The sequence below is a fragment of the Haliotis cracherodii genome, unplaced genomic scaffold (genome assembly GCF_022045235.1).
Source record: "Haliotis cracherodii isolate W230 unplaced genomic scaffold, xgHalCrac1.p SCAF_7, whole genome shotgun sequence".
Lineage (NCBI taxonomy): Eukaryota > Metazoa > Mollusca > Gastropoda > Lepetellida > Haliotidae > Haliotis > Haliotis cracherodii.
The window spans coordinates 24,316,332-24,460,510 of record NW_027266330.1 but is presented as its reverse complement, the minus strand read 5'-3'; the positions used below and the strand labels follow the sequence as shown (position 1 = coordinate 24,460,510).

Sequence of the window (144,179 nt, the reverse complement as noted above, 5' to 3'; positions counted from 1 at the left end):
CTGGAATATTGCTGAGTGCGGCGTAAAACAACAAACCAACCAACCAACACACTTAAGAAAACATTAAAATGCCAAAAAGAAACAGCTCAATCATATAACATATCACAGCTGCTTGATTCGAATAGTGAACATATACCATTTTAGTCGCAATCATTCTTTAACAAAAGTTTGTTTTGCGAGTAATCTCCCGTTTTAAGAACCCAAGCAACGCGAGATACCGTTGTTACCCACCCAAATTTCCTGATATTATAGAGAGCTCCGCGAACACGTTACCGCTGTAAGGAGCTAGGAACACTAGGAGTCGCAGTAATTTCCGGCTTCGAAATGTCGTCTGCTAAGTGAACGTTTTCGAGGAAAATTTTCAAAATATTTACTAGTTAATCACTTTTTTGCTTGTCTAAATTTGAAAATGTCCTCGAATTTCAAAGTTGACTCGCTTCTTATAAGCCTGAAGGATTTGCAGAGTGGTTCGTAATCAGTGTCTAAGATAATTGTAAATTTATGTAATGAAAAATTAATGATTTGAGTAATAATAAAGTTATGGTTTTATAAGGTGGAATAAAAAGCCTATATCTAACAGGTTCGAATACGTCTATTTTATGAATATATATTTTGTTTCAGAAAAGAATTGCCTAGAGCAGAAACTTAACAAACGTCGTGAGAAAAGAAGACAATGTGAATGCGAACTTGAAAGAGGCAAGTGAATAACATTGCCATTGGAAGACATGTTCTTTCGATGTCTCTCACCCTGACTGGGTCTTACTGCCTATGGTTTCAAACATTACATTGAGAATGGGTTAAACCCCTTACACTTCCGACACCCTGTACAAATGAAGGCCGTAGTTAACTTGTATTTTCATGATTCAAATAAAACTGTTTTCTATACTTCTAACTGCTAGTAGCCTTTTACAACAAGCATTGAAGACCTATTCTAACATGGATCTTCACGGGTCTACAGCTACATGGTTACCTTCAAATAGCTAATGCTAGCATATCTTTCTGACTGTACACCGAGACGGGTGTTTTCTGAATTTTATATGTTTGAGTAAAGATAAAGCTTCAGTCAACTTCAGTGTATTCATGACCAGATCATCTTATACGTGTATCTAAATACTTTTTGCCAGGGGTCCGGTAAAACTATTCCCAGTCAGACATTTTGTACCCAACTCTTGAGACCTACAGCGGGTATCTGGGTAGGGTCGGGTAATAGGGAGTCAGGTACCCAGGTAGACTTATCCAAGCCCTAGCTACCTTGCCTATTTATTTCAACCACTGCTGCTGGTGTGATGACATCAAACAGTATCTAGTATCAAAGAACATGCTTACTGTAAAGTTGAATGACTTCTAAATTCATATGAAAATATGGATTTGTAAAAGTAATGTTCTTTACTGGGGCTGGAAGAGTGTGAGACTTATGCTATATTTTCTGTTTTATTCCATTTAAGTTGAAGGCAAGATGATGCAAGTCAGTGATGTGCATCGCAAAATGGTTGGTAAGTACATATATATTTTGCTCTCAAGTCTCAAATCTCTATATAAGTCAACCTAAGGGCTAGTATAGTAGAATTTCAATCCTAACCTAATATTATAGTCAGTAGTTATAACAACTAAAATCTAATAAAAAACATGCTGATTGAAGGACAATTAGAGCTACAATCAACAAACCACTCTTTGATTATTTGTGAATTAAGATATTAAATTGCAGTATCTTAACATTACAGAGACATTGAAAGTTGCCCAACTGAAAGTTACACAGACACAAGGACAAACAGATAGGTAGAATATTTCTTCTGAAAATGATTGTGTTATGAAAAATCAAAATGTGTGAGATTAATATCAAAAGAATTAATATTGAAATTGTTTATGGGACTGAATGTTTCCTCATCCCCTTTTCCTGCTCTTTGTACAAATTTGCAAAAGGACCAAAAAAATATATAAATAAAATCAAATAAATACAAATATAACCATAATCATGATTTTTTAATCTGTGTTATTATGCCTTTGCATTTCTTCTTCAACTCAAGTTTGGAGGAAGCCAACCAGAGAAGAAGGGATAGAATAGCTGGCATTAATAACAACATTGCAAATGAGAAGATTAAACAACAAGAAAATGTGTAAGTTTTTTTGTCAGATAATGATATTTCAAAAATAAAACTCGGTTACTTTGATGTAGGTAGGCGCATATAGCAGGGTTAAAATGATAGATGCCAAAGTCTGCAGTTAAACTGTAAAATTGCACACTGACTGTTTTAGCTACTCGTGTCTTTGTTTGTGGTGTCCTTTTCATTGTCTAACTTACCTACAGGTACTAAAATATGAAAGCCACTATGATAAAACATTTTCCATTATTTATTGCTTTTAAGAAACTGAAGTGAACTAAATTATTATATATCTTTTTGGTTTTTTTCCAGCAACAGCTTTGAAGACAAATTGTCTGAACTTACAGAAGATTTGATGAAGGCAAGGGCACATTATGTAGGTATCAAAACTTATTAGTGGTCATCTTAACTATTTTTCAACTATGAGGATGTAAATAGTTATCATGTGCATTCACACTTGCAGGTTTTTTTGAGTATTTGACATGATGTACGAATTTCATTTGAAACTTTCAGCATTAACCATGAGATAAGTGATCATCACAATTCCATGAAATTAACTAATCTTATAAGATATGCAACTCTAACAACACCAGTGTTTCGAAATAAGCGCCAGCCCTTAGGCCCATGGCAGGTAGATCTCGTGTCGGGCTTGCAGTTTCAGATTTGTATGGGTCCTTATGGCCTGCAGTTAATTTACACGTTGATTACTTTGTCACAATAAGCTGCAGATTTCTAAATGAAGGCCTTACATTTACTGAAGCAGGTACCTGGTATGAAGACTTACATCATTTTGTAAATGCATGACATAAGCATGCTGTCATATGCTTTCTACGGGACAACCAACATGAGTAGATGTGTAGCTTAAAGACAACAGAGAAAAATAAATACAGGTTTTCAATCAAATGTCAATCAGTTACATTCTTATTAGACTTTGATTCCAGTATTGTGTGTGTGTGTCTGTGTAAGGGTAATGACAAGGCGCTCATGACTTTCCTGCTTCACCTTTTGAACACTGACATGCCCCAGAAAATGTAGTTTTACACTTGTGTAAAATTTATTTTAAGAATTGTTTGTACTTTTCTCATAGAAAGACGAAAATCTTCATAATCTACTTGTTTCTAGCAAAGAGAAATTGGATGAACTGACACAGAACTGTAAGTTTCTCAGACATATAATCCTGATTTACCGGTACTCATAATGAATGAAATGTGGTTCATTGGTTGGTTGGTTGTTTTATGCCTCTCTCAGCAATATTCCAGCTGTATGACGGCGATCTGTAAATAATCGAGTCTGGCCCCATTGGTTAGTGACTGCTCATATGATTATGCAATAATTAGAAGGCAAAAAAAAAGATCATCATGAAATAACCTTCCCACTATTATGAGTGAGTGAGTTTGGTTTTACACCGCTTTTTGCAATATTCCGGCAATATCGTGGCAGATGAGACCATAAATGGGCTTCACACATTGTTCCCATGTGGGGAATCGAACCTGGGTCTTTGGCATGACGAGCTAACGATTTAACCACAAGGCTACCCAGGGTATGAAACTCCCAAAAATTTCAGCCAGACCACAGGACTGGCTAGCTGAAATACTTGCCAGCCCTGACCAAAACCTGCCGTCCCACTGTAATCATATGTTTCTCAGGATAAGCTAACGTTTCTTTTTGGTTACATTTTATCATTCATCTTTACATGTGAATTAATGCTTATCATCAGGAAATATTTAGAATATTTTCACATATGAAATATAACCCGACCGTCGGGCAGGGGGATTTGAAAATCTGGAAACCCGAGTTGAAATCAACCTGTCTCGGACGGTCGGGCAGGCAGGTATTTCGAACACTGGGCTATCCCACTGCCCCCACACACTATAACGAGAATTATGCAACTTCAAAAGTTCATCTTCTTTTTTTGAAGGTAATATCTGACCATGACATTGACATTGACTGTATGTACAGTGAAAGACACCCTTTTTCAGATAATTGATGTTACATGTACAGATTTAAAAGGACTGCATTCATGTAATTTAAGAAATTTGTCAATCCAGAGTTTTCACTTGGAGCAGTACTATTTGTATTAATACAGTATCACTGAACAGCGGCAGAAACTAACATTTTTAGTCCACTAGTCCTTATAATGATAACATATAGCAAAACCCTTAAAAATGGCAAATTTCTACTATTCCTTATGATACCTTAACTATTGGGCAGTTTGGCAAGGACTACAGGACTAAATGCTGCTCAAGGGAGTTAGTGCCAATTTCTGATGATGCTGTATATCAAACAAAATGCAGTCTGCAACTAACATTTCTTGTATCTCCAGTCCAAACCTAAAGTACAATCAATAATGTGTCCAGAAACCCTTGACAATATTAACAATCTGAAATTATCTTTAAAAACGAAACTGTACTGAAAATTATGCTATATGTAACATTTGAGATAATGAGAAAAGGTTAGAACACATTTTGAAACTATAGCATCCACTTCTCAATATTATGTTACAGTGAACAACCGGAACCAGGAAGTGAAGAGACTCACTGATGCCCTAGAACAACTCAAGTCACAGACAGATGACAAGGAACAGGAAATACCAGAGGAAACATGCAAACATATTTGGTATGCCATAACAGGGATTTATCTAGAGGACAATATTCATCCCACAAGTCTACGGCCAAGGTCAGGACTTTGTGGAAGTGACACACTGTTAAAAGCACCAATAAAGAGGATTGAAAAGGCTTTAATGTTGTTTTAAACTATTACACTGACTGAAAATTGAAAAACCTCCAAATTTGAGATAACAAGAACTTTAACAAAATCCCAGTTTATTTTTAAAAATGACTATTTCCCAGTTTTCCTGCCAAGGGCACTTTAAAAAAGTTTGGTCACATAGTTAAGCCCCTACAGCAGTGATACTTTTGTGTTATATTGTACATATACCATCTGATGAGTTTTTATATTGATAAAGTATGTTCAGTAAAAACACAAATCCATGTTTAAAGATGTAATTTTATTATTTTCTTGAGGCACTGTTAAATGAATAATATCACACAAAAAAAGAATACAAGACTTTGTATATTTCCATTTACTAAACCTCATGTCTTAACCTTAATATTGCTTCATAGCTTCACAATTCTTAAAGCTGTTAACCTTAGAATACAGCTATTTGATTGACAAGAAAAAGATACTTATCAAGAAAAGTATTCTTGTGCAGTGGTGAGGTGAAATGGGGTTTAACGTCACGTTCAAGGTTATAGCACTTATTCAGTGATATGCATGCATGTGCGTGCGTGGCTGCTTTTACTAGTCCGGACTGATGCTGATTTATAGTGCTAGCACGCTGAGATATTATGCCACAGTTATACATGAATACCCCACTCAAACAAGGTAAACTGTCTCTGAGCCGACCAGTCCTTGTTTTAGCCCTTTAATCCCGAGTGCCAGACAGGGTAACAACAAGTACGATCTAATGATCTTTAAATGTCTTTTGTTGTGACACGGCTGGGGATCAAGGGACCCGGGAGGCGGTCTCATGTGCAGCGAAGTCCCATTCAGTTTACAATACTTGTTGCCATCACAATAATTGTTCTGTGTATGTTGCAGGCAAATGATGAAGGATGAGAACCAGACAATTCACAGTTACCTGAACCAGCTGCAGACAGACTTAAAGGTTATTCACGACACAACCCTGTCCCAGGAGACTAAGAAAATGGCAATAGATTAACATGACAACAAAGAGCATCTAGACTAATTATTCTTACTCCAGGATCGTGTTAACATAGTCAGTAGAACTTCCCAGTCAATAAGTATGAGGGATCTAGGATGTATTGAGCTGCCAGCTATGAAGGCATCATAAGGAACCACATTTGTAAAAGATTTGGTGTAATAACTTCATAAGTTCATTCTTCTTTTGTATTCATGATACCAATAAATTCTTTCTTCCAACATATTTAAGTTTTAAATGTCAGTCATTTAATATTATAAAATGTCAGTCACCTTATATTGTTTACCCTGAGCAGAATGAAAGGACAAAAATTGACCCCCAAAAATTGGGTTTAACGATGCTTTGAACAGTATTCCAGTTATATCATAGCATGTCAGCTTAATGTGGGAGGAAAGCCCTAAGTGATGCAGGTCTCAGACATTTACTACTTTGGTGAAACCCACAAGCACAGGCATGGTGCTGACAAACCTAGAAAAAATGGGATTCAAAGCAACAATGACAGGTTTCTGGCGCCCAAGGAACGCAACTCTTAGCATAGAGATTGTGGCTCTTTAGACGACTGCTGGGCAACCGTGCCCCTTGCAATTTGAAGTTGTGGGAAGAAAAGAAACTGTCGGCTGACCCTGCTGATGCACGTCATCATGAATCTATGGTTGCTCAGCATTAATTGACCTCTGATTTATCTGGACCTGCGCACAATTCCACAAAGCAACCTCAGCTCTTTGACTGTCGTAAGTATATGTTGAAGCACAGGACATTTTCGTGAAATTCATGCATGTTCATGGTCACTGGTAAGAACATGAATATGCATGAATTTTGCTAAAAGGTTCTGTGGTTGAAGTTTGGGAGTTACGGTTGCATTTGGGGTAAGATCGCTTCATGGAAAGAGGCCCAGATTTTTTTTTGCATGTGTCAAACACCTTCATGTCTATTAGTATATTGTTTGGACGGACTCACAGAATCAGTATATATATATCATGTACATCATGTTTGTAGAATATCGGTGTATATTTATGCAACTATATCAATATAATGGGTCCCATTTCTGGTTTCCCCCCTAATGATATTGCTGGAATATTGCTAAATACGATGTAATACCATACTCACTCACTCACTCAATATAACGGGTAAAAGTATTTGTAATAACTAGTTTCACAATCTAGATATTAGGTACTAGATGTCAGCACCAATGAAAGTTACAGATATCAAGGATTAAATGTAGTAATAATATTGCTGACTAAAGCATAAACATTTACTCACTCAAATTTATCCTCTAGATATGTGTAAAATCACTGAATTAAATAAACACTAACCTGCTATTTAGAAAATAATCAGTTATGGTTCCCAAACAATGGTTCCCAAACAATTGTTTGGGTCCTTTCAGAGAAAACACATATGTCTTGCAGCGCTGTCAAGGTTAGGTGAAAAAAAGGCAAAACAGACATTTTCACTATTATGCACAACTTTATTTGGATAGCATTAGTCAGTATTTACAAAACACTTTTCACAAATGTAGGCATATAAGAATAGATGACTACATTTGCAATGGACATGTGACTACATCAGCAGTGAGTGAATACATGTTAAAGCTGTGTCTCAATGTCCAGATCTTTATAGATCACAAGTCCAGTTCTCAGACATATCACGTGTACCAGTAATAAAACTGAAAAGCTGTCCATTTTAAAATGTATCTCCTGAGATCTTGAAAGGACTTCGACAAGACAGTGATTTAATTGAAACTACAGTTTGCTTGGTGTGTAAATAAGTATAGTGACAGTGGCAAAGTTGAATTCATTTCACTAGCACTGACCAAACTATAGTACTGACTGATCTTGCATCTTTTGGTAAAACATGTATATAATTGAACTTAATATCACAGACCTCAAAAATCATGAAAACATTATTTCATAAATAGCCATAAAAACGTCTGAAGGATACAGTAACAAACAAAGTGTTCATGAAAAACAAGGATGTAAACAAAGGCAAATTATGATGTAAACCTCCTTTCACAACTTGGTATGAATTTCAACTTGTTCCATACCATATAACATTTGATTTAAGTGGTCAAATAACGACAGCACAAAAATGCTGCTATAATCATGTCTATGCTTGATATTTGATCCGTACAACTGGCGTTGAAAAATGTTTCAGGAATGAATAATGAATGTTTTTCAAATGAAAATCATGTGATTGAATTTCTTTACTGGTAACCAATTGGGAGACACACCACTTACATGAACTTCAGACAAATTCCTGTACAACTCTCCATATCTATATATACAAATGTCAGTTAATTTCCACATAGTTTAGATATCTTGAGATATTTCCCTTTTATAATGTAATAGCATCGCTGCTTGAGTCTGTGTATGCATGTGCACAATTAACTAGAACCAAACATGTCTGAAAGCATGGCCCGGTAGTTGACGGCATTGACAGCATTCCTGGCAGCAGTGCCTGCCCATTCTGCGTCTTCAGACACAGGCTGATACTGCATGGGCGGTACTGGGAAATCACGCCAGTTGATCTGCTTCACAAACTCCTCATACTGGATTAAGCCATTCTCATTGGCTGGTGCACTGCAAAGAATAAGTCATTGGTGATACAGTTTTGTTGCATTAAATGTAGTCCTAAAAAAATCATTCCAAGCACTGATTGTTTGCTGCTTGAATATGATTTTCAATATCTTATAATAATCATTAGTGGAACCCTTATCCTACGTATGCAGAAAACTGGATTCATGCTAAGTGAGGGACTGTCACAAAACATATCGCAATCAGGCACGTATATTGAGACCATATTTTCACATTGTTTAAGGTCACTAAATAATATGTCAATAATAGTATTTTATATACATGTATATATTTTTTTTGGGGGGTAGGGGGTGTATGTCCACTGAATAATATACCAGCTATATATATAACAATATAAACACAGGGTCCAGATAATACAGGGATAAATATTATGAACAACAATCCACGCCATAGGGGTACAATGAATTTAAGTAAAGCAAGTCACCAAGTCTGGCCACTAAGTCACCTATTACAACTAGCTCCTATTTTAAACCCCGAGGCTGTCGGTATACTTACGCTGCAATTGCTGCACGAAGGAGATCATCAGGCAGGGGAACATGGTGTGCATGGAATACTGTGCGGATGGTCTCTCCATCTAGGAAGCCACATCTACAAAAACAAACATTCTTGTTAAGGCTGTCTTTCAGAATATCATGCAGAAATAAGTATAATGATTGGCCAGATGGACTCATCGTCCCCTTCAAAACAATCAGTTTGAAATCAATAAACATGGTTTACTGTTTGATGGAGTGTTTTAGTATAGTTCAATGATGATGACCAGAGTCCTTACTAGAGAGGTGATGCGCAGATCACATGACATTTTAGCCAGATCAATGGATCAGTGGTACTTATTCTCAGTTCTATGGGGAAGTTACAAACAAAGTTACTGATACAGCACAAGAAGATTTGGATACATATTAGCATCTCGTTCTACTGAGTACTATTTGATGCTCAGTGAAATGAGGAGTATTTTAAATAAAGTCACATGCCTCACTTATTTATGTTTTGTCTGTTGTTTGACATTGCACTCAGCTGGATTGCTTTATGATGGTGGCATGTAAATAATTTAGTCAGGACCAGACAATCCAGTGACTGATATTGTGAGTAATGATCCATGCCTTCGGGGTATGATGACACGCAATCGATCAATTCACCAAGTCAACACGATCCAATATCTCGCCTCTTATAATTATATTTGCTGGGGATCAAGTCTACCTAAGAATCTCCACAGGGCACAAAGCATAGAAGGTACCCATTCTCATTGACACCTAATCTACAGAGAACCATTTTCTGCTCAGTATAAGGAAGAACATTTGGTATAGTCACATCCCTTATGTGCAATTTGACAGAAGTTCTTTATGCTTTCACTCACTTTTCCTTGTCTGTGTGCAGGAAGCTCTGTACCAGTGTCCCAAACCCTTCAAAGTTCCTCTTCCTGAGCTGTTCCTGTGTGATGGCCACAAGTCTCATCTGGTCCATGGCATCCTCCGCCCTCTGCTCACTGTAGTACCGTGCCACAGTCATAATCTCGTGCTCGGTCAGCGAGCTGTCCATCTGTTGCAGGAGACCACTGAACTGTTCATATGACACTAGTCCATTGCCACTGGAGTCGTTCCTGGCAAAGAAGGCTTGGATATCCTCCTTGTTCTCGCCGATCCTGCTGGACAGCTTCTGGCTAATAGCTCTCACATCAGCCTTGGGGAACTGAAAACAGATACATCTTTGTTATATATAGGCAACAAGCATATCGTGCATGTACTACATAATCGTCAGATTAAATGTTATGCTAATGTCCATGTCACTTAGACAGACCTCTTCTCAAGTTTCATAGTGTAGTGTGGGTTGATAGTTTTCATAACATGAATTCCATGACCAACAGTGGATGGTAGGCACCATAAATGCATTCATATTAAATATTAATCTATTGAGATTCTACCTTGGAAAAAGAGAATAAAAACATTTCTAAATGCAATAAGAAGAAGTTATCCATATTTTTTTCTTATTTACTCACCAACTTCAAGAATACCAATCAAATATTCAAACAAGTTGGGACATGAAGATTATTACATGAGTTTTGCTGACTATGAAAGCCAATGTCAGACATTTTGGATTCCTACAGAGAGAGCAAAATAAATGCTGTTTTCGTCAGATGTAGAGATGATATTTAGAGGTTATTATATAGCAGTTTTCATATCATACCCAATTAAAACCCGAGACCTCCATATCAGCCACATATCTATTTTCAAGTGAATCATATACATTTTCACCTTGTTTGGAAGACATTGTCATGGGAAAGCTAGCCGAGCAGACGACACACTAAGGGACGTAACTCTAATTTCTTACCACCCAGACTGAAATCGATCGCCCATTCAAAACGCATGGTGGTGTAATACAAGTCTGGTTATTACACCCCCGGTGATATGACTGTCTACATGTTGGTTCTATCGCAAATAAAACACCTCACATAATTGAAAGGCATATATTAAACCACATCATCGTGAAATGATTACAGAGATTACCATTAACAATAGCGGCTGCATAATGCCATAGGGCTTATGATGTATGTTTTGTTTCTTATTTTAATAACTTACTAGAACAAATTATATTTTTCTAAAAACTCCTATAAGGTCCTCTTGTCTCTTAGAATATCACATCTTCCCGAGGCAAGAGAGTTAACTGACTTTAAAAGTCCAGTTTCCACCCTTGCCGAACTAGGCTGGAATTCCTGGGCTCTATTGTAGCGCCACCAGTGGCTCTTACGAGTTACGTGCCTTCTAAGCCTCTCATATGGACCAATCAGATTCCACCTCTCGTATCATTTAATTGCATTTGCTTCAAACAAAATGGTGGCGCCCAGTCAAGACGTTCTGATCCATAATCAAGATCTTTATTGTGATAAAACAGGTCTTATATCGCCAAATGCATCAAATCATGTGAGCACCTTGATTTAAAACATGAAAAGATTTGGAAAATATCTGTTGACATCGAGTTAGTGATGCACATGCTTTGCAAATCCTGCAATCGACCGAAATCTGTGGACAGTTTACGAACCAGATTTCGATTTCATGGCGCGATTTTGATTGGACTATGCATAGACTCGTTAGTCCAGCCAAAATGTAACTCCATAATACCAGCTTAGTTCAGCAAGGGTGGAAACTGGACTTTTACAGTCTGTTAAATCTCTTGCCTCGGGAAGATAAGAATATCAGGGCAGGTGGGGTAGCCTAGTGGTTAAAGCGTTCGCTTGTCACACCAAAAGCCTGGGTTCAATTCCCCACATGGGTACAATGTGTGAAGCCCATTTCTGGTGTCCCCATCGTGATATTGCTGGAATATTGCTGAGAGCAGCGTAAAACCATCCTCACCTCGTTCAAAGAACATCAAATGGTTGATCCCCTATTTTAAAACCTAGTACTCACTTCTCTAGGTTTCTCCTCCATGTATCTGAATGCATATTCATCAGCATCAATGAGGATGAACTTGAATTTATTGAACTCCACAGCAGCTCCAACATACAGATCTTGGGCAGTGAAGTAGCTGGATATCTCTGTACTGTAGGGCTCCTGACAGGGTTTCTTCACTCTGCCTCTCTCAAGGAACTTGCCACCAATGATTCCTACGTGATGGCACAATTAACATGAATATTAGAATTTATGGACAGCATGAAGTATTCAGAATTCAGAGGACTCTCAGTTCCTTGAGGTTTGATGCTATAGTAATTGAATCTAGGGATTACCACAATCTCTAACATTCAACATCAGGGTTATGGCCATGACCTCTTGACTTTCATGCTAATTTCAAACACTGGCATGCACACATATAAAATCCAGTACTGTCTTCCACAGGAGATACACAATAGGATATGTTTGGATATCACTAGTTGGAGATATATTTCTATAATCTTGAATTGTCTGATCGCTTTCCTTATATCTGATTGACCGATTGAAATAAATGTTAACATGAGGTTAAAATGATCAAACCTACTAAAGTGTTTGTATTTTAGAATCTGTTTACTTAAAAACTTATTTGCATAAAGTTTACTCCAGCAAATAATAGACTCTAAATACCAAACTATTTGGTTACCAGCACACCATCACTTTCCAAGTTAACTTCACAAAGAAATTTACGTACCACATCAAACATTTTTAAGGAAATCATTTTTAGAATTAAATTATAGGGATCCTTCAGTTCTTGGGGCATTGTAATCTAGGGACAGCTGACTCTTTATTTTGTAACATTAGGTTCATGACAAGAACCCAACAGACTTCATCCCTATCTCTTAACACTACAGCACAAGAAAAGAACAGAGATGTATCGCTACATCATGTACATGTCATTGTAAGCTTGTTATCAATTCTAGGCTATGGCAAATAAGGTTAAGATTGCATCTTTAAACTGTAGAGGTGAAGCTTAAAAGCAAAAAATATTGAATATAATTGAAAAGTAATTGTCCATAGCTGCATTGAGGGTTTACAAATCTCTATGGCACTGGAATCTACAATGAGGAATGAGTGGGGTCTACACAGTAGTATAGCTCGACATTAATAAAATTCAAGAAAAGAAGCAATTCTGTTCAAGAACAACACTGAAATAGAGAGTGATCAATATATATAGATGGTAAAGGAAACTATATAACAGCTGACACTTCTGCACTTACCAACTTGTACAAACAGAACAATGTAAATCCCACATTAGAAAAACTCCCATTTGATTTTATTGAAAATATTGAGAATAATTCTTGAGTACTTTGTGTTGATGTGTATGTTTTGAATCCATCTAAAGCGGTATGTATTGACCGGCAGAAATTGTAGTGTGCAGGTATCTGTATTGCAACGTATTGGGACCTAAAGTGACTGACAGCGATTGACACTGATTGTACATGCAGATCCTAGTTTCTATATACTGATGTTAATGTTACTAAGCATGGTCAGTGGCTGCCATTTTGTAGTCATGGATACAGGGGAGATAACGATATGAGAGAGTAATCACTTCCATGTTTCCACAATTTGGTCAGTTAATTTTGAAGGGAAAAATCATTTGTGAATGAATTTCTGTGTAGATTTAACAATATAAATAATAACGAAACTTGTTATATTTTCTTACCCAAAATACCGGAAAAAATATGCAATACATATTGTAAAGTGCAATGCAGTATACCAGTATACCAGAAATACAGTGTAGACCTAGAACCTATAGGAATGTAAACAACTTGTGATTTGTCAGACATTTGGAGAGGCTTAACTCAAACGTGTAGATAAAACACATTGTGAAAGAGAGATCTGGACAGAGGACTTGGCTTCCTTATTGTCTCCAGAGATGTGGCCAATCCGACTTTGTCAACAGATATACTGCCAGGCTGTGAATCACATCTTCCCAAGGTAAGGGAGTTAACTAACTGTAAACGTCCAGTTATCCCCATTCCATAGACCAATCAAAACTGTGAAATCAATATTTGGTTCATTAACAACATGGTGACTCCTTTGCAGATTTCAGTCAATTGCAGTATTTACTGAGCATATGTACCGTCAAAAGGGCGTCGACAAATGTTTTCCAAATCTTTTCGTGTTTTTAATCAAGGTGTTCCGTAAGGGTTGAAACTGGACTTTTAGAGTCAGTATTCTCAAATTCTCACAGTCAAGAAAGGGGAAAAGGCTACTGGGCAACAAATAGGTACATTAGGAAAAATTTATAACTAATATGCTAAAGATGGAATTAATCCTGAGGAGAATAATAGCATGGAGGATGTTATTTAAACTCCAATATTGACGAAAAACATGTTTAGTAAAACATTTCTTATAGAGAAAGACTATATTCTATGCTATCTACTCAAATGGGGAAAGTACAATCAAACGGCTGAATAAAAACAAGATATTAAACTAGGGAAATGGCTAAAGCTTTTATATCAATGAAAAATAATAGTCCAGGATTAGATGGACTATTTAGAGTTTAGACTATTTTATGTTTTTCTGGAATGAGTTATGGCTTTGGATTCATTGATATATGGAAGATGTGTACCAGAATAGTGAACGAACTCTGACAATAAGTAGAGGGGATATAACTTATAAACCTAAATTCAGTCTGCAACTTGAGCCACAAGACAGAACAAATACATGTATCAGGGTTAGAAACTAACAGTTTTAGTCCACTAGTCCTTATAATGATAACATATAGCAAAACCCTTAAAATGGGCCAATTTCTACTAGTCCTTAGGATGCCTTTACTATTGGGCAGTTTGGTAAGGACTACAGGACTAGTGCCAATTTCTAATGCTGATGTATTCTGTTTGGTCTTGTAAACTTTGCTAACTATAGTCTACATAATAACACTAAAATCTACTGAAAACGTTAAACGTTTGAGCGAATAGACTGACAAACATTTGGCACAGACTGTAAGTATACTAAAATTAGAAAATACCTTAAGAAGTGTTACATCTATCAATCTTGATCTCAATATACAAAATACAAGTACATGTGACACCAGGGTTGGAAATAAACAAGTCCACTTGTCAAAGGCAAGTAAACCTCTGATGACTTTACCATGTGGACTACCACTACGGTATATTTGTAAGACTAGTGAATATAAAAAATGATTTGTAAGCCTGATTACAATAAGGATAAAAAAGACTCTTATTCATGAAAACCAAACTGGTTTTATCCCATACAGATGTATAGGAGACAACATTTGACTATTTAATATTATAATGTATGAAATGAAGAAAGAGAATAATCTAAAATACTACTCCTAAAGGACTTTGAAAAAGCATTTGTCACTGTCTCTAAAAAAATATTAACTAGTATAGCAAAAATTTGGCTTTGATCTTCCTTTAGCAAATAAATATATAACAAATAATGCAAGCTCCTATTTCACTGAAAATGGCCATCTATCATCAATATTGCAAATGAAAGAGGCGGTAGGCAAGGAGAACCATTGTCACCCTACCTCCTTCTGTTTGTGGTGGAGATTCTAGGAAACATGATCAGAATAACAATGACATTAAAGGCTTAAGGCAATAATAAATTGAATAATATTATTTCTGGCACTTCAGCACTTCAGCACTTCAGCACCATCAAGGAACAACTAACATTATTGCAGAGCTTTGGGTGATCAATAGAAAGACAAGACTAGAAACAGTTAACAGACATCAGGCACACTGGAAAAACAGAAACTAAAGGGTATATGTTTATTAAAGGTATAGTATAGATATAAATGGTATTAAAGGTATAGTATAGGTGATGAAAACAGTGTGCCCAGTATCAAATTTTAATCAACTGATGAAAAAATACGGAATTAATAGGTTATTGTTGGATTATTATCAGATGTTACACCCTTTTCTGGTGAGTTGGAAAGATTAAAGATAACAGGAATCTCAATATAAACAAACTCTAAAACTTGTTATGAATTATTCTTGTCACTTAAACCCGGCCCCTGGATTATATCATTGCTAATAACATCCTTCCATCAGCATGTGAAACGTGACAACAGTCTAAATGTCTCTTGACCACCATCAGAAATACTTTTGCAATATAAATATAACATGCTAAACTATTAGAATTTTAATAAAAATCAATAACATTAAAAAAAACTACTGAACGTTTTCAGTAGTGAACAAGGGTTAAGCACATTCTTAAACCTGTCAGTGAAGACATATTTAGTGATTGTGTTGACTCAGTTTAGAAACCTTTTCTAAATACTAAGGACTTACTGTTCATCTCAAGGGTGAAAACATTGTTACCATATGCAGTATGCTATATGTTACTTAATCACCAATGTAAGAGATTCATTTATACAGTCAGCATTAACACGAACCCTTAGATATTTATTATACTGAAAAGTTTACAGCCCACAAGAAATAAAATCACTACTGTTAAAAGTCCCACAAAATCTTCACAGGTGACTCTTTATTTGAATGCATCACGAGCCAAAGCCACCTGTTCTGTGTACATCTAATGAAAATACTGTTCCCTTTTCCAGAAATAAAAATAATTTGAATTATTTTGTTAAAATTAAATACTGGAAATTATGTTCAATTATCTACTGTACAATATCTGCTAATGTAAGAAGAGTTACCTGAGTTCCTGATGGGGGGTTCAAACACAAGCACACTCTCATCACTGAGGAAGTAGGAGATGATGAAGCGTCTGTCCATGTCGATGGGCTTGGAGGTGTCCATGCGGGCAAGGTAGCGAAGGACGTTGCTGTCCAGGCCGTGACGGTCCTTCTCCATGAACTTGATGAAGTCTCTCTTGGGGGGTTTAGGCATCAGGCCCATGCACGAGCACAGGGAATCCTCCTCACTGCCGAACCCATTGAAGGGGGGGAAGGTTTTCTTTACCGCTCGGCTGGCGCTCTGCTTGTAGCTGATGGGTGAGAACTCATCTGTAACACAAATGAAACTTGGTGTGGAGAACTACTACCTTCATCGTGAGTGAGTGAGTGAGTGGGTGGTGAGGTGAGGTTAAATGGGGTTTAACGTCGCATCCAAGATTATTGCACTTCTATAGCGACGTGCATGTACGTGTGTGTGTTTGTCTGGCTGCATATACTAGTTCGGACTGATGCCGATTTATACTGCTAGCTCACTGAGATACCATGCCGCAGTTTAACATGAATACCCCACTCAGACACAGTATACTGACTCCGAGCCGAGCCGACCAGTCCTTGTTTTAGCCCCTCAATGCCGAGCGCCAGACAGGGTAACAACAAGTACAATCTTTTAACATCTTTTGGTAGTGAGTGAGTGAGCTAGCTTTATGAGTGAGTGAGTGAGTGAGTGTGTGAGCTAGCTAGCTAGCTTTATGAGTGAGTGAGCTAGCTAGTTTATGTCCATTCTAGAAATATTCCAACCATAAAAAATGGTGATGGACAGCAAGGATGGGCTTTGTTACATTGTAATCATATGGGAATATTCCACGGACAGTTCAAAATTTTGAGTATAGATGTAGATGGTCCGAAAAAAAAAAGGATGAATTAAATACCCACAACATATATAGTGTGGGCTTTACTATTTTACATTCAGAACAACCCCTTTATGTTCGTTTTAGAAACACGGAAATCAGATAAGCTGTTTTGAATACTTCACCCGCTGGTACAGAGAATTAGAAGTCTTGTCTTATTGGCTGATGTGAATGTTCACCTGATGATCTCCTATGGAGAGGTTTTCACATCTTCATGCAGAGAGGTATCATTTCAGAGTAAAAGATGTGATTTTAACGAGACTGGATCAAGTGTATGACTCACCGATGCCGTACTTGGTCTTGTAGTACTCCTTTGTGAACTGGTCACAGTCCGTCAACAGGAACTTCCGTCCCCACACATTTAACACAGCCCCTATTGACAGGTCAGTGTCCGCGTAGAAATCAGTGTGAACAGCTCCAGTCTGAAATGGCAAAGTTAATGCACATGTTTAGCAAACAATAATAACACTGCAACTTCAGCCACGAGTCCAATGGTCTTCAGCAACTCATTCGTGCAGTAAGAGGAGACCATGCTTGTCATAAGAGGTGACTAACGGGATAGGGTGGTCAGGCTCGCCGAGTTGGTTGATGCATGTCATCGTATCCCAATTGCCTAGATGGATGCTCATGATGTCAATCACTGGATTGTCTGGTCAAGACTCAATTATTTACAGACCGCTGTCATATAGCTGGTATATTGCTGAGTGCGGCATTAAACAACAAACAAACACTAACCATAGCACACCACCAATATCTAAACTGACCCAAATAACACACCAACCTTCAAGCTGTCCAGAATGTATCGGCCTCCGTGTCCAGTTGGTCCGAACACATTGAGAACTGTCCGGTCAGTGACAGTGCCAGGCTGTTTGAGGGAATCGACATCTTTGGGCAGTTTGCCTCGGCGGACAAACACAGGGAAAGCATCACGGCCGGAGTTTGGTGGGATGGATTCGCGAATCTCGATTGTGTCGTCAGCCAGGAAGTAGTGCAGGATCATCTCCCTTGGATCACCGAACATGTTGTCACTGTCGTCCCAGTAGCAGTAGAAACGCAAGACATGACGGTCATGATCCAGGAACTGTTTGAGAGTGTCATGCTTCTCGTAGGGGCGCAGTGGCTGCATGCTCTCGTCCATCTGAAACAACAGGTGAGTATGGTTTTAAGCCGCTTTTAGCAATCTTCCAGCAATATCACAGTGGAGGACACCAGAAATGGGCTTCACATATTGTACCCATGTCGGGAATCCAACCCGGGTCTCGGCGTGACAAGCGAACGCTTTAACCACTAGGCTACCCGACCGCCCCCTTAAACAACAGAGAAAATTTCATCAATTAGTCACTTTTCATTGTACAGAATATAATCTTACAAACCCACATCATCATTAGTCATTTAGTGACTAACAAATGACATCATTAAACACACAGGCTGTGATGCTGATTTTAGGGCTGGGACGAATCCAAATTTACTACCTCGGTACCTGTCCCCTATTTCCTGACCCTACCTGGGTAGCCGCTGTAGGTCTCAAGAGATAGGTTCAAATGTCGACTAAACTTTTTTCAAATTTTCTCAAGAAGGATTTTCTCTGCTATTAGCAATATTCAGCCATTATACACGAGGGGACATAATGACACTCATTGTAACCATGTCGGCCATTTAAACACGGTCTTTAAGTGGGTGAGTTTAACACTGCATTGAACAATATTCCATTTTTACAACACAGTGTGTACATGGTGTAAGCTCTGGGCCCACTTGCACAGAGCAATCTTAGCGCTAAGATGATCGTAACTCCCATACTTTAACATAGGCTTACAATAGTCTTAGCGCTAAGATCGCTTTGTGCAAGTGGGCCCTGGTCTCTGAAATGAACATATTTTACAGAAAAAACAGTGGTTACATCATAGTTATAAATATAATAACAAGGATCCCAGGGACTTTCTTCATTTTCAGATACTGCAGTAATCTTGACTTGCCAAACAATATAGACTTGCATGGGCTGTATTGGATATATTTGTTTCAGGGTCTGTATGACAGACTAGGATAAAGCCGAAGTAGTGAAAGTCTTTAAGTGGTTTAGCACCATGTTGAAACCAACACGTATGGACATGGTGGTGACAAACCCAGAAACAATCAGAGTCATTTGGGATTTGAACACTTTGTTATAGTTTTCTTTCATGCCTAGGGGACACAACTCTGTGCACACAAATTGCAGCGCTTATGATGATTGGGCTGCAGGTGCGACCTTTGGTACAAATAGTGAGAGCTTGATACGAGGTGAAATGGAGTTTAATGTCACATCCAAGAATAATGCACTTATACAGCGACATGCATGCATATGTGTGTGGCTGCTTGTAGTACTCCGGACTGATGCCGATTTATAGTGCTAGCACACTGAGATACCATGTCGCAGTTTAAGATGAATACCCCACTCAGACACAGCATACTGACTCCGAGCCGACCAGTCCTTGTTTTAGCCCCTTAATGCCGAGAGCCAGATCGGGTATAACCTTTTAAAGTCTTTCGACATGACGCGGCAGGGGATCGAACCCCGGACCTTCCGCTCTCCGGGCGGACGCTCTACCACTACACCACGGAGGCAGTCAATGAGAACCAGGCTATACCACTACCCACACCTCATAACCCATGGCATCACACAAGAAAATTAATTCTTATAACAGACCCATACTATATCTTCAATTTTTCTTTAATTTTAAACATCACGTCAAGTGATCTATCAAAGATGATATCATCAATGAAAAACACAAAGATATGTTAGCATCTCTCTGTATTTTACATGACTCTAAAGCAAATTTGACACAAATATCAGAGTTCTAGATAAGCTTTTGGTGTTGTGGGTATTTTACCCATGCATTTTAAAATCATTGGTATCAGTAATTCTATCTAGGTATTCAAATTTCTGTTACCCACTAGTTTTTACACTATTCATCTAGTCCCTGCAAACTGGTGTTGTGTGGGTTTGAAAGCTTATAAAGCTCAAAAATACCACGATACTTCCACAAGAAAGTGTGATGGCAAATAATCATGATGTAACTGTCATCGTGGAGTTGGGCAAGGTTGACGGAATGCCTGTTTATAATTTCAAAATAAGTTGCTGATTTGCTAATCGAATATGCAGGGTTACTTCACAATATTTCGATGATACGCACAAGTTTTATTTTTGTAGCGTATCTGTAATGTTCTTTGCGTATTTGATACGCTTGGATTTTATTTTACTACATATTTCTGCATTTCTGATGCGTATTTTACGCAGATACACAGCTTATCTGGAGCTCTGCAAATATTCAGATTATACTATTTAAAATAAACAGTAACATGACAAATGTCCTCCATTCTGTCTATTCTCACGGGTTACTTACAGCTTTCCGGTGCTGTACATAGGGATCAGTGGGAATGTCCTCTGTGCCGTTGATCCGCACGCCCAGTTTCCTGAGGAAGTTCTGAGTGAACTGGTCACAGCCTGTGACCTTGAACACCTTGGAGTACAGATTGAGTTCCACTCCGATGTTGAAGTCCTCCACCGTGTAGAACACATCGTCATGTGGCGGTGGCTTTGGCACCCGGTGTCTTCGGATCAGGGTTCCTGGAAAATACAGATACATAATGACATATATATACAGTCAAGTCCTGTTAATACAGCATGGTTGGTTGCATGTGGTCATATCGGTTTAATGAGTCTGACGGATAAACGAAATTAAGCGACAGTTTGTATCTGATTTTAATGAGATTGAGTTAATCTAAGCATGTGATTAATTCTGCTTTGTTTATTACAAAGCATTAATTGTTTATTGTTCAGCAAGTTTATCTCTGCAACTGTTGTAATATGCAGCCATCAGTCGACTCATCTCGCATCAAAACACGGGCTGTCTACTTGCGGGCAGATGACCATGGAGTATGTTGATCACTGTGTTGGCTTAACGAACTGATTAATGAATGATTTCAATAATTTGTTGCAAATTAGGTGTGAAAGAGTCAGATTGCGAAACTATGGGAGTAACGGGTCTAAATAGCACTGATTTAATCGGTTCCCATCATTAGTGTCGGATAAAGCTGATTGTCAGACAAAAGGACATAAAGGACAAATTCAAAATTATTAACAATGGTTCTCAAACGTTTAGAAAAGGGTGGTGTCGGTGAGCTGACTTCGAGTGTTAAAAACATGAGTTGGTAGATGAATAGAGTCTTGTCTGAATGAGTTCAGTGACGGACCTCAAATTACCTAGGACTGCCATTTCCTCACAGAATAATCCAACTTGGAAACTGTCTGGTTCTATCAGTCTGTTCCAAAAAAAATTGAGTCTGCTACCCCAAACTTGTCTAACATCATTTTCAATAGACTGTACTGTTATTATACAGACTATTATTACTTGAGCTCACTAAACCAAATGAAATGTTACTAGATGCAGGTTTCAGACTAGTGGTTAAAGTCACAAGTGAGTGTGTGAGTGAGTTGGGTTATCGCCACGTTAAACAGTATTCCAGTTATATCGTGGCGTGTCAGCTTAATGTGGGAGGAAAGCCCGAAGTGATGCAGGTCCCAGACGTTTACCACTTCGGTGAAACCCACGAGCACGGGTATGGTGCTGACAAACCTAGAAACATAATCGGGGCCAACCGGGATTCGAACCCACAATCATAGGTTTCTGGCGTGGCCAAGGGACGCAACTCTGCACAGCGAATCGCTGCGCCATAGACTACTGGGCCACCTGTGCCCCCTGAAATCACAAGCTTATATCATCTTTTTCTATCCTCATTAACACCATTTTTTTCAAACAGATTCCACACTTTTCAGTTACAAGTTCTCATGACAAAACATCTGCACTAGTTACAAGAAATCGGAATAGTAGCTTCACAAACCTTGAGGAACGCCACTGTTCTTTGCTCTCGGCTCTATGACCTGGATGGAGTCATCCTCCAAGTAGAAATAGATTTTACAATTCCTGATTCTAAACTGTTCTTCTCTCTTCTCGTGAACAGCTTCCTGGAAGAAAGCATCAAAACAGAGGACCTGCCTGTCAAAGGCCACCCACGCTGGAACATTGCTACCCTCTCCGCTGGGGAACACCGAGTTCTTAGGCCTCAGGTTCTGTCCCAGGAGAGGCTCACCACCAATACCTGGCTTCTCATGTCCTACCAGCATCGAGACATCGTTGCAGTTGTCAAAGTGATGAGATTTATGGTACTTTGTTTTTCCCATCTGAAACAAATAAAATGTAAGGTAAAATGGCATGTATAATTTCATCAGAAATCTTCACTGTTTATTGGTCACCAAATTTTTAATTTATTCAAAGTTAATCATCATTTCAGAGTATAGGACAGGGTTTCATGTAACGCACAAACGTGTGTCCAGTACACACAAATGTAGAGAACGCACACAAAAAATAAAATGTGCTGCGTCCCAAGGAATGCACAATAATATTAACTGTATCAGCAGCATATCGAGCAATTAAGGGCATCTATTATTTTATCCATCAATCATGACCTCTGTCCACATGATCATTGATTCATTCCAGGCTCTAAAGTAAAAGATCTGAACGTACAGTACACAGCATCATTTCATTACTTTACGGGACCCTTAAGGCCTGCAAGGACCCTTAAAATTTATTATTGGGGGTCACCTGGACCCCCAATTTTGTAAGTCAAGGTAAAACCCTGATAGAATCATCAGTTTCAGACATCTATGGAAAATGTACTTGTTTCATTTCTCTAAAAAGTCAAGCAAATCACTTAGTTAACACAGATTGATAAGGTGTTCACAGATTGTATGAAGGAGTATATATAAAGTTTATTATACAAGCATTTGTTTCATACTGATTTTTTTAAACAAGTGCCAGAATTAATTCTTGTATTTCCAGAGTGAGAGTGAAGTTGATACATGAAGTCTTACATGAGTTTCATAAATCAGTATGACAGACATGCATGTGAAATTTCTTTATTACGCATTATTTCTTAATCCTATTGAGCTCCCCTTTAGAAATATGCACTGATCACGACCGCAGATTTATAAACGGAAATTGTTGAATGACGTTAACAATCTTCATGTAGTGGTTTTTAGTGTGACGTCTTTCCGACATTACATCTATAACATTTCAATGACGTCAACAATGACATCCGGATGAAGTAAACAATACATTGGTGCACATGAATGATATGGTACTAGTGCACATACAGTTTTTATGAACTCAGTTACTTCTAACCCTATATGGGTACTAAATATGGTATATTGACCATATATAATGAAAAACCCCAGTAGAAACCTTCAATATTTGTGCCAAATGATACACACCATCCACAATAGTTAAAACAATCCTGTTTGAAACTGCTTAGCACCTGAGTAATTGGCTGAAAATGCTTTGCCCTTAGTATGCTTAACACAGGTGGTTGGTTTTTTTGTATAACGGGAGAAAAAGAAGAAATTTTGAGGTATTTGCATGTAAACAATATTATTGGAAATTAGGACGGAAAAATTTGTGCCAAGTGCCGGACAGGATCCTTTTATTCGTGCAAAGACAAATCATACAGTACTGACAAGCTCTGCTGGAAATGCAACAGGAAATCTTGTGGAAAAAAACTGTCAATAAGACACAATTCCTGGTTTGAGGGCAGTAAACTCAGCCTTGCGAGTATAACCTTACATATTTTTTGGGTGTACAAGGTACCCCAGGATTTTGCCAGGAGAGAACTAAATATAAATTCAACCCATACTCTGGTTGATTGGTATAACTTTTGTCGTGAGATATGTGCATGCGTGGCAGACGAGGACAGTGAAGTGATCGGTGGAGAAGGGAAGATTGTAGAGATAGACGAAAACAAATTGGGAAAAGGAAGTTTAATAGGGGAAAGAGAGTTGAGGGAAAGTGGGTATTTGGGGGAAGGATACTTGTAGCGGCAGTAAAACGGCTGCGATAATTGAGACGCCTTGGTTGCTAATGAAGTAGTTCGCGCACATTTTGTGAGCACAATAAAAGATTCGGAAGGTATCCAGTGTAATGCATTCTTTCCTTTTTTTTAATTAAAACTTCTGAGCTTGTGTGTGTTGTATTTATCTACAATGTCTTAAAATTACAGATAAAAGTAGCCTACATATATCCATATTGATAAGGTGTACTAAAAGATGGGGGCACTAAGGTAGGCCTAGATGCCCATCAGATAACATACAAAAATCAGATCATATCATATAGTTAATATACACTAAGCATTTTCATAAACAGTCCAGAATTGACACATACTGTATTTTACAATCATTTCAGGGCCCCCTTTAGTCTTATGCATTGTAAGCTGTCATTAGCAAAACGTCTCAGCTACGATTCAGTCAGTGTTGGTAGAAGTCGTTATTTCTCCCTCGTCAGTTTATTTCTATAATTTGCATATCATACTGTAGTTATCATATAGTTAACATATTTTAAAAATAACACACACCTGTGAAATTCTGAACTGTGTGAAAGACACCATAGTTGCCGTGTCTAACGTCAGTAAGGCACAATAACAAACAAGTTTTCAAGACTAGATCTCTCTGTCAGTTAACACTATTACATTTTAGAACTTAATATTTTAGGACACATTGTAAATAAAGACGACAACAGTATCACAGACTACAGCGTGAGACACTAGGAATACCACGCATCATCATTTGTCTGGTGTTCCGATAGTTCAACAAGTAAACAACGATAAATACTTACGCTTCCATTGAAGGAATTTCCTGGTAAAAATGGCAACGCCATGTTCAAGTCGATGCAATGTGGGCAATGTGTACACTCTCCTGGATCTGTGAGATGACTTCAGTTTACATCCAGTCCGAGCTGTTATTTCTTGATGCCTGACTCGCTGTTGATGGGTTGCCAAGGAAGACCAGTTGTGAAGCCGGTTTGCTCATGCGTCAACGGTTACTAGGCGGAAGTTTTGCGAGACTCGGTCTTCTAGCTGAAAATGTCTGTATAAACAGGCGAAAGGATTAGCGTGTCGTGTGCAGAGATTAGGCCCCGCGCACAATCTCCTCAATCGCACGAACGGCGAATCTCTTTCGTTATGTTGAGTTGAAAAAAAATGTCTGACAGGTAGTTAGATGTATATTGTCTCTAGTTATACTTTACAAATTTTAGCTGTTTGTCATTGCACAAGAAACCTGAATATATATATTTATTTGTGATTTATATCATAGGAATGCATAGGTAAGGATAAAATGTGTCCAAAAGGTTGATTTTTTAGGTGTTCGTGTTGTGTTTTCCTCATATTTAAACATGAGAAAGTCTTTGACCGAAGCTGATTACCATAGGTGATGCAGATTATAACAATACGTCATATTTTTAAAAACATTGGGTCGCGGGTTTGCTCAGACGTAGATTTTCATTTGAAGGTGGAAAGATCGACCTTTTTGCACTCATTTAACCATACCTTTATTTATTTGATATATGCCAAAGTTTTCAGCAACTTTCTTATGGGACATTTCCAGTGAGCCAAAATGGTCTTTTTCCTACCTCCGTTTACCAACAATCGGTGGAGTAACGTATAATATTTATGAAAAAAAAAGCTCTCCATGAACTTGATATTTGGGTTTATGCCTTTTTAAACCGACATGGATGTACGAAGATAAGCCTTAGTTTTATTTTTTGCGTGAACCTTGAGTTGTAGGTTGAAATTCAATACTTGCTTGAAATTGTTTAACATACCAACAATCATTATTCTGTTTTCATCACTGCATATTTAGCTTGTCATATATTTATAGAACCATTTATTTTTTAAATGGATTGTCTATGAAGATAGTAAATGAATTTTCAGGGATGTTTTCGCAAATCAGTATACAAGTAACGTCATTGCACAAATCATGACCTTGCTATGGCACTAATGACATCATTAAAGGTTTTGTTTTTATTATAAACCCAGCGACTCTAATTAGTGTTCAACTGTCCCCAATTTAAAGAAATTGATGTCTCAAATCTTCAAACAATAATCTGCATATTTAATTGGGCTTATCGCTTGATTAACTCCTGGGGATTATACAGGACTTATCTATCGGGGTACAGAAAATCCCTAATCTCTGTATAATTGAATTGCATTGTTTCATAACGAGCTCTTGTCTGTCACTTAAGGTGATATTCAGAACAGCAATTGTACTCGTGAAAACACAAAGGGGACATCCAACTAGCGACACATTGTTAACTCGAGAAAAGTAGTTACAATATGACGTCAAGCACAGGTGTTGTAGCTGTACAAAAAATAACATATTCATAAGAAAAAAATCTTTCTTTTGTATAACCCATAAGTGATAATCCCCTTGAGTGATTTGGTACTTGTTCTTAGAATCAAAATACACAATATTATGACCTCAGTGACCGGGCGTGTCCAGAGTCTTGTGTGTGCGGCGTCGAGATCTTTGCTTCCAGCTGATTGGCTTATTAGTTTACTCTCCTACACACTTTTCTACCCAGAGTTCCTTGCGGTCAACCTAGTGCTGTAAAGTTAAGCAAAGGACCAGAGACTAAAATTACGATTATAACAAACTTACATACGTGGCTGGGGCGGTGGGGTAGCCTAGTGGTTAAAGCGTTCGCTCGTCACGCCGAACACCCGGGTTCGACTTTTTACCACATGGATACAACATGTGAAGCCGATTTCTGGCGCCCAACGACGTGATATTGCGGGAATATTGCTAAAAGCGTCGTAAAATCACACTCACTAACATGCGTGGCCTCGTATGCGAGTTTGTTACAATAGACTATAGCTAAAATGGACAAACTTATCATATATTTATCTTGTTGTGGCGCCATCCAATGTTATGTTCTATGACGTTGTTATTAAAATGCTCGCACGTTTTCAGGAATCTGTGGACGACTGTAACTAGATAACAGCCCACATTTCCCTAAAGACGGGCTGCTCAGCTGTTTTCCGACTCCCAAACAAATAGATTCAAATAATGTCATCATTGGATATGAAAGGTTTGTTAACTATCTCAGTAAGTCAGTCACAGTTTCAATTGTAGGACGTCAAAATGGCCGACACGATAATCGTGACGGGAGCGATTTCCAAAGTTGTCAATGACCCTTGGCGAATCAGTCATCACTGATCAATTTGCTGATCAATGAAAAGGGATGATAAAGATGTGTCCAACAGATGCTGATGTAAATTCATAGATTGCTGTAGACTGTCACTGTCAGTTTAGACTCGGATCGAGTCACCAATTTGGTTGAGCAAATCTTCGTTTTGTTCACTAGGATGGGTCGTAGCGAGGATATTTGTGAACGGGCATGCAGTCTAACACTCTTCCCAGTGAATATATGAGATAACTACGCGATAAATCGCAAAGAACATTGAAGAGCAAAGCGTGGTTTATTTCACGAAAAAACATTGTTATATCATGACGTCACTTCTAGAGATTCGAACATGTGCATGTTATCAGAAATCAGCGGGTCACTGTAACTTGAGATTCCGGGGTAGAATAGGTCATCAGCAACCCATGCTTGCCGTAAAAGGTGACTATGTTTGTCGTAAAAGGCGACTAACGGGATCGGGTGGTCAGGCTCGCTGACTTGGTTGATGCATGTCATTAATCCCAATTGCGTGGATCGATGCTCATGATATCAATCACTGGATTGTCTGGTCCAGATTCGATTATTTACATGTTTAGATACATGTTTTCCATAAAAAAGTCCCACTTCCGGTTATCTAATTTGCATATCTAATTTGCATACTTATGCCATTGGGGTATGACATACATGTTTTTATGTCATAAGCTTATGTCATGGATAAATGCTTTAGTTAAATGATTAATGCTTATAACGAATTACGGTTATAACGAACTAAAATTAGTAGTCCCATTGAGTACGTTATCACCGTAGTTTACTGAAAAGGTTCCCAAATTATATTTTGTTTGTTCGCACCTGCCTATTATTATGTGTACATTGACCCAACGATGCAAACCTCAGGCAACACATTTGAATAGTTAAAATAATTTCATAATTTGAAAAAGATAGATTGGCGTGTGTACATTTAAAGAAAATGTAGTAACATTAAAAAACATAGTCCCTAGTGTGATGATAACTTGCTGTAAAGAGGGCACAGATGCCTCTTAATTGTGTTCGGCTATATGTGCCAGGATCCGCTAACTATTGGTTCGAATCCAAGATTCACCCTTATTCACCATAGGGCGGTCGGGTAGCCTAGTGGTTAAAGCATTCGCTCTTCACGCCGAAGACCCGGGTTCGATTCCCGACATGGGTACAATGTGTGAAGCCCATTTCTGGTGTCCCCCGCCGTGATATTGCTGGAATATTGCTAAAAGCGGCGCAAAACATACTCACTCACTCACTTATTCATCATAAGCATCAAAATTCGTTGTCACCAGTTTGGAATAAACTGTAAATCGAAGTGTTCATAAAATATCCAATAAGTCCCTATGAATTGGTGATTTGAAAATTAAAAGTTTTGGCTGCAAAATGCAGCGAATCAAACATAGAAAATGTGGATTTGTTATTGTCTAAGTTGTACTTTGAATCATCATATGAAAAATATTTTGCCAGTGCAGTGCGTGTTTGCGCTGTTCCTCCTACCGTTGCGCCCCCACCCGTTCAATATGTCATCTTGTACACATAACAGCATGAACGTTTCTTAAACAACTTTTTCTAGTGATGGGAAAAAAATATAACAATCAGCATATATTCTTGGGTACAGGGTATTTATTGTCGTGTACCGTATTGACATTTAATAGACTATTCCTGATTTTGAGTTATTTTGCAATTCATCGTTCTCATTTGGAGCCAGACGGACTGCTCTTAGTGCACGGGCAAAGAAGCCATGGTTTAATTTGATGTTATAACGACACCAAATGTACACTGATATGTCAACAAGAATAATTTTTCAGGAACCGATTTTTACCTTACATGAACATGCACAAGTCTTTGACCAAAGCAGATTTTCTTGGAAGATCGAAATAAAGAAAGTACACACATGGTGAAAAAATGTTAGTTGACGGCAATTTTCATACCAATATTTCATAGTTTTCCATACATTTCACATTTGACATTTCCAGTGGGCTGACTCATCACTCTCCATTTTCCTAAACTCTTTATGGCCGAAATCACATCAGGGAGAGCGGGGACGGGTGCTTCAGTGTATGAGTTATGATAAGTATAAATGATATATTTACCCTACAAAAATCATATTTTACCTTACCATGACTCATACTAATTGCTTGTATCTTGTGGGTGGATGCATGCATGTATGTATGTTCACCGCTGTCGAACCTGGTACGACTGGAGTCGGTCGCATGTATCTCTGACATTCTGGCTTCAGTGGCTAGTGCCAGAAGAAATATGGTCTTTTGTGCCAGATGTTCAAAATCAGCCTGTTCTAGTGATTCATAAATATCACCAATACGATGTTTCAGCACTCCGTTCAGATCATAACCTAGGGCTCAACACCTCATCTGTTGATCATTAAGTTTGTAGGATCTCAGCAGGGCTATAAGTACTGAAACTGTTGTAAGTATTCATGGTTGGGACGGAGCTGATATCTGCTAAATACATTCCTTGTGTTGAACCTTTGAGGCTTCTTGTGCTTCGCAAATGACACAAGAAATCTGCAACTTGTGGGGACGTAGCTTTTGCTACTGTGAACCATTTAGATCTTGTGAATTGGTCAAATCTCTTCCATTTGTCATCATATAAATTCCTTGTGGATCTACGAAGTGCTGAGGAAGCTGCCTTAGCTGATCTGTTTGAGTATCGCCGTTTTGTGAGGCTACTCATAATATGCCCCATACGTGAAGCTCGTAGTGATGCGGTCTGGGGGCAATTTGTTTTTAGCGTGGATGACGAAGTAGACTTGGCCAGTTCGGGAGCTTTAAAGTTGGTTTTCCTGCTATTGCGACGAAGCCTGGAAAACATGTTCTCGCCAGCCAGTAAGGCGCAACCAAAAGCAGGTTCTTCGTATGAAGGATCTTCTGCAAAACCAGAGGTATCAGTGCTGGTGGCGGGAACGCACACTCGTGAAGTCTGCTAAGACAATGGACGATACAGGGATGTGTCTTATGTCTGTTAATTGCTACAGCTGAAACGTTAACCTCAGAAGGGTTGCGACCATGTCGTGTCTTGGAGGTTTATGTAGCAGGCCACAGTTGATTTGTGTGTTCTTATCATCAGACGCTTGCCTCTCAACTGTGGCGCCCAATGATATATTGCCCAGATGCTACTTCTGAGTCGAGGTGGGCACCCCATTCTTGCAGTGAGGCGTGTACAAATAGGTGTGAATTGTATTCCGGCTCGTTTAAGTTTATTCCTCCGCAGACCTTCCACTTGATTGTCCACTACTGGAGATGTTTCTTGATCCAACGATCTCCTGGAACATGACGAAGATTCTGCCCTGTTAGGAACCTGATCCCTGTCAGAACTTGAGATCTTGTTGGAGGTCGGACTTCTGATAATTGATTAACCACCCTAGCTGGTTAACAATTTCAGGGTGAAATTCACTTGAAGTCGAAGTAGCTCTATCTGTTGATGAGCTTGAATTCCATCGTTCAGGCAGAGGCTGCAACAGATCCCCTTGTTGAGTAGAAAGGCCACGATTGGTTTGGTCACCCGTGTAAATAACAACAGGGCCATTGGAACTCCAAAGGGCAGGACTGTCCATTGGTAAACATGGCCCTTGTATTGGAAACATAGACATTTCCCGGAGGCTGAATGATCGATGATAATCGTCCTGTTTTATCACTTGTTTACGCTGTGGTAGGAGAAACATTCTGGATTTGTATGGCTTTTGAAGATGTATTTTGTTTATCACCCCTTGTATTTGCAACTTTAGAAAAAGTAGTTTTGTTTGCAAAATCTTAAAATATATAAATAAAAGTATCAATAAATATTTAGGGTCACGAAAATTCATCATTATACATTTAGATATGATTATATACAAAATCAGTTTTAACACAAACTATTCTTGAAAACTATGAGCCCGCTGTTGGAAGCGAAAGAATACACACTGATTAAGTCACAAATATGTCGCTTTGCGAAACAAACAGTCTCGATTGATGAGTTCAATGAGAAACTTACATTTTATAACGAAACATTTTCGAGAGAAGACAAGAAGGAATATTAACCCCATAAATGGATTGTGCCTTGACAACGTGGAACTAACGTAAAAAGGATGTCAACAGTTTGTGTACAGGTTAGACACTTACGATAAAGGGAGACAATGTGAGAGGGGGGAGGTAACTCTTGTATGACACTAGTTCTGTCAAAGTGTTATGTTCACTGCAATGAACATATCAATTTTGTCAACTTCAGAAAACTCAGTCTGTCACACTGAAGTATACAATACATTTTCCGAATTCTTCATCTTCAAGGGAAGAGCAAAAATATATTTCATATCAATAGAAAGGAGAATATAAAGAACAGATAGGTGGGGATCACGATCTGAGATACTTTGGCGACATTTTGCACACGTTTTTATCATGAAAACGGCAGAATATTTAAAGAGCCAATATGGTGAAAACGTACAGAAAATAACTGATGAATTTGATGAAGAGATGTTTTTAAAAGGAAATCCGAACCAAAGGATTTAATGAAAATGGGTAATTTTGATAGGATGGTTCGGATTACGAGCACAGAAAAGAAAAATCTAACTAGCCCGTTGGCGCGAAAATGATAGAGTGGTTAATGAGCCGGATTGGTCACCAGCGCGTGGCAGGGGTGCGTTTGGTTAAGATGTTTTTTTCTGTTCAGGGGACAGGAAGTTTCCTCTACCTCCGTGAATGGGAAGAGATAAGCTGTTAGTATTAATCAGGATAAGGCAAAGTAAAACAATTTGTTTCTGTTGTAATTTGTTTGGTTTTCCCCCACTTTTGGATCTCCTGGCCTTCATTGTGTAAAGACGAACGGCGATGGAAGGGAGGGGAAATCTTTCACATATCATGCAGCACATCAGATTACAAACTGACATACCCTGGTATGCAGATATGGTTGATAGTGACACATGACTGTCGTGTACTCCAAATTACTGAACTCCATAGTATTTGAATATTTTATTCATACTTCCAAACACACATGCCCATATGTCATTCACAATATCACAAGACACGAGACAAGATATACTGAATGTTTTCAAATATTATCAGTTTTGAATTAAACATAATGTCAAAATAATTATCCCATAGGTAAATGAAGTAAAATCATCACAAATATTCATAAAAATAATCAAGAATAAAAGGCAAAGTCAAAACATTAAAGACTTGTAGATGATAAACAAAATATGACCATGTTTTGTTTGCTTGTTTGTTGTTTAAAACCGCAATATTCCAGCCATAAGGCAGTCTGTAAATGATCGAGTCGAACTGATAATCAAGTGATTGACATCATGAGCATCGAGCTACACAATTGGGATCGATGACATGCACTAACCAAGTCAGTGAGTCTGACCATCCGATTCAGTAAGTCGCCTCTTACGACAAGCATAGTCGTCTTTTGGCCATGCACCTTGTCACAAAACAACATGAAATAAGTTTCATAATAATAGGTATAATATTCAGCAGATCACATCACTTATATTACTTTGTCCTTTACTAACATTCAACAGATCACATCACTTATATTACATTGTCCTTTGCTAACATTCATTATTACTTGCCCGTGAAGAGATCACCCGTTTAATAAACATACAGCTGTATTACACATTGTGTAATACCAAAACGCGTGCTTATGTACTCTCGGAACACGTTTCACGAACAAATATTGAAAGCTCTCAAGATCCCTTGGCTTATTCAATGACATTGTGTGTGGAGTTGATAGATCACTGAGAGGAGCTTATGCACACTCGATGACCCCAGCAACCTTGTTGCTAGGCTAACGTCACATGACATTGTTTCGCCGATGGATCTTGCAACAAAATTCCACAAATTACGTCATCGGGTATTGTGACGTTATTGTTAACTTTGAGGTGCAAGGCCCGTTCCACAAGGCGATCGTATTGTAGCGCAACGACACTCGTTAGTCTAAGTTAAAGTATTTAAGTGGCGATAGTCTTAGCCCTACGTATACGATATTTTTGTGTATTCTAAAGGTGGACCGTTGTATGATATTCAATTCATACGTTTCAACTTTTGACGTGTTTTAAGTATTATTCTGTTAAACTCAATTGGACTATGCCGTGGATCGTGTAGGTGTCAGCCTATTCATGCTCAACAGTATAATTCAAAAAACGTTATAAATGACAAGTGATAAATAAAATACTATATTCGCTCCTGTGTAAAACCCATTTTATGAAACTCGTGAATAGTTGCGGTATCTGACTCGCTTTCGCTCGTCAGATACCACAACTATTCACGAGTTTCATAAAATGGGTATTACACGGGAGCTCGTTTAGTATTCTATATATAGATCACATACCATATATTACATTGTCCATTGCTAACATTCAACAGATCTCATCACTTATATTACATTGTCCTTTGCTAACATTCAGCAGATCACATCACTTAAATTACATTGTCCTTTGCTAACATTCAACAGATCAATCACTTATATTATATTGTCCTTTGCTAACATTCAACAGATCACATCACTTATATTACAATGTCCTTTGCTGACAATCACATCACTTATATTACATTGTCCTTTGCTTACATTCAACAGATCTCATCACTAATATTACATTGTCCTTTGCTAACAGACAGCCTCTGTTGTCTCGTGGTAGAGCGTCCGCCCGGAGAGCAGGAGGTCCGGGGTTCGATCCCCAGCCGCGTCATTCCAAAAGACGCTACAAGATGATACTTTTTTGTTTCCTGTCTGGCGCTCGGCATTAGAAGCTAAAACAAGGACTGGCCGGTTCGGAGTCAGTATACTTTGTCTGAGTGGGGTATTCAAGTTTAACTGTGACATGGTATCTCAGTTGGCTTGCAGCCCCGTAAAGATCCGGGGTAGAATAGCTCTTCAGCAACCCATGCTTGCCATAAAAGGCGACTATGCTTGTCCTAAGAGGCGACTGACGGGATCGGGTGGTCAGGCTCGCTGACTTGGTTGATGCTCATGATATCAATCACTGGATTGTCTGGTCCAGACTCGATTATTTACAGACCGCCGTCATATAGCTGGAATATTGCTGAGTGCGAAGTTAAACAACAAACAAACAAAACACACAAAAAAACATTGTGCTAGCACTATAAATCGGCACCAGTCCAGACTAGTACAAGCAGCCTCACACACACGTGCATGCACGTCACTATATAAGTGCAATAATCTTGGACGCGACGTTAAACCCAATTTCACCTCACCTCACCTCACCTCACCTCACCTTTGCTAACATTCAACTGATCACATCACTTATTTTACATTGTCCTTTGCTAACATTCAACAGATCACATCTCTTATATATTACATTGTCCTTTGCTAACATTCAACACATCAGATCACATATATTACATTGTCCATTGCTAACATTCAACAGATCACATCTCTTATATATTACATTGTCCTTAGCTAACATTCAACAGATCTCATCACTTATATTACACTGTCCTTTGCTGACAATCACATCACTTATATTACATTGTCTTTTGCTGAAAATCAGCAGATCACATCATTTCTATTACATTGTCCTTTGCTGACAATCAGCAGATCACATCACTTACATTACACTGTCCTCTGCTAACAGCCAACATATCACACCATTTATATTGCATTGTCCTTTGGTAACATTCAGCGGATGACATTATGATTATTGTACGTTGAATACGGTGCATGGCATTCTGATCACTGTAGGGCACAAGTCTTGGCTACAACATTGCTGTGTGTCTTCACCACTGTTGACTTGAAGAGCGTTGATTTACCTACAGAAAATAAAATAAATAAGTTCTTATATTAAAACAAAATATGTTGATTTGTTCTTGTATTTTACAAAGAAATGGACAGAAATGTTCTTGAAAATTCAACAATGTTTTGTATACTGAAGATACGTCTGTGTTCTAATGATAACAAACAAAGACTGGTGTGAATCTCAAGAATGAGTGAGTGAAATATTCTATACACCCTGTTGTTTTAAATGTGACATGGCATCAACACACAAAAGGAGTACCACCGAAGGATTTTTTTGTGTTTTTTGTGAAGTAACGAAATGAAGGCCTTCATTAAGACTGGGGAGTCAAGGGTTTACTCAGGGTTCATGGAGGGTGTGTCAGACCTTTTATGTAGACTGGGGAGTCAAAGGTTTACTCAGGGTTCATGGAGGGTGTGTCAGACCTTTTATGTAGACTGGGGAGTCAAAGGTTTACTCAGGGTTCATGGAGGGTGTGTCAGACCTCCATTAAGACTGGGTAGTCAAGGGTTTACTCAGGGTTCATGGAGGGTGTGTCAGACCTTTTATGTAGACTGGGCAGTCAAAGGTTTACTCAGGGTTCATGGAGGGTGTGTCAGACCTTTTATGTAGACTGGGGAGTCAAAGGTTTACTCAGGGTTCATGGAGGGCGTGTCAGACCTCCATTAAGACTGGGCAGTCAAGGGTTTACTCAGGGTTCATGGAGGGTGTGTCAGACCTTTTATGTAGACTGGGGAGTCAAAGGTTTACTCAGGGTTCATGGAGGGTGTGTCAGACCTTTTATGTAGACTGGGGAGTCAAAGGTTTACTCAGGGTTCATGGAGGGTGTGTCAGACCTCCATTAAGACTGGGCAGTCAAGGGTTTACTCAGGGTTCATGGAGGGTGTGTCAGACCTTTTATGTAGACTGGGCAGTCAAAGGTTTACTCAGGGTTCATGGAGGGTGTGTCAGACCTTCATTTAGACTGGGGAGTCAAGGGTTTACTCAGGGTTCATGGAGGGTGTGTCAGACCTTCATTTAGACAGGGCAGTCAAGGGTTTACTCAGGGTTCATGGAGGGTGTGTCAGACCTTCATTTAGACTGGGCAGTCAAAGGTTTACTCAGGGTTCATGGAGGGTGTGTCAGACCTTCATGTAGACTGGGCAGTCAAGGGTTTACTCAGGGATCATGGAGGGTGTGTCAGGCCTTCATTTAGACTGGGCAGTCAAGGGTTTACTCAGGGTTCATGGAGGGTGTGTCAGACCTTTTATGTAGACTGGGGAGTCAAAGGTTTACTCAGGGTTCATGGAGGGCGTGTCAGACCTCCATTAAGACTGGGCAGTCAAGGGTTTACTCAGGGTTCATGGAGGGTGTGTCAGACCTTTTATGTAGACTGGGGAGTCAAAGGTTTACTCAGGGTTCATGGAGGGTGTGTCAGACCTTTTATGTAGACTGGGGAGTCAAAGGTTTACTCAGGGTTCATGGAGGGTGTGTCAGACCTCCATTAAGACTGGGCAGTCAAGGGTTTACTCAGGGTTCATGGAGGGTGTGTCAGACCTTTTATGTAGACTGGGCAGTCAAAGGTTTACTCAGGGTTCATGGAGGGTGTGTCAGACCTTCATTTAGACTGGGGAGTCAAGGGTTTACTCAGGGTTCATGGAGGGTGTGTCAGACCTTCATTTAGACTGGGCAGTCAAGGGTTTACTCAGGGTTCATGGAGGGTGTGTCAGACCTTCATTTAGACTGGGCAGTCAAAGGTTTACTCAGGGTTCATGGAGGGTGTGTCAGACCTTCATGTAGACTGGGCAGTCAAGGGTTTACTCAGGGTTCATGGAGGCTGTGTCAGGCCTTCATTTAGACTGGGCAGTCAAGGGTTTACTCAGGGTTCATGGAGGGTGTGTCAGGCCTTCATTTAGACTGGGGAGTCAAGGGTTTACTCAGGGTTCATGGAGGGTGTGTCAGATCTTCATTTAGACTGGGCAGTCAAAGGTTTACTCCGGGTTCATGGAGGGTGTGTCAGACCTTCATTTAGACTGGGCAGTCAAAGGTTTACTCAGGGTTCATGGAGGGTGTGTCAGGCCTTCATTTAGACTGGGCAGTCAAGGGTTTACTCAGGGTTCATGGAGGGTGTGTCACGCCTTCATTTAGACTGGGCAGTCAAGGGTTTAATCAGGGTTCATGGAGGGTGTGTCAGACCTTCATTTAGACTGGGGAGTCAAGCATTTACTCAGGGTTCATGGAGGGTGTGTCAGACCTTCATTTAGACTGGGCAGTCAAAGGTTTACTCAGGGTTCATGGAGGGTGTGTCAGACCTTCATTTAGACTGGGCAGCCAAAGGTTTACTCAGGGTTCATGGGGGGTGTGTCAGACCTTCATTTAGACTTGGGAGTCAAAGGTTTAATCAGGGTTCATGGAGGGTGTGTCAGACCTTCATTTAGACTGGGGAGTCAAAGGTTTACTCAGGGTTCATGGAGGGTGTGTCAGACCTTCATTTAGACTGGGGAGTCAAAGGTTTACTCAGGGTTCATGGAGGGTGTGTCAGACCTTCATTTAGACAGGGCAGTCAAGGGTTTACTCAGGGTTCATGGAGGGTGTGTCAGGCCGTCATTTAGACAGGGCAGTCAAGGGTTTACTCAGGGTTCATGGAGGGTGTGTCAGGCCTTCATTTAGACAGGGCAGTCAAAGGTTTACTCAGGGTTCATGGAGGGTGTGTCACGCCTTCATTTAGACTGGGCAGTCAAAGGTTTACTCAGGGTTCATGGAGGGTGTGTCAGACCTTCATTTAGTCTGGGGAGTCAAAGGTTTACTCAGGGTTCATGGAGGGTGTGTCAGACCTTCATTTAGACTGGGCAGTCAAAGGTTTACTCAGGGTTCATGGAGGGTGTGTCAGGCCGTCATTTAGACAGGGCAGTCAAGGGTTTACTCAGGGTTCATGGAGGGTGTGTCAGGCCGTCATTTAGACAGGGCAGTCAAGGGTTTACTCAGGGTTCATGGAGGGTGTGTCAGGCCTTCATTTAGACAGGGCAGTCAAAGGTTTACTCAGGGTTCATGGAGGGTGTGTCACGCCTTCATTTAGACTGGGCAGTCAAAGGTTTAATCAGGGTTCATGGAGGGTGTGTCAGACCTTCATTTAGACTGGGCAGTCAAGGGTTTAATCAGGGTTCATGGAGGGTGTGTCAGACCTTCATTTAGTCTGGGGAGTCAAAGGTTTACTCAGGGTTCATGGAGGGTGTGTCAGACCTTCATTTAGACTGGGCAGTCAAGGGTTTACTCAGGGTTCATGGAGGGTGTGTCAGACCTTCATTTAGACTGGGCAGTCAAGGGTTTACTCAGGGTTCATGGAGGGTGTGTCAGGCCGTCATTTAGACAGGGCAGTCAAGGGTTTACTCAGGGTTCATGGAGGGTGTGTCAGGCCTTCATTTAGACAGGGCAGTCAAAGGTTTACTCAGGGTTCATGGAGGGTGTGTCACGCCTTCATTTAGACTGGGCAGTCAAAGGTTTACTCAGGGTTCATGGAGGGTGTGTCAGACCTTCATTTAGACTGGGCAGTCAAGGGTTTACTCAGGGTTCATGGAGGGTGTGTCACGCCTTCATTTAGACTAGGCAGCCAAAGGTTTACTCGGGGTTCATGGAGTGGAGGGTGTGTCAGGCCTTCATTTAGACTTGCCAGCCAAAGGTGTACTAGGCTTGTTAGGACAAGGCCACTAATAGCATACTCCCACGTACCTGTCTGTTTTGCAATCTTTTCAGCCACAAGAAGATACTCATAGAAGTCAAGAGTCTCCGACCTGTTGACATCAATTTCCCTCATGGCCTCCTGAAACAGCCATGTAACCATGGTAACAACTCAAAATGTGCATTGAGACTAAAACTGTTCATCGCAATTATTGGCATGATTGCAGTAAAACAGGAAATAATGTTCAGGTGAGGTGAAATGTAGTTTAACATAGCTTCCACATATATGCACATTTATGTGTGAGTGTGGTTGCTTGTACTTGGCAAGACTAATGTCGTTCTTTTATTGCTAGCCCACTGAGATACCATGCTGGTGTATAACATGGAAACCCCACTCAGACACACTATACTGACTCCGAGCCGACCAGTCCTTGTTTCAGCCCCAGGCTGTGCGTCACGCAGGGTAACAACAAGTACCATCTTTTAGAGTCTTTGGTATGGCACTGCAGGGGTCAAACCATTAACTTTCCGCTCTCTGGGCACATGCTCTATCCACTAGACCATGGAGGCAGTCTTCCCAGGAATCCCCACTAGATTGAGTGATTATGGTTTTACGCTGCTTTTAGCAATATTCCAGCAATATCACGGCGTGGGACACCAGATATGGGCTTCACACATTGTACCCATGTCGGGAATCGAACCCGGGTGTTCGGCATAACGAGCGAATGCTTTAACCACTAGGCTACCCGACCGTCCCTTCCCCACTAGATGTTGATCAGTCTATGTTGACTCTCTGGCATACCATTAGAATCAGGATGTCTTACTGTCAGGTCAAGGTATAGACCTCATATGTTTTTGTTTGTTTGTTTAACGTCGCACTGAACAATATTCCCGCAAAGTAATGGCAGCCTGTAAATAATCGAAGTCACCGAGTCTGATCACATGATCCACTTGTCTGCCTCCTCTGACCATCATAAGTTGCTGGGGACCTATTCTAACCCAGAATCCCCACTGGGACTTATTGAGGCAATAGTGTGAATCTCACCTCTGCCTGTACAGCTGTAAACTGCATACCCAGGGCTTTCAAGGCACCTATCACCTGAAAATAATGTGCAATCTTGTCTTTATGTCAGGTTAGAGAGTGATTATGGTTTTACGCTTCTTTTATGCTGATGTTACGCTTTTTAACAATATCCAACTTGGTACACCCAGCACATGCTTTGAAAAAGTGCTGTATTTTTGTGTGGTGATCCAATATCCTGTTTGTTTGTTCTTTTGTTTGTTTATTTGTTTGTTGTTTAACGCTGCACTCTGCAATATTCCAGCTATATGGCGGCGATCTGTAAATAATCGAGTCTGGATCAGACAATCCAGAGATTGACATCATGAGCATCCATCCACACAATTGGGACTTGCATCAACCGAGTCAGCGAGCCTGACCACCAGATCCCGTTAGTCGTCTCTTACGACAAGCATAGTCGCCTTTTACGGCAAACATTGGTTGCTGAAGACCTATTCTACCCCGGATCTTCACGGGTCTCCAATAACTCAACTACAAGACTACCGCACATCCCCTTATTCGAGTGACAAATAAACAAATGACCTCTGCTTGCTGAATGTGATTGCCGACATATTTCAAAACAAACATATTAATGTTTTAGATAAAAAAGAAAGATAAAAATATCTCAGCTTAAGACTTGATTTCATTCATGTGAATTTATGTGTCTGGCTCAAAGAATAAGTATCAGCTGTATAAACAGTATAATTATTGCAAAGATCACAACACAAAATATAGCTCGTCTTACCTCAGAAAAGTCAAGTGACCTGTCACCATTCTTGTCATATTCCTTGAATCGCTCCCATTGTTCGTCAAGCTGGAACACAAGAAGTGCAGCTGAATGTCTTTGACATATGTACCTTGCTATGTAAACAGTGGTGGGGAAACTATTATACTCCTTTAAGCTACCATTTTAAGGGGAGGGGGGAATCAGGTTTTTTTTCTCAAAAATAAAATAAAGCCCCTGTTTTACTGGAAATAAATTACATATGACTTGCAATCTTTCCATATGTTTGCTTTTAACATTTTCATTCAATGAGCGTCATGAATGTAATGGAAATATTCACTGTTTTCTCATGTGTACCGACCATTCCCCCATTACCGATAGTCGATAAACATATGCCAAACTTAAGAATAAAGTTCGTAAAGTAAAGGAGTGAACAGAAATGTATTTACATGATTAAATATACAGGTTTGAAAAGCAAGTCTGCCTGACCACTCAGAATATTTCTTAAGAACAAGGATATTTTCTACAAATATTTATATGTATGAAGTTCAAACATGGCAAAAAATATTAGTTACACGATATTAAAGCTGAGATGATTGGGGTGGTGATGGTTATAATTTTGATTTTGCGCACTCAGTGTTTGACATCTTAATTCACAGTTGAAAAGGGACATTTTTACGGGACCATATATGGTTCCGTGGCTCTAAGAGGGTGTGAATAGTGAAGGACCAAATAAGGTTCGGTGGCACCAAGAGGTTTAATGCTACTTTGGACATTATTTCAGTTATATATGTCGGATTAATGTAGGAGAACAATCCGAAGCGTTCCAGGTTTACCACTTTCGTGGAAATCACAAACATGAGCTGGGATTCGAACCCATGATCATAGGTTTCTGGCAGACCTAATTGAAATGTAGATGACCTGGACGACCCTGATCCACTAGGTTTAAGATTAGACTATCAGTTTCGGACGATATGATCATGTCTGGAGTTGGGGTCAAACAATATACACGCAATTTGGGAAGGACATCTTTTTTACTAACTTTAGTCCAGTCTCTGACCAATGCAAATGACCCGTCTCTTGGTGCAAAGGTTATACTCACAAAGTCTCTGGCCATATGAGGGAAGTGTTTCTTGCAGGCTGCCCAGTCAACAAAGGTGCCAGTCGGATCAAGCAGACTTGGATTTTCCTCTATATAACAGATGATTCACTTACAAGGTATATAAACAAACAAAACAGATACAGAGACAGGTTACTGGTATTCGTTAGATTCCGATTTGTTTAATATTTGCAACAATCAGTTTCAATGACATAGCCAGAACTCAATGTTAGAAGGAATGAAGAGTGTTTATTGTTCGTTTTGCAGCACTTTGTTTAAGGATCTGAAATTGTGAGGTATTTTTTTAGTATTTTACTCCCACTGAGTCAGTTAAATTAAAAACTTCCAAACAGGTCAAACGAGAAAGGTAAGGGCCCTTTTGTGTTAAAAATACATACACGGATTGTTTCTTTTTTATTTAAATCGTATTTATTTATTCCTAACGTGAGATATTTAGGACACAGAAACACGTGTTTGTTTGTTTGTTTGTTTGTTGTTTAATGTCGAACTCAGCAATATTCTAGCTATATGACGGCGGTCTGTAACTAATCGAGTCTGGAACAGACAATCAAGTGATCATGAGCATCCGTCCACGCAATTGGGATACGATGACATGCATCAACCAAGTCAGCGAGCCTGACCACCCGATCCCGTTAGTCGCCTCTTGCGACAAGCATAGTCGCCTTTTACAGCAAGCATTGGTTGCTGAAGACCTATTCTACCCCGGATCTTCACGGGTCTCCAATACCTCAACTACAAGACTACCGCACATCCCCTTATTCGAGTGACCTCTGCTTGCTGAATGTGATTGCTGACATATTTCAAAACAACATATTAATGTTTTAGATCAAAAAGAAAGATAAAAACATAATAGGAGAGATTCAAGGAATATGACAAGAATGGTACCGGTGACAGGTCACTTGACTTTTCTGAGGTAAGACGAGCTATATTTTGTGTTGAGACTTTGCAATAATTGTTCTTTTGATACCGCTGATACTTATTCTTTGAGCCAGACACATATATTCACATGAATGAAATCAAGTCTTAAGCTAAGATATTTTTTATCTTTCTTTTTGATCTAAAACATTAATATGTTGTTTTGAAATATATCAGCAAAAACACATTCAGCAAGCAGAGGTCATTTGTTTATTTGTCACTCGAATAAGGGGATGTGCGGTGGTGAGGTGAGGTGAAATTGGGTTTAACGTCGCGTCCAAGATTATTGCACTTACATAGAGACATGCATGCACGTGTGTGTGTTTGGCTGTTTTATAGTGCTAGCTCACTGAGATACCATGCCGCAGTTTAACATGAATACCCCACTCTGACACAGAATACTGACACAGAATACTGACACAGAATACTGACTCCGAGCCGACCAGTCCTTGTTTTAGCGCCTTAATGCCAAGCGCCAGACAGGGTAACAAGTATCATCTTTTAACGTCTTTTGGTATGACGCGGCCGGGGATTGAACCCCGGACCTTCCGCTCTCCGGGCGGACGCTCTACCACAAGACCACGAAGGCGGTCGTTTAAAAGTGGAAATGCCATATGTATATATATATTACCTATTGTCTGTTTACCCTTGAGGGGTGGAAGGGGTGCCTTGGTGGTTGGCTCTGTATCGATTTGGGAGGTTTTGCTGGAGAAGAACCCTCGTCTCCTACCCCTGCCTGGGGTGGGGGTCTGGTCAGGTTGATACTCCGTCTCCCGAGGGCTGAAACATCACCAGCTTAGAGAAACCTAGATGTTGAAACATAGTGGTCAATTACATTTAAATATAACTTTGAGGTAAATTCTTTTCTATTTCTTCATAATATCCTGTTAGAGTTTTTTATTTCTTGGTTTTCATTTTTGTATTAAAACTCATGGTTGGTAGGTGAGAGAAAGAATAGAAAAGAAAATATAATTCATATTTCTTAAGTTTCAAAATGGTCTCAATATGTTGTTATGTGAGTAGTATCTCGTCTTGCAACAGTCGTACGACTACGGCCTGTAGGATTTTATTATTTAATTAATTAATTATAGACACTTATTAAATATCTGATGGAAATATGATTAATCCTTTCTTCTCAAGTCGCGTCGTGGCCTGTAAGGATTTTATCATTTAATTAATTAATTATAGACAATTATTAAATATCTGATGGTCATATGATTAATCCTTTCTTCTCAAATCACGTCGTGGCCTGTAAAGATTTTATTATTCAATTTATTAATTATAGACAATTATTAAATATCTGATGGACATATGATTAATCCTTTCTTTTCAAGTCACGTCGTGGCCTGTAAGGATTTTATTATTTAATTAATTAATTATAGACAATTATTATTTATCTGATGGAAATATGATTAATCCTTTCTTCTCAAATCACGTCGTGGTCTGTAAGGATTTTATTATTTAATTAATTAATTATAGACAATTATTTAATATCTGATGGACATATGATTAATCCTTTCTTCACAACTCACGTCGTGGCCTGTAAGGATATCCTTCTGATTTTCTTCAACTTTAAATCCTGAAGACATAAAAGTTAAAAAATGTGACAAACCATGGGATTTTTCCACAAAATCACAGTTTTCCCCAATCTCATTAAATTAAGATATTTTACTTCAGTAGGTTACCTCTATGTCGGAATATTTGAGGACACCTCATTATCGGGTGAACTTTCTAATCTGCCAATCAGCATCAAGGCTGCTACATTCTTGGTACAAGTGTACGAAATATTCAGACAAGCATATCTTTTATAACGAATATAATAGGGGAGTTCTAAATGCAAAAAAAGAAAAAAGCTGTGCTATTATTTTGTTGTTATTGTGGATGTGTAATACATCCTGTCATTTCGGAGCGCCATGGCATCTACACCCAAAAGAGGTACATGTACTTTCAAAAAATGATTGCGTCCTGTGACAGTTTTCTTCAGCTAAGATCCATATTTCTGAATCGAGATGGTAAAGAAATTAAGCCAAATCATTTCAGAAAGCTGACATCTGATTGGCTCAAGACACTCTCATCCTCCATTCAGATTGGGCACTTAAAGTTCATTTCGGGTTCACAGTGCTTAAATATCTAAAGCAGACATGACATGTGACACATGTGGCGTCTCCTTGGGCAAGTGACTTTGTTAGAAATGTGCCTCTGTTCACCCAGCAGTGAATGGGTACTTGGTAGGATGAGATGGCAATGTGGATGTTAACCTTCTATCGCCTAACAGGCAGCTTGGGTTGTATACTCTCCAGGGAGCTGAGAATGTTTTTTGAGTGCATAATGATCCAGTGACCGGGGTAATTATAGCGCTTTGAGCATGCCCTGAGTGGTGTGGAAATATGCGCAATATAAATAGCCTATTATTAGTATTAACATTGATATGGATAAGATATACCCTTGGCTGATTCGTGCCAACAGATACCACGAGATACATTGCCAAGGCTGCGTCAGTATGATAAGATGATCTTAAATTCTGTTAAAGGGGAATACTTTGCGTGATAGTTCAAACTTTTATTTTGGTAATAGTAAAAGAATAAGAGTCCTATCCTAAATTGGCGTTCCTGCCAGACGTATTCTATATATAGTGAGGGAGCAGCTCAGATCAGCTGACTTGGCACAGTCTTGGGACCTAACACCCAAGTTCTCCTACCCCCAGCCCCCCATCCACCCCCCAACCCCACCCCACCAACACCCCACACCCTACCTACCCACCACAACAACAACCACCACCACCACCATTATGATGACTATAATGAATGACCATAATTGTTTTAGTTGAAAAAATGGAAGTGTATCCCTTTAGAGGTATATAAATATTGAAGTAGTACTTTAGAATTTAATCCTTAGGAGTTCCTACCTGAGGTATATAGAGATAGTGAGGCAGTAGTTCGGCTTTACACTTCTCCAGCTCAGCGTTCTTGACCTTGTTATATATAAATGTGACCCTAGAATCCATTCTGTCAATGTCCTCATCAGCCTGCTCGTTTGTCTCAGGGTCTCGATACTTCTCTCCAACTATGCTGAAACATCAAAAGGACTTTCAGGCGGACACAAGCTGTTTTCAATAACTTACAAATCTTGTCTGAAATTGGTGTTTTAATTCGTTTCTTTTTGTTTTCACAATAAACTGTTCTTTTCAACCTGAAGGGTGACCTGTGAAGATCCGGGTTAGAATTGGTCCTCGGCAATCCATGCTTGTCGTAAGAGGCGACTAACGGGGTCGGGTGGTCAGGCTTCTTGACTTGGTTGATGTATGTCATCATATCGCAAGATCGATGTTCATGATATCAATCACTGGATTGTCTGGTCCAGACTCAATTATTTACAGTCCGCCGTCACATAGCTACGATATTTCTGAGTGTGGCGTTAAACAACAAACAAGCTTGAGGGTGGGTTGGGCTCGCAACCTACTGAAGGTCCGTTCTGATTCCTCCAAGCACCCCAAAGTAAGTCTTCTGTAGGTTGTTCAGCGCCTCCTCCAGGAACATCACATCCTGTAGACATAACACCATACTTAACACCACATCCTGTAGACATAACATCATACTTAACACCGCATCCTGTAGACATAACACCATACTTAACATCACATCCTGTAGGCAGATCATCATACTTAACACCAAATCCTGTAGACATAACATCATACTTAACACCACATCCTGTAGACATAACACCATACTTAACATCACATCCTGTAGACATAACACATACTTAACATCATATCCTGTAGACATAACATCATACTTAACATCACATAATGTATACATAACAGCATACTTAACATCTCACCATGTAGACATAACACCATACTTAACATCATATCCTGTAGACGTTAACACCATACTTAACATCATATCATGTAGACATAACACCATACTTAACATCACATAATGTAGATATAACACCATACTTAACATCTCACCATGTATACATAACACCATACTAAACATCATATCCTGTAGACGTTCACACCATACTTAACATCATATCCTGTAGACATAACACCATACTTAACATCACATAATGTAGATATAACACCATACTTAACATCTCACCATGTAGACATAACACCATACTTAACATCATATCCTGTAGACGTTAACACCATATTTAACATCATATCCTGTAGACATAACACCATACATAACATCACATAATGTGGACATAACACCATACTTAACATCACACTCCAAAGGCAGAACGCCATACTTAACATCACATACTGTAGACATAACACCATACTTAACACCATAAGTGCCAAATGATTTGAAGCCATGTTTGTGTACAGAAACATGCCCACATAAAAACAACATATCTAAACTAACTGGTGGAGTCAGGCAACAGTCTATTGAGCATATGTATTGGATAAGGATACCAGATTTATCATGTTCGTCAATCACATCGATTCGCTGTGCAGAGTTGCGTCCCTTGGGCACGCCAGAAACCTATGATTGTGAGTTACAATCCCGGTTCGCCCCGATTATGTTTCTAGGTTTGTCAGCACCATACCCGTGCTCGTGGGTTTCACCGAAGTGGTAAACGTCTTAGACCTGCATCACTTCGGGCTTTCCTCCCACATTAAGCTGACACGCCGTGATATAACTGGACTACTGTTAAAAGTGGCGTTAAACCCAACTCACTCACTCACTCAATTATATAGTAAACAAATTCTTAACAGATATCTCAACAGAAACACAGGCACAGACACAGACACAGGCCACATTGACAAATTCACGTACTGCATGAGATCCATGTGCAGCTTGTCACACTCCACCCTAGTCCCCTGTTCAAAGGAAATGGATTATTCCGTTGCATGCAGAACGTCTACTGTCCCAAACTGTGACGTGAGAGTGTATGCTGTGTTGATAATGACAGAAATACTCACTTTCTCCAGCAGGAAGTTCTTCCTCTTGACGTCCTCCAGGGCATGGCCTGTGAAAGATCATGATAACATCCAGACTTGTTTAGCACATACAGAGTTATTTCCTACAGGGTTAGAGTGAGTGGGTATGGTTTCACGCCGCTTTTAGCAATATTCCAGCAATATCATGGCAGGGGACACCAGAGTGAGTGAGTGAGTGAATATGGTTTTACGCCGCTTTTAGCAATATTCCAGCACTATCACGGTGCGGGGACACCACAAATGGGCTTCACACATTGTACCCATGTCGGGAATCGAACCCGGGTCTTCGGCGTGACGAGCGAACGCTTTAACCACTAGGCTACCCGACCGCCCCTACAGGGTTAGAAATAACAGAGTTCGTAAATATCATGTGTGCCCTATCTCGCTCGGGAAATTTGTTTGTTTGTTTGTTTGACGCCGCCCTCAGTAATATTCCAGCAAAATGACGGCGGTCTGTAAATAATTGAGACTGGACCAGACAATCCAGTGATTGACATCATGCGCATCGATCCACGCAATTGGGATACAATGACATGCATCAACCAAGTCAGCAAGCCTGACCTCCCGATCCCGTTAGTCGCCTCTTACGACAAGCATAGTCACCATTTACGGCAAGCATGTGTTGCTGAAGACCTATACAAATTCTTCCCCGGATCTACAAGAATTTTGACACTCGCTTCGTAAATTCAGTATGACACATATACTGAAAAAATATCTTTATTTACACTGCTGGCATCGATGTTGACTAACAATCAGCGCAGATCTAAGGGCAGTTCATACATTCATCATTCATACACAGAGTCGTAGTAGAAAATAGATGCCCTGTTGCATCCTTGCCAAAAGTATCTGGAAATAGAGTCGTCTCCCTATAGATTCTCGTTTGTGTAGGGTTCGTTTTTTCGTGTTTGTCATCTTTAAACATTTGAAAAGAAATGGTAATTTTTATGTGTTATTAAAGGTTGTTTTTTTAATGGTCAATAGGTCCAATATATCTCCGAAAACTATCAAAATGTTTTGTTTGGTCAGCATTAGTAAACGTGAAACGTCACCCTGGATAGATATATGAGAAACATCATTTGTCCAAACACTGTAAACATACTTAGAGACATATTAAAAAGATGAAACTTGGCAAAACTGATCATCAAGGTTGAAATTAAAGTGTCAAATGTTCTTAAAGTGAAACACAGCACTAGTCTCTGAGAAAATGGCATCACAAGTCAGTATCTCGTGTGTCCGCCATGTGCATTGACTGCCGTCCAACGTCGATACATGGATGAGGCGGTTGATGAAGGCCATAGGCACTTGAGCCCACAATCTGAGGAACTCCTGACGCAGTTCAGCTGCAGTTGTCAGCCTTGGTCGGACGTCATTCTTTAAATCTCGTCCCACAGGTGCTCAATGGGATTAAATTGGGACTGAGGGCAGACAGGTTCTGATGCCATTCTGCTGGAGGAAGTCTCGTGTTGCTCTCGCAGTGTGGACACGGGCGTTATCATGCTGAAACTCGTGGTTGCGGCGACGTGCCAAATGAGGTATGGCGTGTGGTCTCAAGACTTGATCAATGTATCAATGTATCAATGTATCAAGTGCCTCTCCCTGGACCGATGTTCTGGAAGACCACAATCTGCCGATCCTGACGTCGGGTGGTGATCCTTGGTCTTCCACTTCGTGGTCGGTCATCTGCAGTATTGGTGGTCTGGTACCGTTGCTGGAGCCTGCATATGGTCCTTACGTGGACTTGAAATGCATTGGCTACTTGCCGGGTGGTTTGTCCAGCTTGCAATCGTCCAAGGGCTTGGTGTCGCTGATTTCTTGTCAATCCTGGCATGTGGTTGCAATTCAATAACTAATGAATGTCATCCGATCTGGGTGGATTTTTATAGGGCAAGAAAATGGGGGAACGCATGTGCATTTCAATTTGCACGGAACTCACGTGTATCGGGTTACCATGGCCGTTGCCGTGATGCGTGTGGGTGATCGGTTTTATTGTCATCTGCTTTGTTTTTTTATCATCAAATTTCATTTTTCTGGACAAGGTGATGTTAAATTTTAGAAACTTTGACAAAAACTACCCAGATATTTAAATGACAACATTTCATGCAATGTTATTTGGGGTGACGTTTCTTTTGCGGTTCAGTATATATGTTTTTATATACTTTTATGGTATCAGATACTTGGGTGTTTTTATGTAATGTAATGAGGTGAGAATCAAATAAGATATCATATCTGTGTTAAAATTGTTGTTACTCTTAATCCTTCACCTACCATATGTAACTCTGGACCACGTTCGCGCTATTCAGTTCTTCTTGACACTTAAGGATATATACCGAAATGTTGCAATAATAGTACATTAAAGAAGTTGTCATCGATAAATTATGTCTACTTTATTAATATGTCGTCATATTAAACTGTTAAGGATAAAATTTAATAAGAATCCTACCCTGACAACTGAAAAAGTAGTTGATGACAAAAACCTACTTGCAGCGACACCTGATGGTGTTTTCATTTCCTCTTTCAACTTCAGTATACGATTTTGTTCTTCAAGTGTCTGAAAGTAAGAATTTCAGTGTAGCATCAAATGACAATTCTAGAACTATACTGCGGGGCAAAAGAAAGTATACACGTATGTTCGATGTTTGGAGAAGATGGAACCAAACAACTAATTGTTATTCAATGGTGATGTATTTGATATGGGTATCTTAGTTGAGTTTTGGACCTTAGTTTGCAGTGTTTTGGACCTTAGTTTGCAGTGTTTTGGACCTAAGTTTGCAGTGTTTTGGACCTAAGTTTGCAGTGTTTTGGACCTAAGTTTGCAGTGTTTTGGACCTAAGTTTGCAGTGTTTTGGACCTATGTTTGCAGTGTTTGGGACCTATGTTTGCAGTGTTTGGGACCTTAGTTTGCAGTGTATTGAACCTAAGTTTGCAGTGTTTGGGACCTTAGTTTGCAGTGTTTTGGACCTTAGTTTGCAGTGTTTTGGACCTAAGTTTGCAGTGTTTTGGACCTAAGTTTGCAGTGTTTTGGACCTTAGTTTGCAGTGTTTTGGACCTAAGTTTGCAGTGTTTTGGACCTAAGTTTGCAGTGTTTTGGACCTAAGTTTGCAGTGTTTTGGACCTAAGTTTGCAGTGTTTTGGACCTTAGTTTGCAGTGTTTTGGACCTAAGTTTGCAGTGTTTTGGACCTTAGTTTGCAGTGTTTTGGACCTAAGTTTGCAGTGTTTTGGACCTACGTTTGCAGTGTTTTGGACCTAAGTTTGCAGTGTTTTGGACCTAAGTTTGCAGTGTTTTGGACCTTAGTTTGCAGTGTTTTGGCGGCTGCTTTCAGCTAAGTAACGTTTTGATAATGCCTAACAATTTGGTCAAATTTAATTTTCAAGTACCGTATATACTTTCTTTTGCATGACACTTAAGAAATGTAGATTTATTTCTAATGGAAATGAAAAAGAAATTTATTTTATATGATCAAAGAAACTGAAGTCCTTTCCTTTGAATTGAGGGAAATAGTATCTGAAATGAAGGTGATTCCCATCTCAAAAGGATATGAGTGAGAGTGTAGTTTTTGGTGATAATTTCAGTTATATCATATTGTGCCACCTTATATTAGGAGGAAAGCACAGGCATGGCTGTGTAAATGCAAGGTCCACAATCATAATTTAAGACTTAAGTTATGTCCGAGGGATGCAACTCAGTATAGCATAAACCACTGAGCTTTCCGAGTTGGGTTTAACGCCGCTTTGAACAGAATTCCAGTTTGAAGTGATGCAGGTCTCAGACGTTTACCTCTTGGTGAACCACGCGAGCATGGGTATGGTGCTGACAAAACAGGAAACATAACTGTCGCGAACCGGGATTCGAACCCACGATCCTGGATTTCTAGCTGCCCAAAAGACTGTGCGGTACCTCAGACGCCTGGGTTACTTGTACTCACGTTATGACATAAATGCCATAAAAATGAAGTGCTTAGTTTTCTGCTGGGTCATCACCTGTAGCTTCTTGCTCTGTGATGTGCTCACTCTCTTCAGTTCCTCTAACTCTTCATATGCTTCTAGAAGTCTGAAAGGGAAGACAATGTCTCATACTCATGTATACAAAGGGGAGGTTTGCTTCATCGGAATCTAAATATTCCCGTTTGAAATACTTCCAAGTCACAAATATGTATTTGTCTATTATTATCAGGGGGCGGTCGGGTAGCCTAGTGGTTAAAGCGTTCGCTCGTCACGCCGAAGGCCCGGGTTCGATTCCCGACATGGTGTCCCCCGCCGTGATATTGCTGGAATATTGCTAAAAGCGGCGTAAAAACTTACTCACTCACTCACTATTATTATCAGAGGTTCAAACCCACCCACCCTGACTATATCACCCCATCACACTCATCAGTTCAGACAGAGAACATCAGTTTCTGTGTTCCCCTCTTTCCTTACTGGACCGCCTCCGTGGTCTAGTGGTTGAGCCTCCGCCCAGAGGGCGGAAGGTCCGTGGTTCGATTCCCGGCCGCGTCATACCAAAAGACATTAAAAGATGGTACTTGTTGTTACCCTGTCTGGCGCTCGGTATTAAGGGAACTGGTTGGCTCGGAGTCAGTATACTGTGTCTGAGTGGGGCATTCATGTTGAACTGCGGTATGGTATCTCATTGGGCTAACACTATAAATCGGTATCAGTCCGGACTAGTACAAGCAGCCACACACACACACACACATACACACATGCATCCAAGGCTCTATATAAGTGTAATAAAAGTGTGATATTGCTGGAATATTGCTAAAAGCGGCGAAAAACATCACTCACACTGATATATGTTGACAATATATGTTTTAGATGCTAGTATTTCTAGTCGTTGCATCAACATTCTTTTCCGTTATATTATTTAAATTAATCACTAGTAGATCTCTGTGAAGCCCATTTCTGGTGTTCCCCGCCTTGATATTGCTGGAATATTTCTTAAAGCGGCGTAAAACCATACTCACTCACTCACTCACTCACTCACTCACTCACTAATCCCTGAATATAAAACAATGCACAACAAGAAATGCAATTGAAATGGTAAATCATCATGTCTAGTGATGTTTAAGTTCCAAATTGTCTTTAACTTATACATGTCACAGGTGTCTTGACATTGAAGGGTTATCTTATATGAGATATCTTTGCGTTCATTCTTCTGTCACTCACTTGGCATTGCTCTCTTGAAGAACTTTCTTCTTCTCTCTCTCCCACAGCTCCACAGTGTTGTATCGCTGCAACCTGAAACATCCAATCTGAACAGGTGCACATCCAATCTTATCAGGTGAAAATCCAATCTGAACAGATGAACATTCAATCTAATCAGGTGAAAATCCAATCTGAACAGATGAACATTCAATCTAATCAGGTGAAAATCCAATCTGAACAGATACACGTCCAATCTAATCAGGTGAAAATCCAATCTGAACAGATGAACATTCAATCTAACCAGGTGAAAATCCAATCTGAACAGATGCGCATTCAATCTAATCAGGTGAAAATCCAATCTGAACAGATGAACATTCAATCTAATCAGGTGAAAATCCAATCTGAACAGATGCACATCCAATCTAATCAGGTGAAAATCCAATCTGAACAGATGAACATCCAATCTAATCAGGTGAAAATCCAATCTGAACGGATGAACATCAATCTAATCAGGTGAAAATCCAGTCTGAACGGATGAACATTCAATCTTCACAGACAAACATTCAAGCTGAATAGGTAAAATTTCAGTCTGAACAGGTAAACATCCAATTTGAACATGTAAACATTCAAGTTGAATATGTTAACCTCCAATAAGAAAAGGTAAACATCCAAATTTGCCAGATTAACATTCAATTTGAACAGGTATATAACATCCAATTTGAACAGGTATATAATCTGATCAGGTGTACATACAATCTGAACAGGTGAACAATGAAACCTGAAACAGGTAAACATCCAATCTGAACAGGTAAACAGTGACATCCAATCTGAACAGGTAAATATTTAATTGGAATGGAAGAACATCCAAACTTCACAGATTAACATCATCCAGTCTAAACAGGTGAACATCCAGTCTTTAACAGTAGAACATCTAATGTACAAAGGCAAATTGTCTGCTAGACATGTTGAATGCCCTGTAACATTTGTTTTGTTTGTTGTTTTACGACGCACTCAGCAGTATTCCAGCTAGCGGTGGTCTGTAAATAATCGAGTTTGAGCCAGACAATACAGTGACTGACATTATGAGCATCGATCCACGCAATTTGGGATACGATGACATGCGTCAACCAAGTCAGTGAGCCTGACCACCCGATCCCGTTAGTCGCCTTTTACGACAAGCACAGACGCCTTGTACGGCAAGCATGGGTTGCTGAAGACCTATTCTACCCCGGATCTTCACTGGTTTGTCCTGTAACAAACTGTGTTGTGAAAAGATGTCTTTTCAAAAATGTGAGCGGAAAGCTAGCCTGTCCAAAAAAATTTTTTTTAAATCCTGGAACAGAAAATTAGTTTGTTCAGTTTCCCATACTCTGATATCTTGTCATTCTTCTCTGCGATGAGGTTCTCCATGTACGCCAGCTTGCCGAGGGAGGTCTTCAGTTCAACGTGCTCGATGCTGTGACTCTGCACCTCATCCAGGTACTTCCCCTCCGACACAGACAGTTGACCTGTATCAGTCATAATTAATTACTATTGTGAATATGATTTAAAGAAATGTTAACAATAACAACAAGCAATATCACTCACTATGCAAAACACCAAGAATGGACTCCTGACAAACCTAACCACAACCGTAAGGATTGCGACACTGTGATCATACAATACACACCGTAGCAAGCACTAGTGACAAGCCTAACCACAACCGTAAGGATTGCGACATTGTGACCATACAATACACATCATGGCAAGCACAAGTGACAAGCCTAACCACAACCGTAAGGATTGCGACATTGTGACCATACAATACACACCGTAGCAAGCACAAGTGACAAGCCTAACCACAAGGATTCCAGATTTGCACAGATCCCAGCAACCCATGATTGTCATATGAGGCGACAATATCTATCAGATGGTCAGACTTGGTGACTTGGCTCTGTACACCTGTAGGATGTTATCAATCACTGGTTTATCTGGTCTAGACTCAATTACTTACAAGTTGATTTCATACAGCTGGGATATTGCTGAGTGCAGCATAACAACTAATGAACTATTAAAAGTCTCACTTTCTAGGGAGCGTTTCTCATCCTTCATTTTCCTGAAAGTGTCTTCATAATCCTGAAATATATCAAATTCAAAAAATGTATTGGCATTTGATTAGTTCACCAAGCATACTTTTTGCGTTTATGTTTCAATAGATCGAAACGCCACGCCGACCAATGGACAACTGTTTCCTGATAACCACATTACAGAACGGAAAGGGCCTGTGTTGTTCGTATTGGGTTTTTTTGTGTGTTAAATGAATAAAAAAAGCTGTCTGTGAAGTTATTATTGTTGACGCATTTATTCATAAGAATTGGCTTCAATATGTTTTTTGTTGTTTATGGAGTTCTAAACGTGAAAATCAGAGTGCTGTGTGGATGTTCCCAAGTATGCACGCCGTAACCTACACCTCCTTAAACACAAAGAATATTGAAGTCAATTCTCACTTGTGTGTAAAATTTCCATGTTCTGTCCTGCAATCAAACCACACACATTCTGATATGATGAGGTCAAACACTTGTATTAGCTATCCGTGTGAACTTTACTATCAGCGTAGGGGTTTTAAATTCTTGGTGAGTGAGCGAAACATTTTGAGTGATTGAGTAAGTATGGTTTTAAGCCGCTTTTAGCAATATTCCTTCAACATCATAACGGGGGGACACCAGAGTGAGTGAGTATGGTTTTATGCCGCTTTTAGCAATATCCCTGCAACATCTTGGCGGGGGACACCAGTAAAGTGCACTTTCTAGGGAACATTTGTGTCTTGTGTTTCGAAATTTTCGAACTAAGTTTGACAAAAGCTGACATGATATAGTCGGAATCGTACAATCGTTCTATTGGACAAAGAAAAGGTTTTGTCGCTTTTTTATGTACTATTAATATACAAAATGCAAAATAAGGGTTTGGGTGATCCTGGCACAGTCAGGCTTGTTAGGCTCATCATCAGCTCAGGGCCCTTGCCCCCTCAGCAGGCAACCCTAGACAGCGAATGGGACCTCCCAGGAAGCGCTGCCTAGCCAAACCCACCCAGAACTTTTTGGAGAATGTGAAGACTCCCCTTCACAGCATCTCCCCGAGGCAAGAGAGATAACTGACTTTAAAAGTCCAGTTTCCACCCTTGCCAAACTTGGCTGGAATTCCTGGGCTCGATCGTAGCGCCACCAGTGGTTATTACGAGTTATGTCCCTTCTAAGCCGCTCCTATGGGCCAATCAGATTCCATCACTTGCATTTATTTCAAACAAAACGGTGGCGCCCAGTCAAGAAGATATGGTCGATCATCTACATTGTCATAAAACGGGTCTTACATCGGGAGGGGCATCAAATCACGCGAACACCTTGATTAAAAACATGAAAAGGTTTGGAAAATATCTGCTGACAACGAGTTGGCGGTGCACATGCTTTGCAAATCCTGCAATCGACCGAAATCTGCACGACACTTCACGAAACAGATTTCGATTTCATTGCGGGATTTTGATTGGACTATGCATAGACTCGTTAGTCCAGCCAAAATGTAACTCCATAATACCAGCCTAGTTCGGCAAAGTTGGAAACTAGACTTTTTTTATAGTCATTTAACTCTCTTGCCTCGGGAAGATGCATCACTGCAGCCTTCTGCATTAGTAGTAGTAGTAGTAGTAGTCGTAGTAGTAGTAGTAGTAAGAATACAGTGAAGCTGATAGGTTTAGAAAGCTGACACTTGACACCAACTTAGATTTTACTTGAGTGGTCAAAGTTCACTCTGGACTTACCTGATGTGATTTGTCAGATCTTTAATGAGTGTAATTGTATCTGAGTACAAGATGTGATTGTGATAAGATTAATGAGCCTGAAGTGCACCTGTAACTTGGTGTAGATGGATTGCTCGGCCCCGGACAGCATGCTGAGCAGGTCAAGGAGAAGCTTAGCCGGGTCGGTGTTCTCAGACGCAGTGAACTCCCCACCACAGTAGTCATGGCACTGATCATACAGGTACTTGGCCCTGATGTCCCGCCACACACCCTTGTCCTGGGGGAAAACAGTAAAAGTTAACCTTGTCCTGGGGGAAAACAGTGAGTGTTAAGCTTGTCCTGGGGGAAAACAGTAAAAGTTAACCATGTCCTGGGGTAAAACAGTAAAAGTTAACCTTGTCCTGGGGGAAAAGAGTAAGTTTTAACCTTGTCCTTGGGTAAAAAGTAAGTGTTAACCTTGTCCTGGGGGAAAACAGTAAGTGTTAACCTTGTCCTGGGGGAAAACAATAAGTGTTAACCATGTCCTGGGGGAAAACAAAAAGTGTTAACCTTGTCCCGGGGTAAAACATTAAGTCTTAACCTTGTCCTGGGGGAAAACAATAAGTGTTAACCTTGTCTCGGGGTAAAACGGTAAGTCTTAACCTTGTCCTGTGGTAAAACAGTAAGTGTTAATCTTGTCCTGGGGTAAAACAATAAGTGTTAACCATGTCCTGGGGGAAAACAATAGGTGTTAACCATGTTCTGGGGTTAAACAATAAGTGTTAACCTTGTCCTGAGGGAAAACAATAAGTGTTAACCATGCCCTGGGATAAAACAATAAGTGTTAACCATGTCCTGGGGGGAAAACAGTAAGTGTTAACCTTGTCCTGGGGGAAACATATACATTATTCACTTTCCTCAAGGAAAACATATATAGTATTTACCTTGTCCTGGGGTAAAACAATAAGTGTTAATCTTGTCCTGGGGTAAACATTTACATTATTCATTTTCCTCGAGGGATATATTTACAGACCGTCGTCATATAATTGAAATATTGCTGAGGTTGGCGTGTAAAACATACAAACAAACAAACAAACAAAGGAAGGCCCAAAGTGATACACGTATATATGTCCTACCTTGTATTACCATAATACAAATAGTTCCAATCAATTTCTATTGGTGACACTAGTACTGTCCAAATGACCCGAAATAGACCTGATTAAAGTCTATCCCATCAATTATCCTATCCTCTATCCTACCAGTGTTGGCTGTACTGACCACTTTAACCATCTTGTCCAGGACCTCCTTGTAGCCGAAGTAGTCGCCATGTTGGAAGGGCTGATTCAGGATCTTGACGAAGATGTCCAGCACGCTGTTGATGGCGCCGCGGACCTCCTCCAGGTTGTTGCTGCTGAACACCAAGCGGTTCATCTTGTCCTGACGCTAAGGGGAGACAACCAGACAACTCTACACAATACGATTCATCTTGTCCTGACGCTAAGGGGAGACAACCAGACAACTCTACACAATACGGTTGATCTTGTCCTGACCCTAAGGGGAGACAACCAGACAACTATACACAATGTGGTTCATCTTGTCCTGACGCTAAGGGGAGACAACCAGACAACTATACACAATGCGGTTCATCTTGTCCTGACGCTAAGGGGAGACAACCAGACAACTATACACAATGCGGTTCATCTTGTCCTGACGCTAAGGGGAGACAACCAGACAACTATACACAATACGGTTGATCTTGTCCTGACCCTAAGGGGAGACAACCAGACAACTATACACAATGTGGTTCATCTTGTCCTCACGCTAAGGGGAGACAACCAGACAACTCTACACACTGCGGTTCATCTTGTCCTGACGCTAAGGGGAGACAACCAGACAACTATACACAATGCGGTTCATCTTGTCCTGACGCTAAGGGGAGACAACCAGACAACTCTACACAATACGGTTGATCTTGTCCTGACCCTAAGGGGAGACAACCAGACAACTATACACAATGTGGTTCATCTTGTCCTCACGCTAAGGGGAGACAGCCAGACAACTCTACACAATGCGATTCATCTTGTCCTGACACTAAGGGGAGACAACCAGATAACTATACACAATACTGTTTATCTTGTCCTGATATCAAGGGGAGACAACCAGGCAACTCTACACGATACTGTTCACCTTGTCCTGATGCTCAGGGGAGACAACCAGACAACTCTACACAATGCAGTTAATCTTGTCCTGACGCTAAGGGGAGACAACCAGACAACTCTACACAATGCGTTTCATCTTGTCCTGACGCTTAGGTGTGTTTCCTGACAAAAACTTACGTCACAACTTATATAAATGAAATGAAAATATGAAATTAAATGGTGCTTTAATCATTTTAACACACGCACACACTTCGACGTGAAGAAACATAAATCAATAATGATATAACCTGGTGAAGTCATCAGATCACACAGAATATGCAGAAAGGCGTCAAATGTTTATTTGTAAACGAGACTACAGACAGCAAGATAACTCTACAGCATAGGGGTCATCTTGTGCTGACACTAAGGGGAGACAACCAGACAACAATCTCTAAAACTCTAGCAGTGATGAGGGATTTATCTGCGATGCCAAACTTAATGCCCTTGTCAAGATAATTGTGGGGATAAATATTATTTTGTTCAAAATTGGAGGTTTTTTGTATTCATGTGGCCATGTCTATTGGCATTCTGTGAGCAATTTAAGAAGCCATCACTTGAAGTGTGAATGCCATTGGCCTTACCGTTTCAGAGGAGATGTTGGAAATGGAAAACTTAACTTTTAATGGACAGATAACATGACACATCAGGTGCTAATGGTTGAATAAATATTTAGTAAATCCAATCACCAAAAGCTTGGCTCATCTCATTTTCTAGAAAGTTCATGATATGTGGGGGCGGCGGTATAGCCTAGGTGTTCGTTCGTCACGCCGAAGACCTCGGTTCGATTCCCCACATGGGTGCAATGTGTGAAGCCCATTTCTGGTGTCCCCCGCCGTGATATTGCTGGACTATTGCTAGATGCGGCGTAAAACCATACTCACCCACTCATAATTTGTGACTCAGGATCTACATTCATACACTGTTGTAACAGACATAATTTACCAGGTTATCACAATATGCCACCCTCGTGTATTGATACATACATCGCTATACTAGGATACACATTATGATACATCTTGTGATACATAATGTGCGCAATTTCAGCATGAACTTTTCCATGTTCAATGTGAACTGGCTAACAAAAGGTTGTTGTTATCAGTAAATCTGTTTTACTCGCATCGACTTTGATTTCGGCTCACTTAAATAATATCAGGCAATAAGATTCAGCATTGTATTTCCTCGTCATCTTTTAGGTCACGACAGCCATTGCAATATCAGTCCGGGTTATTGAAAACCTTCAAGAATATTAGTGAGTGAGTTAGTTGGGTTTAACGCCGCTTTTAACAGTATTCCAGTTATATCACGGCGTGTCAGCTTAATGTGGGAGGAAAGTCCGAAGTGATGCAGGTCTCAGACGTTTACCACTTCGGTGAAACCCACGAGCACGGGTATGGTGCTGGCAAACCTAGAGACATAATCGGGGCGAACCGGGATTCTCAAGAATATTACTTACGAAAACTGGTACAGAATTAAGACATGAATTAAGACATGATTAAGACATGAATCAATACATGAATTAAGACATGAATTCAGACATGAATCAATACATGATTCCGTGTTTAATCAGTTGTAATGTTTTTTATCCATCACTGAATGACTACATCCTATATAATATCATGGTAAACTCACCTCCGTAATGACTTGTGACATTATCCCTGGTTGTGTGTGATCTCAAGCACCAGCAAGCACTGCACCTACTCTAGACGGTCTGGGAGTCTAGCTGCTCATGCTACCGGCATGCAATGTGAGCTTGGTTGGGGATGAAAGATTAACGTCAGCTGAAACTAAACATGCAAACAACTAGACAATATCAGAAAATAAAATCGTGGCATTCCACAAAAAGACATCCCGTTTAATCAATTTAAAAAAGGCATTAATTCAGAACACAGCTTGTCTCAGTTGATTGGCTGAATTATCTGATGAATGATAACATGTCTTTCAAAATACAATCCATCCAATCTTATTTTTCATTATTTTTTAAGAATTCTTGAGGGGTATATTCTATAACATGACTTAAATTCAACAACTTACACAATTTAACAATTATAATTACAATAATCCTACTAAATAAATTGATATCATAGATTTGGAAAATATAATGTAAACAATACGTCATTTCTCTTTTTAAAAAAGACATAAGCACTTTGTAACTACCATATCTGTGTATACCATCCAGCCTTCAGACAAGGTGCAACAGAGTTCTTCAAACAAAACAATCACGTTATTCCGCCAGTAAACTGCCTGAATTGATTGAATCACAAGCCAACACAGCAAGTGTATAATCTCTCCAGAGACAAATGTTCTTGCCCAACGGCGGGGATTGTATTAATAATGGATTGCAATCAGGCAATTTTCTTCCATCATGCTAACACAATCCCTGAGGAGAACAATGATTACCTTAATTGCACCACCTTCTCAGCAATAACAGTGGCACTACCTGGCTCGTAACAGTGCTTCAGGTGAACAAATACGCTTGCCCACTGGTCGTATACAAGTGAAATTACAAGTGGACTAGTAGTTTTATGTTAGTGCTTGAGTAAGTTTATGTTGCTTTATGCCACAGTAGGAATATTTTCCAGCTACATGACGTCAACCTGTATACGATACAGTCTCCGACAAACTAGTGGTTGACAGCATGAGCACTCAATGCCATTAGGGCATGATGACATACAGTCAGGTTGGTTGGTTGGTTGGTTGTTTAACGCCGCACTCAGCAATATTCCAGCTATATGATGGTGGTCTGTAAATAATCGAGTCTGGACCAGACAATCCAGTGATTAATATCATTGAGCATTGATGAACGCAATTGGGATCGATGACATGCATCAACCAAGTCAGCGAGCCTGACCACCCGATCCCGCTAGTCGCCTTTTACGACAAGCATAGTCACCTTTTACGGCAAGCGTGGGTTGCTGAAGACCTCAGAATACTGCTGAGTGCAACGTTAAACAACAAGCCAACCAGCCAGACTAAATTGATGTGCATATGTATTTTTGTTGTATATAGATGTGTGTATAAAATAAATTGATTTACATTTGTGTTTGTGTTTGGCTGATTAAGGTTTGCATGAAGTGATGCTGCCTTAGTGTAGTTTCAGAGATGACCGGGGCGGTCGGGTAGCCTAGTGGTTAAAGCGTTCGCTCGTCACACCGAAGACCCGGGTTCGATTCCGAACATGGGTAGAATGTGTGAAGCCCATTTCTGGTGTCCCCCGCCGTGATATTGCTGGAATATTGCTAAAAGCGGCGTAAAACCATACTTGCTCACTTGTTCAGAGATGACCACACCCACTGCTTCCTTATCTTAAACAAGCGCGCCGCGATATTGACGGAATAATGCTAAAAGAGGCGTAAAACAATACTCACTCACTCACTCACTAAAACAAGCGGCTTATCGCTGTGGTGAGTGAGTGAATAGCTATTTAGCTATTTTCCAGCAATGTCACGGCGGGGGGACACCAGAAATGGGCTTGACACATTGTACCCATGTCGGGAATCGAACCCGGGTCTTCGGAGTGACGAGCCCGAACACTTTAACCACTAGGCTACCCGACCGCCCCCTTACCGCTGTGGGCACAGTTCTTTACTACAGACTTAAGAAATGTACTACTGTCGCTGCTAATGAAAACAACATTTCTGGAACTAAAAATATATTCATGCATAATTTAAGATTTGTTACTTTACTGTGCCTCTTCATCATTTCGCTTTGATCCCTGGGTCCAGGTTAGCTAATAAGTACACTACATGCACTAAAACGGAAACTAACTTAAGTACAGAAAGCATGCTGTTGGGGAAGGTTCTCGCCTGATCCGGTCACGTGATTACTACCTAAACTGAACCACTAGATCTCGTCAAATTACCAAGTTGGGATCATTTCATCGTCTCGGCTTCGTGTTGCCACCCCCTTATCCCGAGAAAGTGGGGAAATACTTGATTAATACTCTGCAAGCAGCAGTAATAGTGCAATCATTAGCCAGACAGCTGATGAAATATGTACTTAGTCAGAAGCACCAAGTAATCACACAGCCAATGCGCCCCAATCATAGCCACTGACACCACATGGAAGAATCCAGTTTTATTAAGACTTTTACAAATCTTAGGGAATACATTTTACCGTATTGGTTTGCGGATTCTGCTGATCCCCCAAAAGTATTTTAAATATTAAAATCTGGAAAGCACAATTTATTGTTTTATTGATTTGATTTCTTTTGCATACGATGTGTTATATTGTAAGCAATATGTTACAGTAGGTTAAACAAGAATACAAGCTTCATTAATCATGCCGCATGCAGTATCAATTAAGCTTGTTTATCATACGTCCATGTCAGAATGGTTGGTTGGTTGGTTTGTTGTTTAACGCCGCACTCAGCTATATGACGGCGGTCTGTAAATAATCGAGTCTGGACCAGACAATCCAGTGATTAATATCATGAGCATCTATCCACGCAATTGGGATCGATGACATGCATCAACCAAGTCAGCGAGCCTGACCACCCGATCCTGTTAGTCGCCTTTTTCGACAAGCATAGTCACCTTTTACGGCAAGCATGGGATGCTGAAGACCTATTCTTCCCCGGAATCTTTACGGGTTCCATGTCAGAATGATGGAATCTGATTGGTCCACGTGATCTTGATAAAAAACTGTGAATCACGCCTGGGAGGGAAATAAATTTCTCAGCGGGTGAAGAAATCACTTATGGCCCGCCACGAACAAGTCAGACTGCATGTGGATTTCTGAGAGGTAGACTAAATCCCTTATAAACCGCTTTGATGCAAAAAGCCGCAAGCTTTTTCCGAGTCAATGAAAGTCACGTGACATAGCATGAGTTAACTCAGCTCAATCGAACATATGTTTTATATCAAATTTGAATTTGTATTAAAAAAATTCAAATGTGGTGTCCCCCGCCGTGATATTGCTGGAATATTGCCTAAAGCGGCGTAAAACCATATTCACTCACTCACTCACCCACTTTTCCAATGTCACATTAAAACATGTCGATAAAAACTCGTTGTAGCAGGATCACTGGGGGTACGTGGGGTGTTATGCGTCCCTCGTTAGGTTTTTTACCACGGGCCGTCATGGTATTCTAATTGCATGATCGATGTCATTGATCTCAATCACTGGATTGTCTGGTCCAGACTCGATTATTTACAGACCGCCGTCATATAGCTGGGATATTGTACGGCGTTAAAAACAAACAAACAAACACAAATGGCCAGTATATATCGTCTTTACCAGACTTTAGCGCTCCATGAATCAACCCTTTCCACGGCAAATAACAACTACATATTAGAGCACGAGGACTTGGTGTCTATTGTCCGTCTGCTGCAATATATTACCGATGAAATGAAAAAAAAAAGATATAAATCCAAAAGTAACAATTCGTCTTAAATGGCATTAAAATTGTTTACTTTTCCATACCAACTTGTTACCATAATTTCAGATATTTTTATAAAGTAAAGAAAAAGTTGTTTAACAAACACACATGCAGTTGTCTGCACTGTAAACTGAACAGCCCTACATTTGCACGTGAAATTCGCGCGTTTTTGGCCAACCCACTACTGTTTGTTTGTTTGTTTGTTTGTTGTTTAACGCCGCACTCAGCAATATTCAAGCTATATGACGGCGGTCTGTAAATAATCAAGTCTGGACCAGACACTCCAGTCATTGACATCACGAGCATCGATTCACGCAATTGGGATACGATGACATGCATCAACCATGTCAGCGAGCCTGACCACGCGATCCCGTTAGTCGCCTCTTACGGAAAACATAGTCGCCTTTTACGGCAAGCATGGGTTGCTGATGACCTATTCTACCCCGATCTTCACGGGCCGTCTTTTCTGTAATGAAATCATGTCAAATGAAAAGTCTAAATCAGAAGCGTATCTTTCTGTAATAGTTATTAAACGGATTATACAATGAGAATCTGTAAAATATTATCAAAGCAATGTAAGTGATGTTCTTGGTATTGCTATCCATCTAATTTCAAATGCAAATGATAAAATAAACAGAACGAGCTCAAAGTACCATTACAATACGGTACATGATGAAACACCTTGGTATTTCACGTCATGATAATTGCATGCCGGAGAGGGTTTAGACCGGAATTAAAGCTTCATATTGTTGGTTTGGTTTGTTGTTGTTTAACGCCGCACTCAGCAATATTCCAGCTATATGACGGGGGTCTGTAAATAATCGAGTCTGGACCAGACAATTCAGTGATTGATTTCATGATCATCGATCCACGCAATTTGGATCGATGACATGCATCAACCAAGTCAGCGAGCCTGACCACCCGATCCTGTTAGTCGCCTTTCACGACAAGCATAGCCGCCTTTTACGGCAATCATGGGTTGTTGAAGACCTATTCTACCCCGGAATCTTCACGGGTCGCTTCATATTGTAAAAGAGATGGTTTAGATCATGCAACTGTCACGCAAATTATTATTTGAATAGACAGTAACAGTGACAGTGACAATGAAAATATTTCAGAATAGAAGTTCTGAGACTACCCCTGTGTTCCGCGATGCCCCATAGCTGTTATATTTATTGCGCAGAATCCATTGTACCAAAAGACATTGAAACACAACAATTACTTGATAGTTTGTTAAACAACTTTTTCTCAACTTCATGACAGTGGCTGAAATTATGTTGACGAGTTGGTATGGGCAAATCATGTCATTTTAGACAAATGGTTGTTTTCGAATTTCATCAGTGCGATTGTGCAGCAAAAGGACTGTAATGGTTGACAGAGCCAGAGGCGCGAAATGCCCAGGACTCAAAAAACAAACCATTTCAAAGATTAGACACCATATTCCGAATGCTCTAACCTATTTAAACCATGGCCAATATTCAAAAGAACCTCAGTACCTTGAATATTTAAACACCATTGTTCAAATAACCGAATTTTAAAAGACGTTCAAGAACCCCATGCTTATCTTTGAAAACACAGCGTGATAGATAAATGTGCTCGAACTGGTCCTGCATGAATTGTATACATGCCCCAAACATGCATTTCATAACCCGAGTCGCCAAAGAGCGAGGTGCACGTGTTCCCTGATCCTTTCGCACGTGCACCTCGCTCTTTGGCGACTCGGGTTATGAAATGCATGTTTTGGGCATGTATACAATTCATGCAGGACCAGTTCGAGCACATTTATCTATCACTTAATATTACTTCTCCGTGTTGATGGATCTGTCAAGCATAGCCCTGATCAAAATAAGAGTAATGTCTTTTGTGGAGGTAGAATTAAGTTCCGTCGTTGTAATTCGGTGTTTAATTTACAGTTCAGTTAGTTTATGTGCGATCAAAGAAGAACCATGATTTCAACAGTAGCCAAACTGACCTCTTTACTCCAAAATCTTCAGTCAGTAGATCTATGACGTTGTTGAAACACACACTGGAGGATGGCTGTCCAGGGAATGAAACGACGCCGACGCTAAAAGTTGCCAGACTGACTTTAACCGTGGTCTGTTTAATCACTTCGCTTGACTGACAAAGTGCCACTCACTGATCATGGCATATGTATAACCGGGATATTATTTATAAAGATCTGTAAAGATCATCTGAGATTAAGCAATACAACAATAATGGAACTAGTAGGTTGGAAAATAGTTTTAGCGACCAACCAGCGGTCTTTATAAGAGATTAACCTTTCCTCACAGAGAAGGTTATGTAAACCTGTTGTTGCTGAAAACAGACGATTATTCAATTCTGATTTCTGCCCAACCTATTTTGATTTGTTATAGTTTTATATCTAATGTGTGTAGCCTTTTCACACTGATCTAGCGAGAATATATATGATTCGTTCGATAGAAGTTGACGGATGACAAAGTAGACACAATTTATGGATAACAACTCCGTTCATACTGTAAAGGCACTGTTAAAGAACTTGTTATCCATAACTTGTGTCTACTTTGAGAATATATATATATATTTAACATAAAAGGAGCACCTGAAAATCTTTAAATCCACAATAAATGGACAGTTTAGGTAGGAAAATATTGTCTTTATTTAAGATCTTGCGAGAACTGTTAAAATGTATCGGATAAAATATGTGTTTCGTAATAATTGACTTTTTTCGGAATTATTCGGAATTGTTTTTCGGAGTTATATACAGAATGTTAAATAATGGCTTTATGTTTGTGGTTGAGAAGTCTCAATGGATATTGCGGTCAAATTCAGTTTATTGGTATCATCGTATCCCGATTAAGTAGGATTTCTTCATGATATCAATCACTGGTTTGTCTGGTCCAGACCGTCAGGCCGCCGTCATACAGCTGAAGTATTCAAGAGTGCGGCGTTAAACGACAAAATGAAATATCTTGGTCATTAGAACAAGTTAAAACAAGAAGAGTCTTCAATACATCGTCCTGTAGGCTTACAATTGTAAATAAAGAATATTTTATTTCTGTGAATTCAAAACATTGGGCACCATCTGAATTAGCCTAATACAGTATCACAGTTTCGTGGAAAAAAATGAAAGTCCGACAACTGGTAGTCTAGATCACGTACTTTGTGTACCCCTCTGACAAGTGTATATTTGGGATAACACTTTCTTTGTAAAGTAGAGATTCTTGTACTTTTGGGGTTGAGTCCCGTCCGGTTCTAAGCCTAACCATGGGGGCCGTGCCAGTTTACACTTCACAGAGGGGTACACAAAGTACGTGATCTAGACTACCAGTTTTCATTTTTGTGGCTGAGTGGGTTAGATGGTTGGCGGCATGGTCATGCTTCAGAATGTACGGGGAGAGCAGATGTTACATAAAATGGGGGGGGGGGGGGGGGGCAGCAATGTATGATGTAGTCCGAAAACCAAATGATATTTTCTTTTTCAAATGAAGGCATCTCTATTGTAAACATGTCCTATTGTTCTCCAATCGGGTGAAATCTCGATTGATGTAAATTCAATTGACAACTGTTTTCTTTATGTTTAAGTGGATCGAACTTGCAGCCTTCTTTTCTGTGGACCGCCTCTGTGGTCTAGTGGTAGAGCGACCGCCCGGAGAGCGGAAAGTCAGGGGTTCGATCCCCGGCCGCGTCATACCAAAAGACGTTAAAAGATGGTACTTGTTGTTACCCTGTCTGGCGCTTGGCATAAAGGCGCTAAAACAAGGACAAAAGTGACTTGGGGTTAACGCCGCTTTTAACAGTATTCCAGTTATATCGTGGTGTGTCAGCTTAATGTGTGAGGAAAGCCTGAAGTGATGCAGGCCTCAGACGTTTACCACTTCGGTGAAACCCACGAGCACGGGTATGGTGCTGACAAACCTGGAAACATAATCGGGGCGAACTGGGATTCGAACCCACAATCATAGGTTTCTGGCATGCCCAAGGGACACAACTCTGCACAGCGAATTGCGGCGCTTTAGACGACTGGGCAACCCGTGCCCCCTCATCCATGAGAGAAGCCAGACATCCCGACTTACCATGTAGTGTGTCCCGAAAATATTGTGTAATATGAGGATTTGTTTTCACTTTGACGTAAGCAACTGATATGCAGGGACAAGAATAACATGCTATTATTCCCCAGTACTGCATACACTATCCTATAATCCAGCTGCCACAATTGTGTAATGTTGCCTCAGAAACAGTATCCCGTGAAGATCCGGGTCAGCGTAGGTAAACTACAAGCGAAAATTGTATTGTACATGATGTTACGTGTCGGTTCCCAAATTGAAACAATATGTTAACCCAGAAATCTGAGTGTGTGAGTGAATATTGCTTAATGCCGCATCAGCAATTTTGCAGCTATTCGCGGCGAGACCAGAAATCTGAACTTAAAAGAACATAGTGTGAAACGAACAAACAACCAACAGACCCGTGAAGATCCTGGGTAGAATAGGTCTTCAGCAACCCATGCTTGCTGTAAAAGGCGAGGATGCTTGTCGTAAGAGGGGACTAACGGGACCGGGTGGTCTCCTTTCAATTCCACGACCATATAGGGGCAACGCAGTTCTCAGATAGAAGTGAGTGAGTATGGTTTTACGCTGCTTTTAGCAATATTCCAGCAATATCACGGCTGGGGACACCAGAAATGGGCTTCACACATTGTACCCATATCGGGAATCGAACCCGGGTCTTTGGCGTGACGAGCGAACGCTTTAACCACTAGGCTACCCGACCGCCCATCTCAGATAGAAACATACATCAACAGGGACATTGGGAAAGTTGGTATTGTGGGCCCCTTTTCAGACATTGCGATATAACTGGAATACTGTTAAAAGCAGCGTTAAACCAAACTCACTCAATCACTCACTCCCTCGAGGATATCAATGTCCAGGTCTGCTGACCCTACCACTATTTGGCCTTACCTTTACTTTTACGTCTCCTTATTACTTTCAATTGGGTGAGTGAGTTGGGTTTAACGCCGCTTTTAACAGTATTCCAGTTATATTGCCGCGTGTCAGCTTAATGTGGGAGGAAAGCCCTGAAGTGATGCAGGTCTTAGACGTTTACCACTTCAGTGAAACCCACGAGCACGGGTATGATGCTGACAAACCTAGAAACATAATTGGGACGAACTGGGATTCGAAACCCACAATCATAGGTTTCTGTCATGCCCAAGGGACGCAACTCTGCACAGCGAAACGCGGTGCCTTAGACGACTGGGCCACCTATGGCCCCCTATTACCTTCAAAATAATTTACAACATGCACACATAATACACCACTCTCCCGTTGTGGTGTTTAGGGTTTAGCATGCGGTTTAATTTTTTACAAAAACATATAAAACTATAAAAATGTTGGGAGTTCCTTACTTGTCTTACAACCTTATCTTGACATTTAATGTTTTGTCTTGTGTTCTGGTTGTATATTTTGTCTCCATTGAGTGAGTGAGTTGGGTTTAATGCCGCTTTTAACAGTATTCCAGTTATATCACGGGGTGTCACTTTCATGTGGGAGGAAAGCCTGAAGTTATGCAGGTCTCAGACGTTTACCACTTTGGTGAAACCCACGAGAGGGTATGGTGCTGACAAACCTAGAAACATAACCGGGGCGAACCGGGATTCGAACCCACAATCATAAGTTTCTGGTGTGCCCAAAGGGACGCAACTCTGCACAGCGAATCGCGGCGCCTTAGACGACTGGACACCCATTGTCTACATTGATGGTCAAGACTTATCAAGCTCTTGTTGGAGCTTATTGTTTTTATGACCAGCCTTATAGGCTTATACAAAATATATATATAACTCACCAACAAAAGAAAAGTGAACTATAGAAACACATAGAGAAGTATGTACATTAAGAAGAGATGTTTCCAATGTGTACCACTTAATGACAAAACTGACAATCAGTCAAGTGTTACTACACGGAGACTTTATTCTTATCATGATACGCTGCACGTGACTTTCAAACTTGACACGCTTATCCTGCACGAGACAAATGGTGCATCTCGAGTCATGGGTCTATGACGTCACATGTGATGGGTTCTAATACTTCTTGAATATGGGTAATTCCTCATATATTAACCAACATGTATGGTATCTTTTGTCGGTGAGTATACATACATACAGACTTTTACACTTAATGTACTCTTTGCGACCAAATAAAGTTTTTTATATAATAAACTATGTAGTTTTGTCACAGGAGGGTAAATTACTTTCATTAACAACCAAACCCGACTTGTTGGCTGACCGAAGGTACAAATCAACTAAATCAAAGTTTTTCTGATAATAACACATTATCTAATGGAAGCGTTTTTTTTTGCTGCCATGACGAAAACTATGTATTTCAAATTTGGGACAGAATACTCATCAAGGAAAGTATTCAAACCTGGAGATTCATAGCAGGGCTTCAAATCCAAGGTAACAACATTTTTCAATTAATCAGAATACAGAACACATTCCCAATCATTTTACAATGTCGTTTAATTCAATCTTGTCCAAAATGTTCAAAAGGCCAATGAAATCGACCATTTATTTTCACTGTCATGCTTATTCCTCTAAATCAACACACACATAATAAATTAAGCATCTTCCCAAGGCAAGGGAGTTAACTGACTATAAAAGTGAGGGTTCCACCCTTGTCGAACTTGGTTGGAATTATGGACGTCTAATTTGGCTCGACTAATCGTGTAACGAAATCGACACTCAGTTCATAAACAAGATGGCGACTGCTGTGAAAATTTCCATCAAATGCAGGATTTGCAGAGCAAGTGTACCATCAACTGGGCGTGGATAGATGTTTTCCAAATTTTTGTGTGATTTGATGTACTTCGCGAGGTAGGGCCCATTTTATTACAAAAAAAGAGTTTGATTATTGATCAGATCGTCTTGACTGGGCAAAAGGCAGGTGCTATGAGAGGTACAATCTGATTGGTTTGTAGGAGGGACAAGAAGGGATATAATTTGTAATCACCACTGGTGGCGCTACGATCGACTTTTACAGTCAGTTAACTCCCTTGCCTAGGGAAAATTGAATGAATAAATATCTGTTACAAAATTTCATTACAGCAACAGTAAATGAAACAATGATCATTATGATACCTCTACAGCATACAGAGAATTGTAGTGTAAAGTTACAATATCTCACAGTGTTACAATCACACATGACAATGGAATAACAACATTCATAGGCTCTAGTACAAAATAGTTCATGTGGCATAATATCATTTATAGCCCTTGTCAGATATATTCCAGCTACATCACAGAGTCATGTCAATAATTGCATCACGTTTGCATCAAGCAGACTAATGGTCGATAGCATGAGGGGCAATTCATGATTTCATGATGTCAGTTTGGTCGACTCTCACAAGCATGAGGCGCCGGGGACCTATTCTTCCACTGAAACACAGCAATCATCAGACAGACAGACTTTAGGACCAGACATGAGTTCTTATCATGCAGGTATAAATGATGAGAGGCACCATTATAACAAAGTCACATAATGATACAAATTGCGATTTTTTTAATCACAATATGATACGTACTCGATACTTGAGGCACATTATGATACATATTGCAAAACCTGAGTCACAATAGTGAGTGAGTGAGTATGGTTTTATGCCACTTTTAGCAATATTCCAGCAATATCACGGCGGAGGACACCGGAAATGGGCTTCACACATTGTACCCATGTCAGGAATCCCACCCGGGTCTTCGGCGTGACGAGCGAACGCTTTAACAACCAGGCTACCCGACCGCCCCTGAGTCAAAATAAGAAATGTGCTGTGAGTCAACAAGTTTAGTTGACTATAGTAAATGTTCTATAAGCTCTGTGATAATATCTCAGATTTTAAGGTATTTACTCAATGAGAATCGGATCATTTCCCACTTTTGCTAATATTCCGTGGACTGAATCAAGAGCAGGTGTAGGGACCGACACTCATGGAACTGACATACTGAGATTTAGAGATGTCTTTAGAAATGCCATATCTTCATTGCTAAGGCAATTTAGTTTAGATGAATCTTGTCAAGCAGTGAAGCGACCCCCAGTGGTTTGGTAAATAACAGTAATAGATACCTAACTCTGACAGAGTGAGTGAGTGAGTCTGGTTTAACGCCGCATTTAGCAATATTCAGCTTAATGTGGGAGGAAAGTCCCAAGTGATGCAGGTCTCAGACATTTTCCACTTCGGCACGGGTATGGTGCTGACAAACCTAGAAACATAATCAGGTCAAACCGGGATTCGAACCCACAATCATAGGTTTCTGGCGTGCCCAAGGGACGCAACTCTGCACAGTGAATCGCGGCGCCTTAGATCACTGGACCCCCCATTAGCTGTAGAGGGGTGGGGGGGGTCAGAATACGATCGAATCGTCGGCACCAATGCCAACAAGAACTGTGCAATATGTTTCCTCTCCCGGGGGGGGTTTGACATATTTGTGGTAGCAATTATAGAGGTATTTCACTAATGGATGCTTTTGGAAAACTTTTCTATTCAATTCATAATGAATGTCTTTAATGTTTTGCAAGTATATATGAGAAGATCCCTGAAGTTCATGCAGGGTTTATAAAACATTTCTGTACAATATATTCACATTGCAGTGCTTATGTCAGAAATATTTATCATAGAGTAGTGGTCGTTTTTAATGCCTCTTTGTTTTCACTCTATTAACATGATTAATAGAACACATCTCTCATTGATGACAAATTATTTTCATGGAAAATCAGTTAAAGTGATGAAGACTATGTATTCTAAGATCCTGTCTGCTGTGAAAGCAACTGACACATCAATCAGGGACTACTTTTAAGTGTCTAAGTGGACTCAGGCAAGGATGTGTACTAAGTCCCTTCCTCTTCACAAAGTTTGTTTTCAGGGAGGGTCATAAAAAAGTACAAGGACATGGGTAGGATCCTGAAAAAAAATATACAAGGAAATAGAGAGGTCATCCCAAATATTACAACCATTAGGGCAGGGTCAGTATTTTCAATACATAAGTGCATCAAAAGCCTCTGAAACAGACATCCTTATTTTCTCACTATTCATTGTGAAAAGAAACAATTGTACAAATTTCATCAAAGCAGACATCAGGACCAACCTCATTAAAACATGGTCATATATTCCGATACAATAGCTCTCTGTGAAAACATCAAGAAAGGTGAACTTCATAACCAGGCAATCAGCTAGAGGCTTCTAAATTCTCAGAATGAGCAATTCAAAAATTTCAGAGCGGCATATCTGGATTCCTATATAAAAAATGAACATGAATGGATAGTTCTGAATGCAAAATAAAAAGGGCTGCTTTATTATTTTGTCATGGATATGTTATACACTTTGTGGTTTCTGAGTACCATGGCATCTACAGCCAAAAGGATGGGTTTCCTTCCAGACTGAGATGGTCAAGATCAGAAGCAGAATCCTGCTAGAAGGCTGACATCTAATTGGCTCCTACTCATCCTTCACTGTGATTGGTTTGGGCAGTTGGGTAGCCTAGTGGTAAAAAGCGTTCGTTTGTCATGCCGAAGACCCGTGTTCATGGGTACAATGTGTAAAGCCCATTTCTGGTGTCCCCCGCTGTGATATTGCTGGAATATTGCTAAAAGCAGCATTAAACCGTACTCACTCACTAACTGTGGTGTTCCCACCGTGATATTGCTGGAATATTGCTAAATGCTGCGTAAAACCATACTCACTCACTCACTCATGCAGGGTTTGTCAGATCACACTGCAAGAGGTATCAGATCGGAGATAATGATTAGATTTAATGAGACTGTTCTCAGCACTTCAATAAAAATAATTTACAGAATTATGACATTAAACATGTATGTACAATACAATACAAGACAATCCCTGAGTAAAAAGGCAGGATCAAGATTGTGTAAACTGTGTCGTGTAAAAACTAACTCAAGTAAACAAGTAAACATAACAAGGTCATGACAATAAATATACATCTTCTTTGTAACACTGCCAGGAATAGAATGAATGACAGAGGGTGAAAAAGATGAGGACACTTTGACCTCATGTAGGGGAGCGAGTAGAGTTCTTTCCCTTGGGTCAATGCTGCAGCCTCATCAGATGTCAATGTGGATTTTTACACTTTGTTTCAATATGAGTAACCATGGTAACTGAAGTTTACTGTGCCACCAGTTTAATCACAAGCCATTGAGCTTCAGCTCTGCCCCTAAATAGATTCTTAGCTAACATTTCAATGGAATCTGCCTACACTCATGCCAAGGCCAATATATTTTGTCCAGTATTGAGGTAGACAAATTAATCCAGTTTTGCTGCCTAGTTTGATATGTACCAGTATTTCATTGCTGCCTCAACATAAATTCAATCATATTGTTCCCACTTCATTGTCTGGTCCCCGGGAAAGTTCATTTCTTAGCTGAGCGAACTGATTGTCCTCTAACCGACACACTTCCAATGTGTCTGACACTGTCAAAGTCTCCATCCAGCTTCCTGTTTTTTCCTCTTCCCTTCCCTTTTCCTCTCTTCACTCCATCTCCTGATTTCTTCTGTATCTCCTCACCTTCCTCCTGCTCCTCACGGAAAAACCCTCCTTCATCGCTGGAACTACTCTCTGATAAAGCAACTTCATCCTTCACCTTGATCTCTGGCCTTTGACCCCTAACCTTGCCCCGACCTCTACCTCTACCTCGACCTTTCCCCCGTCCTTTTGACATTCCCAAAATTTCTTTTGCTCTTTGAATTCTGTCTTCATTTGTGACGACTTGAGGTATTTCATTGTGATTTGCCCCCCTCACTTTCTTCAGAGCCTGTCTCACACGCTTGCTGACCGTCTGCTTTGATTCCATGAAGTATTCTGGTTGGAAGAAGCTCTTGATTTTAGCCTGTGTCTGAAATAGGAGCACATATTCGCTTAATAGTAGGATTCTATGTTTGGGTACTTATATACTAATCAAATGAAGTTAGGGAACGATTTTTTCATATTACTACAATTATTATCATGCAAAGCCACCCATACAATTTTCAATTTTTCTTTCCACATTCCATTTTTTCAGTGTCTGTGGATCCATTAATCAGTCTTTTAAAAAAGATATTGTCTTATGATACAGACTGAAGTAAGACACCAGACAAGAACTCTTTCTAACAGTGGTAAAGTCGTGCCTCGTTTATACAGACACTTGCGTCATTTCACAATTCGTCCATATAAACGAATTTCCGTATATCTGAAACCAGCTTCTTACTGGAAGAGTTACTTCCCTTCAATTATGCAACTCATGACAGATGACAGAGCAAACAGATACATCCACCCAATCTTTATTCAAGACATACACGTTTCAAAAAATCTGTCATGGAAGTCTGAACTTTACCACATTTTGAGGTTTGAATTTTAAACAATAATTCCAAATTGGCCAGACCGCCTGTGTTCTCGTAATATGTAATAAAGGTCTCTATACAAGCACAAGCTTCCTTGTGAGTGACTGTAGTGGGTTGGAGGGGATTACATGTACAATAAACAAGCTCGTCTCAAACGTAACTCAGTGTCACTTGGTTAATTGACTTCTCACGAATCAAAGGATTACCACCAGCGGAAGGATTACCACCAGTGGAAGCCTATTGTCCGGGTAAGTGAGACAATTTTGTGTGCATTTCAGTGTTTTGTGTATGAAAATGACCGTCCGGTTCCGGAAACTGTAATTGCGTATATACCGGTAAATTAATATAGTAATTATTTCGTTTTGAATGAAAATCGTCCGGGAACCAAGGTTTCCGGATATCTGAAGTCTGTACCTCCTTCTTGTTGAGCTGCTTGAGGACTGGCAGGACGAGGTCATCTGCCTTCTGCTTGTTCCAACCCAACTTCTCACTGGCATAACTGACAAAGTCAAGGATCCTCTAGCACAATATCTTACTAATGTTGAATGTCAACCAATCAAAGCCTGTGAAGATTCGCTCTACAATTGGTCTTCAGCAACCCATGCTTGTCAAGGTGACTAACAGGATCGGATGGTCAGACTCTCTGACTGGTTGATGCATGGCATCGTACCCCAGTTGTAAAGACTGATGCTCAATCACTGGATTGTCTAGTCCAGATTTGATTATTTACCGATCGCCGCCACATAGCTGGAATATTGATGAGTGAGGCATTTAGCAACAAACAAACAAAATCAACCAATCAGAAGGGGCATCTGCAGTAATGACCTTGACCTGTTCATATAGTTTCCCAAATGTTGAAAAACAAGACACAAAGAAGAAAACTGTAGACATCAATCCTTATTTATTTATTATATGGCAACCAAATAATTAAAACTAAAATCCAGTTGAGAGGCGAATTCTAAATAATAATGGTGAAACCACCTATTGAAAAGGCCTACATCTGAAACAGATTGGTTGGTTTGTTGTTTAACGCCGCACTCAGCAATATTCCAGTTATATGATGGTGGTCTGTAAATCAAGTCTGGACCAGATAATCCAGTGATTAATATCATGAGCATCGATCCACATAATGGGGATCGATGACATGTATCAACCAAGTCAGCGAGTCTGACCACCTGATCCCGTTAGTCATCTTTTACGACAAGCATAGTCGCCTTTTACGGCAGCATGGGTTGCTGAAGACCTATTCTACCCCGGATCTTCACGGGTCTCTGAAACAGAGGGCTATACTCCCTTAAGTGATATTAAAACGGTCTACCCTTGTTTGTTTGTTGCTTAACGCTGTCACTCGGCAATATTCCAGCTATATGACAACAGCCTGTAGATCAGCACTTAGTATTCACCAGGAGCCTCTGTAGATAAATAAAATAACCTTGTGCCTACAGCTATTGTCAGTTAATACACAAAACACACTTGACTTTTTACCTCCATTTTTGATCATGGAGTTATGGTTAGCATAAATCTCTGTCCACCCCTTTGAGGGATTACCATTATGAATCTAGCTTTACTCGAATCGCTTGCTGTTCAACGAGATTATTTTCTTCTCTGATGACGATTATGAGGTAATGAGTAGTATGGCGTCACATAAGGATACTCTCTGAGAAGGTCAAGGTCGGGTGAGCCCCAGGAGAAAGTCTCGGTTGAATCTTCTACGGTTGGGTTGAGATAGGCTTCCATGACTGCAGGGTTAGGGAAACCTGCGCAGTGAAAACACGCGTTGAAATCCAACACATAAACAACATTCCTATACAACAACAAAACCTTTGCAGTGAAAACACTCGTAAACACAAACATCAACAATGTTCCTATACCATGAAATAACTGGTGAAAACAGTTATATTATAATCAAACACATCCACAATGTTACAATTCAATAAGGGGCAGTCAGGTAGCCTAGTGGTTAAAGCGTTCGCTCGTCACGCCGAAGACCCGGGTTTGAAGCCCATTTGTGGTGTCCCCCGCCATGATATTGCTGGAATATTGCTAAAAGCGGTGTTACACCAAAGTTACTCATTCACTACAACAATTCAATAATAAAACCAATGCAATGAAAACACTCTTTGTAACCAAATCCAATCTTCTTGGAATGACAAACATCAACTATGTACCTACAAAAATAGATTATATGGCCAAAAGTATATATCTTTTTACGCACGAAGATGTTTTGCTCTTCCAATTCTTTTCAAGCAGGAGCCAAAATCCTGGAAATACATTTTTAGATCTTCTGAAGTTAATTCCGCCATGTTTGACACCTAATACTTGTATGGTCAAGACCCAGATGATTAAGGCCTAAAAAAAATATAAAAGAATTGGTTCTCAGGCAAAGGCTTTTAAAAAAATAGTGCCGGTGGGTGGTGTTTTGGGTTGTTTTTTTGTTGTTCAAGCTAGTATGTAACCAAATTTTGCTTACAATAATTTCAGGGAAATCATGTTATTCTTTAGTGTGTGTTTGTGTGTGTAAGTTGGGTTTAACGCCGCTTTTAACAGTATACCAGTTATATCGCGGCGTGTCAGCTTAATGTGGGAGGAAAGCCCTAAGTGATGCAGGTCTCAGACATTTACCACTTCGGTGAAACCCACGAGCACGGGTGTGGTGCTGACAAACCTAGAAACATAATCGGGACGAACCGGGATTCGAACCCACAATCATAGTTTTCTGGCCTCCCCAAGGGATGCAAATCTGCACAGCGAATCGTGGCGCCTTAGACGACTGGGCCACCTGTGCCCCCGTTATTCTTTAGTATTGTAGCATCTCACTGCCGGGGTTGTGTGTTCGAGATGCAGAATATCGAAAGATTTGTTAAATTTTTTATTGATGATGGAAATAAAACCGAAACGTGCAGCTGACTTTATGATGATGCGGGCAGTGCCTGAGAACCAAGACTATTTTTTGTTTAGCCTTATCTGAAATTCACAAATTTACAGCAAACCTAAATAATCCAATCCAAGATGGAGACAAGAAATCGTAATCTACTTTCAAGAATAGCTGTATAGGTTAAGATAACTTCCCTTGACTAAACTCACTCACCAATACGGCCAAATACATAAAACAAATATTCTTAACACTCAGTGTATCTGTGGAATGCCTGATGTGAATTTCTACCGACATTGTTTGTGTACATACTTAGTGCAGTCAACATGGGGTTGTAAGGGAATACTACCAAGTTTATATATTGAGATTATTATACAAGCATATGTGGCATACTTAGTTAACAAAACGAGTACCATATTTGACGTAATAAGTGGCCGGAGCGCTCTCAAAATTAAAAATAGGGGGCTCTTATAAGAATATTATTTTTGTGAAAGATAAATTTTGCAGTTTATGCTGACAGCCTGTACGATAGATATATTTTTCCAGAATTTAATTGCCAATAATTAAGGCAGGGTTGCTAATTGAGATTGTTCACTAGCCAAAATATTAGCAAATATCGCCGTGGGCACTCATTAGAGCGGGGTGCATATTACATCAAATACGGTATTAGAATTCTTCTATTTCCCAAGAGAGAGCGAGGAAGATACAGAAATTCTAACAAACGTTCCGTAAAACATGCAAGTGTAATTATTTCTTTATTACCCATTATTTCTTTATCCTTTTGAGCAGAGTGAGTGAGTGAGTATGGTTTTATGCCGCTTTTAGCAATATTCCAGCAATATCACGGCGGGGGACACAAGAAATGGGCTTCACACATTGTACCCATGTCGGGAATCGAACCCGGGTCTTCGGCGTGACGAGCGAACGCTTTAACCACTAGGCTACCCGACCGCCCCCCTTTTGAGCAGAAACAGAAACTATGGACTATGTGGCACAAAGTGTGGCACTTCTAGAGCAAAACAGGGTCAGTGTTTACAGGGCTGATAAAACGTGCACAATCATAAAGAGGATCGGTTCATGAAAATACATGCTGGCATTTCCGTCATTGTGAAAAGGAGACATGTAATCCCGGTGTGAGTGTGGAAATGAAACATGGAACGCCATATTATCCTTACTTGTTAAAGAATCTAGCTACCACACTGGACAGTCATTGTCTTGTAAAAAACAATACATATAGGCTGGCTGGCCGGAACGGATATCATGATGTCATAACATGCTTTTCACATCACAATTAATCCGTTGGCACATCAATTTACTATGCCGAAAATCTGATAGCAGACACAAAATCTCATTGTCAAACCCAAGTATTTCACCGATAAAAAAACTTGTAAACTGTGAATTGTAATGGTAAAATCTGTTACACATTTCACTAGGGACACACGTAACACATAATGTGTTTTCAAAGTAGAGTGAGTGAGTGAGTGAGTTTGGTTTTACGCCGCTTATAGCAATATTCCAGCAATATCACGGCGGGGGACACCAGAAATGGGCTTTACACATTGTAACCATGTCGGGATTCGAACCCGGGTCTTCGGCGTGATGAGCAAACGCTTTAACCACTAGGCTACCCGACCGCCCTTTCAATGTAGAGCTGGGTTACACAGCTTGATTTAACCTTAAATTGAATTTGGAACCAAATATGCAGCTTTTTTTACACCGTAATACATCACTCGAACTCATAAAGGCACTGGAAGATGTATCCCAGCAACTTCGTAAGCTTACATAAAATGGGCACCCCTAAAGAAAACGAAGCAAGACTTGCAAGAGGTGGTTATTGTGACTTGATACCTCTGACAGAGGTGGTTATTGTGACTTGAAACCTCTGACAGAGGTGGTTATTGTGACTTGAAACCTCTGACAGAGGTGGTTATTGTGACTTGAAACCTCTGACAGAGGTGATTATTGTGATTTGAAACCTCTGACAGAGATTGTTATTGTGACTTGAAACCTCTTACAGAGATGGTTATTGTGACTTGAAACATCTGTTTTACTAACAAGAACTGAGTCACTTCCAAATTCAAGGTACAATATTATTTAGCATATCAATAAATGACAACATACTACTGGGTAGTCTTCTGTCATTTCTGCTTGGCACAGACAGAGGGCCAGCAGTCCTGCCTAGAACGTGAGTGACAGCATGAGCCACCTACCCTCCTTGAACTCCATCTCTCGTATCTTGGTCCTCACTTTAGTCGTCACCGGCTTCTTGTCCTGTTGCCTCGACTCATCCCACCACGCCCTGCACACAGACATTGATGTAATGCACCACCGCTGGACACATTAATGTAAATATTTACAGAATAACCTACAAGCTATGAGGAATAACTTTGTCTGTTCCGAGTGAATCAATTAAGTTTGTAACATTGGCAAGGAATTTTCATCACTAATTCAAGAGGAACAGATAATTTGTAATTAAGAGTTGCAAGTACATTATTCTTTACATCACCAACATTCCTTTTTTTTTTAAAATATAAAGGAAAAATTGGGTTTCCTTATGAGTGGGTATCATTGACCTTCATTGACTCGTACCAAGGCCGTAGTTAACGTTTTTTGATTGGGGGGGGGGGGGGGGCCAAATATTTGTACAAGTATCACTTGTCCCCAACTTGTATTTTCATGATTCAAATAAAACTGTTTTCTTTAAAAAAATCAGGGGATGCAACTGCTCCCCCCCACCCAGCTGGCGACGAAACTGCGTACACAACATGCAGATTTTTGCTTCGTGGGATGCAATATATTTATTGTCCCTTTCAGAAATTCATGTGAAGCCTGTTTTCTTTGTAGCAGGGTATAAGGGACTTATTGCCCCACTCAGGAATTTATTTCCCTCCCAGTATTACATCAACCAATCAGATCTCAGCATTCTGACTTGGAGGTAAGATAACAGATAATATTATTACTGGGGGAAGAAAATTGGATAGAAAAATTTGGAGATAAACAATGTTCACCTAGGTTACCTGTTGTTTTAACTATGCTAAATTGAATTTGGAAGTGAATGCAAAACATGAGCTTTCAAATGTTTTATGTGATAAAACTAATAGTAACCTAGCTCAGTCTTTTTAACTTCATTCTACTATAATTAAATAAAATGACAACACTTTGGTGTTAGCAAAGATATTGAGTGAAGCAGAATAGTTTGAGACCAATGAACTGAGTGGGTTGTCAATCTGAACTAAGGAAACTCCGAAGATAGCCTTTCATTGAAGTATGGCATGTTAGTCTTCTCTTATGACAAGTATGGGTTGTTGAGGACCAATTCTACCCCGGATCCTCTCAGGCCTCTGTTCAAAGCATGGCATAGCAAATAACACAGATTTTACCCTCCAACTATTGATGGTGTCTTTATTGGTGGAGTGTATTATAAAACAAATATGTTATGCCTACTTGAGTGCAAGAAGTCCCTCTATGTTGTGGCCGGGGAACTCCCCAAGGATCTCCAGAGCAGTGACAGGCCCCACCCCCTGAAAGCCCTCGGTGTAGTCACTCCCACACAGGTAGGCCAGCATGATCAGCTTCTCCCTGTCTAGACCTGTAACATGGAGTGGTAGTCCATACAGAGGTCGTACATACAGAGGTTGTAACATACAGAGGTCGTAACATAGAGGTCGTAACATACAGAGGTTGTAACATGCAGAGGTTGTAACATGCAGAGGTCGTAACATACAGAGGTTGTAACATGGAGTGGTAGTCCATATAGAGGTCGTAACATGCAGAGGTCGTAACATACAGAGGTTGTAACATGCAGAGGTCGTACATGCAGAGGTCGTAACATGCAGAGGTTGTAACATGCAGAGGTTGTAACATACAGAGGTTGTACATACAGAGGTCGTAACATGCAGAGCTCGTAACATGCAGAGGTTGTAACATACAGAGGTCGTACATACAGAGGTCGTAACATGCAGAGGTCGTACATACAGAGGTCGTACATACAGAGGTCATACAAACAGAGGTTGTACATACAGAGGTCGTAACATACAGAGGTCATACATACAGAGGTCGTACATACAGAGGTCGTACATACAGAGGTCGTAACATGCAGACATCGTACATACAGAGGTCGTTACATGCAGAGGTTGTAACATGCAATGGTAGTACATACAGAGGTCGTAACATGCAGAGGTCGTAACATGCAGAGGTCGTAACATACAGAGGACGTAACATGCAGAGGTTGTAACATGCAGAGGTCGTACATACAGAGGTTGTAACATGCAGAGGTTGTAACATGCAGAGGTTGTAACATGCAGAAGACGTAACATGCAGAGGTTGAAACATGCAGAGGTTGTAACATGCAGAAGACGTAACATGCAGAGGTTGTAACATGCAGAGGTTGGAACATGCAGAGGTCGTATCATTCAGACAGTTGAATTCAAGCAGCCATAGAAATTTTTTTTTTTTAAGACTAGCCCAGGGGACTGTTGTAAACCACTGTTCCTCAAGAGTTTATAGCCAGCACTGCTGGAACAAGGCAGACATGTTTACTACATTCACATTTTATTAAGTTCCAACTGGTTCAGAATTAAAGTTCTCAACTGCTACCAGTCAACAAGGACCACCATCATGGGAATTCTAATAGTCCCCGACACAATTTGGTAGTCTTTGGCAATCAGACAAGCATGAATTTCAAAGCCTGTTAAAGTAGATAACATGTTACATTGTTTGTCTGCTACACACATGTAATGATGTATACCAATCAAACAGTACATGATGACCTGGCTCTACAGGTCACACAAGTTGAACCTGACAGCAAAACACTGACCAAACTTAGCCTGGATGCCAGCAAAGTTGTAGAACTCTACAGACTTCTTCTGGTTGAAGAAATGTTTGTACACCCTGGTGCCACCGAACAGCCAGACGTCACTGTCGTCAGTGATAGTGCCATGGGTCAGCCCGAGGATGTCCAGCTGGGCGCACTGGGCCTCAGCCTCCATGGGACTGACAATGTAGGGGATCCCGAACAGCTGCAGCAGCTCCTGGAGACAACAACAGACTTGACATGTAGGGTGAGGCGAGGTGAGGTGAGGTGAGGTGAGGTGAGGTGAGGTGAGGTGAGGTGAGGTGAGGTGAAATTTGGTTCAACATCGTGTCCAAGATTATTGCACTTATATAGCGACCTGCATGTACGTGTGTGTTTGTGTGGCTGCTTGTACTAGTCCGGACTGATGCCGATTTATAGTGCTAGCTCACTGAGATACCATGCCGCAGTTTAACATGAATACCCCACTCAGACACAGTATACTGACTCTGAGCCGACCAGTCCTTGTTTTAGCCCCTTAATGCCGAGCGCCAGACAGGGTAACAAGTACAATCTTTTAACGTCTTTTGATATGACATGGACGGGGATCGAACCCCTGACCTTCAGCTCTCTGGGCCGACGCTCTACCACTGGACAAAGGAGGCGGCTGCAATGTAGGGATATGCTCTCTTGACGAAAGGTTTATGGGAAATTATTCAGCCCCAGACATACCCTTGGGGCTTCCTGAGAGCTTAGAGACTTTAAAAAAACCCATTAATGTCTATGAGTGAGTGAGTATAGTTTTACGCAGCTTTTAGCAATATTCCAGCAACATCACAGCGGGGGACACCAGAAATGGACTTCACACATTGTACCCATGTCGGGAATAGAACCCGGGTCTTCGGCGTGACGAGCGAACGCTTTAACCACTAAGCTACCCGACCGCCCCTAATGTCTATGAAATGTAAGGACTTCTACTGAAAAACTTAACAAATCGTTTCTGCTGGTTTCTGCTTGTCCTTTGATTTTCAGTGCAAAATCAAATATAGTAGACGTACCTGGGCCTCCACATTCATCTGGTCTGAGATGGAAGTTGCCAGCCGCTCCTGACGCCCACGTTCAGCTCGCAGTGTCTCACTCTCATTCACTAGCTCATCCTGCATGTCCTCCAAGTCAACCTGTCGCAAAAACACTCTCTGGAAACACATTTAGGCAGGACCTGTGAAGATTCCGGGGTAGAATAGGTCTTCAGCAACCCATGCTTGCCGTAAAAGGTGACTATGCTTGTCGTAAAAGGCGACTAACGGGATCGGGTGGTCAGGCTTGCTGACTTGTTTGATGCATGTCATTGATCCCAATTGCAAGGATCGATGCTCATGATATTACTCACTGGATTGTCTGGTCAAGACACCATTATTTACAGACCGCCGTCATATAGCTGGAATATTGCTGAGTGCGGCTTAAAACAAACAACAAACCAAACCAAACATTTAGGCAGAGATCAAAGTTTATACTGGTAGGCGTTTTGGAACCTTGAACCCAGAACCAGCATAATATTGTGTTATTTGGATAGAAAACAGATTTGGACCAAGTATTGTAAGAGTTACCCCCCTTTCACTGCATCACACTTGGCTATCTACTCATCAAGACGGCACTTTGTACTGCACTGTCTACTGCTTCTGGTCTCAACATGGTGGACCATTGGCATCAGATGTCGAGATAAGCTTTTGGTGTTGTGGGTATTTTTAACCCATGCATTTTAAAATTGTTGGGTATCAGTAATTCTATCTGGGTATTCAAATTTCTGTTACCCACTAGTTTTTACACATGTGGGTATTTAAGTTAAATATTTAAAAACACTGTTCATCAAGTCCCTGCAAACTGGTGTCGTGTGGGTTCGAGAGCCTTATAGGACTATAAAATACCACGATACTTCCACAAGAAAGTGTGATGGCAAATGATCATGATGTAACTGTCATCGTGGAGTTTGGCAAGGTTGACGGAATGCCCGTTTATAATTTCAAAATAAGTTGCTGATTTGCTAATCGAATATGCAGGGTTACTTCACAATATTTTGATGATACGCACAAGTTATATTTTTGTAGCGTATCTGTAATGTTCGTTGCGTATTTGATACGCTTGGATTTTATTTTACTGCATATTTCTGCATTTCTGATGCGTATTTTACGCAGATACGCAGCTTATCTGGAACTTTGGGCATCATTCTGTTCTTAGTATTTAACCAACTCATGTTAGCCTATTGTTATCCCCGTGTTACGGGTTTTCGGACGCTTAGAAACATTCATAGATTTCCCTGTAATCACATGAACAACTGTAAAACATCTCATTCACTTATAAAAGACAACTTTCTCTTAAAAACAAGCCATCATCTGAGTATTTTAATGGTCTGTGTGATGCTACACCCCCTGTTATAGCGGTAGTAATCACGATAAACATGGCCGTCCGAAAACTTGTGATGTCCGTAAACCTATGATATGACGATATTTAACCAACTAATGTTAACATCCTTCTGTTATTATTTAACCTACCCATGTTAATCTCTCTCATGCATGCAATTGTTCATACTCTTAATCCCCCACCTACTACATATATTCTGTACCGTGTTGATTATTCTGTCTTGCTTGACAACGGTATAAGGATCTATACCGAAACGTCGCCTTTACAGTAAAATAAAGAAACTGTTATCCATAAATTGTGTCTACTTTGCCATCCGTCAACTTCTAAGAAATGCCAATCAACCAATTCATTAATTATTAGGCACATCAATAATATCATATACAACTGAAACTTAAAATACCTCAGCACCTTGATGAAACATGGCTGAAGCACACTCAAGTCCCGTTAATCTGACATTGTTGGTTGCATTTGATTATGTCGGATTAACGAGTATGTCAGATAAATAACATTAGGTAGTATCAACGTTCGTGATCGAAAATTCGGACAACCACACAATAGATAAAGATTCAAACACGTAATAAAAAAAAAGGAAAAAGGAAATATTCATATTGTTATGTTACATTGTTACCAGAATATGTTTTCTAATCATGCAACTCAAATGTTTAACACAAAACTACTGTTACAGACTGTATGACTGACTCAAAATACTTTTTAAAGCATAGTCTGGAATGGAAGTCACCAATTTAAAACTAGTGACGCAATGCTTAAGAAAGCTGCTTTCTTAGTTGCTAATGTTGAGTTCCTGTTAGTCATTTCATTGGTCGGTCAAAGTTCGCGAAAGGTCATTCTGACGTGACCTGTAATGGGATGTCCTCAGCGGGTAGCGAGAACTTGTTTCTGATTTTAATGAGATTGAGGTATTCTAGGCATGTGATTAATCCTGTTTTGTTTATTTAAAGCAGTAATTGTTTATTGTTAAGCAAGTTTATCTCTGCAGCTGTTGAAATAGGCAGCTACTTGCCGACCCCTCTTGCATCAAAACATGAGCTGTGTACTCGCAGGCAGATGACCACTATTGCTGTCAGATAAAGCCTATTGTCAGATTAACAAGTGTCGGATAAATGAGTGTCGGATTAACGAGACTTGACTGTATTCTGAAAAGAGACACTGCAACCAACTTACTGTAGACATTCCCTTGAACTCTTCAGATGGTCCTTGTGTGTCGGTGCTGGCTTCCTCCTCACTAGGGGGCGCCACCTCAGCCTCACTTTCACTCTCATCAAGCTGGTAGTCCCCAATGTTGAACTCTGGGTAAACCTTTGACTCAGTAGCCACCTGTGCTGCGTCTACCTGCTGGCCAACTTGTTCAGAGTGAGGTGCGGGAATGTTTTCAGCCAACACAGAACCAGACATCTTGTTTGGGCTGCCATTACTGTCTGTGACCATGTCCGAGGACGGGGCAGGCTCTGTGTGAGATGTAGGAGCAGGTGCGAAGAACATGTCGGCGGGGAACAGGTCGTCCGCAGCAGCAGCAGCCGGGTCGACGGTTATCTCAATAAACCCTTCATCATCATCTGGGGAAAACAAGCAGAACATAACACACGTGTCACAAGGACAAGCTGTGTCCCATTGTTTTCACAAACAATGTTCAATATGGTTATAGAAAGCATTGGACAAATTAGCGTTCTTTTCTTTCTGTGATTTGCAATAGTTGAATTCTTAACACAATCTAGTGCAGAATCACAGCTAAAATGAGTGGGTGGCTGGGTGGGTGAGTGAGTGAGTGAGTGGGTGGGTGGGCGGGTGGGTGGGCGGGCGGGGCGGGCGGGCGAGCGAACGAGTGAGTGAGTTTGGGTTTAATGCCGCTTTTAACAGCATTATATTTCAGTTATATCACGGTGTGTCAGCTTAATGTGCGAGGAAAGCCGGAATTGATGCAGGTCTCAGACGTTTACCACTTCGCTGAAACCCACGAGGGTATGGTGCTGACAAACCTAAAAACATAATCGGGCGAAACAGTATTCAAAATAGGTTTCTGGCGTGCCCAAGGGACACAACTCTGCACAGCGAATCGCGGCGTCTTAGACGACTGGGCCATCTGTGCCCCCCAGTGAGAGAATGTAAAAGGATAATTAACTTCTGACAAATCTGTGAACAAATCTAGGACCAATCAAATGAAAATCGGGATTGATTAAAGATATCCCAAATACACTCAAAAAAGGCTAATTCCACCAATTAAATTATCTAACTTTTGCAACAATTAAATAAATGCAAGCAAAAGCCGTAACCATGGTAACATCCTCTGAGTATTTACATCTAAAAAATACAGCTACTGTAAATCTTGAAATTAATGCATCTCCAAAAGAATTCTATCTAAATATGTCCTCAGTCAGATTTAGAATCCTCACCTTAATCCAACCTTACATCAATCCACACACGCCAAATAGCATCGCTTATTAGCGCTGAGTAAAGTCCTTCCGCAAAAACAATATATGCGCGCTGGCTCGTGTTGGCCTTTGACACAGTCGCAAAGAACAAAGGGTGGCGTCTGTCTGGACCCCAGCAGTGACAATTCACAGGACGTAATTAGTGTTTGAATGACATTGTTTATGTACTTTATATACAAGTGCTGCTCAATAAACAGTGGTGTGGAATACATCAGATCACCCTGAGCAAAGACCACTCGCATTTTTCGCATTTAATTCAAGCTCGTGTTAATTTCAAGATTTACAGTATTTCCTCTACCGATGATCACTGACAACACAATAGACCGTGGACTTGTCAATTTGAATACATCTGACACGGGTGAATACTTGAAAAATGAGCCACTAGCAGGGTGTTACCTTGATCTACAAAACTAGGGGTCCAGGGGACCCCCAATATTTAATTTCAAGGGTCCTGTAAAGTATATGAAATGGTGTGTGTACATGGTGTACTGTAATTACTTAAATCACAAGACCCTTACATTTCTTGTCAAAAATTTGGCACAATGAATATTACTGTGTTTCTGTGTTCATTCTAGACATTCGTGCATTCTGGAGTGAGTGAGTGAGTATGGTTTTACGCCGCCTTAAGCAATATTCCAGCAATATCACGGCGGGGAACACCAGAAATGGGCTTCACACATTGTACCCATGTTGGGAATCGAACCCGGGTCTTCAACGTGACGTGCAAACACTTTAACCACTAGGCTACCCGACTGCCCCCGTGCATTCTGGAAGTTCTTTTCCATGCTTCTTAAAAAAACCTGCACAAGGTGACATTATGTTAAATAATCAACATGAAATAAAGAATGTGGGCAAATTAGCAATTAAAATGGCCACTAGATATGAAAGAGTCTTTCGTTACCGGACTCGGATTCCTGCTGGGCTTGAGGACTGTCCTTCGCGACGCTCCCTGCACTGTCATCGGTTATCCTCACATCATCAGTCAGCTTGGACATCTTCATTTTCTCAGCTTCGCATTCATCCATTTCAGCCTTTCTCTTCATCTTGTGGTCCCTGTCAATGTCTTCTGATTCCCTACTCCCATTCATGATAATCTGAACTTCCGGCTGAGGAACGGTATCATATTCTGGGTCATTTTTCACATCTTTCTCCACAGAAGTAACTAGTTTAACATCATCACTTTCAGAAGAACTTACAACATTAACAACGTTTACGTCACCTTTGTGATGTTCGAAAACGTCTGGACCGATATTAATACAACAGTCATTGTCACGGGAGTTTTCAACTGTGTTAGAAGTGTAGTTTTTGTCCTTGTCGCTATCGATCAACAACTCATCAGGTTCTTCCAACATCTTCTTCTCCTCCTCCGTTACAACGTTCCTTACTGCATCAGCATCAACGTCGGTGACGACATCCTCGCATCGGACCGCCTGCTCCACCTGCCGCTGTTTGCTGAGGCCTTTGATGAGAATGTAGTGAGAGGCATCCTCCGACACCACACGACGAGACTCAAACTCTCCAGCCAGGTATTCGCTGCCAACTGCCTGAGAAAAGTCGGCGGTGTTTTGGGCGTTCATCTCTCTACGGACAGACTCGATGTGGTTGGTCAGGCGGCTCTGGTTAACAAGCTTGTTCATTTGGTAGGAAGAAAAGTCATCAGAATTCTGTAATAATAATAATAATAATAATAATAATAATAATGGGTCCGTATACAGCCTTAGATGTATCCAGGCCAACAAACCTACAATCATTTTTCACACTCATCGAAGCAGGATAACTTTGGGTTTTTCCCCCTAGATCGGAAAGTAGTGTAAATATCCGGAGAACATCGTCTTACATCATTGATTCAGTATACAAAACTGTGGTTGCAAATGTAACCTTCTTTGAGGGGCATTTACAAGTTGGAGTACAAAGTAAGGATAAGAAATATGGATGACCTTGGTGGATAACAGTGTTAGTGTAATAAGGAAGTTGTTCATCTAAATATCTTATCCTTACTTAGAAATGCCAACAGTTAAGCAATTCAAGTGGGGAATATCAGAAATGTACCTTACATGTTTGCGGGTCAATAAAATAAGAGAACAGGTCTCAGCCATAATTCTTGAATCCAATAGTCATGTTAGCGGGTCAATAAAATAAGAGAAGGGGTCTCAGCTAAAATTCTTGAATCCAACAGTCATGTTAGCGGGTCAATAAAATAAGAGAATGGGCTTCAGCTAAAATTCTTGAATCCAACAGTCATGTTAGCAGGTCAATAAAATGAGAGAATGTGTCTCAGCTATAATTCTTGAATCCAATAGTCATGTTAGCGGGGCAATAAAATAAGAGAAAGGGTCTCAGCCATAATTCTTGATTCACATAGTCATGATAGCGGGGCAATAAAATAAGAGAAAGTGTCTCAGCCATAATTCTTGAATCCAATAGTCATGTTAGCAGGGCAATAATATAAGAGAAAAGGTCTCAGCCATAATTCTTGAATCAAATAGTCATGTTAGCAGGGCAATAAAATAAGAGAAAGGGTCTCAGCCATAATTCTTGAATCAAATAGTCATGATAGCGGGGCAATAAAATAAGAGAAAGGGTCTCAGCCATAATTCTTGAATCAAATAGTCATGTTAGCAGGGCAATAAAATAAGAGAACGGGTCTCAGCTATGATTCTTGAATCAAATAGTCATGATAGCAGGGCAATAAAATAAGAGAACGGGTCTCAGCCATAATTCTTGATTCACATAGTCATGATAGCAGGGCAATAAAATAAGAGAACGGGTCTCAGCCATAATTCTTGATTCACATAGTCATGATAGCAGGGCAATAAAATAAGAGAATGTGTCTCAGCTAAAATTCTTGAATCCGACATTAAGGTATAAGGTAAGATAAGAAAATTTAGATACATCGTATCCACCATGAAGAAGGTTGTAAACAGCAATGACTGAATTCCAAAGAAGCAACCCTTCCATCCGCGTACCTCGGGCAACGCCACTCTTTTGCCGAGTCGGCGCCTCTTCCTCATCTCCTTCATCTCGGTGAGAATCTCGTGCTTGATCTCCGACGGCAGGGAGCGGAAGTCGTCAGACTCTACGTCAATACTGTCCAGAGATTGGAACTCCTCCTGTAGATTGAAAAGGGCAAGCTTGGATTGTTGCAAATGGAACAGAGGATGATACAAGTTATGATGATTCAAATGTTAACAATAATCATCACCTGTTTCCATGGGAGGGAGGCAATGTTGCAGCTACATAAGTTCGTACTGGGGTGCTCTTTCAACAATACATCAGTTGTTTCACAGCTTACAGCATATTGTGGAGTGAGTGAGTGAGTGAGTGAGTGAGTGAGTGAGTGAGTGAGTGAGTGAGTGAGTGTCAGCATTGGTCCTTATCAGAAGTAGACCAATGTCATATGTAGACATTTGAAAGGGTGGTGCTTAACTTTTTACCAGGTGTATTTATGACAAGCGCATTGTTAGGGTCTTCCTTGTGACATATATTCTGCTGATCCACTCACTCACTCACTCACTCCACCAATGGCAACATCAGTGTCTACCTCCACAATTCTCTGCTGCAACTGTCGTTCCTCCCAAGGATCATCATCTTCATGACCATAGTTTAAGCCCCCAGTTGTCCTGAAACAACAACACACCCATACAGTCAGGGAAAGAATCAAGTGTCAAGTACCGACTCTTACTCTCTTAACGCCGCGTTTAACAGTATTCCAGTTAATGTGGGAGGAAAGCCTGAAGTGATGCAGTTCTCAGACGTTTACCACTTCGGTGAAACACACAAGTACGGGTATGGTGCTGACAAACCTAGAAACATAATCAGGGCAAACTGGGATTCGAACCCACAATCATAGGTTTCTGGTGTGCCCAAGGGATGCAACTCTGCACAGCGAATCACGGCGACTAAGACGACTGGGCCACCCTTGCACCCATCAGGAAAAGGAACAAAAGAAACGCACTAAGACAAAGAAATCAATTTGGAGTGGGGTACTCAATCCCAGCCATATTTCCAGGAATTCTCTGAATGAGATTTTCAGGTCAAATTATTGAATGTTCACACATGGTCATAACTGGACATGTTATCTGAAAGTTTAAAAATAACTCTTCATAATATTACTATCCAGGGCAAATATCAACCGCTAAGGCTAAAATAAATAATAGTCTTCGTTCTCAGGCACTGCCCACATCATTAAGTTCATTTCACATTTCCTTTTGTTTCCAATTTAATTTTTTGGTGCATTGTGTTAAAGTATTAGGATTTTTATATTTTTTTAAAAATAAAAATAAAAACGAAACGTGCGGTGAACTTTCTGATGATGCGGGTTGTGCCTGAGAACCAAGACTATTATTTTTTTCAGCCAAAAATCATTACATAACAACTCACTCCTTGTCTAGTTCTGGCAAGGGAGGTAACTCAAACAGGTCCCGCCCCCTGCCTGACGACCTGATTGCCGCTATGCTGGCGCTGGTGCTGCCCTCTGCTGGCTGTCCGAGGGCGTGCTTGATGGCCTGACTGCGGATGAGGTTGTGCAGCAGTTTCTTGGTGGCCTTGTCCCCCTCCTGCTCAGCCTCCGTCCTCCTCTCTCGTCTTGCAGCCTGGCAGTTAACATAGTACACACATAGTACACACATAGTACACACATAGCACACACATAGCACACACATAGTACACACATAGTACACACACAGCACACACATAGTACACACATAGTACACACATAGTACACACATAGCACACACATAGTACACACATAGTACACACATAGCACACACATAGCACACACATAGTACACACATAGTACACACATAGTACACACATAGCACACACATAGCACACACATAGCACACACATAGTACACACATAGCACACACATAGTACACACATAGCACACACATATTACACACATAGTAAACACATAGCACACACATAGTACACACATAGTACACACATAGCACACACATATTACACACATAGCACACACATAGGACACACATAGTACACACATAGTACACACATAGCACACACATATTACACACATAGTAAACACATAGCACACACATAGTACACACATAGTACACACATAGCACACACATATTACACACATAGCACACACATAGGACACACATAGTACACACATAGCACACACATATTACACACATAGTAAACACATAGCACACACATAGTACACACATAGTACACACATAGCACACACATAGCACACACATAGTACACACATAGCACACACATAGTACACACATAGTACACTCTCTTTTAAGAGTACAGGGAAGTGAAGAAGTGAAATAGACTTTACCAGTGTCTGTTTCTTGAGTATGGGGACGCCACCGTCAAACACGAACACTGGCTTTATCTTGTAGAAGAGGAGTTTACACACACGGCTGAACAGACTCTGAAGGTGGGCGTTGGGCAAAGGGTTTCCATCCTTGTCTCGCATCCCCTTTGCTGCCTGATGCAGCCAAATACTCACATCTTGGGGGTTAAGGAGCAAATTCACGCTGACAATGATAATATTCCAACAAATAACAAAAACATTTGAAGATGGTACTTGTTGTTACTCTGCTTGTGGTAGAGCGTCCGCCCGGAGAGAGGAAGGTCCGGGGTTCGATCCCAGGCCGCGTCATACCAAAAAGTTAAAAGATGGTACTTGTTGTTACCCTATCTGGCGTTCGGCATTAAGGGGATAAAACAAGGACTGGTCAGCTCGGAGTCAGTGAACTGTGTCCGAGTGGAGTATTCATGTTAAACTGCGGCGTGGTATTTCATTGGACTCTCACAACATAATCAGTGACACACACACATGCACATCACTTTATAATTGAAGTACTTGTGAACAAGACATGGAACCTTTTTTCACCTCACCGCCAATAAACTGACCCTTTGAAAAAAGAATTCTTATTCACACCTACGACATTAATTTCCAACGTTAGTTTCTGACCATGATTCTCATGCCAAAGGGAAAACCCTGATGATGACATGGGCAACAAAACTTTCAATGAAATCCTACAATTATTTATACAATTTATTTATATCATATTTTTGACATTTATCTAATCATAAACATTCTACACAGCTGCAATAACCGTGGCAAAATGAACACTATTTGCAAAGCTTTCTAAAGCTAAACCAAGACAAGTATTCTTAAATTTCAGACCAGTGGTGAAAGTTTGCATGATGTTTCAATAAGCAAAGTTGATCTAGAGGGTCTAGCATTGTTGGTTTAACTTGTACACAGCGTTGCAGGATACCGACTGCCAGTATCTTCCCCTCCAGGGACTCGAGCGACACTGGCTTCCCTGCTGCCTGCAGGAGCTGCCATAACCCCTGAACTCCCATGATGCCTCAGTCCTGTCGTCTACACGAACTACAAGCAGAAAAGTTTTATTCCAGACAGAATATATAAGGGGAAGGGGCAAAGTCCATAGTGGCTGCAGCCCTGTCAAGATCTAGAAACAGAAAACTCCAAGACAGAGAATATATTGGGTGGCTGGTCAAGTCCCAAGTGTAATTACACTCAAACAGGACATAGCTAAAATGGAAACTCAGCAAAATGTAACCGAGCGAAATTGGCACCGACTGACAAAAACAGCACTTTGCCGAAAGCGAAAACAGAGCTATTGCCTGGCGAAAATGGCGGGTTATAGCGAAAACGGCACCTCAGCAAAACGGCACCGGGCGAAAACGGCACCTCGACTCAAGCGAAAACGGCACCTCGACTCAAGCGAAAACGGCACCTTATTTATTTTTTACTTTGGTCAAATAAATGATATTAAACTTACATTGTAACTTGCAAAGGCCAATAATTGTGAGATGTTAAAACAAGTTTACATTAGAAATTAGCCTCTGCTCCAACTATAATCCAACTTAGCTTAACTTATTGTGAAAACACTATACGCTTTGAAGTTTTAAGTACCTTTACTCAATTTAAGCTGAAACTGTATTTAAGAGGCCGAACATGGTGCTGTCAGATCACAATTATTCACAATGGCCTTTGTGTAGGTGGAACAGGACTTTCTGTGGCCCGTCAAAGAGAAATTTGCCGGACTGAAGACTTCCCTTTCCGCTGTGTGAAATGCGTAGCTCCAGTCATTGAAGAGGTGATCGGTAACTTTGATGTCAGTTTCCAGTCAGAAGATGCTGAAGAAATGAGAGTACCAAACCTATCGGAAATTCACATTATGGCTTCAGATGTACTCTCGTTGTTATCGTTATTAAAATAGAGGTACCGTTTTCGCCCGACACATAGTAGCCGTTTTCGCCAAATGCGATGCCGTTTTCGCCAGAGAAATCGGTGACGTTTTGCTGAGGTGCCGTTTTAGCCTGCACCCAAAATGGCACCTTAATTTTTTTACCTTGGTACTGAAACAAATGAAATTAAACTAACATGGTCATTTGCAAACACATATAATTGTGAAATGTTAATCGCCTTAAAACAAGTTTACATCAGAAATTAGCCTCTACAATTTACTTGCCAACTCTGATTGGGAGGCGCACTAAACTTATTGTGAAAATATCACATGCTTTGAAGTTTCCTACGACTCCAGGCATTGTTGATTTAGACTTGACATTTGAGATGATTTGGGCAATGTTACTGTCAAAACATTTATACTTTAAACCTGGCCTTATAACAAGGGTGAACTTGTGTAGGCCTGTTATGGGTCTTATTTTTGGTCTCTCATTTCTGACATCATAAAATATGAATTAATACATAAACTGGGCGACCTCAATGATATGTTTTACAGATGTATCGGTCATGCTTACACTATTCCACAAATTGTGGTGAAGATCCAGGGAAGAATAGGTCTTCAGCAACGCTTGCTTGCCCTAAAAGGCGAATATGCTTGTCGTAAGAGGCGACTAACCAGGATAGGGTGGTCAGGCTCGCTGACTTGGTTGAGGCATGTCTTCGATCCCAGTTGTGTGGATCTATGTTCATGATATTAATCACTGGATTGTCTGGTACAGACTCGATTATATACAGACGGCCGTCATATAGCTGGAATATTGGTGAGTGCTGCGTTAAACAACCAACCAACCTTAGAGTTGGAGAACTGGGCCAAACATACCACTAAACTAGTTAATGAGGAGCTGATGAGGACAGAATGATATTGGTGTAATATTTCTTATGAAATCCTGAATTAATTCAATAATCTCGATCTTTATTAAATTAGAGATATAATTATGAGGGGGAACGCCGATCACAACTGGCATGTTCGACATCATAATTCATATCTGACTAAATTTCTAAAAGTAAAATCAATTAAAGTTCATAATCATATCGAAACTATCTATTCACCGTTTGCCTCAGACACGTGACATGTGTACAGTTGGCACTTACACTCATAACAAGACTGACATCAAGTTCCTCGCTGTCGATTTCTGCTGACACAAAAAAATCAGTCGACGACCATCGAATTTCCGTGTTTACCGCACATGTTCAAAACTTCCGGTGTTCTTGCGCAGGCGCATTTTGGATTTAAATGATAAAATCCGGAAAATGTATATTTTAAAGGTCTACTATATTATTCGGAATGCATTCACTTGTATAATACCATTCACCTAATTATTCGAATCCTAGGGAGCTGGTTATACTCGTTAACAGACTCAGTTTTGTCATTTATTGATTTGAAGTTAGATAAGACAAGATTCCTTGATATAAAAAAATTGGGATTTTTGTTTTTTAATAATAACTTGTTTCAGAAATATTACCCAAGGTTATACCAGCTAAATCGTTCTCTGGCTGTCATTATACAGCTTTATTGTGTGTGCACAGAAATGAGTTTGGCTCCTTTCAGAGAAAAAGGTTATGGCTATGAAATATATTAATTAAATCAGTGACGGAAACAATATTCAGCCTCTGATCAGTATAGAATCCCATCCTGGTGTCTGTTGGTATCAACTATATCGATACGAGTCGATAACAATTTAAAACACAGAGGTTTGCAGAGGAGTTTTAAGCTTTTGTTTCTATATTTGATATCAAAAGACACCAGGGTGAGGTTCTATTTATCATATAAAGGCTTGTTTCCTGGTGATAAACCAATCCAATAAACCTGGTACCATGATTCGATAAATATGCAAATGAGGTCGTCTGGCAGGAACTACTTCCAAGCTCCATACATCAGCGTGATGCCTTCTTGTTTTATACTATTTAAGGTGAATTTACGTCTCTGACATCCATTGTTCTAAAATGACGTTGTGCGATAAATAAAATATTACAAATTCACTGTAGTGATATCTCCCGTGGAAGCCAGTTTGAGATAATGGAAATAAATAGCGTTACGCAAAGTTTAATGCACTCTTAATATGGAATGTTTGAAACATTTAGTATGCACACTGAAAGTTGCTGTGCACATTTTCTCGCGCGTTCAAATATATACGCACACATATACATATACAGAACATATAACGCCATACTTTGTTTTAACATGTTTAATACTGATTGGGTCGGTCAAAAATATAACAATGTAGCTAAATTTATTATAAATATTTTTGTACATGAAGTTGTTTGCAGTGGTCAGAGATGACATACATGGTATTACTGGTTCATGGCTGGCTGATGTCTCCTGATCTCAATGGCTTCTTGTAGTTTTCTTTTGTCCCCGGTTGTTGTTGTTGGTAGACAGGACTTTCGTGGCTTCCCACATGATGTTATGGTCTTGGTTCTTCAGGACGGGTTCGGAAATGGCGGATTTCAGGTCGAGTGTGTTGACAGAGGTGTGATGTTCTCTGAGTCTGGTGTTAAGAGGTCTGAGGGTTTCTCCAATGTACTGCTGGCCATAGACTAACATCGAGTCTCTGAAAGGAACATATCGTACATAAAAAAACAGTTGTTCAGTTATCTTAATAAAAATATAATAAAAAGGAGCCCAGTGACATCTCTTCAGATACTGCAGTGATCTAGACTTGCCAAACATTATAGACTTGCATGGGATGTATTTGATATATATTTGTATCAGGGTCTGTAAGACAGACTATGCTGGCCACAGTTGCAGAGGATCTGGTATATACATCCTGATGAAGGAGTAAGCATATACTCCGAAACGTTGAGTTTCCTCATAATAAAGAAGTTGACATAAATTTTTCATAAATTCTCTTCCTTATGTGTATCACTTCTAAATGCCATTCAAAGACGTGTAACATGTTGCATCTTTAAAGTCTCCAAAAAAATACATATTGATAATAGTAAATGTAAATTTTTAAAAGAAATTCTATTATGTCCAAACCAATGTAATAAACCATTGTCGGATTATATATACCATGTACATGTATTCGTGCAGCGATCACTGTACAATACAAAAGTAGACAATTTACCATTCACGTACAAAGTTATCTCCCCTTTTACCGCGGACTGTCCCGGTGGAGGTCCTCCCGCTTAGTTCAAGTGAAACCCACGTGTTGAAAAATGGCGGACGCAGGAGGTGAGGCATTTGCTGCACATTGATGAATTTAGCAGTCCACGAGTTTAATTCCTTTGAATTTAGACGTTATTGCTATTATGGAGCTTTAGGGCAGCGGTATTTATAGCATGGTGTTGTTTTTAGGCAATGTTACTAGGTCGTGGGGTTGCAATACGATTTGAATGTACGTCCACGTGCTCGCAACAAAAACAAACTGTAACATGTGGATATCGGCTGGTAGTGGCTCATTCATGGTGTTCTCTGCTCGTTTAATTGTGTCAAAAGCAACCGAGTTAGCGTCACGATGGGTTCTTCTTTGCATTAAATATCAAATAACACAGAGTTATCCTCGTATTGAGATAATAACACGAACTGGCAAATCTTAGGACTAAGTGGAGTGCGAGATCTGAGGATTATATTCTCGTGAAATTGTACTGTTTGCGTGCATAATACGTCATGGCCCAGTTTCATATGTTTAAAAATCATAGTGCATGTGAACAACGTGTGCGTCTTTTTAAAAAAAACACACAAAGGAAATTACTGATTAAAACGTAAGTTGTCATAGTACACCGAGTAATATTGTTGCCCATCCATTGCCAATTCAGTTTGGACCAGACCCACTGTTTGAAGGCCATAGCTGACTGCTGTGGAAAGCAATCACTGTTTCATGATTTGGGAACTTGTACAAGGTAAATATGTTTGTATCTTCAGAATCAAAGAAAAAGCACAGGAAGAAGAGTGGAGAGGACTTGGGGGTAAGTACAACGCCAACGATATGATTATATTAGTATTACATACTGTATCCTCTACCATATATGGGGGGGGGGGAGTGGGTCGGGAAGCCTATTGGTTAAAAAAGTATTCGCTCATCACACCGAAGACCCAGGTTCCACGACCAACTTTGCACTAAGATCGCTTTGTGGAACAGGTTCCAGGTCCGTATCAATGCCCCCGCCCCTTCCCACCGAATTTCTTTATATATTAACGAATTTTCATAAGGAGAGGGCGGTCGGATAGCCTGGTGGTTAAAGCGTTCGCTCGTCACGCCGGAGACGTGTTGTCTGCCACGACTTACACATGCAGTCACAATATGGCGGGAATATTGCTGACTGGCTTAAGACAACAAACACAACTTGACCACGTGCATTTTAAACAAGTTAATAGTTCTGCATTGATAATAAGGACATTGTAATTGTAATCCACAGAAGGTGTTGTCATTATCATTGCTCACATTTATGGCAATCAACATGTCCATCTGTTTCTGGAGCAGAAGTCCTAAACCGTTTGATATTTCTCAATGAAACTTGCTATACAGATCAGTTCAGTGGTGAACAGGTGCCTTTTGATGACTTGGGATAGTTGTTATTCTTTTATTATTTATTTATTTATTTATTTTCATGACCACAAGTTGGACTAATACTGAAAACAAGGGTAGTGCTCGTTTCAAGAGCAGAACTCCCAAACTGTTGAATATTTCTCAATGAAGCTTGCTGTACAGATCAGTCTAGTGGTGAACTGGAGCCTTTTGATGATGTGGAATACTTAACAACATAATTTTGTTGTGATTGGTGATTATTGTTTACCATATTTGCAGTCCATCCAACAATCTGAAACCTTTCTGATTCAACCATCAGAGAAGGCAGCCAAACTAGACACATCTCAATGGCCGCTGCTGCTCAAGGTGAGTTAATGGCTTATAAAAGGGTCATTTAAATGTGTTACCATAGTTGCAATTTGTGACCTGTGAAGATCCGGGGTACTATAGGTCTTCAGCAACCCGTGCTTGCCGTAAATGGTGACAATGCATGTCATAAGAGGCGACCAATGGGATCGGGAGGTCAGGCTTGCTGACTTGGTTGATGCATGTCATCGTATCCCAATTGTGTGGATTGATGCTCATGATGCCAATCACTTGATTGTCTAGTCCAGACTCCATTATTTACAGACCGCCGTCATATAGCTGGATTATTGCTGAGTGCAGCGTTATACAACTAACAAACATACTTGTCAAGGTTTTGTATGAGATGTCTCACTGTATTTCACAAGCAAAGCTTAATACATTCCATACATAGCATAACCACTATATTTCCAGAACTTTGACAAGTTGAATGTGCGAACAAACCACTACACACCCATCGCTTCAGGATGCTCTCCCTTGAAGAGACCAATTGAAGAATACGTCAGGTAATCATATCAAGCTCCTCACAGCGATTTCCCTTCGTGGAGCTCTCTATCCTATCGCTGCCACCAGTCAAAACTCCCCACTCTGATAGGTGGCCCCAACCATGCTTGGAGCTGATTGACTGTTATGTTAAAAAACAAGTGACGACTGTCGTGGCGCAGAATACACTTAACCCCGTTAAATTACTTACTTTGTTTGTCAATTTTAATTCTATTTCATTAAACCTATTAAAAATAGTTTGTACTCCTTTATTGATATCGATGCAAGATCAACATGGACATTATGAGGGTTAAATGTGAATCAATGCCAAATTATGTGTATCGGTTTTTGTATCGTGCAAAGTTTGCCAAGTTCGATGTACCCGTGAGTCGCAATATCGCGATATACATTTGAACAATGTTACAAGGAGTATTTATTGAGGGTATTTTCACTATTGTTTGTATTGCAGTAGCAACCCACACTATTGTAATAGTTTCGTGATAGTTGTTAAACCAAGTTTACTACTTGATAATTATGTTTATGAATGTAATATAAATGAAAGTATTTCTGAAATGTCGAAAGTCAGTCAGTCATTTTTCTCCCTATGGCTACTCTAACCAAAGGGAAGTAACTCTAATCTGAAGTTAGTCCTTGCTAATCAATGTGGTTGGTTTTAAATTCGACTGCAAAAACTTGTTTCCTGATGCATAACTTGTTTTACTTCTACTAATAGCGACTTCTAACCAATTGTGAAAATATTGATTGTTATGCATACTGTCGACGGTACCATAGATTCCTGGTACAATTGTAGGGGAAACAATTGCAAAACATCGATAGTTTGATATATTGTTACACTCCCAAATGTTTGTCCAGTTTTACATGTGCAACCTAATCCCCTCTGCAGGAGTGGTGTGATAAACCTCGATAAGCCCGCCAACCCGTCTTCTCATGAAGTCGTGGCGTGGATCAAACGTATACTGCGTGTGGAAAAGACCGGTCACTCCGGGACGCTGGACCCTAAGGTGACAGGATGTCTGATCGTGTGCGTGGAGCGTGCCACCAGGCTAGTGAAGTCTCAGCAGGGTGCAGGGAAGGAGTATGTCTGTATATTCAAACTACACAGTGTCGTGGAGGACCAGAAGAGAGTCAAACAGGTTAGGGCGTCTGCAAATCTTGGATAAGACATTTATCAGAAATATCACAATTATGATCTTGGTCAAGAAGTATGGGCATAATTAACAAGGTGTGAAATGATAGGCATTAGTTGTATTACAGTTTGGAATGGACCCCTGAAGACCCGAGGTAGAATAGGCCTTCAGCAACCCATGCTTGCTTAAAAAGGCATCTATGCTTGTCGTAAGACGCAGCTAACAGGACCAGGTGGTTATATTACTGACTTGTTGGATGCAGTCATCGTATCCCAATTGCGTAGATCGATGCTCATGTTGTCAATCACTGTATTATCTTGTCCAGACTCGATTATTTACAGACTGACATCATATAGCTGGAATATTGCCAAATTTGGGTTACACAAACAACATTTTGGAATACTTTTTGTGAAAGTTTGGCCATAAGGCGTCTTAAAGATCCTGTTAGGCAATGTAACCACATTAGGGTTGCACAACATTGTGACAGTGATAACATAGCAGTATAAGCATGATGCAATGGAACAATCACTCGAATCTGTTGGTTCCGCTTTTGGAGGCAATAGATTTGAGTGATTTCTCTGAAGATGCAGACTTCAAGAATATTATGGTTTAAACAGGATTTCTGTAATTATACATAAGGACGTATAGTTGTCAATTACTTGTTTGAAGTGCAAGTTCAGAATGGAGAGTAAATTCCTGGTTCCGAATCAACTGAAACAACTATAGCGTGACTTCATCACTATGGCTTAAACAGTAGCAACGAGGAACAAGATGAAGCAAAAGTATAAGATCTTCATGCTTGGTGATTAGATATTTATCAATTGATCGATATTATGAAATGTTTGTGTATCTGTTCTGTTGAAAGTACATTTCCTTTGTATTACTTGGCCAGACAATTGAAGGCATGACAGGAGCTCTCTTCCAACGTCCACCGCTCATCTCTGCTGTCAAGCGTCAGCTGCGTATCCGCACAGTGTATGAATGCAAGATGTCCGAGTATGATACAGAGAAAGCTATGGGTAAGTCCACACCCGCTACCTACCTATTATCCGTGAAGATCCAATTTAGAAGAAGCCTTCAGCAACCACTGCTTGTCGTAAGAGGCAACTAACGAGATCAGGTGGTCAGGCTCGCTGACTTGGTTGATGCATGTCTTCATATCCCAATTGCCTAGATCGTTGCTCATGATGTAAATCATCAGATTTTCTGGTCCATGCACAAATATACTACTCAAAAGAAGTTAAGGAACACCCGATTATTTCATATTACTATAGTTCACCTATCATGGCATGACAAATTAACAGTAATATGAAAGAAACAGGTTTTCCTTTACTTCTTTCAGTAGTATATTTACAGACTGCTGTCATATAGCTTGAATATTGCTGAGTGCGGCATCAAACAAACAAACAAACTTAGTTTTTTTGTCTATGTCCTGAGTGACTATATAACAGAAGGGTGGTTCTCTGTGTTTGCTCAGGTATATTCTGGGTGAGCTGTGAGGCGGGCACCTACATCCGAACCATGTGCGTCCATCTTGGCCTCTTCCTAGGGGTCGGAGGTCAGATGCAAGAACTGCGTAGGGTTCGGTCAGGGATTCAGTCCGAGAAGGTAGGTTGTGGGTGATGTGTATTGTTCTTTCTGGAATTCCTTCAGCATTTCTGGGAGAAACTTCAGAATATTATTTTGCATTTCAATTCATTTATGTCATCGGTCAATGTTATAACTATGAGAATGTTTTACACACTACACTGTCACTATTTTACCTTGACTTACTAAAATGGGGGTCCCCTGGACCCACAATAATTAATTTTGAGGGTCCTGTGGAGTAATGAAATGGTGTACTGTACGTTTAGATAATTAGTTAACAGCCTGGAATGAATAAATGATCATGTAGACAGAGGTCATGCTTAACACAGTGATAACTGCTCTTGATGCGCTGTAGGTACCAGTGAATACTATTTTGCACATCTTTTTAAGCAGTATTATATTTGCGTGCATTCTCTACATTTGTGCATACAGGATGCACATTTGAGGTAAATACTGTCTTGAGGGTAAATATTGAGATTTATTTGGCCATAGTGCTAAGATTGCCTTGTGAAACCATTCTAGACTGCTAGTTGCTTGTTTGCAGAGAAGATCCAGGCCTGTTTGGTTTGAGTGAGATATTGCAGGAATGAGTATTATAATATAGCGATGAAACTCTTAGAAATATTAGCTAGATATCGTTAAAATAGATGAATGAGAAGACCTTCCCAAGCTCCCGGAACACTTGAGGGAACCGAATACAGCATCTACACCAGCTAGTATATGGAATTTAGAAGGAATAATCCTGAACTGTTCAAGAAACTGACACTGCCTGTTAACTGATGCTGAGGTGTATTTTGCTTGTTTCCAGGAGGGGATGGTGACGATGCACGACGTGATGGATGCCCAGTGGGCATACGACCATCACAAGGATGAAGAGTATCTGCGCAGAGTTATCCGCCCCTTGGAGTCTCTTCTAATCTCGCACAAGAGAATCATCATGAAAGACACTGCTGTATGTACTCTTTCAATAGTGTCATGTACTTGTAGGAGTATTCAGAAACAAAGGAGCACCTTCGATTGTAAAGTTTCTTTGTTTTTCAAGGTATTGCTTGGTTGGTGTAATATTGTAATACACGGCCGTGTGTGGAACAGTGTTCCCCTTTTCACTTGTCCTGTGGGATCAGACCGTCTCCATGGTCGAGTGGTAGAGCGTCCGCCCGAGGGTCCCAGGTTCAATCCCCGGTCTGTTCATATCAAAATATATTAAAATATGGTACTTGTTGTTACCCTGCCTGGCGTTTGACATTAAGGGGATTGGTCATGCACACACATGCACGCACGCACGCACGCACGCACGCACGCACGCACGCACGCACGCACACGCGCACACTACCTTGTAAGGGTCTATAAACTTGGCTGCTCAATTTTTGTATGAACCATATCAACTTTCAATTCTTCCCAGAGAGTTAATTGTACTCTGATCCATTTCTGAGTCAATGCTAATTTGTATCAATCCTGTTATGTGACAAATAGTGCTGTTGATGTTTTTCATTTATGCAGGGTTTCAAATTTGACAGATGGTTTTAGTAGTTGGGACTTTTGACCAATAGAAATGCTAAGCAAGGCATTTCATAATCTCATGATTAAAACAAGTCCTACAAATAATGCGCAACCATCAAAAATCGTTCCAATTGCATGTATCAATGCTCATGATGTCAATCACTGAATTGTCTGACCACCGTCATATAGCTGGAATATTGCTGAGTGTGGCGTTAAAACAACAACAACAACAACAACAAAATGAACGATATTGCATTGATTTGTTGTTGTAGTTCGTCTGCCATTTTTGTTTATTTAACTTATTGAATTTTGCTATTGACATACTACATTTCTTGGATCCAAGTCATTGACCTATACAGGTTTTTATGTCAAAATCACCGATGAATATCCATTTTTGCCTTGTACATGTTGAATGTTCTTTATATTCTGATGGCTTTAGATGTTAAGATCCGTGTTTTCTTCCTTCCAGGTAAATGCTGTGTGTTACGGTGCAAAAATCATGTTGCCAGGTGTACTAAGATACGACGATGGTATTGAAGTCAATGACGAGATCGTCATCATCACAACTAAAGGAGAGGCCGTAGCTTTAGGTGTGTGTGTAGCCTGTTCTTCGTCTTGGACTGGGTGGTGTGATTAAAGTGTTTGCTCATTTCTGGGTTTAATTCCCCACATGGGTCAAAAGTTTCCATTTCCATTTACTCGAGTATAAAATTGTTTTTCTTTCTTTTTGGAGTGTCTGGGTGTGTCATGAAAATGTTCTTCTGTGTTGAGCCAGATTGTCAATAATCAACTGCAGACGTGTATTTGCTAATCATCTTACAGAGATACCAGCCATTACTCTTTTGAGCTGAGGGGCGGTCGGGTAGCCTAGTGGTTAAAGCGTTCGCTCGTCACGCCGAAGACCCGGGTTCGATTCCCGACATGGGTACAATGTGTGAAGCCCATTTCTGGTGACCCCCGCCGTGATATTGCTGGAATATTGCTTAAAAACGGCGTAAAACCATACTCACTCACTTTTGAGCTGAAAATTATGCTATTATGCTTGTCCTCCCCAAATTAATTAGGGTTGGCATCTCTGCATTTTTTTTCACGTTTATCACAATTAGAAATTGAAAGTAAAGTTTTCCTTGGTAATGAAGAAATTCTTTTGATTGTGTCAGACATGATTGAATATTAGATGGTCAGTTTCCCACCACCTCCAAGCTCACAGCGTATTGGGCTTTGACAGTTCCATTAAAATCGAACTGATAGCAAGAAAGAATTAAATGTATGTCCTTGATCTTTCCAGCCATTGCTCAAATGACGACTGCAGTGATATCCACATGTGACCACAACGTTGTGGCCAAGATCAAGCGGGTTATTATGGAGAGGGACACGTACCCTCGCAAGTGGGGCTTGGGGCCAAAGGTGGGTAGTGCTTTGTCGAGAGGGTCTCGGCAGACAAACATAAGTGACTCCTGGGATGGGGTATGGACAGGGATATTCTCACTGTTTACACTTGTATAGTTTGACTGCTTATAAGTGGGGGATGGTGGGGTAGCCTAGTGGTTAAACGTTTCCTCATCAATCACACCGAAGGACTGGTTTCTATTCCCCACATGGGAACACTATGTGAAGCGCAGTTCTGATGTCCCGATCGCCATTTTGCTGGAATGTTGCTGAGAGCGGCATGGGTGAATGGTAAATTGCGTAACACTGCTTCAGCAATCTTAGACATCTATGACGAGTCTGCTTCGGATTCTACAAGTACCGGTAATTGATTGTATGTACTTTATGTTAAATACCAATTGTGGCTAGCAGGACATGTTCGTGAGACCCGTGAAGATCCAGGGTAGAATAGGTCATCAGCAACCCTTTGCCGTAAAAGGCGACTATGCTTGTCGAAGGAGGCGACTAACGGGATTGGCTGGTCATGCTTGCTGACTTGGTTGATGCATGTCTTTGTATCCCAATTGCGTGGATTGATGCCCGTGATGTCAATCACTGGATTGTCTGGACCAGACTCGATTATTTTACAGACCGCCGTCATATAGCTGGAATATTGCTGAGTGCGGCGTTAAAGAACAAACAAACAATGGTGCCTGTAATTAAAGCTGGTTGATCATAGTTAAAATCTGTCCTCTTTTTCAGGCCTCCCAAAAGAAGAAAATGATTTTAGATGGCAAACTAGATAAGTTCGGTAAACCAAATGAGAAGACGCCCAAGGATTGGTCCAAGTCATATGTAGATTTCAAGTGAGTGGAACATGTCTTGTACTTGGTGAACTTGTTGAACTTGTTGAACTTGTTGGCTGCACTGCAGGGTGGTGAGGTAGTCTAGTGGTTAAAGTGTTTGCTTATCTTTGGTAGTACATGGTTCGATATCCCACATGGTTACAATTTGTTCTCACATCAGTTGACAGTACACGAAACGAAATCCTGTAAAAGAACGAATTTGGCATGAGGGTTGCCATGTAGTTTAAGAACCGGATGTGGATTTTGTTGCGGGAGTTTGATTGGACTATGTATACACTCGTTAGTCCAGCCAACATATTACTCCATAATACCAGCCTAGTTCGACAAGGGTGTAAAATGGACTCTTATAGTCAGCTAACTCCCCTGCCTCAGGACGATGCAACTTTGCGGCCATTATTGTAGAGCTAGGAAGTGTATATTATAATAATACTGAATTATGTTCTGATATACCTTGGTTTGTCAAATAAATGAAACCCAACGTTTCCTTGTTATTCCAGATTTATTTGCCATTGTACTTTTTAATAATGATGGAAATAAATATGGACGTGATCTGATTTCAGTGTTAAGAAGGAAGAAACCTCAAACGGCTCAGGAGATGCCCCCGACTCAACACCAGCAAAAGCCCCAAAGGTGTGTTCCATCTCTATATTTCATCAAATGTTCATCGTTGGAGGTTGGGTAGCCTACTGATTTAAGTGTCGTCTGTTTGAGTTTGAACTGCCTGCTGTCGAGGTCTAGTGGTAGAGCGTGTGTCCTGAGAGATGGTCGGGGGTTCAAACCCTGGCCATGTCATACCAAAAGACGTTCAATGATGGTACTTGTTGTTACCCTGCCTGGCGCTAAGGGGCTAAAACAATAAAATCAGCATTAGTCCAGGCTAGTACAAGCAGCCACACACACGTGCATGCACGTCGCTGTATAAGTGGACCCGTGAAGATTCCGGGGTAGAATAGGTCTTCAGCAACCCATACTTTCCGTAAAATGCGACTATGCTTGTTGTAAAAGGCGACTAACGGGATCGGGTGGTCAGGCTCTCTGACTTGGTTGAAGATTGTCATTGATCCCAATTGCGTGGATCGATGCTCATGATGTCAATCACTGGATTGTCTGTTCCAGACTCGATTATTTTACAGACCGCCATCATATAGCTGAAATATTGCTGAGTGCGGCGTTTAACAACAACAAAAATGCTATATAAGTGCAATAATCTTGAACACAACATAAACCTCGTTTCACCTCAGCTGACTTGAACTACTGTTCAAAGTGGCAGTACACACACAGCTCACTCACTTTGTGATTCATGTGCAGAGGAAGCACGATGTCACCAGCAGCAGCAGCTCAGATGAGGAAGTGGCCACGCCAGCAAAATCTCAGTCGCCAGAAAGTGGTGAGAAGAAGAAAAAGAAGAAGAAGAAGAAAGACAAGAAGCAAGAGGAAGTTGAGGAGGTAAGTCTTGCACCAAGCAGCAGACCTGTTAAGATCCGGGGTAGAATAGGTCTTCAGCAACCCATGCTTGCCGTAAAAGGTGACTATGCTTGTCGTAAGAGGCGACTAACAAGATCGGGTGGTCAGGCTCACTGACTAGGTGGATGCACGTCATCGATCCCAATTGCGTGGATTGAGGCTCATGTTGTCAATCACTGGATTGTCTGGTCCAGACTTGATTATTTACAGACCACATATAGCTGGAATAATGCTGAGTGCGGTGTTAAACAACAAACAAAACAAACTGAGCAGCAATTCAGGTGGGATCAAAGCTAAATTCATTGCAGTTCTCAAAATAAATGTGGGTCCTTGAGTTCTTGAGAATCTATGCTGTAAACTACTTGTGTGACCACATCTCCAAGGTGATCTGAATAATCAGACATAGACTGAGTGATTCAACGTTTGGGGGAGTGAATATTCACACAAGACAGATTGGTAGATGAGTTATTGGAATACATTTGTTGAAAACATTTATTGGTTGTATTTGGTGCTGTTGGAATTTACCAAAGATTTGGTGCATCTCAACGATGTGTCAATGTGGTTCTCACACAGCCGTGACTGCTGCTCCCAGTATATAAACGTTTGTTATGGGAGCCTAGTGGTTAAAGCATTTGCTTGTCATGCTGAAGACCCCGGTTCGAATCCCGAAATGAGTACAATGTGTGAAGTGTGGAATATTGCTAAAAGCGCATAAAACCATACTCACTTTTGTTATGGCAGGGTTGTTAATGATGTATGTTTCACATCGGGAATCTATTAGGTAAACATTACGGAACAGTCGTAGTTCTGTGTAGTGACAAGTCAGTGTCGAAATTGGTTTAGTATAGGTGAGAGGAATTCCTGGAAATCCGTTCCTTTCCTGGGTGATTGTTTCTGCACTGTATCGCTGCCCTAGTTTTGTGACATGTAGCACTGTCATTTCTGTTCCAGCCTTCATCAGAGAAGAAGAAGAAAAAGAAGAAGAAACAAAAGAAGCAGGAATCTGACTCGGATTAAATCATTTAGCACATTGTTCCCATCAGGAGGGTATACGACAGATACCACACAGTATATACGAGATGTATCCTACATTGTATAGGATATACAAGAGCCGTGGTACAGGATGTGTGGAATGGCAAGAAACTGCAACCTCAACAATTCCAGCTTGAAGACGACATGGTTTCACGTGTGGACGAAGTGATGGAGAAGCTTGTTTGTGTAAATAACTGCAACTATTCAGGGAAGATTTAACAAGCCCCTAGCCCCAGTGCGTCTTTTATGATACAAAATGATCAGTTCATTCCTTCTGTTGCATCAACCTTTATATTCCGTCTTTCTTTTGGTTTTGTTCTGTTGTACAAGTCGGATATACCTCAATATATCGTGGCAGATTTTGAACATCTTCCGTGTTTTGAAGAATATGAACACTCTGAAAATACATTACAAGGCATTATTTGGTATGCAAGGTCTTGTTTTTTAATTAAGATAGTGTTTTTAACAGATGTATACAAAGTTGAGCATTTATGGTTTGTTTGATTAGAGATCTTGGATACAGACATGTTGTGTATGTATCATACAGACTGTGTTTTAGTTTATTGGAAGGATGGATTTACCCAAACATTAAGTATTGACAATAAGCACTGAAAACTCAGTGCAATTATCAGGATAATGCATTTATCAAACCTTTTGTTAACTTTTGTTTAGTTTAGAACTCACACAGGTGATAAATAGAGATTGACATCAAGTATGGAGGGGAGTTGGTTTGAGTGTTGATCCTAGTGATTGTTGAAGCCATCAATGTATGATCAAGAAATTAATCCGAGATAGAGCATTATTTGGATAGATCTCTTTTGATGTTGGAACATTTCAGAAATAAGACACTCGTGTCGTAAACATAGAATGACATGAACACAAATAATATCCTATTTATTTGGATAGATTTGTTTTTGGCGTTTCAGAAACAAGATACACTTCTGGTAGTGTCTTATTACCGATCCTCATTAGGACAATTCAGTGGCTTCATGTGTGTGTAGGATACAGATTTGAACAGTTGTTATTGAATACTTACAGGGGAAATACCTTGCTATACTCACCAGAGCATGCTGCAAATTATGGAAGCTAAGAATGTGCTACTTGGCTGAAGTCAAACAGTATGTTCATCATGTGGGATAGATTGCTCCACTAAATTCAGGCAGGGGGCAACTGGGGCCTTGTATATTTCTTTTAGTTTGTTGACAAAGCTGGTCTGAAATAAGAAGAAAAATGAAAACACATTTTTATTTGACTTTTTTACAATTACGAGGAATGACCCAAAAAAATGGCACCGCTGTTCCTAAGAAACGGTGAATAATGCATATGAAAATCTATATTCTAATCCCCCAAAATAAAATCAATTATATTTAGGTGTCTTGCCATGTTAAATCTTGTTTGCTTTCATTCATTGTAACAGCCCTAATCTGGAAGTTGAAAATTATTATTCTTTTATATTTTGCCCGACCGCTTTCATCAAATTTTAGGCCAAATATGTTGTAAACCATTTAATAAAAAATAAAGGCCTAATATATTCCCTCATGTGAAAAGAACTACTTGCTGTTTTGATTCAGATGGAGAACATTCCTGGAATACTGTAGAGTCATTGATGAATGAAATTCGGCATTTGTTGGTGATGGTAATGGTGAAATGTCTCACTGTAACTCTTGTATCAATCCTTGCTGTTGGGTACAGTACTCTTCTGTCATTGTGAGAACTGAGGTATGCTGTCCACGGAGATCGAGAGCAAGTCTTGTTTTTATCTGGTTAAGAACTACCTATATAGGATATATTTGTTTGTGTTAAAGTTTTTACCAAAGACATGAAATTTTGAAGGACTAACAGATTATTGGTAGAACTGTTACATTGTCACAAGTGACAGAATTGTTACTCTATTTCATAGGTGGTGTATAACCGTCAAAATATTTGTAAGACAAAATAATTTATTAGTTCAAGAACAGCTTCAAGAGACTATGAAATTTTTTATTACAAGATAAACCTGCAAGGCTGCATGGTAATTGATGACTTAAGGTGTTTTGTAATTTAGATGCATTGAACATTCCCAATCCAATAGTTCGAAGTACATCAGTCATGGTTGGTTATGAGCCTCCACACACGGATGAAACTCAATGTGGTTACGAACGTTGGGATAGTGGTATGATGGGCATTTATTCTGCATTTCTGTCATCTTAGCATTGCTTCATTTTATTTTGTAAAACATATTTTGTAAATAAATCATCATGAATAAAATAGTCATTGTATTTTTTCAAGTGACAGTTCACTGTCAGAATTAGCGGGGCATTGGTGGCCCAGGCATCTAAGGCGTTACAATTTGCTTTGCAGAGTTGTGTCCCTTGGGCATGACAGGAACCTATTATTGTGGGTTTGAATCCCGGTTTGCCCCAATTATTGTTTTTTTTCGTCATATAGCTGGAATATTGCTGAGTGCGGCGTTAAACAACAAACAAACAAACAATTATGTTTTTAGGTTTGTCAGCACCGTACCTGTGCTCTTGTATTTCAGCCAAGTGGTACACGGTTCGGACATCACTGTCTGGATTGGCTGGTGGTGGGTTCAGACACCTCACTGTCAGGATTTCCTCTTTCTGCTTCGCATTGAAAGTAACCATACACTTCACAAATCAACTGTTTCACATCAGCTGTGTAGCTCATTTCATCAGTCAACAATGTTTACTATGTAGCAACTGCAATTTGTCCGTGCACTGTTCCTTCTACCGTTGTGCCCCCTCCATTGAAGATATCAACTTGTACACGACACAAATAACTCCAGTGAACGGAATACAAATAACAAACCGCAAAGATTCTTGGGTACAGGGTATTCATTGCCATGAACCTTTGTGACATTTAATAGACTAATCCTGATTTTGAGGTATTTTGCAATTCTTCGTTCTCATTTTGAGCCAAATGGACTATAATTAACAATACAACTATCTAGTTTGGGTGGAAAGATCACTATAGGTCGCACACAAAGAGCCTTCCATTAGGTTGGCGAGATCTGAGACCCAGCATGAGGTTCTGGGGATCCACTCTGATCAGAATTCATTCATGTGGACAGAATTAATGACAAAATATGACTTCCTTGAATATTTATTGTTTCGTAAGATACATACAAAAAAAACCATACAGATGCATAGTATCCATGAGAGGTGTGGACAGTGGAACCACTACTACATGAAACAATTCACCATATTTGAAGGAAGACCTCCCTATGTATATATTCAAAGTCACTCCAGGGAGCACGGATGGCCCAGTCGTCCAAGGCGCTGCGATACCCTGTGCAGAGTTGTGTCCCTTGGGCACGCCAGAAACCTATGATCATGGGTTCGAATCCCAGTTCGCTCCGATAATGTTTCTAGGTTTGTCAGCACCATACCGGTGCTCGTGGGTTTCACTGAAGTGGTAAACATCTGAGACCTGCATCACTTCGGGCTTTCCTCCCACATAAGCTGACACGCCGCTATATAACTGGAATACTGTTAAAACGGCGTTAAACCAAACTCACTCTCACACAAAGTCACTCCTGGCTTACAACTTGAGTACTTGCTGAAAGGTGAAAACCCTGAATAGAACAATGGGATGATGTCACTGGAGGTTTATGACTTAATCCCAAGACTGTCATAAGCACAGCCAAACTTTTTATTGCTAAAATGTACTTATAGTGAAAGAAAATATATATTTGGATTGCCACACAATGAAAAGGTTTACAATTTTTATATATTTTAATGTAAACTTGTATGACCAAAACACAATACAAATAAACATGGCCTTCCGATTTTTACATGGTCCGGTTCTTAAAACCTGCAATTTCATAAACTTCGTAGAATAGTGTTGTTATGACATTACCCGTTTTCATAGCAACATTAATAACACAATCGGCATCCTATTCAGAGAGAGTGAGTTGGTTGTGTTTGATTGAGCAGTGTTTCAGTCATACACTGCAATCAGCTTAATGTAAGAGGAAGCCCAACAATGCAGGTCTCAGACGTTCACCACATCAGTGAAACCTGCAAGCTTGGGTACGGTGCTGACAAACCTAGAAACAACAAGGGAGAACTTGGATTCGACCCTCAATTGTAGGCTCCTGGCACACCTAAGGGGCACAACTCTGCACAGCGGATTCCAGCGCTGGGCCGCCTCATGTTCACAAATAGTAAAGGACAGCTATAAGGTAACAAGAAACAGGAAATATAGATGGTGACAGCGATGATATCACTGTCGTAAATATATTATGATGCCTGCATGACCACATCCTACACACAGGTCAGTGACACAGGTCAGTAACACAGGTCAGGTCTGTGACACAGGTCAGTGACACAGGTCAGTAACACAGGTCAGTATCACAGGTCGGTGACACAGGTCGGTGACACAGGTCAGTGACACAGGTCAGTGACACAGGTCAGTGACACAGGTCGGTGACACAGGTCGGTGACACAGGTCAGTGACACAGGTCTGTGACACACAGATGGGTTCCCACTCAATCTCCTTAACATCTGATCTTTGTGCTCTACTGGTACACATAGATCTGAGGACATCTATTACAGTCATGTCAGAATGACATTTCATGAACTTTGACCGACCATTGAATAAGCTGACAAGAAGTCAACATCATCCAATCAGAAAGCAACTTTCTCAAGCTTTGTATCACAAATTTCAAACCATCAACTTAAATTCTAGACTACACTTAGTGAAATATCAATTCAATATTGTTAAATTGAACAAAAGAAAGTTTTGGAATAGATGGTCGAATTCGTATGACAGTACTTATCACGGGCTATGGAAAGTGTCTTCCGTTTCAAATGTTTATCCCATTGAGGCAAGATAGACTATGATTACTCATACACCCCGTAACTGTCATTAGAAAACACATTCTGATTGTAACTTTCCTGATCTGGTCAGATGAAAGGTCGTTCTGACGTGACCCGTAATGGGATGTAATGGGATGTTTAGAGGTAGCGAGAACTAAGATCTGATTTTAATTGAGATTGGGTTCGAACTCTACATAATGAAAGCACAGTGGTACATAATATCAAAGTTTATGACATAAATCATGAAAACAACTGCATTTTGCTTCGTTGGCTTATTTTTTTCAAGGTCAAGGCCAAGGTCAAATGACACATTTGAATTGCTCACATACCTGAGAAGACATAATAACTGACGTCTCTAAATTCCAATAAATAATCAGTGGGACACAGTGTGCGTTGAACAAATACCTGGTAATCACATAAAAATATACACTCTAAGTCACACAGTTCTATTTGAAAATTTCTTATTCTCATGTTACAAGATAATAGTGAAATCTCATCAAAATCATATTGATCACTCTGATATGATTCATAGGTATTGATAGTAAAAGATCTGATTTTTTTTAGATAGGATTATGCTTCAGCAAGTCACAAATGTAAGACAAGTATAACGGTAACTGGTCTTGAATAGAAAATGAATTCAATACAAGACCAGAATGATTTGGCAAGTCTTGATTGCCTCAGGTCAAGCCTGAAATTAGGGATTGTTCTGGGCTCCTCTTGGATTTTATTTTGTTGGGTGCCGGTGTACAAAACAACCTTAGCTAAGAGTATTAAGGTATGTGTTAAGGTTTGAAAGTTACGATCATCCTAGTGCTAAGATCGCTTTGTACAACAGCACCAAGATGAATAATTTTAAACAAGATCACTTTATTTCTGGGGCTAAATGTTAGTCGAGAGAGTAGGCTCACTGTCCAGATCCGGCCCCCCCAGAAATCTTGAATTATTACTTGCCTAGTATTGGGGTGTGAGGTGAAATGGGGTTTAACGTCGCGTCCCAGATTATTGCACTTATATAGCGACGTGCATGCATGTGTGTGTGGCTGCTTGTACTAGTCGGGACTGATGCCGATTTATAGTGCTAGCACACTGAGATACCATACCCCACTCAGACACAGTATACTGACTCCGAGCCGACCAGTCCTTGTTTTAGCCCTTTAATGCCGAGCGCCAGACAGGGTAACAACAAGTACCATCTTTTAATGCTTTTGGTATGACGTGGCCGGGGATCGAACCCCCTCTCCGGGCGGATGCTCTACCAATAGGACCACGGAGGCGTCGCCTAGTATTGACTCAATTATTTTTCATTCAGCTAATTCTGAACCAGTTCTTTTGAACAATTTTACATTGAGTACAGTCTGGAGAAATAGAGAATTTTACAGCTATTTTCCTTGAGACCTGCATTAATACCATCCAGTTGGTCTGGGAATAAGGACATACACACACCTGCTGCCTTGCATGCTGGTGATAAAATAACGAGCATCGTGACTATCACACTATTGTTACACTACAATAATACTTTTAATGAGTAGTTTGACCAACCTTTATAGCTATAATGGATAGAATTATCATTAAACCGCCCGCATGTTATCAGAAATCAGCGGGCCACTGTAACGCGATAATGTCCTCCTACTGTTTGACGACAGGTCATTATCACGCCTGTCGTTAGATGACGTCATATTGACATTCAGTTGTGACGTCATCTGGTTTGTTCTATGACGTCTTCATATTTGTAAAAGTGGGTCAGTGACATTCGTTGTGTGTTGATTGTAGTAAATGTTTCAAAACCAATGTCGTTTATTTTTATTTGATAATAAATTCTATCCATTTTAGCTATAATAACGGTAATGCTATTTTTCAGGGCATTTTCATTTGCAGAAGCCCTTTGTCTTTTCAACTGATCTCATTCGTCGAGCAGTTAATGAAAGTGAGTGAGTGAGTATGGTTTTATGCCGCTTTTAGCAATATTCCAGCAATATCACGGCGGGGGACACCAGAAATGGGCTTCACACATTGTACCCATGTCGGGAATCGAACCCGGGTCTTCGGCGTGACGAGCGAACGCTTTAACCACCAGGCTACCCGACCGCCCCCAGTTAATGGAAAACCTCAGGCTTCTGCAAATAATAATGCCCTGAAAAATAGCATTACCCTTGACATAATGACAATACTATTGTGATAATACTATAGCTGCTTTCAGCATAAATACTTGGGACAAAAACATCAACAATCATAAAACAAGTAACTTAAGCTCCACAGTGTTTCCAAATGTACAAGAGTGAGTGAGTATGGTTTTTCGTCACAACATTCCAGTAATATCACATATCAGAATGGGCTTCACACATTGTACCCATGTGGGGAATCGAACCCTAGTCTTCTGTGTGACGAGCGAATGCTTTTACCACTAGGCTACCTGACCACCCCTTAAATATACAAGAATAAACAGTTGAACATTGTTGTAATACACAACAGTTCAATTTACAATACAAAAACATGGAGCTTCATCATGTCCTGAAACCTTTTTAGTAGAATTATTCTTCAACTGCAATACAACATTTACAATTGTTTCACCTAAAACACAGTAAAATTATACGATTTGAACTAAATATGATGTCATCTGAAAGGAGAACAATATAGTTTCCTGAGTCCGGCAATTTCAGACAAGGTGTTTACAGAGCATTACTGTACATACAGAACAGTAATGGTTGATGAGTGGCCATAAATGGGTATTTCAATAAGTTGCCATGGTGATGATCAGCTTCAAAACTCTTGATTGACTGAGTATGGTTTCACCCCGCTTTTAGCAATATTCCAGCCATATCACGGCGGGGGACACAAGAAATGGGCTTCATACATTGTACCCATGTCGGGAATCAAACTGGATCCTCGACATGATGAGCGACTACCCCACCACCCCTCAAAACTCTGGACCAAATTGGGGTGTCTTCATTGGTGAAAACGAACATGAAAAGTTTCAGCTGCAGTTGGTGTGGTTTCAGAGGAGATGACAGGAAATGCATTTTGAGAGAATTTATGGGCATGGTTCAAAGTGCCAAGGTCAAACCAAGGTCAAAATGTTAAAACAACAGAACCTATGTGTTGACCCCACTAGTGAGTGAGTGAGTATGGTTTTACGCTGCTTTTAGCAATATTCCAGCAATATCACCACGGGGGACACCAGAAATGGGCTTCACACATTGTACCCATGACGGGAATCGAACCCGGGTCTTTGGCGTGACGGGCGAACGCTTTAACCACTAGGCTACCCGACCGCCCCTTTTGACCCCACTACCTACTACACATGTACCAATTACATTTTGTACAATAGTTAACATAAAATGCCCCACGCCAAACATTAGGATGAAAATCTAATTGACATTATCCAATATTCGACGGTTGTCCGCTAGAATGCTGCAGATCTTCCAACATAGCACTGAACAAGAGAAAGTACATTTCATTTTTAAAAGTGTTTTCAATCTCTGTTCATTTGAGAGACAACAGTGTTGAGGCCTTTCTGAGCTGTTCCCAGTCCATCCTTCCATTTCTGTGGGATTGTCTTCCCCTGAGCTGCGGCTGCAGCTCCCAGCAACGCTCCCAGCGCAGCTCCTCGGTGACAGTTCTCACCTGAAACATTCAGTACTCACCTGAAACATACACACTTCTCACCTGAAACATACACACTTCTCACCTGAAACATACACACTTCTCACCTGAAACATACACACTTCTCACCTGAAACATACATTCACAGTTCTCACCTGAAACATGCACAGTTCTCACCTGAAACATGCAGTTATCGCCTGAAACATACACATTTTGCACCTGAAATATACAGTTCTCACCTGAAACATTCACAGTTCTCACCTGAAACACACAGTTCTCATCTGAATCATACAGTTCTCACCTGAAACACAGTTCTCACCTGAAACACACAGTTCTCATCTGAAACACACAGTTCTCACCTGAAACACACAGTTCTCACCTGAAACACACAGTTCTCACCTGAAACATGCACAGTACAAACCTCATTCACAAGTATTCAGGTTTTTGTCCTACCAGCTCCCTTATGGTCCAAACAAGAACCAAATAACTGGGTGTCTGATTGTATCATACACATCCAGTTGTCACTATGGCCACCTACCTCCAACATTAGCGTTTGCCAGAACTCCGCCCTCGAAGTCATCACTGAACTCCACGGCCAGGTAGAGGAGTGAGCTGATAGCGCCCTCTATGTAGCAGGCCAGGCCCAGGTTAGATACGGCAGACTGGTAGGCGCGGAGACGCTCCTCGGACCCTTTCGGAGATCTGAAGAATGAAACATCAGTAGATAACCAAAGGGGCACTGATACAGGCAAATATATTTTAATAATTCTTACTGAACAATATATTTTTTGCTTCATGCGGGTTTGCTCTTTCCTTCCAATTGTTCCATTGTTTTCATAGTTTGTGAGCAGGCCCATAGCAACGTGACGTCATCTGAACCATTGTCGCTAAGGCTTGGAACTGACAGGATTAGTTCACTCAGGACAGACAATCAGTAATTCCTTGTCACTCATTGGTTATTCTGAATTACTTATATCACCGCTATCAGAGCAGCTTGGTTATCTTAAACACTTTCAAAGAACTGTCCCTTTGCACATGCATAATCCACAGATTGGGTGGTGTTTTCATGGCTGTCTGTGTTTGGGCCACAGTGTTTCCTGAAATTCTTTGAAAATAGTGCCAAAACATCAAGATTATTGCACTTATATACCAATGTGAAATGAAGTTAAACATCACATTTAAGATTATACAGTGACATGTGTGTGTGTTTGTGGTAGTCAGGACTAATGCCAGTTTTATAGTGCTAGCCCACTGAGATACCATGCCATAGTTTAACATGAATATCCCACTCAGACACAGTATACTGATTCCGAGCCGACCAGTCCTCGTTTAGCCCCTTAATGCCGAGCGCCAGGCAGGGTAACAACAAGTACTATTTTTAACCTCTTTTGGTTAACCATCAACTCTCAGGGCAGACACTTCTCCACTAGACCGTGGAGGCTGTCACTTTGTCAGGGAGTCATGTAATAACTCCATATCAAGTTTGGGTTACCAGATTGTACTTTTAGATACAATGTTTGTCTGTTGTTTAACGCCGCACTCAGCAATATTCCAGCTATATAACAGAGGACTGTAAAAAATCAAGTCTGTACCAGACAATCCAGTGATTGACATCATGAGCATCGATCCACACAATTGGGATGGATGACATTCATGAACCAAGTCAGCGAGCCTGACCACCCGATCCCGTTAGTCGCCTCTTACAACAAGCATGGATTGCTGAAGACCAATTCTACCCCACATTCTTCACACAGGACCAGCCACAACGTAGAGGCTAGTACCGACAGAAATGGTTGTCCACAAAGCCCCCCTTCACCTACCCATGGGCCTGTTCCAGCATCTTCAGAACCAGATCCCTCTTCGATGGCCCACCCAGCTCTGAATGACTGAGCAGTTTCACAGCCTCAGCCTTCAGATCGTGTCCGTTGAGCACGGCATGCAGCAGCCGGGCGTACATGTCTACGTAGGGCACCAGGGCAGTCACTGGGTGGGTCAGCTTGATGAAGTCTACCGCAGACTTAGCACACTCTGTCTCTGTCTTGTGGGCGCTCCTTAACACCCAGGGAATTGTGGGTACTAATGCACCAATCACAACCAGCTGAGAGTCTGGAGATCCCTTTGTCTTTTGTTTGTATCTGAGATTAAAGAACATGTAATGCTTAATAAATCGACCTATAATACAGATAGGGTGTCAGTTCCATTGATGATAAGCTAACCCCTCATTTCTGAGGTATTGCTCAATGACTATTTTAAATATACAATATTCAGTATCTAGGGCTGTCAGTTTATCCTTTAGGTATTAGATTTAAGGTAATATTCAAAGGGTCGTCCTATATACAGTTTCTGGTTACATGGTGAACCAAGACCAAAACGATTGATCCAATTATTGATGCATTGTTTGCCCATTGCCTTATAGCAATATATTGATGCCAAGTTAAAATATCAAGATTATTATCAGTGCCACCATACACCATGGAGAGCATGGTTTGACATAACAATAATTCCTAACAGACAATAATCAGAAATACCCCTAAACCACCTAACACTATTCCTTGCTGAACCAACCAACTTCAAGAGTTATGTGTATATTTAAAAAAAAAAAGCATTCAAAAATTCCTAACAGACAATAATCAGAAAAACCCCTAAACCACCTAACAATATTCCTTGCTGAATCTAAGTGAGTGAGTTTGGTTTAACGCTGCTTTTAACAGTATTCCAGTTATATCGCAGCGTCTCAGCTTAATGTGGGAGGAAAGCCCGAAGTGATGCAGGTCCCAGACGTTTACAACTTCGGTGAAACCCACAAGCACAGGTATGGTGCTGACAAACCTAGAAACATAATCGGGGCGAACCGGGATTCGAACCCACAATCATAGGTTTCTGGCGTGCCCAAGGGACGCAACTCTGCACAGCGAATCGCGGCGCCTTAGACAACTGGGACACTATCACAATATTTTTGCAATAGTTGTGCCCAGTTTGCAAGGAGTCTTGAACTATAGTTTCAGAGCTTAAGCTATAATAGTGGTACTCTGATGATTGTACACACTACTGGAAGTCTTTTCTTTACAAAAGGACTGAAATGGATTAAAAATACAGAATTAATTAAAAAGAAACAATAGTCTCCAGTTCTCATAACGACTGCCACACGATTTGTTTTTATTTCCAACTCTCCCTCCGACCCCAAATCCTAATACTGAAAAACAATGTGATCCAATATAGTACACAGTTACTTCCCTTTTCATGTGCACTGCTTTACTGTGCATCTCATGGTAATGGTGGCAATAGGAGTTTGTATGCTTGTTTATGTAGGGAGAACCTTCCCAGGTTGATGGTACACAACTGTTTTTTTGGTTATACACTAGTTTGAGCAGGAAAAAAGAAGCCACCGCCTGCCTGCCCTATATTTTCAAAAGTGATTGCCTGTGAACCAATTATTTTATTTTTTTAAGCCTTACAATAAACACTTTTATTACAACATGATAGTACTGGATCGGCTGACATGCTAACTGGTGTACCACCGATTTGACTATCAAAACTCATTCTCTATGTGTATAATACACACTCCCTTTAGCACAGTTGTAATTTTGGAAACAAGTCTGCATAATACACCTTTGTACCTTTGTTCCGCATACTCAACGAGATCATCAGCTGTCTCAGGCGGACTTGACAATGAGGACCAATCCTTGAAGAAAGACCTATGGAAAGACTCGGCGTACGTGTCTCCGTGAGACCCCGGCGTGGTCATGAACTTGACGTAGGCCTCCAGCACCTCGCTGCGCACGTCTCGGTCCTCCCTCACGACGTCATGATCAACTCTCTCAAATGTCTTCATCATCTCCAGCGCCATGAGGGCGTTCAACGTGTTGTCTCCGGCATTCATACCTACAAGGAGTTAACAAGGAGATCCAGAAAGGATGTGTGCGTCTTTGGGAGGGAGAGGGTGCTTAGTAAGCATCCATACATTTGGAAAAACTATTTAGTCAACATTTGGTGACATATTACATGATTACTGAACAAAACCTGCCAAATCACAAACATCCCCTCAATAAATTAATCCCTGGCAATAGTTCCCTTAAGCTACCAAGATATTAACATCAGTTGGAGTTGGGTTTAACGTTGCTTTGAACAGTATTCCAGTTACTGTATTCGACGTAATAAGCGCCCCGCTCTAATAAGCGCTCAGGGCGATATTTGCTAATATATTGGCTAGTGAACAATCCCAATTAGCACCCTTCCGATTGATCAATGTACACAAGACCTATTTATTCTTGTATAATACACACTCATGTGTTATATGCACCCTTAATTATGGGCAATTAAATTCTCGAAAATATATTGATCGTGTATAATACACATTGATTCTTCTTTTGTATCATTTCAGGCTGTCAGCATAAACCACAAAATTTACAATCTTTCAACTGTTTTTATCTCACCAAAATTATATTCTAATAAGAGGACCCTATTTCTAGTTTTGAGAGCACCCTGGGTGCTTATTACGTCGAATATGGTATATCACATATTGTCAGCTTAATGTGGGAGGAAAGCCCTAAGTCATGCAGGTCTCAGATGTTTACCACTTTGGTGAAACACATCAAACCTAGAAACATATTCAGGGCGAACCAAGATTTGAACCCACAATCAAAGGTTTCTGCATGCCCAAGGGAAGCAACTCTGCACAGTGAACAGTAGTGCTTTAGACGACTGTGCCAACCATGCCCCTGACCTCAGTTAGAAGGAAAGGAGAACATGTCTCACCTTGGTGATAGTGGGTGGAGTGGTTGTTGCCGGACCAGTACTTCAGCTTGCCATGGAGGATGACATCGCCTATCACAGCCTTGGCCTTGTCACCCCCTCGTCCACTGCCGCCTGATGAACAGAAGGTATACATGTTGTTAATAAACTAAAACCGTATCACCGTGATCACTGAAACACATGTGACCCTCCATGTCTATAGCACTGTGTAGTAGCTTGCCATATTTCCGACACAGACTCATCATTTTCAAGGGGCGGTTGGGTAGCATTCGCTCGTCACACCAAAGATCCGGGTTCAATTCCCCACAATGGTACAATGTGTGAAGCCCATTTCTGGTGTCCCCTGCCTTGATATTGCTGGAATATTGCTTAAAGCAGTGTAAAACCATACTAACTCACTCACTCATTTTCAAGGGTATTAGGTAAAATGACATATAGGCTTAGATTAATTACTTAAGAACCGACGTTTGTGAGTTCATTGGAGTATGCACCTTCATAGAGAGACGGCTGAACTGTATAAACGTCAGAAATTGCCAATTTGGTCGGCCGCTCTACCAATGTATGCAACAGCCCTGAGTGTAGAGATGTCGTTCCATATCACGATAATAATTCCCCACCACTGAAACTCTTTAATTTATTAAGCTTATCATGGTATAGATGGACAATGACATGACAGAAAATTCAATTCTAAATACTGAATGGATCAACCAACTTCATATTTAGCATTAGATTTATTAATTTAAAGAATATACGATTTTATTATCAATCTACATATTGATATATCGTGATATGTTTTAGTCAACATATTGATACTACCAATCAATGATAACTCATGAAGATTTATGAAAATGTCACTATATAAATGCAATAATCTTAAAAGTGATGTTTAACCTCACTTCACCTCTGTCAAGGTCAGCTTTCGTCATATTTTGTATTTCATGGTAACGATGTGGCTATCTCATGATGTGGCTCTGGTCTGCTACTTCAATTCTGACTTCCAATTCATTCTGACACATGCTAACTGTGAGTGAGTTGGGTTTAACACCACTTTTAACAATATTCCAGTTATATCGCGGCGTGTCAGCTTAATATGGGAGGAAAGCCCCAAGTGATGCAGGTCTCAGACGTTTACCACTTCGATGAAACCCACAAGCGCGGGTATGGTGCTGACAAACCTAGAAACATAATCTGGGCGAACAGGGATTCGAACCCACAATCATAGGTTTCTGGCGTGCCCAAGGGACGCAACTCTGCACAACAAATTGCGGCGCCTTAGACGACTGTGCCCCCTACACATGCTAACAACTAAATGCCTTCATGTCAGTCAGCCCACTACAGTTGTTGAAACACTTCCGAGTCTTTCCCCGTTTACTTAGGAGATAAACATACTGTGTTTTCAATGTAGAGCTAGGTTACCTGTAGATTTAACCCCGCTAAATTGAATTTGGAACCGAACGCGCAGCGTGAGGTTTCAAATGTTAAATTTAGCGGGGTTAAATCTACAGGTAACCTAGCTCTACATTGAAAACACAGTATGTTTATCTCCATTCTACCATGACTAAAAAAAATGCGAACTCTTTGGTGTTAGCAAATATACTGAGTGAAGCGGCATGGGTTGAGTTCAGTGTTTTGAGTGGGTTATCGATCTGAATTACAGAATCACCGAACAAAATATGGTGTTGTATATACTCAAGCAGTTTGTTTACACCGTAATACTTCACTCGAACATATGACAGGCATTGAAAGCATATAAGCACGGCAACTTGGTAAGCTAACATGAGGTGGGCATGCCTAAAGAAAACAAAGCAAGCTTTGCAAGGCTTTCGCTCTACATGCTATTATGACGTCATATCGCTCATTGTGACGCAAAAGATATGACGTCACAGTCATATATAGAAAAGCGCCAAAATTCCAAGCTCTCTGTTGTCTCCAAAACGTAAATACATTCCCTTTGTTGATTTCTGTCGTGTTTTTCTGCACGAAATGTATTGCCACACATCCTTTAAATAGTCTAGTAACCGCATCTGTGCATTTTGTAACCTGTATGTTACCTATATGTAGATATAGTTATTTAAATTTGCCTACCGACAATGACTGAAAATAGTACTGTTCTATGAATATTAGCTTCCGCGGTGATGCGGCCGTCAAACCAGCTGTTTCAATCAGAGGGGGTTTATTGTGATTTAATAGCCTCTGATTGACCAATCAGAATCGAGTAAATTCCAAATTCATGGTAGAATATGTAATAACTATGACATCCTATTATGTAGCTTGTTTTGAACCATTCTTTAACCATATATACGCAGTATATATCAATATGATATACAATGTTTCACTCTTCCTTTCCATCAACTGACAAACCTTGTGTTTTTGAATCAATTCTTCAACAGTCATGTGTTGTGAAGTCATTTCTTGACGACCTGTTTTTTGAATTTTTTTATTCAAGCCTTCATTCTCCAACACGATATCAGCCTTAAAAAATATAAGAATTGGTTCTCAGGCCATGACTTTTGAAAATATAGAGCGGGCGTGGCAGTGTTTGTTTTTTTAGCTTGTTCAAACTAGTATGTAACCAAATAAACAGTTGTGTACTATCAACCTGGAAACAGTTGTGTACTATCAACCTGGAAACAGTTGTGTACTATCAACCTGGGAAAGGGCCTCCCTACATAAACAAGCATACAAACTCCTTTTGCTGCCATAAACACAAGATGCACAATAAAGCAGTGTGCATGTAAAGGGAAGTAACTGTGTGCTATGTTGGATCACATTTTTTTTAAGTATTAGGATTTTGAAAAATTCAAAATGGAAATAAAAACAAAACATGTGGCTTACTTTATGATGATGCAGGTGGTTCTTGAGAACCAAGACTATTATTTTGTTTAGTCTTTTGTAAAGTATTTTTTTCAAGACAGACAAAAACTGAACATGAGAAAACAAAGATAAATAAAGACACAGTCTCACCAATATTTGACAACGACATGATGCTTGAGGGATGTTTTTTGTTTGGAGCTTCATACTTTGTCAGCCACCCTCCGTATCCTCGCTTGATGTCCCCTGCATTGTAGTACCAGTGTACGGGCATAGCGATGGCATCGGCAACAAACATCCCCCACAGCGCCTCCTCCTTTGCCTGCTTCAGCTTCATCGAGAGCTCCGGTTTAGACATCACCGGCTTCCTGAGCAATAGGATATACAGCATCAACACGGTGCTAAAATCATTGGTGCAAAACTCTCCTCTCCTCCCTCTCGTCGTTGCCTTCATCTTGACCCATATGACAATGCTGACCAAGTAATGGGGGGTATTACTGGGTCCTGCCATATGTCCTGATCTTAAAGCAGGTCTTGGAATCTAGTGCTGACATATACAATGTCTCCCTGTCGTTAGTCTCTAGGGGAGGGGCATATCATAAAAATAATACACATATTTGGGGAGAGTCATGAAAAAATATACATTTAATGATAAAATATAAAGTGCTTTTGCACTTTGTCTTTTCAGGGAGGGTCATGAACAAAATGTACAATGACATGGGGAGGGTCAACTGAAAATATGACAAGGGTAAATATTTTCAATTCATTAGCGCATCAGAAATCTCTGACATCCCATCCCACCACCCAACCTGTAATAAATCACTGGTCCCTTACTGTAGCAAAATATCTAATGTAAATGCTGAAAATCAAGTCATCTTATGATACAATTGATCAACTGTTCATGTCTTTTATGAATAGAACATATACTGCACATTTCCTGGGAAACCTAACAATATATAGACACACTGAATAAACTGACAATGCCTGCATTTCCCAAGTAGTGGATTCTGACAAAACTTTGCACATAGCTTTTTTATTCATACCTCAAATACAGTCAGTCCTCATAATAAATTCTACAACAGTAAAACCCTTTGTTAATGTTGATAGGTGAAGACTGATCAGTATGTTTGACATGGAAACAACTGACTCTTCATGAGGATACAGTGGGGTTGCAAGGGAATTCCCTCAACTTGAATTCCAGACATTCCATTGTGATCATCTTCCCAAGGCAAGGGAGTTAACTGACTGTGAAAGTCTAGTTTCCACCCTTGTCGAACTAGACTGGAAGTTCTAGGCTCGATCGTAGCGCCACCAGTGCCTATTACGTATTATTTCCCTTCTATGTCCCTTCTACTCACCAATCAGATTCCACCTCTCATATCACTTGTATTTGCTTCAAACAAAATGGTGGTGCCCAGTCAAGGCAATTTGATCGATGATCAAGATGTATATTGTGATAAAACGGGTCTTACTTTGCGAAGGGCATCAAATCATGTGAGCACCTATTAGGGTTGGGCCGGGTAACTACTGAGTAGGACCCGGGTACCCACAGGACTACCCGGACCCGTGGTTAGTCACGTGATATATTGTTTAATGACAAAAATAATCTACAACTCTATGGTTACACTACAAGTTACTAATGTTCGCATTTCTGACTATGCACCCATTCCTTCTGATTTTTCATATGGTTGAATAAAGATACAACTTAATTCAACTTCAGTGTATGAATGACCAGATTGTTTAATACATGTATCTAAATACGTTTTGCCAGGGCTATGCTAAAAATGTTCCCAATCGGACATTTTGAGACATCTCTTGAGACCCACAGTGGGTACCCAGGTAGGGTCGGGTAATAGGGAGGTGGGTACCCGGGTAGTAAATTTGGACTCGTCCCAGCCCTAGCACCCATATTAAAAACATGAAAACATTTGAGAAACTATCTGTTGATGCCAAGTTGGAGAATGTGTTGGCTGGGGAAATCAAGTGTTCAGTGTGTGTAGGTCGACCGGCATTAAAAAGCATACATAACCCAGATTGTTTGGAGGTGACCATGCCGATGCTAGGTGTGTTCGAGTGGATTGTTTTCTTAAAAGTTGGAAACTTTAAGGCATGTTTCCATTTAGGATCGAAAGAAGAAAGAGAAATGCATAGTGTGAGATAGGATAGATCTAAAATTGTACTTAATTGCAGCACGTATTGTGCGTCGAGACATGAGGCATGCCTATAGTGATACCCTACCAACTACTCCACAATGGATGTCCTACCTTGTGTCTGCCTGTGGTTGTGGTTCAGCTGGCTGCGGAGGCTGTTCCCTGTGGTGATGTACAGACGAGGTGTGTAGAGCTCTGTCAGATGGGGAGTCAGCCCTGGGGACTCTACTCAGCACTAGGAAAGCTACAACGGAGGTCGCCCCTAAACATAAACACCGTCGGGGTTGGAGAAGTCTCTGAAAGTAAACACATCAAAATATTAAGATTTAAAAACAAGAAATTCAGTAAACTATGTTTATAATGAACACACTTATAACAAACAGATGGATATAACAAATCTTTTTTTTTTAACGAACTACAGTTGTAACGAACTGAAATTAGTGATCCCTTTGGGTTCGTTATAACCGTAGTTTACTGTACTTTGTTAAACACACAGAACACTATTCATCAAAACAGTTCTGTTGGAGCATCTTTCTGACCATGCTCATGTATTTTTTGTATGCGCTTATGTAGCAGGGCGTGGAGTCATCCCACAAATGACATCCTTACCTTGTCAGCTTGCTGACAGGGTTAACCTCTTTGGTCATATGGACAAGGCGTTCGACCTCTGGTCAGAAGGTCCATGGTTTGAATACCATCACGGGACTCGGAAATTATAGGGCCGCTACATTGGCGCCCAACGTGGGGCTGAGCACGTTCATATTAAATTTGAGCAAAATAAGCCTCAATACCCTACTATCCGGCCCAGGACGTGCCTTCTGTTGACGGGGGAGTATGTAGCAGGGCGTGGAGTCATCCCACAGATGACATCCTTACCTTGTCAGCTTGCTGACGGGGTTAACCTCTTTGGTCATTTGGACAAGGCGTCCGACCTCTGGTCAGAAGGTCCGTGGTTCGAATCCCATCACGGGACATGGAAATGCTATTGCCGCTACACTTAGAAATAGTGGGGCCTACAATTCATCAGAATTCATGTAGTTGAAAGTATGTTCTTATATAAATGAGTCAAACTTCCTTGTATTGGAGTGCAGATGACAGGTATAAAACTGTAATACAGTAGAACATGGATATAATGAAATACAAGGGACTGGAGAAATCAGTTTGTTATATACATTGTTTGTTTGCTCAGAAACGTCAGCCATCTTGGATAAAACAAACACAATACATGTAAGTGCATTATTGCCCGCCATGATAGCATGTGCTAGTGAAGTGACACTTTGACATCATCTCGTGAAATTGATGTTTGTCTTACAGACAAGATTAATCCAGTTACAAGTAAAATAAACATAAAGAAAGTTCAACAAGTTTGAATCGTCACCGCTGATTGTGTTGATTCGCCGCTGTGACACTTGACACTTAGTGAGAATTCTCAGTTTGCTATACACGTCACTAATTAGCGGGATCTGGTAGGGCTGGGACCAGTCCAAATTTACTACCCAGGTACCCACCCCACTATTACCCGACCCTACAAGGGTACCCGCTACAGGTCTAAAGAGCGTAGCCCTAGTAAAATGTATTTAAATATATGTATAAAAGATCTGGTCATACACTGAAGTTGACTGAAGTGTTATGTTTATTCAAACCTATATAGGTCAGAGGCAATGGTGCCAAGTCAGAAAGAAATGCGAACATTAATGACTTGCACTGTAACCATAGAGTTCTACATATTTTTAATCATTAAACAATATATCACATGACTAACCACAGGTCCGGGCAATCCTGTGGGTACCCGGGTCCTACTCCGTACCCACCCGTCCCAGGTACCCGAGTTACCCGTCCAAGCCCTAGTATTTGGGCTTGTTGGGGATCTGATATCAGTTTGCTATATACGTTAGATTGCTGTAGAGAGTTGGTTATATACACACATTTTATATGATAACATAAAAGATTTTGGCATTTTGTAACAGTTCGTTGTTCCCTCTATCCATGTTCGTTGTATCCTAGTTCTCCTGGTGTTCCACTAGAACAAATATGTAATAATTGTTCAGTAACAACATGCAAGTAATCACTGCCAAATGTAAACCTTTATAAGAGCGATCATTTGGGGAATTCGGTAGAATATGCTCAGAACAAAGCTCATATAATTTACAATACCTCTTACCTTTCCTAATGTCAATATTACACTGTCACCACCGTTTGTTGATAATTTGGAAATCAAGAGTGCATTTGGCGAACTGAAATATAAATAAAAAACTAAAATATTCTGAATACTGAAAAGATTTATAACAAAATAGAATTAGTAACTGTGTATCACGAACAACTGCCCAGAAAGTACTGAAGACCCTTCTCGCACAGTGTAATGATCGCAGTTATACAACTGTCAAACCCGTCCTCATCATGAGGCTCAGACATGCTTATATAAGTGCATAAATTCCATGGCTTATGTTCACTACGGTAAGAAGGCAGGTCCACCCGTCTACCAAATGACTTTACACGAACCTATTTCTTGAACCTTGTTGAAAAAAATTACGAATCATATTTATATAAGTTTTACGTAACACCGTAAACAAAGTACACGTGCTGCTCTCCGCGAATAGAAGGAGAGGAAATTTTGTCATTTCGGGAGCATTTATTATTGAAAAATATAAAGAACATAAAATTATGTTTGAAGTCCTTTTTCTTCACAATGTACAATTTTACTTCATAATAGCCATCTGAAGTACTAGTTTAAAAGGGGAAAGTAAATTATTTGGAATCCATATGCGATTAAACATACTAAACTATATATGGATTGAACATAAACAATAACCCGGGCGCAAGTTCTTTACGCATGCGCACATAAAGCCATAAACGCAAGAAAAATCAAAACCAAGTTACATTTGAGAATCGTATTTGAAAGATTAATAGCCTTTGAATTTCTGAAATGGCAGGAAACTTCTGGCAAAGTTCTCATTAGTAAGTATTAAATCCTGTCCAAAACCCAGTTGTGTACCAGTTTGACGGTCTCAAATGACACTTACCGATGACGCGATGTAGGCCACCTAGACGAACATCATACAGACCGCTCGGCCAATATTGTGAAAGCCCGTCAGAATATGATCGCCATATCCATGTCATTGTGATTTATGAATTATCTAGTCGCCATTTGGTGTTTTCATGTTGACATTTGTTAATGACTAGAATGCAGTTCGCTTCTAAACACATTACAATTTATGCTGTAACCTGTCAGATTAGAGAGGAAAAGAGGCTAAGGAGGTTGTTCAGTATTGTCGCGGTTTGCACCCAATACACCATATAAACAACATCCGGCTGATTATCATGGGGAGTACTGTGTTGTTACTGTCCAAAATTTGCAATATGATATGTTTGCCTCTACTCAGTGGTGTAGTGGGGAGAGAATAGAAGGTTATAATCTATAACAATAACTATATAAAACCCACATTAGTCCAGACACTCTCATGCATGCATTGAACAGCCCCACCCACCCCCCACACACAGGGCCACCCATGTTATATATGCATGCACATTGATATATAAGTCCAAGTCTATTTACGTCTTTGATACATGACGACCCCTCACCTTAATCTTTCGTCTTGTCAAATCTTAACTAATCTAATGTGAAGATCCAGTGTTGAATAGGTCTTCAGCACCCCATGTAAAAGGTGACTTTGCTTGTCGTAAGAGGCAACTAACGAGATTGCTGACTTGGTTGTCATCTCATCGATCCCAGTTGCGTGGATCGATGCTCATGATGTCAATAACTGGATTGTCTGGTCCAGACTCCATTATTTACAGACCGCAGTCATATAGCTGGAATATTGCCGAGTGTGGCGTTAAACAACAAACAAACAACACTCCGTAATCTGCCTTGTAAGCTGTTCTCATCAGTGGGCTGTCATATATAAAGGGAAGTAATTCCTCCTTTACCATCAGTAATGATTACTAATCTGGACATTATGTCTAAGCAAAACTGACGTAAGTCAGGTTTGGACAAATTCAACTGTAATTTACTATCAACTCGGAGTGTTGTCGATGTCTGAACTGGTGTCCTGGATTTCAACAAACATTCCTTACATCCACAGCAGTATATTTACATTATGCAGCCATAGTACATCTAAATCAATTAAATATTTTGTTCAAACATGACTTTACCACTAATTCCTCGCTAACCAGTAAGAAAAATATAGATGTTTTTATGGTGATTGGTTTTTTTGTCCTGAGTAATCATGTGTGTTGTATTGCAGCCAGCAGTGGCTGTTGGACAAGCAGGACTTGATGAGGGAGAGACAGCAGGATCTCAAAGTAGTCACTGAAGAAGAGTACCAGAAAATACTTATATTCTTCTCTAACTGTATGTATTAGTGTCTTATCGTACATACAATTAAGTCCAAACTGGGAATGTATTGCAATTGTTTGCCTATGGTTGTATAATATCGATAGGAATTTAAAAACTCAACTTGAATTGACAGTACTACTATGCATAACAATCAATATTTTCAAAAGTCACAGTTAGTTATAAATAAAATATAAACTATACATCAGAAACTCATATTTTACAGTTGAATTTCAAACTTGCCATGTTGAGATTAGCACGGATTACAACTTCAGACAAGTACTTGTTCCCATTATTCAAGCTATGTGTCATGCGTCATGTTTTCAGTGAAATACAAAATGGCTTTGCAAACAATAGTTACGATAACATGAAAGTGACAACATGAAGTTGAACATGTTTCAATGTGTAAATTTTCACTGACACTTGCTGTACACCTGGAGCGTTAGCCTCTGAGAATGTCATAATAGCCAACTGAAATGGGGACTGGATGTGTCGTCATGTTCGTTGTAATATTTGTATCCTGACAGCATGGGACATGATAGTAGATATTTCTCAGTATCGAGGATTCTGGTTCTGACCACACCTCATATTTGCTGTAGGAACTAGCTAAATATGGGATAAGGTGGGCAGGTTTTGTTGCTTGTATGATTGTGTGTCAGCAAACCCTGACAGTATGTGAAAAAACATCAAATGTTGTTGTCTAATATGTGTACATCCTGTCTTTCAGTCATGCAAGCACTTGGAGAACAGTTGAAACTCAGACAGCAGGTTATTGCAACAGCTACAATCTATTTCAAAAGATTCTATGCCAGGTTTGTGAAAATGCATTCTGAATATCAAGTTGAGATCTGTGTAACCACGACAACTCATCCCTCAGTCACTGATGTAGAAGGGGTTTTAGGCTAGCTAAGTGGGTAAAGTGTTGGTTTATCACATGTTCTGGTTCTATTCCCTTCAGTCATACATTTAGTAAACCCATGTACATGATAGTGCAATATTGGTTAACATGCTTAAAGTGAATGATGAAGAATAACCCATTTTGTGGGGGAAAATTGGTTCATGTTAGTTCTGTAGGATGTAGAACATGTAGAAACAAACAATAAGCCCAACTTGTGTGAGTGAGTGAGTATGGTTTTATGCCACTGATAGCAATATTCCAGCAATATCACGGCAGGGGACACCAGAAATGGGCTTCACACATTGTACCCTTGTTTGGAATCGAACGTGATGAGCGAACGCTTTAGCCACTTGGCTTGAGCCCTTGGTAAGGAAACATGAAGGAAGCAAAGTATTTATTGGGAGAAGGCTGTGCCAAGATGCAAGTTGTCATGGTATATTTGGTGTTGTAGGAACTCCTTGAAGTCTATTGATCCCTGGCTGATGGCCCCGACCTGTGTCTTCCTGGCTGCCAAAGTAGAGGTACGTAATCTCAAAGACAAAAATTGAATTTGATGTATGAAGATGAAGTGGTTCTTGAAAGGTGTTTGTGTTCCTAGCAGTAGGGGGATGGGGTGCGAGGGAATCTGGTTCTTGATGGATGTTCTTTCTGCCAGCAGTGGGGTTGAGACTGGTTCTTGGATGATGTTCTTTCTGCCAGCAGTGGGGGGAACGGGTGGCCCAGTTGTCTAAGGCACCGCAATTCCCTATGCAGAGTTGCTTCTCTTGGGCATGACAGAAACCTATGATTGTGGGTTCGAATTCCCGTTCGCCCCGATCATGTTTCTAGGTTTGTCAGCACCATACCTGTGCTCGTGGGTTTCACCGAAGTGGTAAATGTCTGAGACATTAAGCTGACACGCCGTGATATAACTGGAATACTGTGAAAAGCGGCGTTAAACCCAACTGACTCACTCTACCAGCAGTGGGGTTGAGAGTGGTTCTTGGATGATATTCTTTCTGTCAGCTGTGGGGTGGGGACAGTGAATGATATTAGACAAAAGTACTGTAACTTTCAGAGGAGTATCAATGTGTCCTTTAGGGTCAAACAATCAAACAAGCCCTGGTAACTGTATATTTATTATCGTTTCAGGAATCTGGCGTCATATCTAACAGCAGGCTGATTAGTACATGTCAGAATATTGGTAAGTGTTTCATCAAGTAATGTATACTAAGGCCATTTGGAAACACATATTTGTGTATTTGTAATATTTAGCAAAATGGCCACAAAAATCAAATTAAGGTGTTCTGGATGTTTTGGGGCATGTGATAATCAAACATAACAATGTTGTTTGGAGATGGACTTGAGCACAAAAACACATCTTTTCTGATCTTGAGTTGATTATGCATTTTTGTTCTATGTCAGCATATATATATGTGTGTGTGTGTGTTTTCTGCATGTGTCAAGACATGCTTGCTTGTGTTACAGTGAAGAGTAAGTTCTCCTATGCCTACAACCAGGAGTACCCCTACAGGATACAGAACGTCCTGGAGTGTGAGTTCTACCTGCTGGAGATGATGGTGAGCTGCTGTCTAACTACACTGTCCCAGGGGTTTGCTTCCATTAGGACGTGTTTGTTTATTTGTTTTTTGTTGTTAATGCCACACTTAGAAATATTCTGCCACATTAAGTATGAAGAATTTCAGATAATAGTTGCTCAAATTAAGTATTTTTTATTGAGCCATTTTTATTGTATCCTGACTCAAGTCTAGAGATATGTATCAAGACATATCATGACCATTGATAACGCCTCTACTGTTTTGAATTCTCCATTTTGGCATATCATATTTGCTAAGATTATGTGTAAATTGAAATGGGTCTAGGGATGTTTAGAGACCAGCAGAATCACATACACACTGAACCATGTTTAACCCTGTTGCCATGTGGTTGACATTTAATCGACTTGACAATTGCAGGATTGCTGTCTGATCTTGTACCATGCCTATCGCCCACTCACACAGTACTGTGGGGACTTGGGATCCGAGAGTGACCTCCTGCCCCTTGCATGGTGAGAACAGTGGAACAAGTTACAGAGAACATGTTGTAAAGAACTGATGAACCACAGTGAACTTAAGATAAAAAAAAAACCTTCCATGACTGGCTAGATCTGACAGAATTGTTCGATAGGCATTACTTTGAAGTTGACAGATGACAAAGTAGACACAAGTTATGGATAACAACTTCTTTAATACTGTAAAGGCGACGTTTTGGTATAGATCTGTATACCATTGTCAAGCAAGTCTTGTGCAAGCAAAGACATTGCCAGACTCTAATAGCCAATAAGCATTAGGTATTCAGTTTGTTCTTTCATTGAAGTTTATTCATCTTTTCATCACTTACTTAAGAGATTCACGTTTAGTTCCTTGAACCTTCATAGTTTTATACACGTTTACCATGTTTAGTTCTTTGGTCACGTAACAGGTAAGTTATTCAAATTTAGTTGATTAGTTTTCATTAAGTTAGTCCTGATCTGAAAATATTTAGTTCGACTAAGCAATAGTGTGAATCATCAGACAGATTCACCATGATTATGTTTGTAGTTCGCACCATACCCGTGCTCATGGGTTTCACCAAAGTTGATTAACATCTGAGATCTGCATCACTTTGGGCTTTCATCCAAAATTAACCTGATATAGTGAAACACAAACTCACTCACTTGTCTGTTAAAAGTTGTAACTACTTATTTATTCTATATTTACCGCATTCGATGTAATAAGCGCTCAGGGCGCTCTCAAAATTAGAAATAGGGGCTCTTATTAGAATATTACTTTGGTGAAAAAAAACGAGTTGAAAGATAAATTTCGTGGTTTATGCTGACAGCCTGAAATGTGTATGTACGACAGATATATTTTTCCAGAATTTAATTGTCCATAATTATGGGTGCATATAACACATGAGTGCATATTATACACGAAAAAATAAGTCATGTGTACATTGATCAATCGGAAGGGGTGCCAATTGGGATTGTTCACTTGCCAATATATTAGCAAATATCGCCGTGGGCGCTTATTAGAGCAGGGCGCTTATTACGTCGAATACGGTATTTGTATTTTTGTGGTTTAAGTGTTTACTGATCATGCTGGAGACTTGGGTTTGATTCCCCATATGGGCACAGTAGTTATATTGCTGGACAAGCAGTGTCAAACCTAGCTCACTCACTCACCATTAACCTGTCCGCCTCCGTGGTCTAGTGGTAGAACGTCTGCCCAGAGAGTGGAAGGCCTGAAGTTGGATCCCTGGCCGCGTCATACCAAAAGATGTTAAAAGATGGTACTTGTTGTTACCCTGTCTGGTGCTCGGCATTAAGGGGCTAAAACAAGTTCTGGTTGACTCGGAGTCAGTATACTGTGTCTGAGTGGGGTATTCATGTTAAACTGCGGCATGGTATCTCGGTGGGCTAGCACTATAAATTGGCATCAGTCCGAACTAGTACAAGCAACCACGCACGCATGCACGCACATGCACACACGTGCATGCACATACATGCACATCGCTATATAAGTGCAATAATCTTGGACGCGATGTTAAACCCCACTTTACCTCATCCCACCATAAACCATCTTAACATGATGAAATAACAAGTCTGATGCAAATTACAATATCACTGATAATGTTGATCTAATGGGCTGATGATTAAAAAGTGTTGCAATCTTGTTCTGTTTCAAAACAGCAAATACTTTTTATCATTCCTTATTTATTTGTTTCAGATCCATAAATAAATGTCCACTAACAACAAACCTGTGAACTTTGACAATCATGATTGTAGTGTTCTCCACTTTATGTTTTGTCTTTTATTCCTAGGAGAATTGTCAACGACAGTCTTCGTACAGATGTCCCCCTGATATTCCCTCCATACATCATCGCATTAGGTAAGTTTTTTAATAACTGTTAGTCCATCTGTCAACATCTTAGGGTACTACAGACAGGACCCCTTCTGTGTGCTAAAAATTAGACTACACAAATGTACTCTAGCTGAAATTAGACTACCCAAACGTAGATTTGCTGCGTTCTGTGAGTCATTTCTATTTTCGCATTGATGTGCATAGAACGAAATGTGATAAGATAATGATGTGTTAGTAGTAGCTAATATAGTAGTTATTGTACTTGTTTCAGCTTGTTTGCACATGGCATGCGTCATCAAGCAGAAGGATATAAAACAGTGGTTTGCTGAGCTCTCTGTGGACATGGACAAGGTAGGACACAGCGTCAAACAATGGTGGCTTGTGCATGAAAGGGGACTATTGATAAACAACTCCCAGATTACTCATTACATGACAGAAATGAGGACTGGTTGGTTGCAATGTGTAAATGTGTAAACTACATGATTTGTTGCTCATTCTATCAACCACTGGTTTATACTTGACTTTGTTGTAGCCGCAGCATTGTGTGCCAGTACACAAAATTCACTCACTTTGTCACTCAGGGGATGGTGTTTCATTGTTCTTCAGGGGGCACAGGTGGCCCAGTTGTCTAAGGCGCAGCAATTGGCTGTGGGTTCGAATCCTGGTTCACCCCGATTATGTTTCTAGGTTTGTCAGCACCATACCCATGCTTGTGGGTTTCACCGAAGTGGTAAACGTCTAAGACCTGCATCACTTCGGGCTTTCCTCCCACATTAAGCTGACACGCCGTGATATAATTTGAATACTGTTAAAAGCGGAGTTAAACCCAACTCACTCACTCACTCTTTGTTCCTCAACAGCATGGGGCATTGCTCATAATTATTAATATCAAATCATTGGATTATCTGGTTATTTGATTATTTTCAGGCTGTGGTCATGAAGTTGGAATATTGATGCATGCAATGTTAATCAACAAAATACTAAGTAGACCATATGTATGCTGCTGTTGACAACGATAGTGAAAACCACATACCATATTTCCTCTATTAGATGCCAGACCTCCAAAACACTAATCTAAATGATGCCAGGTCATACGTCCTGTCCAAAAAATAGAAGCCAGGCCTCTGGTAGATGCTGGGTCTCTAATAGAGGCTGGGTCCATCATTTAATGAAATTAACTATCCCCATCAAATTAACTTGCGGCATGTAACGATTTCTCCCTACAATTGACAATAACCATTTCCTGCAAATGTATCCTTTGTATGACTATAGAATTTGGGATTCGGTGAGTTGCCACTGTGCCAGCATTAAACAGAAAAGAACATGGGCCTCTAATAGACACCGGGTCAACAGCTTGCGTGAAATTAATAGATGCCTGGGCATCTAATAGAGGAAATATGGTAGTTCAAAGGTAGCCTAGTGGTAGAGCGTTCACTTGTCGTGGCAAATACCTAGGTTTGATTCCCCATGTTGTGAAGCCCATAATACACTCCAGGATTGATCTTGACCTGCTCAGAATCTGATATTTCAGCCCCAAATCAGCAGCAAATGTCAGTAAAAATTCCCAACTTGGAATTAAGATTTTCTTCATAGTATTCGTGGTAATCATGTTGATATCTTCTTTATTCGTATTATTCGTAGTAATCATGTTGATGTAGTTATAACTAATATTATGACTTTGTAGAGGTAACTTGTATTTCACTGATAACAGGACCAATAAAAAGGAACCCGCATTATTGTATAGAAGACAAAATTTGGACACCTCTGAATACAGTGTTCCCTCACTGTTGTGCCCTTCAATATAGCGCTAACTTGTTTATAGTGCAAGGTAATGCATGGCTCCCAAATGTTTAATTAAATTAAACTGACACAATGTTTTTTCCCAATCGCAAAAAAAACATTACCAGCTGATCACCGCACGCAACACTGGAAATACCAATCAACAAATCTGATCTGAAATCTACCATTTAATCCTATTATTAAACTCTGTGGTTATTAGAAGATGTCATAAGAATTTAGTTTGTAATATATTTTATTAATTTTATTTAAAATTTCTTTCGATTGTTGATTACATTAATTTCGGCAAAAGAAATGTAAGAAAATAAAGATTTTAATAAATTCTCAATTTTGCTGAAAATGATATAAAAAAATCCAGTTTTCGTGGCAAGGCACTAATTTTTTCATTCTAAATAAGTCCTTGGCACTGTATAACGGTATAATAGTTTGTTGGGGCGGTCGGGTAGCCTAGTGGTTAAAGCATTAGCTCGTCACACCGAAGACCCGGGTTCGATTCCCAACATGGGTTCAATGTGTGAAGCCCATTTCTGGTGTCCCCCGCCGTGATATTGCTAGAATATTGCTAAAAGCGGCGTAAAACCAAACTCACTCACTCACTATAATAGTTTGTGAACCTCAATTTTGGTGAGGTAGTTTTCTCCTGACTGATGTTTTTGTGTTGCAGATTCTGGAGGTGACTCGTCAGATTCTAGCGTTATATGAAATGTGGAAGAAGTATGATGAAAAGAAGGAAATTCCAGCAGTACTGGCCAAAATGCCAAAGCCAAAGTTAAACCCTTCAAGGTAATATTAATTGTCTCTCAGAGGGAATCCTCACTGCTTTGAAAATATGATTAAATCTAAATGTAATCTAGTTTTCTTTTAAGTATAAATTAAATTATTCTAAGTGTCAACTTTAGTATTTTTTAAATTTTAACTGAGAAATCATTTGTGGCAAACGTAACTGCTCGTGCTCTCTTTCTGTTTCTGTTGCATGTTACCATGGTTACAGTTTAGTGTAAACAGATTCTAGCCTTTTTTGTTTAGTCAGTGCAAAATATTTTGTATTTTTTGTAAATTCTGGTAATCTTGCCTTTCACATGTCAATGTGTAGATATCGTAGATGACAGGAAATAGTGTCTCCATTCCATGGTAATTTCGGATGGGGATTCTGGGGTGGGGATGTTTCAAATCAGCCAATTTCAGCACAAGAGTGCATAGCATTCAAAGTAGCATATCTCATTTCTGTACCTCGAAAGCAAATAGAAAAGGCCAGTTCCGATAGCAAATAATAAACTTTTCTAGTCAATGAGGACTACCATCATCAGATAATTACTTGTCACCAGAACAGTGTCAGACTAGCTGATTTGGATGAATTTCGAGGGCTATTATACCCTTCAAAAATGCATCAATGCCTATGCTCTCAGCCTTTGGCTTGACGGGCCAGGACTAGTAGTACAGTCGTGCCTCGTTTATACGGACACTTGCGTCACTTCACATTTCGTCCGTATAAACGAATTTCCGTATAACTGAAACCAGCTGGAAGTCTGTCATGGAAGTTTGAACTTTACCACATTTTGAGGTTTGAATTTTAAACAATAAATCCAAATTGTCCAGATCCCCTGTGTTCTCGTAATAGGTAGACAAGGTCTCTATACAAGCCACGAACTTGTGCTTGGGGATTACATGTACAATAAACAAGCTCGTCTCAAACGTAACTCAGTGTCACTTGGTTAATTGACTTCTCACGAGTCAAAGGATTACCACCAGCGGTAGTGTATTGTCCGGATAAGTGAGACAATTTTGTGTGCATTTCAATGTTTTGTGTATGAAAATGACCGTCCGGTTCCGGAAACTGAATTTCCGTATATACGGGTAAATTTATATAGTCATTATTTCTTTTTGAATGAAAATCGTCCGAGAACCGAGGTTTCCGGATATCTGAGGTCCGTATAAGCGGGGCACGACTGTATTTACAGGTGGATGTGATGTAGCTGGAATATTGCTGACTGCATAAAATAAACAACTTTTGAATCAAGTAAGGATAAGAATTAATGGATGAACAACTTCTTTATTACTATTAAGAGCTTTTAATTGTTATAAAGAAGTTGTTCATCCATAAATTCTTATCCTTACTTAATACTCCAACTTCTAAATGCCTCTCAAAGAAACTTTTGAATCACTGTTTTGAACTGATTTGTTTCTGTTGGCTATGGCTAAATAAAAGAATTTACAGCTGCAGGCTTCAAAAACATTTAAATCGCTCCATTTGTGGCTTGGCTTTTTGTTTAAGCAAATTGGCACTAGGTTTCTTTTGGCGTGTTTCTACAATAATGCTTGCTCTGAACCCACGTGAGATTTGCGGGTTAGAAGAGGTCCTAAGTTAACCGTGCTGGTCATTAGAGAAGGCCAAATGGATCAGGTGTCAGGTCCGTTGACTTGATTGTCATTGTACCCTGTCAGTGAGGATCATTGTACACAATATAAATCACTGGATTGTCACATACAGGCCACTGCCATATAGCTGGAATATTGCTGATTGTGGTGTTAAGCGAAAAAAAAACCCAATAACCCAAGCTTGCTCAGAAGGACGTCCTCTGTTCTGCTTATTTCACTAACACCTTTGTGCGGTTGTGTGATCCCCTTTAGATTAATAATTACTTATTGTTCATAAACAGCCTCATCATTGTCGGTACTTCACGGATGTGTGTACACTAAGTTCCTCCATTGACTGTGAATGCATGGGCTTTGAGGTGTAATGAAAGCGCTTGTCTATTTTTGGTCAGATAACTCCTGTATGACCCACCGAGGTCAAATGAAGCCTACTCCATGCATGAACTTTGTGCATAGAAGGGCCGCAGTCAGTGTTCATTGATTTGAACTCTCCCTGATTTCCCTCTAGCTGGACGCCAGAAACCTATGATTGTGGGTTCGAATCTCGGTTCGCCCCGATTATGTTTCTAGGTTTGTCAGCACCATACCCGTTTCACCAAAGTGGTTAACGTCTGAGACCTGCATCATTTCAGGATATCCTCCCACATTAAGCTGACACGCCGTGATATAACTGGAATACTGTTAAAAGCGGCGTTAATTCCAACTCACTCACTCACTCTAGCTGGAGTCAGGTCTAAACAAACTTCACTACAGAGCGGACGTATGTGTCCATGGATGACTTGGGAACATAGTGTATACATACCCATAAAGTATTGACATGATTCAAGAATTTCACTTTCTTTTTTGATAGTTATGCAAGATATTTTTTTGTAGGAAACAAATTTTATTTCTGTTTTTTTGCAAGATCTTTCTTAACCATCTATGGATTCTCTGGATTAGCAGTTCTGACTATTAGAATTAAGTATTCCCAACATTTGGATTCAAGATTTTCAAGATAGGTCCGAAGTACTCCATGTTTGTTCCATCCCTCCTGGGGATTCTAGAGAGACCACTAAAGTAGGTTGAAATGTCTGACTTGGCTGGAGAGAGCAGATCTGGCTCATGGTATTAGTCCCTGGACCACAAGGTTTATGTACAGGCCACCATCATGTAGTTGGAATATAGCCGACTGTGGCTGAAATATAACATTCATTCACTCACTCACTCAACTGTTGACTAAAAAGAAACATGTTTATTTCAGTTTTTTAATATACGACCTGGTCAGAATTTCTATATTTCAAATGTCGTTCCCTGAGAACTGGTTAATTTATTTCATCTTTACAAAATTTACTAGGGGTGTAGATTTATACCCTTCCCAGGGTTAGTCTGGTTTTATTACCTTAAAGATTGATGCACCAATCAGTGACACCTGTCACAACATGGTCCAAACTTTTACTTTTTGTGTTAGTTTTTACCAGCCTGTTTGTTTCAAATAGCCTCAATGAACACCAGCCCAATTTGGATTCACTGTTTGGTTATCTGCCACGTGGAGTCCTAGTTAGGATGAGTTCCCAGTACCCTGTGCTTGTCATACAAGGCGACTTAATAGAGCGGGTGGTCCGATTCGGTGGCTTGAGTTTTAGTGTCACCATACCCCGATCAATCATTGGTTTGTCTGGTCCTGACCTGATTATTTACTGACTGCCAACCTGTGCCGGAATATTTGCTGAGTGGCACTTAGCAACAAGAAATTAATAAATCAATTTTAATTGGTTTAAACATGATCTACCTCCTTTCTCGGGATAAATGCGATGACATTGTAAGCACAGTGTCCATTAAATGTTTCACTAAGATGGTGTATTGGTGGGTGTAGTGTTACCATGGTAACATGAGTGTTATCAGGGACACTGTAAGCACAGTGTCCATTAAATGTTTCACTAAGATGGTGTATTGGTGGGTGTAGTGTTACCATGGTAACATGAGTGTTATCAGGGAGGAGTAGTGTTACTATGGTTACAGGACCAAATAATGCATATGCCCAGGGAATCCTTGGATGTTTTGATAGTGTACTCCTAGTAAAGTTTCTGCCTCCTAGAGTAGGCGATGGTAGCTAGTTAGGAGTGTAGTGTAGCCTGGCTTCTCTCTGCCTGTCTATCCGTCCGGCTGTCAGTGATGCATGCCACACCTATCTCTCTCTTTGCTACAGTAGCAGCTGACTGGTCGTATTTTCACTTGGCAGACCTCCCTCTGAGGCCTCGGGGGCACAGGAAGGGGCGGGGTCACAGGCATCGCAGGCAGGGCAGAGCACACAGCAGCAGCACCAACAGGTTCAGTGATGGAGACAGAACAAGAGTCCGATTGAAATCATTCCATGCGGCTGTTAGAACAAAGGCAGCTGCTAGATGGATAGACTTGAGCCTGTGCAAGAGGAACTGTGGTTGACAAGTTAGAGGTGGAATGGCTACCAAGCCTGTGCTTGTGGAATTCTGGTTGACGGGGCTTCATTGACTATGATCATGCGAGTGTGCAAGGAAACTGGTGGACAGGTTGAAGACAGACAGTGTATTTGCCCTGAGAGACGACCTTGTGAGTTTCACTTCGAGGGAGGCATCAGAGGGAAGACCATGTGATGACAAAGAATGGTTAATCAGGAATTCCTCCAAACCTGTGGCGGACATTATTCAACAGTTGTATGAAAAGATAGGGCTTTTCAGTGCACACGTGTCCTGAGGGTGTTCAAGAGGACAGTATGTCATGTTACAATGTTACACATATGTTGTCATGGTACAGGCACATTGTCATTTGGTAGTGGAGAAATCTTCATCGCCAGCCATACTGACCGGAGACAAAAGGATCTGATTGTTATCAACCATTGACAATTATGTAAAGTTAAAATATGGATAAAATATAACAGTTTAAATGATTATGTCAATAAATGAAAACATGTCTTGTGTGATTTGTACATATGCATTTTCAATACAAATGATTGTTGATCTGTTGTGCAAAAAAAGCACACGCAACTGAACCTGAATTACTATTTGTTGTTTGTGCATTATACAGGCTTCATGAATAAGGAATTATTTCTTGATGGGATCATAAGTGCATGTCGGGCTCTTTTTTTTTTTTTACAGATTTCAGTTCTCAAAACAAGACAAGAATTTTTCTGCAGTTATTGTAAGAAAAAATTGTGAGATATGAAAGAAAAAACCCATTTCAAACTTGAAAACTTATTTGGGAGAAGGTACCGTATTTGATTTATTTAAAGGGATTCATCTGGGTGCTTCTGCCAGCTAAGGATATAGTTTATAAGAATTTTGA

The 144,179-nt window shown here is 40.3% G+C and overlaps 7 protein-coding genes across 10 annotated transcripts; 3 read left to right on the top strand and 4 right to left on the bottom strand.

The window, feature by feature from the left end:
• The first annotated feature begins 409 nt into the window (after positions 1–409).
• On the top strand, positions 410–5,821 carry LOC139447143 (synaptonemal complex central element protein 1-like). The gene is made up of 9 exons (XM_071228326.1): positions 410–467; positions 622–696; positions 1,446–1,493; positions 1,722–1,776; positions 2,025–2,114; positions 2,412–2,475; positions 3,187–3,253; positions 4,604–4,715; positions 5,700–5,821. The coding sequence occupies exons 1-9, from the start codon at positions 410–412 to the stop codon at positions 5,818–5,820; spliced, it is 690 nt and encodes a 229-aa protein (XP_071084427.1). The 3' UTR covers position 5,821.
• Positions 5,822–7,283: 1,462 nt separating this feature from the next.
• On the bottom strand, positions 7,284–25,199 carry LOC139447742 (EF-hand domain-containing family member C2-like). 2 transcript variants are annotated; one of them, XM_071229207.1, is made up of 11 exons: positions 25,042–25,199; positions 22,220–22,559; positions 20,722–20,945; positions 18,126–18,482; positions 17,628–17,766; positions 16,458–16,766; positions 15,330–15,353; positions 11,810–12,006; positions 9,763–10,094; positions 8,907–8,999; positions 7,284–8,396 (listed from the first exon to the last, which is right to left on the bottom strand). In XM_071229207.1, the coding sequence occupies exons 1-11, from the start codon at positions 25,081–25,083 to the stop codon at positions 8,201–8,203; spliced, it is 2,253 nt and encodes a 750-aa protein (XP_071085308.1). In that variant the 5' UTR covers positions 25,084–25,199; the 3' UTR covers positions 7,284–8,200. The 2 variants fall into 2 exon arrangements, with proteins under 2 accessions (XP_071085308.1, XP_071085309.1); XM_071229208.1 differs by lacking the exon at positions 15,330–15,353.
• A 9,892-nt stretch (positions 25,200–35,091) lies between these two features.
• LOC139447532 (uncharacterized) lies at positions 35,092–46,161 on the bottom strand. The gene is made up of 9 exons (XM_071228937.1): positions 46,085–46,161; positions 45,531–45,693; positions 44,158–44,204; positions 43,257–43,405; positions 41,693–41,781; positions 40,612–40,680; positions 39,852–39,905; positions 38,858–38,948; positions 35,092–35,168 (listed from the first exon to the last, which is right to left on the bottom strand). Exons 1-9 carry the CDS (start codon positions 46,159–46,161, stop codon positions 35,092–35,094), a joined length of 816 nt encoding a protein of 271 aa, XP_071085038.1.
• Positions 46,162–73,760: 27,599 nt separating this feature from the next.
• Positions 73,761–96,364, bottom strand: LOC139447570 (DNA excision repair protein ERCC-5-like). The gene is made up of 15 exons (XM_071228972.1): positions 96,277–96,364; positions 94,187–94,302; positions 93,235–93,410; positions 92,307–92,518; positions 91,468–91,546; positions 90,893–91,036; positions 88,828–89,590; positions 86,662–87,053; positions 84,120–84,239; positions 83,086–83,299; positions 81,714–81,858; positions 80,480–80,568; positions 77,052–77,154; positions 75,812–75,896; positions 73,761–74,913 (listed from the first exon to the last, which is right to left on the bottom strand). Exons 2-15 carry the CDS (start codon positions 94,272–94,274, stop codon positions 74,431–74,433), a joined length of 3,093 nt encoding a protein of 1,030 aa, XP_071085073.1. The 5' UTR covers positions 94,275–94,302; positions 96,277–96,364; the 3' UTR covers positions 73,761–74,430.
• A 1,932-nt stretch (positions 96,365–98,296) lies between these two features.
• LOC139447551 (H/ACA ribonucleoprotein complex subunit DKC1-like) lies at positions 98,297–109,678 on the top strand. Its single transcript, XM_071228954.1, has 14 exons — positions 98,297–98,359; positions 99,050–99,093; positions 99,933–100,019; positions 100,431–100,522; positions 101,404–101,653; positions 102,540–102,666; positions 103,125–103,255; positions 104,043–104,186; positions 105,204–105,324; positions 106,023–106,141; positions 106,865–106,968; positions 107,529–107,598; positions 108,277–108,414; positions 109,384–109,678. The coding sequence occupies exons 1-14, from the start codon at positions 98,344–98,346 to the stop codon at positions 109,447–109,449; spliced, it is 1,509 nt and encodes a 502-aa protein (XP_071085055.1). The 5' UTR covers positions 98,297–98,343; the 3' UTR covers positions 109,450–109,678.
• A 2,640-nt stretch (positions 109,679–112,318) lies between these two features.
• Positions 112,319–125,814, bottom strand: LOC139447737 (uncharacterized). The gene is made up of 6 exons (XM_071229205.1): positions 125,604–125,814; positions 122,643–122,753; positions 121,505–121,769; positions 119,708–120,022; positions 118,426–118,589; positions 112,319–117,908 (listed from the first exon to the last, which is right to left on the bottom strand). Exons 1-6 carry the CDS (start codon positions 125,806–125,808, stop codon positions 117,757–117,759), a joined length of 1,212 nt encoding a protein of 403 aa, XP_071085306.1. The 5' UTR covers positions 125,809–125,814; the 3' UTR covers positions 112,319–117,756.
• A 4,632-nt stretch (positions 125,815–130,446) lies between these two features.
• On the top strand, positions 130,447–143,892 carry LOC139447699 (cyclin-C-like). Of its 3 annotated transcripts, none has more exons than XM_071229139.1 (11): positions 130,447–130,555; positions 131,845–131,951; positions 132,661–132,745; positions 133,283–133,352; positions 133,963–134,014; positions 134,299–134,390; positions 134,787–134,878; positions 136,672–136,739; positions 136,984–137,063; positions 139,174–139,292; positions 143,101–143,892. In XM_071229139.1, exons 1-11 carry the CDS (start codon positions 130,524–130,526, stop codon positions 143,195–143,197), a joined length of 894 nt encoding a protein of 297 aa, XP_071085240.1. In that variant the 5' UTR covers positions 130,447–130,523; the 3' UTR covers positions 143,198–143,892. The 3 variants fall into 3 exon arrangements, with proteins under 3 accessions (XP_071085240.1, XP_071085242.1, XP_071085241.1); XM_071229141.1 differs by having other exon boundaries at positions 143,071–143,193; XM_071229140.1 differs by having other exon boundaries at positions 143,068–143,193.
• The last annotated feature ends 287 nt before the right edge of the window (positions 143,893–144,179 follow it).

Coding starts and splice junctions, on each gene's coding strand:
- LOC139447143 (XM_071228326.1), top strand. CDS start 410: ATGTCCTCGAATTTCAAAGTTGACTCGCTTCTTATAAGCCTGAAGGAT. Junction 1,777..2,024: donor ACACAAGGACAAACAGATAG/GTAGAATATTTC, acceptor CTTCAACTCAAG/TTTGGAGGAAGCCAACCAGA. Junction 2,476..3,186: donor TGAAGGCAAGGGCACATTAT/GTAGGTATCAAA, acceptor CTTTTCTCATAG/AAAGACGAAAATCTTCATAA.
- LOC139447532 (XM_071228937.1), bottom strand. CDS start 46,161: ATGTTCCTGGAGGAGGCGCTGAACAACCTACAGAAGACTTACTTTGGG. Junction 40,681..41,692: donor CTCATATGGCCAGAGACTTT/GTGAGTATAACC, acceptor CTTGTGTTCCAG/CTTGACGAACAATGGGAGCG. Junction 38,949..39,851: donor TTACAGCTGTACAGGCAGAG/GTGAGATTCACA, acceptor TGGCTGTTTCAG/GAGGCCATGAGGGAAATTGA.
- LOC139447742 (XM_071229207.1), bottom strand. CDS start 25,083: ATGGCGTTGCCATTTTTACCAGGAAATTCCTTCAATGGAAGC. Junction 20,946..22,219: donor GAACAGTGGCGTTCCTCAAG/GTTTGTGAAGCT, acceptor TGTATTTTCCAG/GAACCCTGATCCGAAGACAC. Junction 10,095..11,809: donor TGGAGGAGAAACCTAGAGAA/GTGAGTACTAGG, acceptor ATCTGTTTTCAG/TTCCCCAAGGCTGATGTGAG.
- LOC139447570 (XM_071228972.1), bottom strand. CDS start 94,274: ATGGGAGTTCAGGGGTTATGGCAGCTCCTGCAGGCAGCAGGGAAGCCA. Junction 91,037..91,467: donor TGCAGCAGAGAATTGTGGAG/GTAGACACTGAT, acceptor TTCAATCTACAG/GAGGAGTTCCAATCTCTGGA. Junction 84,240..86,661: donor AGTTCAAGGGAATGTCTACA/GTAAGTTGGTTG, acceptor TTTTTGCGACAG/GTTGACTTGGAGGACATGCA.
- LOC139447737 (XM_071229205.1), bottom strand. CDS start 125,808: ATGTCTAAACCGGAGCTCTCGATGAAGCTGAAGCAGGCAAAGGAGGAG. Junction 122,754..125,603: donor CATGTCGTTGTCAAATATTG/GTGAGACTGTGT, acceptor TCTGTTCATCAG/GCGGCAGTGGACGAGGGGGT. Junction 121,770..122,642: donor CTCCACCCACTATCACCAAG/GTGAGACATGTT, acceptor AACTCCTTGTAG/GTATGAATGCCGGAGACAAC.
- LOC139447699 (XM_071229139.1), top strand. CDS start 130,524: ATGGCAGGAAACTTCTGGCAAAGTTCTCATTA. Junction 134,879..136,671: donor GACCTCCTGCCCCTTGCATG/GTGAGAACAGTG, acceptor TTTTATTCCTAG/GAGAATTGTCAACGACAGTC. Junction 137,064..139,173: donor TCTCTGTGGACATGGACAAG/GTAGGACACAGC, acceptor TTTGTGTTGCAG/ATTCTGGAGGTGACTCGTCA.
- LOC139447551 (XM_071228954.1), top strand. Junction 104,187..105,203: donor TCATCATGAAAGACACTGCT/GTATGTACTCTT, acceptor TCTTCCTTCCAG/GTAAATGCTGTGTGTTACGG. Junction 108,415..109,383: donor AGCAAGAGGAAGTTGAGGAG/GTAAGTCTTGCA, acceptor TTTCTGTTCCAG/CCTTCATCAGAGAAGAAGAA.